The sequence below is a fragment of the Leptonotus elevatus genome, chromosome 1, assembly GCF_054856555.1.
Source record: "Leptonotus elevatus isolate MCC_2025b chromosome 1, RoL_Lele_1.0, whole genome shotgun sequence".
NCBI lineage: Eukaryota > Metazoa > Chordata > Actinopteri > Syngnathiformes > Syngnathidae > Leptonotus > Leptonotus elevatus.
The window spans coordinates 43870151-44014329 of record NC_141239.1 but is presented as its reverse complement, the minus strand read 5'-3'; the positions used below and the strand labels follow the sequence as shown (position 1 = coordinate 44014329).

At 41.3% G+C, this 144179-nt stretch overlaps 6 protein-coding genes and 2 long non-coding RNA genes across 12 annotated transcripts; 5 read left to right on the top strand and 3 right to left on the bottom strand.

Annotated features, from left to right (window-relative positions):
• Window positions 1-34020: 34020 nt before the first annotated feature.
• s1pr2 (sphingosine-1-phosphate receptor 2) lies at window positions 34021-57211 on the top strand. The gene is made up of 2 exons (XM_086070697.1): window positions 34021-34370; window positions 52280-57211. Exon 2 carries the CDS (start codon window positions 52381-52383, stop codon window positions 53494-53496), a length of 1116 nt encoding a protein of 371 aa, XP_085926823.1. The 5' UTR covers window positions 34021-34370; window positions 52280-52380; the 3' UTR covers window positions 53497-57211.
• A 2886-nt stretch (window positions 57212-60097) lies between these two features.
• On the top strand, window positions 60098-76184 carry dnmt1 (DNA (cytosine-5-)-methyltransferase 1). Of its 2 annotated transcripts, XM_086070297.1 has the most exons (35): window positions 60098-60328; window positions 60648-60684; window positions 61611-61718; window positions 61823-62027; window positions 62111-62183; window positions 62411-62492; window positions 62575-62612; window positions 62681-62732; window positions 63423-63506; window positions 63591-63700; window positions 63787-63905; window positions 64423-64515; window positions 64590-64741; window positions 64930-65117; window positions 65285-65299; window positions 67823-68003; window positions 68086-68183; window positions 68683-68827; window positions 68897-69012; window positions 69484-69685; window positions 69774-69907; window positions 69989-70165; window positions 70272-70496; window positions 71145-71337; window positions 71977-72061; window positions 72183-72323; window positions 72402-72684; window positions 72755-72896; window positions 74506-74672; window positions 74747-74924; window positions 75082-75277; window positions 75356-75519; window positions 75603-75719; window positions 75799-75892; window positions 75978-76184. In XM_086070297.1, exons 1-35 carry the CDS (start codon window positions 60282-60284, stop codon window positions 76013-76015), a joined length of 4479 nt encoding a protein of 1492 aa, XP_085926423.1. In that variant the 5' UTR covers window positions 60098-60281; the 3' UTR covers window positions 76016-76184. The 2 variants fall into 2 exon arrangements, with proteins under 2 accessions (XP_085926423.1, XP_085926480.1); XM_086070354.1 differs by lacking the exon at window positions 65285-65299.
• A 775-nt stretch (window positions 76185-76959) lies between these two features.
• eif3g (eukaryotic translation initiation factor 3, subunit G) lies at window positions 76960-79658 on the bottom strand. Its single transcript, XM_086075969.1, has 10 exons — window positions 79538-79658; window positions 79407-79453; window positions 78362-78450; window positions 78241-78300; window positions 78064-78168; window positions 77798-77993; window positions 77532-77642; window positions 77311-77447; window positions 77134-77240; window positions 76960-77063 (listed from the first exon to the last, which is right to left on the bottom strand). Exons 1-10 carry the CDS (start codon window positions 79558-79560, stop codon window positions 77048-77050), a joined length of 891 nt encoding a protein of 296 aa, XP_085932095.1. The 5' UTR covers window positions 79561-79658; the 3' UTR covers window positions 76960-77047.
• A 931-nt stretch (window positions 79659-80589) lies between these two features.
• ppan (peter pan homolog) lies at window positions 80590-86113 on the bottom strand. Its single transcript, XM_086077289.1, has 12 exons — window positions 85926-86113; window positions 85480-85650; window positions 85288-85389; window positions 83966-84016; window positions 83615-83785; window positions 83242-83318; window positions 82573-82680; window positions 82376-82499; window positions 82215-82293; window positions 81912-82041; window positions 81211-81377; window positions 80590-81143 (listed from the first exon to the last, which is right to left on the bottom strand). Exons 1-12 carry the CDS (start codon window positions 85938-85940, stop codon window positions 80719-80721), a joined length of 1620 nt encoding a protein of 539 aa, XP_085933415.1. The 5' UTR covers window positions 85941-86113; the 3' UTR covers window positions 80590-80718.
• An 812-nt stretch (window positions 86114-86925) lies between these two features.
• On the top strand, window positions 86926-94132 carry angptl6 (angiopoietin-like 6). Its single transcript, XM_086075956.1, has 7 exons — window positions 86926-87155; window positions 88225-88695; window positions 90341-90478; window positions 90558-90750; window positions 91366-91559; window positions 93440-93710; window positions 93790-94132. The coding sequence occupies exons 2-7, from the start codon at window positions 88225-88227 to the stop codon at window positions 93972-93974; spliced, it is 1452 nt and encodes a 483-aa protein (XP_085932082.1). The 5' UTR covers window positions 86926-87155; the 3' UTR covers window positions 93975-94132.
• A 2573-nt stretch (window positions 94133-96705) lies between these two features.
• Window positions 96706-98010, bottom strand: LOC147182339 (uncharacterized). Its single transcript, XR_015094821.1, has 2 exons — window positions 97669-98010; window positions 96706-97000 (listed from the first exon to the last, which is right to left on the bottom strand). It is a non-coding gene; the product is annotated as an uncharacterized LOC147182339 (long non-coding RNA).
• On the top strand, window positions 97541-102087 carry LOC147182338 (uncharacterized). 2 transcript variants are annotated; one of them, XR_015094818.1, is made up of 5 exons: window positions 97541-97941; window positions 99146-99201; window positions 99287-99395; window positions 100216-100409; window positions 102039-102087. It is a non-coding gene; the product is annotated as an uncharacterized LOC147182338 (long non-coding RNA). The 2 variants fall into 2 exon arrangements; XR_015094814.1 differs by lacking the exon at window positions 102039-102087 and having other exon boundaries at window positions 97544-97941; window positions 100216-101062.
• Window positions 102088-106319: 4232 nt separating this feature from the next.
• On the top strand, window positions 106320-131405 carry trip10a (thyroid hormone receptor interactor 10a). 3 transcript variants are annotated; one of them, XM_086070033.1, is made up of 15 exons: window positions 106320-106695; window positions 115207-115322; window positions 116450-116506; window positions 116857-117004; window positions 117830-117892; window positions 119286-119390; window positions 119475-119603; window positions 120238-120384; window positions 120464-120652; window positions 123999-124163; window positions 127435-127544; window positions 127678-127810; window positions 128774-128862; window positions 128941-129077; window positions 130302-131405. In XM_086070033.1, exons 1-15 carry the CDS (start codon window positions 106672-106674, stop codon window positions 130451-130453), a joined length of 1764 nt encoding a protein of 587 aa, XP_085926159.1. In that variant the 5' UTR covers window positions 106320-106671; the 3' UTR covers window positions 130454-131405. The 3 variants fall into 3 exon arrangements, with proteins under 3 accessions (XP_085926159.1, XP_085926228.1, XP_085926306.1); XM_086070102.1 differs by lacking the exon at window positions 123999-124163 and adding an exon at window positions 124502-124525 and having other exon boundaries at window positions 106321-106695; XM_086070180.1 differs by lacking the exon at window positions 123999-124163 and having other exon boundaries at window positions 106321-106695.
• Window positions 131406-144179: the final 12774 nt, after the last annotated feature.

Here is a 144179-nt window from a genome sequence, read left to right as displayed (position 1 = left end):
CATTTAAGGTTGGTAGAATGTGTTTTATTGCCCAAATTTACAGTAGTTGCTCAGTTTTACACCCATATAATTGCCACATAATAAATATCTTGTACAACCAATAATGGTGACAGAAACTGAAACTAGATGTTTCTGTTATCAGCATTTCCTATGGGAGAACACTTATGATAACAAGATATGAGAGTACTGCGTAACAATTGCACTTTTGAAATAAGTGGGCTTATAATGAAAGTAAAAGTCTATTGTGTCGCTTTGAGGATGGCGCCAGCATAAAATGTGTACTTTGCGCACCCACACCTAATCCACACTTCCTGTTTATAGCGCGTTCACCGGTAGAAAAAGAAAAAGGACAGGAATTTCCAGGAAACGCAGGATATGTTTGCCATTAATGGAAGTTCGGGGGGATGCGGGAATGCTTTTGATGAGTCACCTTCGGATGATTTTTGGGGGACATCATGAGATCCAATACCCGCTGGATCACAAGTTCCACAAAGCTCTCTGTCAGCGTCAAACAAACTCAGCATGAAGATATTTATTTATTTATTTATTTTAAATTAAAGCCAAACATGTGCAACAAGGGGAGGCCCAGGCTCGAGGTGCAGTAGTTACTGTGAGAAAATGTTGAAATCTCGGCCACTCCATCACATCACATTGCGTGCCTTTTTCTCCACCTTGCCCTTTAGCCGCAAGATGGTTTATACAAGCTTTTCGATAAGATGCTGAAAATGTCCGCATTACTGAGCGTTAACCATCCACCATTTCTGTGTGCATATGAAACTAAAGAATTGCCATCTTGTCTAATGACTGGCTATTGGAGAAGACATTCATTGTAAAACTCGACAAATTATACTCATATTGGGCACAAAAACACGCAAGTGATTCATTTTCCCAGTAACAGTCACTTGTTGCTGGGTTGTTGCTAGGCAGAGTTTCATAGTAAAGAGAGAGTAAATATTTACCAGAAATCATAACAACATTCTCTTAACTGGAGACCCAAATTTGCAAAAACTATAAGAGGTGACTAACAGTAATAATAATAAAAATATTCAAATAAAAATGACATGTTTTGTGTTTATGCACATGCCATGTCACCAAGATATTGTTGTGAAAGTGTTGTCAAGGAACAAACGTTTTCTTTGGAAAGAGTTGTGAAAGATTAACAATGGAACAGGCTTGCAAGCAAGATTGCAAGCAAAACAGAAAGCAGACCCCAAATGAGTAATGAGGAATGTGTTGTCAGATAGCGCGGCCCTGAATCCAAGCCACTTGTATGTTTCAGACTGACGTCAGCATTTGGTGGCCAGATGCCTTTCTCCAATATCACCCCCTACCCCTCTCTTTAAAAAAAGAAAAAAGAAAAAAAATCCAGAACATGAGTGACTTAGTGAAACAAGGCAGAGTGTAATGTGATCGTAGCAACAGTGGTCCTTCTGTGTGCGCACATTGTTGCGTGTCTGTTGAGCCTGTTGTGCAACAGGGAGGAAATCATCCAAGTGTCTTTCTTGACTCCCTTTTTCCTTCAAATGCTATCCAAAATACTGTAAAAACTGAACGATAAATCATAATGTACGCTTCTCATTACTCATCGGCTTTTCAAAAGCGGGATGGCTCAAATATCAGCTAAATATATATACTGACACCTCAGCCAAACTGCGATATCAGGAAGTGTGAGATTGCCAACTTGAAAAAAACTAGTTTGCCTGACTTCGCAATTAAATTGCATCATACATAAAGTGAAATAAAACTGTGACCTACATGTAAAAAAACAAACAAACAGTTCTTAAAGACTGAATGCAAATTTACTGAACACAAAAGTTAAATACAACTGAACTATAGGCAGTGATTGATATACCAGTACCACATATAATGAAAAAATAATTAAAGGCTCAAAATGCTGCCATCACAAAACTTTGACAAACGCATACAGGCATTTTTCTTCTTTCCTTGTCAATAAAAAAACAAAAACAAGAAATGTACACCAGGGTGTGAAGAGAACTTCAGATAATCAAAGTCAATTGCAGTAAGAATTGCCATGGACGTGCTTCCTGTTTCTAGAGTGTGTGCTGTACTACGACGATATCTCCACAATCTACCTACAAAAAAAAAATCCGTTGTAGTACCAAGACTGACCTGTGAGAGGCAGCATGGTGCCACAAGGTAATCGGAAGAAAATAGATAAATAAAAAGTAGTAAGACGTTTCACAACACAATCACTGTGGATGGGTCGGACCACATACACGCGCACACAAGGATTTGCTATTGTAAGTATTTATCAGGTTAACGGACCGTTTTCCAAACAGAAAAGGAAAGACGAATCCTTTTCAATGCATCTCACACCAAAGGCTTCTCAGGTCCATCTTTGGGAACATCTGATAATTGGACCTTTGTTGACTTTGATTGGAACGTGAGAAATCCTCAGTTTACGAAATGTCGATGTTGTACTGAGTAGCCAGTAAGGAGAGGCGTGTTGTGCTTATATGTCAAGTTGAATCATTCCTGTTCCATAGTCCCAATTTTCCGATTGGTCATCTTAAGTAGAAGACTCATGAAATATGATGTTTTTTTGTGTCACTTGAGAGGCAACCTTTTGTTGTGTGTGTGTGTGTGTGTGTGTGTATTTTAATGCTTCCACTTAGTTGTAAACAACGTTGTGGCCTATAAATCATTTATTTTGACATGTTTAGGGAAAGTACAACCATTTGAGTCACTAAAATAGTTTCGTAATGCTATTTGAATCCAAACCACCTTTAGTTTTTTTAATTCAGCGCATTTCCTGTCATTCTTTGCAGAGCCTTCTGGGTCTAACACTTCCTGGTTCAAAAGACTAAACATGCCTTAAGCACATCTGCCAAAATGATTCCATTGTTGCTGCTGTCCATCATTAAAGCAGGGAGGAACCTTTACTGGAATGCATTTATGCTTTTAGGAAAGGTCCCATTCCATACATTACAGCTTTCTAATGTCGCAATATGAAAGCAGCCATATGGAAAGGTTAGTATTGGGCGAAATGGCTATTACACTCACAGGAACGAAGAAGTAAAGAAAACAGGGTTTGTAATCTTCGTCCAGAAGAACAACGATCCGTTTGTTGCATATCATCTCTCCCATGTGTGTTCTAAATAGCATTATGAATATGATATACTGGAGATGGGGTGAGAGGAGTATTACAACCCAACCAATATATATATATATATAGACATATATACACACACACACACACACATATATATATATATATATATATATATATATATATATATATATATATATATATATATATATATATATATATATATATATATATATATAAAAGCATTCTTTCTACAAATTATTTTCAGTGGTTGTTGGATTGCATAAGGCAATTTTTACTTACAGTATTTAAAAGGCAATCCATTAAATTACTAAGAGTTGCAAAACCACTTTAACTTAGGAGCTATGATGAAATATTCCGTCCACTTTAGTGCTGAAATATTTTAAAAGGCAGACTGTTCAACAAAAGAATAACAACAAATATTTAAGATTAAAATCGAGTCTTTAATTTTTCAGAGTCCGTTCTCATTTGACGTTAAATTGGAAATGTTATGTTTTCTTATATTTAGCTGTCCCATTTAAATCAGCAGCATCACTTCTATACCAAATAAATGTTTTGAGTGGCCCGAATGATCTCTTCACAAGGTGGAGTAACTTTGTCACCTCCACTACAATCTGGATCAAATCCTTCTCAGCCAAATAGCTGGAGGCTGTCTTCCACAGTGCACAGGCAGAATCCCGCCTGCCTCACCTCGGATTTTTAGCTGTGGGTTTTATGCCATCAGCAGCAAAACATACATAACATGAAAATATTAAATGTGCTAGCCTGACAATGAAAAATCTGAATGTAGCCTTTATTAAAAGGGTCTGAAAACATAACTTATCAAGGAGACATGAATAGAGACAAAACAGGCACTTGTCAATAGCCTCCTCTGCTGTAGTAAGAGTAGACATTTTTGGCAATAAATGGTGCTGTTACTTTCTGTTTTTGAATGTAGCATTATGCAATCTGAAGTGAGGCTGGCTGTTCGCTGCCACACGTCCATCTTTCACATGTAATTAAACAGCAAATAGAAAAATTAATCATGGTTATTAATGAATTAAAAAATAAAATTAATATAAAGCACAGAACAGAGAGCTAAAATACAAATAATTGTAAGTAATTATTATGATTATTTTTTAGCTCTTGTCATGCAGGTGCAGCTCCCCCTCATCTTTCTTTCCTGACAATACCTCCCCGCTGTGAACCACAGCTTTTACATCCACAGGAAATAAAAACGGAAGAGGACACAGCTTTTATAGCTTCCCCTCTTATGGGAAGACTTTGCACCAGATTTTTGTCCATTCATCCAGAAGACCGTTTCTGAAAGTGTGCAGATTTCCTCTGGAAATAATGACACACACAAAAGCGCAGGAAGTGTGTTCCGAGGTGAGAGCTGGACTTCCTGGCATTACTTCTTGCTATCTGATGACCTCCTGACCTGCTCACTGGACACCCACTCCGTCCAGCAGACAACCGAAACGGCTCCCAACCCCCGTTCCTCCTCTGCTCTCGCTTCCTGAATGATTAAAAGGATTTAACTTGAAGTAATCCAAACGTGTCCTGCTTGCAAACTCGGGCTTGCGACGCTGCTTATTTGCAAAGACTTCCTGTGGCGCCAGTGTGAAGTTAGTTCAGTTGTTGTTGTCCCAGCTCACCTTTCTCAAAACTCCCCCGCTTTTTTGGACCCCACGTCTTCTCTTTCCTCTCTTTCGCTTTCTGTCTGCTCCTTTGTACTAATTTCCTTTTCTCATGCAAGCACCCTCTTGACGTGGAAATGAGCCAGGGTTTGTCCCGAGATTCAGAAAGAGGTCATTTCACTGTAATTGAATTGTTTTGTGTTCTTTCTTCAGGACTCCCTTGTCTTGTTGGCTCTCGGGGGATGGGGCCACTGTCTTCGAGAAGGACGATTCAGCAGTTCTGGATAGTGCTGTTTGCATACAGTAGCAACATGTTGCAAGGCAGGTGCCCCGAGAAGGCAAGTGTCATAAAGTAATGCAGGTGTCACCTGTATTATGGGGCTCAGCACTCTTTTTAGAAAAAAGCTCAGTATTGTTCATTCGGTAATCTTACCAATTCAGCATGTCATCATCATTGCTCTCTCTCTCTCTCTCTTTTTCCCTTTTTTTTATGTGCGTGAGTATGTGCGTGAGTATGCGCATGTGCGGGCGTGTGTGTGTGTGCGTGTGAGTGTGTACTCATTAGTTCACCTAAAACCTATTAAAAATCCCATACAGTTCACCTAAACCGAATACTTCAGAATCCAGCTTGAGTCGTGAGGTTGTCAGGAGACCCGAGGAAGGATCAAAGAAAAGAAAGGAAAGTGAAATCCAGCACCGACCAGACATTACCTACTACCCACCGGGTTACCAACCCGAGTCTTTCACCGACCCCAGAAACATCTAAATTCCAACCAATTAGGGAGACCTCAAGAGACCAAAGGAAAGACTGAGGAAAGGAAGGAAGGATGGAGCAGAGTGAGATCCATAGACATCAGCCTCCACTGATTCAACGACCAGAGGAAGAAGCAGATTGTGTTTGAATTTTGGTAGATGCTGGTGTAATGGATCTGGCATGCATGAAAACCTCCACCAGAGAGGGGAGCCGTCGACCCCTGCCAAGACAGAGCAAGCACAACCCTAGGGGCTCAGCACTTTCTTAGTTTTGATCTTATCAGAGAGTAAGGCAATGTGATCTCTAAGTATTGTAATGTCACCTGTGGAGTTCCACATGGATCAGTACTCGGCCCTCTATTGTTTAGCATTTACATGCTTCCGCTTGCCGATATTATACAAAAAAATCACATTAGCTAAGGGGTGGGCGCACTCGGTCCTCGAGAGCCGGAGTCCTGCAGGCTTTGGATGTTTCCCTTCTCCAACACAGCTTGATATATGATCAGCTTATCAGCAAGCTCTGCATAAGCCTGGTAATGATCCTGTTGATTGGAATCAGCTGCGTTGCAGCAGGGAAACCTCCAAAACCTGCAGGACTCCGGCCCTTGAGCTCCGAGTTTGCCCACCACTGCATTAGCTGGTGATACCTGACTGAATATGCCTTAAGAACTAACCTAAACCTAAATAATGGGTGGTTGTCCTACTCTATGCGGGCTCCAGTGCTCTGGAATGCCCTAGATTAGAGCCAATACCTCAGTAAAAGTATTTAAATCTTGACTTGAGACTTATACTCTTGCATTTAATGGGGTAGATGCCACGGACTTTCGACTTCCGGGTTTTACACATCAGGGCCATTTCGGCGCGAGGACGTCTCGGCTATCTGAAATGCTTCCGACACTGAGACAGACACTACACACTCCCAGCCTCGCACCCGTCGATGGGAAAGCGCAACCGAGGGGCACAAAGGCGGAAGCGCAAGTATAGGGGCACGGCCCACACGTGGCAAACTGGAAACGGAAACAAAGTTGATGGGTGAAAACCCGGAAGTCGGAAGTCCCGCCTCCTCCGTGGCATATAGTCCATTAAACAACATGTAGGCCTGTTTTATTACTTCTCTCTCACTAGGAATTCCAGAATGGCTCGCTCACAGAGACATTTTCAGAAATAGGTCAGTAAAACTTTGGTTGTTTAATTCCATACTTGATGGGTGGACAAGCACTCCAGATGCCCAACTTTGTATACAAGTAATTCAAAAGTCATCTTTGCTGTTAAACTTCATGTTAAACCTCAAAACTCATCACCATTCTCCTTGTAAGGGCCGAACTGCAGTGGATCTCAACAGATATTTTTAAACAGCACGCTTGAATTGAACATGTCTTGAAGTCCTATAGTAGCTGGAGACATTGTAATGACATCATCATCATATGTGAATATTTAGGAGGTACTCTTTCCACAATGGAAATTAAGATTACTTAAAGAGAATAGCGAGGTGGGGTGGGTGGTTGGGTTGTGCATCCATTTTTTTCTTTTTCTTTTCATCTCTGTGTTTGATTATGTGTAAGAAAAGTGGGTTAAGGTGGGGTAAGCACTGCGCAATGGATGATGTCATGCATTCTGGGAGTCATAAATGGTCAATGTTTTCCAGTTGGACTGATGGAGGGGGGGGGGGGGCTAATGCAATGACATCTGTTCACAAGATTTGAATCTCATGTGTTTGCATGGACTGCATGTTGTAATGTTGGACTCTATGGCGCCACCGTCTGTTCAGTTGAAGAATGTCTAACAAAAGCTTGAGAGAAAATTACAAGAACATTTCTTTCGTTTGGGAGGCAGGCCTAAGGAGTTATTTGTAAAAATTGCACTTCATGGTTAAGAGTATTTTATGTTAATATTAAGCACATTTATGTAATCTAGGATTGTATTCTAAATACATGTGTACAGTACATTTCTGCACAACGCGAGGTGAACACCTCGACTGCTTTAATGTCCAATAAAGGAAGTACATATAATACATGTAACAGTACAGATGATACTGTGACAACAGCCCCTTTCCGAGGACCTTAGAAATACTTCCAAAAGTGCTGATTTACTTAACTTTTCCTTTTAAACAGTTATAATACAAATATACTATTAAAATACCCATTTTAAAATGATACAATTCCAATGTATTTCTCGTCGCTTATTGGGTGGGTCTATGACCTGAAAACCTACTATTTTGACAAAATGTTTTCCTTATTATTTTTAATTGGAAATGGCAATCTTCCATTCGTCTTATTTTTTGTTAGTATTTTACATATGCAAATAATTGTTTTATTTTGCTATTGTTATTTCAGATTTTAATTACAATCTTTGATTGTTGATGGAACCTGTGACCTTGCAGCAGTGAGGCATCCTTTTTGACACAATTTATATTTAATGTATACAGTTCTACATATTCTCTTCTGTGTGTGTGTGCGTGTGTGCGCGCGCGCGCGCGCGTGCGTGTGTTGGGGTGATAAGCATACACTTACGTCTTTATTGTACAATTTTGTAATCCTGTTGGTTCTATGACTTTTTAGTGTGCATCCATTTTAACGTCATACTTTCTCACTACTTTTTCTTTATTTATTTTCTTCTGGATACCCAGTGGCACCATGTGAACGTGGTTCATTGCCCAATGAATGGCTACACCTGCCAACCAATCCCATACATTGCATCATTAATCAACATTAAAACACCCCTTCAAACATGGCGTTATATTTTTTTATATCATTCGATGCCTTTTGTTTAATTTGAGTTGAGTGGAATAAGCAAAACATGTATTTAAAGTATTTATTTAATAAATTAATTTATTTTGGCTTTTGAGTTAGCAATGCGTCCCCATAAATAAGGCAACGTGTGCGACTCAAATGCACATGACTGGTCACCACTAGATGGCAACATGGCGTCAAATGAAAAAGCCAAAAGCTATGCACGTGCTCTCATAGCATTCAACTGAATGTCATCTCATGTGCCTGCCTATGGAGAAGAAATAAAGTGGGGGCGAGGGGTGGTGGTCAGGTCTGCTTTAAACAGGTAGCAGATGGGTGAGGGCTGGTAACCACAGCGACCACACACTCGCTTTGCGGCTAAGCAGAGCTACTGGGACAGCTCAATTAACAAAGGCCCCAAAAAGCCTCTGTGTTGAAATGAAATGAGACAAATCCAAATTTTGTTGTTGTATTAGCTAAAAATGGAAAAGAGAAAGTGTGTTTTTTTGTCTTACACAGGAAGTTCTGACCTATGCCTTATGACTTGGAAGTCTGTACGTGAAGCCATATATGTCAAAAGGCATAAATTGTAATGTTGCTTTAGACATATATACATTGACTGAATCAGAAATGAATGTAGCCTTTGTTATGTTGGCAGTAGGCTTACTTGACCTTGTTGACAATCTTGAAAGAACTGAAACACGGCCAATACAGAAAGCACTACAAAGGTTGCCATGAACTTTCTAAACCACATTTAGCAGGAAATGTGAGTCAGGCGCCGATGTGTGCGACACATTGTGTCACTCTTTGAACCCGCGTCACACTTTCGAGCGGCCTTTTCCGACAACTTTAGAATTGACCCATTTCTTTCTGTTTCAGTTACCCCTGTGAAGGGACTTTTTTAGCTTGGAGTGGTAAGATACTAAGATACTGGGCGTCAACAACTAATCAATATTTCCATGCAGACAATTTTTTAAATCCAAGCATGTATGTCCTGACAAGCGTCAATCATTCTACTCAATATGTATAATCTATAAGCTCCAATACAAGAGTTGTATGGTTGTAGTGGTGTGCTGCATCACAGCAAAGCTTATTTCTAATATTTTCCCTCTAAAAAATATAATCTCAATATATTTGAATATTGTGGGTTTTTTATTTTTATTTCATTGGTCCAATTAAAAAATAGAAACATTTCATGAGTTGTTGAATTCACAAAAACAGTTTTTTTTGGGGGTTGCATTTAAACAGTGTTTAAATTAGTTTCAATGGGATTACAGTATGTGGACAGGGTATTTTAAGGTAAACAATTATTTCATTATGTATTATTTTCTATACATTTCATGCTTGCATGTTTGTTGTCCTCAAGTGTGTTTATAATGTGCTTTCACATGTCTTAATAAGTTTAAAGTCCATGGTGTATTTTAAGGCTTAAACGATCATGTTTGTTTTTTTATGTGGTCTCGCCCTGTATTGGAATGTACTAACTCTCAAGACAATCAATTATGGTATCACTGTATTAGATAAGAAACAATCAAATACATCTTTAACAAAGAAATTAGGTAGAAATTGGTCTTCTGAAAACTATTTCCCTGTGTTTAATTAATATTTTTAATGTGGGCTTCTACAGTAGCCTAAAGGGGGAAAAAACGACCATATTCTAAGTCATTGAAATGCACCTTATATATCTACAAGAAAAGGATCAGATATAAGAAACAACTTTAAAAAATAAAAATAAAAATCAATGACAGGAACAAACATAAATAATATGAAATTGAATTTAAAAAGTGTGAATCACTTCCGGCTGTGTTAAAAAAAAGCTAAAAAAATACAGTGTTACAAAAATATATATTGTACGTATAAAATGTAGCGCTTCACTTTATTTTTTATGTATATGTGTATGCTGGATAAGGGTTTACAACTCACACTAATATTATCTGTGCATTTAAGAAAAGCATGTTCTGTTTATTTTTTTATTATTCATCTTAATTTTTTCCATTGTTTTCTTTTCTATTTTAATGACATGTTAGTTCTTCTTCCTACGCCCTTTGACGTAAATTATGATATTACTGATGATTCTTTTCTTTCTTCAACTTTAATATTTTGTCATGTGTTTATATGTTTAATAAACCAATAAACCAAACCCAGCGCAAAATACAACTGCAATAATATTGGCCGTCAAGAAATGGCGCTTATCATCCACCTGTGGACAAGTTAATGTCTTCCAAACATCTATCAGCTGTTTTGCGCCGTTGTGCCTCAACTTTGCAGCTGTTGCACACATTATCGGTCCATTTATGGCAAAGCAAACCACAAAACTGACAATTTCTCCGCTCTTTGAAATGGTAACGATTCTCTGTTTGCGAAGACTTCAAACTTGGAGACTATTGGATGTCTGCGCTGTGGTTTAATTTTAACTTGTTTGCTTTGGGCCGCCTCCAGCGTGTGCTGCAGATGGGCACTTTCTCACAGGGGTCTGGAGCTTTTTCCAGCTCGCAGCGTCTTTGTCGGGGTCAAATTGGGGGGGGGGGGGGGTGAACGACTGACGTTCTGTCTCAGCGGGCTTGCTGGGAAGCCAGAATGTCGTAGTCCCGTTTGTTGTCTAATGTTAACAAACGACAACAACAAAATTGTCCCAAAGTAGTAGAAGGCTGACCTCAGCCAAGACCAAACTGTTAACAAAAGTAGAAACAAATATTTATGTTTGTTGGTCTGTCTGTTTGTTGGTTAGCAGGCTTCTTTCTGGTTTAGAGGATGACAGGACATCGGCCACTTCAAAACTGCATTCCAGAAAAACACAGTGAACATATCAGTTGGAACAAGACAACAATGATGGAGGACAACGAGAACTTCTTTATTTACTTATAGAGGCGGAGATTGAAGTATAAAAACAAACAAACTCGGATTTGTTAAAACAGTTGTAAGACCTGACAGTGGTACATTAGTAAAATAATCAGTGAAAAAAAAACAAGGCCATTCCGGCTCCATTGTGTGCGTCTATTTTGATTTTTAAAAACAACTAATCAGGGACAGACAGTATAACTGACAAGCTGTCAATCATTTGTCATGCACTCGCGGGCACACTCAATGTTGGGAAACACCGCGGTCTCGTTTTGACCTGTACTGCTGGGCATAAGACTAGCAAACAAATGAATGAGCAAGGGTACAGAATTAGTAAAATTATTTATCAAAAGGTTAGTACTTGTGTTTCTTAAAAAAATAAATAATATTGTACACAGTACACCCCAAAAAATAAATAAAATAAAACTGATAACATTTACACATAAGGCAGAGTAACATAGTAAGCCATCATATATTTTATTTATAGTTTAGTCATTTCTAGATTTGCATCCTACCAATGAGCAATCGGCAGTGTTTTAACTCAACTATCTGGCAACACGAGTTACTAGATATTGTACCTGGTTTTGCAAGTGGAAAAGTGTCTTTTGGGTGCAGAGTACCATTCGAGCCATAGTAAAGTAAATTCATTGATCTCATCTGCAACAATGCAAGTAAATACCATGCATTTAAATGTTAATGTTTCTTGTGTGCAATCCTGGTAACAAACAGAAAATGGCCGTTGCTTAAATTAGTGGAGAAGCTGAACACAAGCATGTGACATTCCAGAGTCGGTATTGTGAAACAAACAGGGTCCGCATGACCCGCAAAACTTGGGATCATGTTAGTCTGACCATGGGACACCAGGTCATTGATTTAATATGTTAGCGGCTGGCTTGGGAAGAGGAAGAGAAGAAAATTCATGCGAGGCTGTCACAGGCTGACACAAGAAATTCACAAGCCCGACGTGAGGACACAATTGAAACCTAATAACGCGACCCAACTTGACCCATCTGGACCGAAGCACACCTCTCCTTATGACAGAACCAGGATGTCTTTTTAAACCACACCCGTGCTCCTTGGGCGGCTTTTCATTCCTGACTCTGCTTGAAGATCGGCGAGCCATTAACGTGTGAAAGGGAAAGGATGCTAAGGTCTTCTTTTTATTGTGGGCTCAGCAGGAGCTTAAAAAGGGACGGAGACCCCCAACCCCCTCTCCGCCCATTCAGAGAAACCTCCTGGGCACTGTAAAGACACACCACCAGAGAGGGTGACCAGCTTCCAAGATTTGCTAAGAGCGGAGAGTACAGCGTGTCCACATCTGGAAGGCATCAAACTGTTGTTGGCCGCAGGTGAAACTCCATAATGATGACGCGGGTGTGAGCGTGTGCTTCTCGGAGACTTTCTGGAAGAAAGCTAACAAATTCAGCAGATTGAGGTTGGCATCTGCAATTCATTAGAAAAAAAAAGGAGATGCTGGCGTCCTTCGCACGAAAGCAGGACGTATTCTTTTGATTACCGATGATTTGTTAGCTAGCAGGATTACACAACAAACAGTTTATCGCGTTATATCCTGTTAAGCGTGACGTGAGGGACCGAGGTCGTCACCAGCTGACTGCATCCTTGAGTGGTCACCCGTCAATCGCATAATGGGATGTTGTGTGGGAACCGATACCGTGCCAATTGCATAATAGCCAGCTATGAGGACACTGCAAACTATTTCCAGAATGTTGTAAAATAGTGCAAAAGGTACTAAGGGAATAATCTATTAAAGTTTGGTAAGGCTTAAAAAAAAAAGAATGAGGCACTGGGATGTTGGTGAAAATGGTACAGTCCAGCAGGGCGAATGGAAATGTTACAGTCGTGTCCATCAATTCACTCCAGAACCCATTCAATTGAAGTCATTATGCCGCTAGTGATACTGCCTGTCCATTTGTCACGCCTTACGTCTTACTCTATTTCAGGTCTCTAAAAAACTTTTTTTTCGGGGAAAACCCCATCAAGGATAAGGACTTCACAAAACTATGTCTTCATGTGCATGGATGGGAAAACTATACAACTGGGACTGTCATCCCAGGATGTTTATGATTCTCCTTTTCCTTGATTCATCATTTTCCAAGAAATTACTTTTTTCAGAGGCAGCGCAGTGGTCCTAGTGGTTTGCAGGTCCAGCTCAGGGAAGTGAAGTTCTTGGTTTGAATCGTCCTGCCACAATCCCAAAATATGCATGTTAGGCTTATTGAGGACTCTAAATTGTACATTAAAGTAAATGTGAGTGTGAATGCTGGTTTGTCTATACAGTATGGACTTTGCGATTGGCTGTGGAGTGGGACCAGTTCAGACGGTACCGTGTTCCTAAAGTCAGCTGAGATAGGCTTCCGCTCACCCCAAATCCTAACGAGGAAAAGTGTTAAAGAAAATAGATTTGTGGAGTTTTTTCCATGGGCAGTATGGCGGAGTACTGGTTAGCACATCTGCGTCAAAGTCGCGAGGTCCTGGGTTCAAATCTCATCTCATTCCCTCTTGTGTGGAGTTTCATTGTTCTCCCTCTACTTGTGTTGGTTTTCTTTAGGGACTTCAGGTACCAGTTTTCTTCCCACGTTCCAAAGTTACTAGATGCATGTTCGGTTCATTGAAGACTCTAAATTGTCCAAAAGGAATGTAGAAAATTGGCGGCTGGAAGGACTTTCTTCAGGCTTCTGACTGGTTAAATTGACCCTTGCTTTCGGAGAGCCAACGGATACCTTCCTATTAAGTGCGGTACTCTTCCACCAACAAAAAGAATCAAACTCTCTTACAGAACATACTGTATACTGCTAATGATCTGAGAAAGGTCTAAACAGCCATTCCGGAGTTCAATCACTTTCCCAATGGGATATTTGAGTGTAGGGGGCACACAAATTGACTCCCTACTGTAAGCCACTTCATACAGTACAGCTCTTTGTTTGAGGACCAGGCGGCCTAAAACAAGCTGTCTTTGTATGTGCAGTCTTCAACGCTGCCCCTCCCTTCCTCCTGTTCGACTTACCTAGAGCTGCGCTGCCGCCACCTCAGGCATCTTAGATCGGAACCCCCGCGTTCACCTCCCTTTGCCCTCACAACCACAAGTCACCTCAGCCCCAATCTGACCTTCACGCAAGCCTTCATGTGTGTGACATGAAGCTCGCCAGAAGCTAGTGGGAGAAAGTCAAGGGAGCGCAGCATACCACAAATGTGTTCCTCGTACCGCATGTACTGACGAGGAGCTTTGTGTACAACATCCTAATGAGACGCTGCAACCGCTCTAAACACTCCACTGACGATCATCTGGATTGTTGACAGCCTCATTTTCTCGGTCATAAATGAAGACGGGCCTCAGGGGAGAGGAGAGCATATGGAGTCCTGATACTTAGCTAAAGCACATTACTGCATCACATGAGACTTGCACAGCCCTTGCTGGCATGTATTAATCAGCTTGCAAGATATTGTCCCGAACATTTTATTTGGTTGCAGACTGTCAGAGTTCGAAAATTATTTTTCACTGATCTCCAGCTACATTTTGTTTGGCGAATGTCTATTGGATTCATGTTTGTAGTCATAAATTAATGTCTGTTATGGTCGTAATCATTAATTAATCTGCATGTATGTCAGTGTTGTGGCAATGCCAGATATATTTTGGTTTTGGATACATTTGGCTCCCAAAGAGGAACTACATTTCTAATCTGGGGTTCAATTTGGGGAACTACTGATATACGATCAATAGTTTACTGCAGATGCTGTTGTTTGTGGTCTTTTATCTTTATTGCCCATTACGTTTTATGGGTTTTAATAATTTTACTATTCCCAGTTTAAGACTCTTGTCGCTATTTACAACTATTCATGCATTTACAATATGTTCGGCCTGATTTTAATTTTTTATTTTTTTAGCAAATTATTATTTCAATTATATTTCCTGATATTCTTAAACTATTTATTGGCTATTAAACTATCTCCATCTATTTGTTTTCTATACAGCTTATATGGTCAAGGGTGAGTTTGAACCTATCCCAGCTAACTGGCAAGAGGTAGGGTTCACCCTGGATTGGTCATCAGCCAATCGCTGGGCACAAAGAGAAAAACAACCATCCATACTCTCAATAGAAATACTCAAGGATGGACAAGTTAAAGCAGTGGTGCCCAACCTTTTTTTTGGGGGGGGGGGGGGGGGGCGCTTGGCTGTTCAGCGGCTGATTAATAAAAGGCTACAACAACAAACGCAAATCCACTATGTAATTTTATGTACCTGTAATAGCAGCACAAACACCATAACAAGGGTAACAACAATGCTTTAATATGGTGAAGTCACTAAGGTAATGCTTATGAATGATACAAGCAATACAAAAACTGGGGTATTTTGTAGATACAACAATAAATGTGAAGCCACATTTTTATGTAACTATATTAGCAGCGCCCTCCTTAAATGCGCCAACATAACAAGGCACCACAGAAGTCCAAGAGTAACTCATTCGCCATAACGCTAAATTAAGAGCCGCTCGCCGCAGAGCGGGCCATCATGCGTGGGAATCACCTATAACTGTAAGTCCATGCATCTTTATTTTTCTTCTTCTAGGCTCCTGTGTTGTCTCATCACTGGGCCTTTCCTTCATTGCAAAGAAACTTTTCAAATATGTCTGTTTTTTACTCATTTTGCTAACTTGTCGATTAGCATCAGCGCTACTCAGCGTAACTGAGATAATTAGCATCTTGACATGTGTCGTAAACAGAAAGACTCCGGTCACTTTTCAAAATAAAATATTTTGGCTAATCAATTAACCGGAAGTACAGTAATTTTATTCTTTTTCAACTGTGCAGCCCGCCACGGCCCGGTCCAAAGTGGCCCATGGCCCGGCACAGGGCCGCGGCCCGGTGGTAGGGGACCATTGACTTAAAGAGTCTTCGATGAACATCATATGCAGCTAGTATTTTGGAAATGTTGGAGGAAGCCAGCATACCCGTTGGAAACCCACACAAGCACAGGGAGAACATGCAAACTCCACAGAGATTTGAGCCCAAGACCTCTGGACTGTGAGGCAGATGTGCTAACCACAAAAACAACTTGCTTCCTCTGAAAATCTCGATCTGCACTTTTCCACATTATGGTCACAGGTGACTTGAAGCCTCTCCCAGATGACTTTGGGCGAGAGGCAATGTACACCCTGGATTGGTCGCAAGCCATCTGCAGGTTAAATATGGACAACTCAGACTGAAATTCACACATGTAGACAATTTATAGTCTTCAATTAACCAAGCATACGTTTGTAAACCGGAGAAAATGTGCATATGATTCAAATCCCGAACCTGAGAATTGTGAGGTTTTTGTAACCCCTGGGACACCATGCTGCATATTGAACTACAGTATATACTATTGAACTTCATACAAGATCAACTGTAAATTTTTGTATAGTATTTTTCAGCAGTGGTGTGAGATTGTAGTCTAGGTAGTTTTCGCACCCTTGCCACTGATTCTTTAAAAAGGAGTGAGCCTCCATAACAAGAGCACATGCTGTGCTCCACAAAGTGCCCCGGGGCTCACAAGAGACAAACACTACATGGTCATAACCCCCTCCCTATGCTTGCACCCCCTCACATCAAACCATCATCTGCTTTGCCTCCCCTCCCTCCCACTGTGCCCTACAGTCAAGTCTGCTGTTATTGAGCAGGAATTTCACAGACGCTCCCACTGAGACCAAGTGACCTCATCAGCGGGCAGGAAGTCAGAGGGTTCAAGTTCCCCTCTTGCGAGAGCGATCCCACACAGCCCCGCAGAAGGGGAGAGTGCATGGGGTAAGGGCTGGGGGGCTCGCAGAGAGACCCTGCCACATCATCACTGTCATCACATGACGACGGCTTACGTAATGCGAGGACGAAGGAGAACAATCTCAGAGGGAAACCAGCTGGATCCAGGTGTCTCCAACTTCCCGGTTCCAACGTGGCAGTGGAACAATACAGGGGAAGAAGAGAGGGGATGGGGGCATTTTGACAATAGTATATTCAACCATTAACGGATAAAGATGTTGTCTGTATGTGACCGTTCATAGACAAAAGCCGTCCCCCACTTACTCCCCCCTCTGCAGCATGACATCAGGGAATAATCATTAATGTGAAACAGGGACACACAAACGATTGGAGTTTTTGTTTTTTTTATTCTCGCTACAATGGGTCAACGACCTTGACTGTTTGTCTGTCCCTTCCTGTGGTCTGCACCAATGACATCAGAGGGAATATAAAGCCACACGGACTCAGCACGCCCACCTGGTCTTGGAGTTGTGTGGTAGACTTTAAGTCAAGAAATATAAATTAGGGAAACAAATTTGCTTTGTTCTGTTCCTTGTTGTAAGTCTGTGGCTAAGGCATTGATCCATTTTCAATTCAGGCCAGAAAGTTGCGAGCGCTTGTTTACAGTGGATCAATAGCAACAATTTGATGTAACCTGGGGCAACATCACGCACGGGGTCACAGACGAACACCATCCCAAAGCGCTCACAACCTCCTCCTGCGTCCAAGAGACTCATGTTGCAGTCCAATGACTGGCTGTAGAGGAAAACACGCTCCCCATCTAATTTATTTCACCTACCGCACACAGTGAAAAAGCCAAGAGAAAGTTTGTTAGCTCTTTGATGACTTAGCTGAAAAACATATGGCCTGGTTTGGTCACTGCTGATGTTTAAAGCACTTCTAAGGACAAAAGTGATGAGACACCTTATTGATCAATTGATCAATCAACTGCACGGTACCAACTGTAATGCTACTTTTCCATTTCATGTGGGAAAAAAAAAAAAAAAAAACACCAAATTGAATCCATCAGCCAGAACCAGACTAATTCAAGAGGAAACTGAAGGCAGAGAGAAAACAGAGTGCTGCAGCAAATTGGAGATTGTGGGATATAACACTGCTATGTCTTCAGGTAACGCATATTTAGCTTGTATCTCACTGAGCGGCGAAGGTTTGCGAGTGTTTGCGAAAGGAGTGAATGTTGGTTTTGCGTCAGGGTTCGTTCAAGGTCGCAAACGGTCACAAAGACGTTTGCCAATCACCAGACATTCCCAAAGTTTTAACGGCCGCAAACAGTTTTTCTTGTCACCAAGAAATTTTGAACAAGTCTTAATGCGATACGGGCTTTAGCTAATGCCGTTGTGTTTACGCAAGTTTATGTCTTACCTAGTTGTGCCTCCTCATATTTGACAATAATCTGTGAATCTGCTCAATCATGCTTGCAAAAGTCAGCAGGTGCTGAAAAGCTTCCCTGGGATGGACAAAAATTGACGAATATCTTATAGAAAATCTTGTTAAAAAGAGCATATAGGCATAAACACACACAAATATCTTAGCAATAGCATTAGCGCACCCCTTGGGAAAACAACAATAAAAACCAGCAACATAAGGAAGCATTAACATGCTTTAAAAAAAATCTTCGATTTATCACAAAGCAACAAAGAATGCAGAGATTAAATGGGGGAAATCTAAACAGCACCACATGTCAGAGAGGCCCACTGTCACCAGGCAATATCACAATGGGCTGCGTGTGTGTGTTTTTCAAGAGCCTCCGTCTGCATTCGTAGCTGGGTGAAAGACAACATTCAACAAGATAGAGGCTGCACTGAAGACTGGGAGGACATTGACTGATAAACTCTGAACCCTCTCACAATGACAACATTCAGACGAAGCCCGGGCGGGATGAGCTCAATGAACGGTCGGCTGGAGAGCATGAAGCCTTGAGACATGGAACAGTAAATGATGATGCACTTCAGTCATCTGTTACATGGGAACTGACGTACAATCTGTTTAGCATATAACAAACTAGACGCCCACCCCCACGTTTTACGAACCGGGAAGAAAGGCCATGTCAACTGATGGACATATTTGTGATGTTTTTGGACCATATTTTGTGTGAGTGCTGAGTCATTCAAAGTCTGAGGGTCTTGTATGCTTCTTTGGAAAGATATGGATTGGGTGGCTAAAGGTCATCAGCATGATCAGAAGCGAATTGAAAGCTTTACATGAGTGCTTTATTAATAGAAAGTGTGAGAGAGGAGTAGTGATAGAGAAAGCATTTAGAAGTGAGAGAAAATGGAGATAAGTGCAGGTCAGTGGAGTCTGGCTGTAATGCATGTTATGGAGGTCAGCGCTCAGACAGGATCGTCATCAACTGTTGTCGTGTGGGAACGCCTGGAAAAGGATCACGGGTTTGGAAAGGGGAGGGGGTGACATTTCCAGGTCTGTTTGGGATAATTGAAGTGCGTCCTTCAGCTTGGTCATAAGGAAAAGGGCGAAAGAGAAGAAGAGAGGACCAAAGGCGAGAGCTTTGGTCCTTGAGCAGGTCTGGTTCCCATTAGACCAGAGGCCCAGGATCACTTTGTTTGTACAGGCAGAAAGTCCCAAAGGGGGAAAGCAGAGGCGGCCTGCTGTTGCTCCTCCCAACTTGGCCGCCATGGAGGGAATATCAGCTGCAGTGCTTCACGCTCTCACCCCTGAGTTTGTCCCAGTCCTCCTTCCCACCCACCACCCCTCTGGAAGTCCAAACGGTCCTTTTTGGAACTGTTTACGGATGTTCTCTGTTTATGTGATGGAGTTCCCGCCAGAGCTCTGGGCCTTGCCTTCATGAATGTTAGCCGTGTGATCAATACAAAATTTGTCAACTGTCAGGAATCGGGATGCAGTGAGAGTTCATTCCCTCCCCCCAAGGAATAATCTATCTTTAAACTAATGTACTCCAATGTACACATTCAATGCAAAAGTACAAACAGTAGTATTCTCAAGCTGTAAAAGATGAACATCATTAGCGCAAAAACAAATCCTTCACAGAGATTACACAAGAGAATTACATAAATGAAAGCAGAGTCATAGACCATCTCTGTCCCACAAGGTACAATCAACATCTTTGAGTATACTCCCCCAGCGTCTAAGTAGTTCCCTTTAAAGAAAATATATACCTTTACAAAGCTCTAATTACTGGAAGCCAAAGTAATTTTTTTGCATCTTTTACAGGGCCAAAATGACCCCCCCCCCCCCCCCCACCACACCATAAGGCCAAAGTACAGAAGCAGAAATTTTGAGAGTACCACCTCAATGACTGATATCTTTCCCCTAAAAGGCATAATTACATACTTTCCCAGAACTGAAAAGGTACAGGTGCGCATGTTCTTGACCTGTAAAAATTGTTTGTGAAGATTCCAGAAGAGACTTACAAAATGGGAGCATAGAAGGAGTCCATCTTTGCAACCCCGAAGCGCAATCCACCTCTTTGAGAGTGTTGCCGCAGTGACATCCAGACATTGTGCCTCCAGAGGAAGAATGGTGTGATCATTTCCTTGTAACGTAATCTGTACAAACACTGCTAATTAGTGGACACCAAGTTTAACCATTTGCACCTTTTTCAGGGCCAAAACAGTAGATGTATGGTCCCCAAATGGCAAAAGGAAAGGTTACAAAAGAAGAACCTCTGAGGATACTGCCCAATCACATGCACTCGACCTCAAACAGGCACAATCACATACTTACAGTAGTGGAATGTAGAGTACATGTCAGTTTCTCCCATTCAAAAGGTAGTGAACAAGAGGGCCAAAGACGTACAATTATGTTCCAATGGGTGAAAATACCATACCATTACAGTGACAAAATCCCTTAAAACGGGAGTAGGGAACCCTGGTCCTTGGTTTTCATGTCTCGCTCCACCAGCAGATCATTTGAGTCAGCTGTGTTGGAGGAGGGAGACAGAAAACAGGCAGGAGAGTAGCTCTCAAGGATGAGGGTTCCCTACCCCTGCCCTAAACGAAGAGTGATACAGTATGTAAACCTAACCTTTGCATGTCCTCGGAGGCTTGCATGAGCTTACATGCCTGTTGCTCACACGGGATGGGCCAATCAATACAAAGATTTTCCACTGGCCTTGTACAAAAAAACTAAACAAAAAAAAAAACCCAGCTCTTACATAACATCGCTTGTCATGGGTGACTTTCCCACCACCAAATGACACATCGCCGTCGTCTGCACTTTGCACATTATTTGCAAAAAATGTGGGAGCAACAGTTTTGTGGTCACGTTTTTGTGTTGTTTTTTTAGACTGTAGACACCTAGACTTGACTGACTGACTGACTGGCACCGTCACTTTGTATTGCAGGCTATAAAAGCAAAACAACACCCTGACCACAAGCTGAAAACACTGACAGGTAAATGCAACGGTGGGGCTGACTGAAGCGGCGCCACTTTACGCCAACGTGGTGTGACAGACGGCGTCGTAAAGATCTGAACGCCCGGTGAGCGGCTCAAAGTTAAACAGACATTTGCTAAAAGAAGGTGGTAAAACAGTGAGGAAGTTCTAATACTTCCAGTGCAGTATAACAGACAGAGAGGTGGGGGAGGAAGGGTGGTGGGAGGTAGATGGTGGGGTTCAACAAAAGGAAAGGGGATGATGTTTTCCCCTTCATGCACTGCAGGGAGTGGTCTGGGGAGGGGGATTTATGGAAGCCAGAACTTCACTACAACTTTTCCAGGAATCTGGGCTTTTCTGAGGGAGGGTGCAGATGACCCAGGTAGAGGTCAGGGGTCAAGAGTGGTCCAAAGTTGGAAATGAAGCAATATTTCACCAGGACCTCCAACCTCAATCTACTTCAGGAAGGAAAACGGGAACCAATCGACTTTTCCTATTGCGGCACTCTTTTACTTTGACTAATGGTCAAAGGGTTGTTTGCCCAGACGGGAGACACACAATTTTAACAGTCTTATTTCAACTTGTTGGAGCAGGTAGTGCAAACCATTTAGTGACTGCCAGCACTGCACGAACTAATTCAATGCATGACGTTTGCCACCTTGAAATATTTTATGTCAACACTGCTCACGAATTTCTACTAGCGAGAAAAAATGACGAAGGGCAGCGCATGCACTGATTCTGCATGATTTGTTTGGTACAGTTTTTACGCCGGATACCCTTTCTTATACAACCCACCCATTTTCATCCCGGCTTTGGCACAGCAAGTGGCTGGATATTGGGGAACTCAATGGGAGAGGATGTTTTCTTTATTGAAGACCCCCAAAAGTCAGCTGGAATAGACTTCAGCTTACCCTTGACTCTAATGAGGATACAGCGCTGTAGAAAACTAATGGATGGATGAATCAATGGATCGTTGATTAATTTTCTGCTTTGGCTCTTACAGTGTTTAGCATCTGGCTGCTGCTTTGTCGTCAAGTTAACATGTCAGCAATGATGCTTTTACTTTCCCCATTTAATTGCCAATTGTTTATATTGCCTTAGAGGCGGATAGTGCTTCTTCCGAGGGCTGAGATAATGAAGCTCAAGGCTCGGACAGTGTGACTCACGCACACGTCGAAGCTGAGCCGAACCCCAGCTGGCAAGCATCAGCGTGCGCTCACACTCATCATCATGTGAAAAGCTCCCGCGCTGACGTTACGGTGAGCGAGACTCTTCAAAATAGAGGGCGGCGCTCTTGAGTCACTGTGGCTCTTAAGGAAGACTGGATTTCATTTGGAATTATTTTGCCGTCGGATGTTGCCGGTTGCTGAGCAATTATAATAATCATGTCGTATTGAGTTTCTGCTGGAGCAGTCCTCATTTTTTATTTTTATGAAAGGAATAAGTGCAAACACATCTGTGGTACATGCTAACTCGCCTTTAATTGAAGAGACTATTACAGCCTGGCAGCGCTGAGATGGCATTCACGAGTTGATTGGCTGTGGCCGATGAGGTCATCACGCGCATGCAGTCACTGTGGCAGCTGAATCAATAATACTAAACTCCCATCACTTCACCAAACCACCTTCGACCACATTTTTCTAACTACAGTAAAAGCTACGAAATGTGCTCTAAAGTCACCCAAAATGTTTTGTTTTTCGTTCCAACATAGGTTTTTATAATTAATACAGAGCAGCTATTCAACTAAGACATTAACATATTTATGCTGGTTTTGGACACATTACAGAAACAATGATTTAATCAGCCGAAGAAGCAGTTATGATTTAGCATATTTCCAATTAAGGATACATACGTATGAATATGAATATGAAATATGAATGAATATGCTATCTCTTCATAAGGAGCCACTTTATTTTCACTGACACATGGTATGAATTTGCAGGTGAACCAATGCTGTCCCTTCAAGAACATGACATGCTGCAGTCTATTTTCTTTCCTTGTCCTCCCTTATGCGAGTTGATTCCTGCGAGAGAGCCGTGTGGCTGCTCAGGTTCAGCGCGAGGCCTTATCACTGGTGCCCCTCTCATGCAGAGGTTAAGGGTCGCGGGAAAAAGGAAAAGATTTATTGCAGCTGCAGGAAGGCGAACCCTCTTTAAAAGCTCATTTAGGAGAGGAATGATCCAGCGTGGCATGCAGTGCGTTGGCCGGGTTAGCCTACAGCGGACGTGCCATTGCGTCATGACATATTATATTATACACACACGTACATAATATTCCCCTCGTTGTGCTGCTGTGCTTGCATATAATTACTTCAGGTTCAGTCAAACAGAGGTGAGCTAGGATGGGAGTTAGTTGAAGCAAAGGACCAAGAGGTGTTCCAGCTGCAGCCAATAAAAAAAAAAAAAATCCGGCTGGGGAATTGTGACGAAGAATGCGTGCAGGATGTGGATCAAAGCATCGCTTCCCGGGCGGTGTGTTAAGCTTGACCGCATGGGCGGGACGGTCAACCGCACTCTGGTTTATATGCAACCCTAGCTGGACTAGCATCATGTAATATCAAATATGGCAGCATTTCCGCAATGCAACACAATACAAATGCTTCCTTTAGTGAAAACAAACTGCGTATTGTAGACTATTACTTTTGCCTGTGACTATCATACAAGCCAGGCAACTTGTTATTGTAGTCAAATGACATTTCATCACATTTTCAAATCAATATAATCCTCACAAATTAAATTACAATAATCCAAAATCCAATGTTTTTCAATGCGTTGACCGCCATTTTGACTTGTGGCGAAAGCTCAGAATTGTCAATAGATAAATAACAGTGCTATGGACTATATGCCGCGGAGGAGGCTGGACTTCCGACTTCCGGGTTTTCACCCATCAACTTTGTTTCCGTTTCCGGTTATGACGACATTGGCCGCGTCCCAATACTCGCACAAATAGTTTAATGTAGCCTTTTATACTGCAATGACATTTGTGCCGACGGGCGGTTGAAATGACTGTAGGCGCGTTTGTTGCGCAGCGTGATGATGTGCGTGTAGTATATGTTCACATTAGTTGTCATTAATATGATTTATTGCATGAGGAAGCTGGAAAGACAGTATTGGGACGCGGCCAACAGTAACCGGAAACAACATATTGCTGTGTGTTTTACGAAAGTCGGAAGTTAGTGGCATCTAGTCAATTAGAATGTTTGTTATTTCATCAAGAGCAAGGTTACATAATTGGTCATAAAATTACATTTATTAATTTCCCATGGTATAGTCCATCAGTTCACAAAAAAAGAAGAAAAATTAAAATAAGTCAGTGGGGAAGACAAGTTCTCGTTTGGCATAAAATGGGCGTCATGCAGTAAAAAAGTATCGAGTTGAAGTTTACAACAGGTTTGTGCTGGAACAAGGGCAGAAGGAACATCACTTAGCTTGTCTTAGGAATGAGTCTCCATCAAGAAACAGCTTCCAAGCAGGAGAGAGGAGAATGTTATTCCCATCATGTGCCATCATATATCAGCCGGTATGTTACAAATTCAAGCTTGTTTCACCATCTGCCTCTGAGTTTGATGCATTTTGCTCCATGAGGTCTTCAGTTCAGATGTTTATTTCCCCCTCTGCTCACCTATGTGTTTCCTTGTAACTCTGCCTCACTTCCTGTTTATTGGTTGTACTTCCTGTGTCACTTGTAGCAACCTACAGTACAGTACTTGCGACATATAGCATGCTAGTTAGCTAGCCAGTCAGCTACCATTCTTTCCTTCCTTCCTATCTATCTATCTATCTATCTATCTATCTATCTATCTATCTATCTATCTATCTATCTATCTATCTATCTATCTATCTATCTATCTATCTATCTATCTATCTATCTATCTATCTATCTATCTATCTATCTATCTATCTATCTATCTATCTATCTATCTATCTATCTATCTATCTATCTATCTATCTATCTATCTATCTATCTATCCTAGCACTTATTTAAAATGTGATATAACTTATGATCCAGGTTTTATTTTTATTTTTTTATTTTTTTTTGATCCAGCTATCTCATTGCTTCCCTTCCAGTGTTAGCTGTGTTTTGTGCTCCAGGCTACATCAGACCAGTGTGAGTTTTAGGCCCCTGCTGTTCACTTGTCATCCCTCCTCACACTCTTTGTCTATTTCCGTACTACATTTCACCACTTTGACCACAAAGCCCATGTCTGTGTGTGCCTTGTGGTTTGAGTGTGAGACAGTGGCAAGGATTCCTGGTCAGCTAACAAAAGAAACATACACACACATGCACACACCTTGGATTAAAGTAATGGCCTGACCCTGATCCTTCTGATCTGATGACCTCCCACTCCCACTAAACACTGACCACCCCCTACCCCATCACTCGGCAGCCAAGCGGCAGCCAGCGTTGCTTTGGTAAGCGGAAGAGGAGAAATGTGCACCTTTGACGCACGTGTTTGCACAAACTGCCTATTGTTCGCCGGCTTTTAAACAAATAGCGAGCACCGTGCCTCTAGTAAAAATACACAAAGATCAACACGGACAAAGTCCTCCGGGCAGGCGGCATGCCGGCCTCTCCGGGCCAGATTCCATCGGGCACACGCTTGACCTGTTTACCCAAAGCTTATTTTACCCTCTACTGACCGACTTCACTTCCTCCGCCTTACGCACGTCATCCACTTTCTGGTTTCTCGTATGATCATTAACTCTTACATTTTTTTCTTTAAGGATCATTTTCTCAACTAGCATTAAGCATTTCATTCACGCTGAGGCCAAAGCATGAGCACAGATGTTGCTGAGCGCACACAGATGTTGACAAAGAGGGAGAAGCACCTCTGAATGATCTCAATATGGAACATAACGGCTATTGAGCATCTTAGTATTGTTTCATTAATGCGTGAATGCTTAGAGACAAGCATTTACACAGTTATGCATTGGAATATTGTTTTTTGAGTGAACGCTGAGAGACAAGCATTCGCATAATTGTTCGATAATTTAAAAAATAAAATAACGAGTGGTAACTGATTCAAAGTGACAAAATTCGGAGGTACTGTTGACATTCACACAAATGCTATTTTGCATTGAAACATTTTCCTTCATATTTTTAATTAACATTTTTCTTCTTTTTTATTGAGTAAATGCTGAGTCCATTGCTTAGACAAATACTGAAAGCCCAAATTTCCGTCTACTTGTGGTAATGCTTTTTTCCCCCTCAGTGTCAAATTTTCATCGTTGCCTTGCCAGGAGTCAAAAATGTTCACGTAAATGGCAATTTCAGAGCTACGTTTGAAGGTCCGGCAATGCTTGACGCAAAGCGATGACTCACCTTTTGAACTTCCCCTCTGCTCTGTGATTTAGCGTCACAAACGTCAGGCTCGGCTTTCTGGCCGCTGATGGGAGCCATATGGTGATGCCCGAGAAGATTAAATGCCGAGCGACTTGCATGTGTGCGATTGTGTCACGACACTGAAGCCTTTGTAGTGTTTCTGCACCTCTTTAAAAGAAAAAAAAAAGAAAGACAAACTAGCCAACCAGCTAATGACTGTTGGACCGCACGGCCGACAGGCGCTCTTTCCGACGACTTGCGCTGCAAACACAGAGCGTCATTATGGCAATGATAATGGTTTAGACTTGTGATGGAAGTGCGGATTTGAAAGTGTTTTGCTAAGGCTACTTCTGCGAGGCACTTGTAAACACGGCCTAATCTGTAGGAAGCCGCAAAAGTCATGACTCTCCCCCTCCACACCGCCAACTTCAAACCATGTGGTCCACTTTACTATCCCCTCAGACCTCCTCCTTTGCCTTAGTGCAGCACAATACAATAAACACATCCGACATCCAATACTCAAGCAGGATGCTCCTGCCAAGGGGGTTGCAATATGGGTTGCGAAAGCAACATATTGAGGGGCTGCTTACACAAAGCTATTTTTAATGGGAAATCGTCATTTTGACCATTTGTTTACATTCTGGAGAAGTTAAACTCTTCTGTTTCTGTCCAAAAAAAATGCATGTAAAAACAGATGACACATAGGAGTGGTAAAGAACCCATAAAGTGAATTCACAATTATGGATGCACTGAAATGAATTTTTGGGGCTGAAACCGAAAATGAGAAATGCTTGGCCAAAAAACTAAACCGAAAAAAGCTCACAATGCTATGTATCGCAACCTCTGAGTTTTTTTTGCCAGTAGGTTCACTGCTCTCCGCCATCTTGAATTACTCTGTAAACAGCGCGCATTGTGTGCTCCTATGAGCTCAGTGCTTTGACGGAAGCGGGTGAAAAGTAATGTTTATTTGGACGGAGATGTACTACTATTAATATTGTAACATGATGACGACAATAACGTGGTAAGTTTAAATATCATGATATGATATTGCGCCGTTAGCGTTAAATCCTAGTGGCTACGAAAATGCATCTTCCCGTCAGATAGTATTCTGGCATTGCTGCTTTAGAACGCCTCATTGTTGGCCATGAGTGTATGCACATTACAGTGAGAAAGGTGGAAATGAGGGGAGTGGAAAATAATGGAGATTTAAAATGTATAAAATAAAATAAAAGCCCAGGTGGGGCTTTGTGCTAATGTGGTAGAAGGTCCTGCGTAGAAAACCTTGAGACAACCTGGTGAGATATATTGAGGCTATAACGAGATATATTTTTGCGGCTCATATATTTAGCTATGTGCGTGCATAAAAAAAGATGCTAGAAGACTGCTTTTTAATGCTTTTTTGTTCTGTTTTGACACATTTCCACTTTTGAATTGGAATGAATTTGTTTATGTGAGATAATTTTCTCTCGCACATTTAGTAATTAGCACATTTCAAATATTCCTATATATGAGAGAGAGAGAGAGAGAGAAAGAGAGAGAGAGAGAGAGAGAGAGAGAGAGAGAGAGAGAGAGAGAGAGAGAGAGAGAGAGAGAGAGAGAGAGATAAGCGGTAAGACAACACTGCAGTCTCGGGGTGGGGGTGCGTGGGTGCACGGATTCCTTCCAAAAACGTGTGAACAGCAGAGACATGTGGCACAGGCAGCTCTGAACCCGCTGTTTAGAGTGCAGACAGAGATAAGCCAGCCCGACTCCAAGCCACACCACAAGAACTTTACACTATCGAGGGGTCTTTGTGATGCGCATCCCCATCTCCAAAGTTGGGACTTTTTTTTTCTCCTCCCCCGATCCCACTTCTCTCCACATACTAACCAGTTGTTATGTCCATTATGTGGATTATTGCACACAAGAAGCAAGGCAGTGACAGACCCAACCTCCGTCTTGTGCCCACTCACATGAGCGGCCGTGAGTGAGTTTTACAGCTTTACGACGTAATCAGTAAAATATAGGTCATTACGGCATTTCTGCAGGGAAGTTGAAGTAAGAACCAAATCATGTGTTGCTGGTGATGAATGTTATGTTTTGCTGAGATGCATCCCATGACTGATGCCTTAAGGCCGTTGCAAACTTCCTGTATACAAATGCTGAAATGTCTTCATGGGCCAAACTATTCCTTGAATGTCCCAAGTGAAAGGATTAGTTACACTGTAGAATGGCTACCGAGTGAATATCTATCACCCCTCCCTTAGCGCTCATGTTGAAGAACCTGCTGAGGCCTTTAGGTGTTGACGCTGACTCATCAACTTTTGACACTCTTGAGCCATGTTGTTGCCCAAGTGTATTCATTAATTCCCTTGAAACAATTTTGCAAGCTTTAAAGCAATAGCTAGGAAAATGTGGTTCAGGTGCCCACACCTTGGGTGAGCAAAGTATTGGGTAGGCTCACGCCGTCTTATCTGGCCCAGTGAGGATTACATGATCAAGAGTACTGTAATAATCGTTGCCTGAATGTCTTTTCCTAAAATTCATTAATTAAATTATCGCATTCACTTATCTAAATAGATCATTTGTTAAATCATTTATTGCAAATAATAAATTATTAGCAAAATAAAAAATAAAAAAACATAAGTTTAACATGTATTTAATTGTTTTATAAATTAATTTATCATCAAAATCCACTAGTTAACATCCATTTTCACTTTTTTTGGTATTTCATCTACAAATGACAAATTTGAAAATCAAATGTAACTCTTGAGGTCAAACGTTTTCCCACTCGTGACTAGAAGATTTTGTGTTCGGACAAGCGCAAATGGATGGACCGAATGGAGGGAGAAGAGTTTTTGTTATGAGTTTCGGACCATACCTTGCTTCAAATTTGAGGTCAAATTCCAAACTCTTTGACCGCCAAATGGTACACTGTATGAGAAATGCTAGTAAGGTAATGCTAAACTGAGCTAACTGACTCAAGAGTGCGATAAATCCGACTTCAAACCCTGCTCAAATGCAGCATAAGACCGCCATTTTGACTTGTGACGTAATTTCGGAATTGTCAATCGACACGTTGTGTTGTGTTGAGTGTTTGTATAGCACGCCTCACAATTCATTTCATCAGGAGAAGAGCTCGCTTCCTCAAATTTAGCTGCTTCTCGATCTTCCTCTTTGTAGTTTATGGCAGACAGGATGGATGGGATCCCCGCTCAAGATGACGCTAATCCAAGCCTACCGGCTAGGCTAACAGAAAGATGTAAGCTAACTGACTGTAACTCAAACGCTCAAACTTATGCTAAGATAAGCTATCTGGCTACGCTAACAGACTGTCAAACTACTGTTTGTTGTAATTCTCTCCCCTCGAGATGTGTCCTCGCAGTCACAAGGGACATAAGATGATCCACCTGTCTTGCGAAATGCACGCTTGTGAAACATTAGCACATCCAAGGTACACGTCCACCATCTTCTCTCATGGCATGTTTGGGAAGTGTGTGCTGGTGCTGCTGGGTTGGTTGCTGTAGAAGGCTGCTAATAAGAGCTGCCAGATGTGCAGAGTCCCTTGAGCCCGTGTACATTCTCACAGACAATGGAATGCTTGTGAGGAGCCCCGACAGGAAGTGAGGTCAGGGCTCATGCCCCCTCCCTTAAACTATAAGTGCCGCAGCAGGCAACTCCAGTGGACAAACTCCTGAGAGCGTGCCGTCGTAAAACGACGCTCGGTAAAGTGCCGTCTGTGAAACCCCCCGCCGTGCTTGCGACCTAAAACGTGTGAGAAAAAAAAAGAGTCCTAAAAACAAGCTTCTCTGCAGCTTGACTACTTTCCACATACCAGCTGCTGCGGGGGCGGCGGGGAGTGTGCGTTGCACAATCTGGTTGCCGTTCTCCCCCGAGTCAACCACGGGCAGACACGACATGAGTCAAAGTAGCCGAAACGCCTCAGCACAGACCCGTCTGCTTTTTTGTTTGCACTGCTGAACCCTCTCTCAGCGCCGCAGGTGGATGCTGTCAGACGTAGTGTAAGTGTTGTGACGTCACTCAGCCAGGTATGAGAAAACCACCTGTCTCAGAGGGAATACTCCATATGCAGTCATAATTAGAGGGAGTCCACCCAAGTGATTAACACCATTTGCACATTTTCCATGCAGAAACAAAAAGGTACTGTAAAAGGCAAGTGTCAATTGTACTGTAAATGATAAGTTATAGTAAAGCTGCAGAGACTCACCGTTTGGTCAGTGAACTAATAATATGTGGATGAAAATCTCTTATCGTATCAGATATCTCCTCCACAGATCAGATACAGCACTCAATACAAACTTGATGTCATCTAAGTGCAACAGTCAGTGATTGTCTGCCCAACTAACATAAATGATCACATAAAATCCCACTCTAAATATAAAGTACAGTAAAAAGGTAGACAAATAGAATATGATACATTAGAGATGTGTATATAATTAAACTAGCAAAATAACAATCAACTAAACTAAATGCTATGTAATGATTAATATCTGTAATATTTGCATACTGTATATTGTTTACATTTGTGTTGTCATTGCCTAGCATTGATGCTTGTGGAGTCACTTACTGTATGTGCAATACACCCCCCCCCCCATCCCCGAAGTGACTTAAGCTGTCTGTGACATATTTTTTGTCAAAATACCCCAAAGATGAAGAAATCCAGCACAATTTTCACCCCTATTTTTGCTTTTCTAAAAGTAGCCTGTTTCGAGGGAGTGGTCCACTCTCATGCAAATTAACCACTGCTCACCCTGTTCCTCTCTACTGTAGAACCAATGTAACACTGTGACAAATATGGGCACAGATAGGGGGCTGCTATGAATTGAGCCCCAAGTCAAAAAAAAAAGAAGAAAGTACAACAGCCCCTACAAATACAATAAAACTCTGGATTGTATTTTCGCTCATGGCAGCAGCACTTCATCATTAATCTGATAGATTCTGTAGCGGTCTGTATTCTTACTCCTGTTAGTCTACTCACTAATAAAATGCACCCATCTGCATGCCAAGAATTTAATACATGCTTGGGATGCGGAAGGACTCAAGAGCCCCTGACCTCAGCCCAGTCAAACACCTTTGGGAGGAAAGGGAAGAAATTCCTGTTGGTTTCAATGTGAAAATATCACAAAAAATCAGATATTATTAGGGCTTCAAGTAACATGAATCCACTGGACAGAACTCTGCTTATGAGCGTGGTGAAAATCTATAACCGCAATACACCTGAGACATGACATCACAACTGCACGAGATGACTTGCCTAGTAATGACTATGAAGACGTTATTAGCACCTGCCCCAGTGAATGATGATGACTGACAAGCCCTGGAGGCCCAGTGGTGAACATAGCACGGTATCACAGGGGTCAGACACTAATGTTCATAATGTTTGGTCAGTAAGTAGACTGAATTGACATGTGAAACGCTGCCGTGGGTCACAGTTTGAAAGCGCAAGGAGCCCCGATGCTTCTTTGGGCTGCTCACAGAGGAAGCAAGATTAGATGGGAAAAGCGAGGACTCGGACATGGCGGCACGCTGGGATCTACATCAGGGGGAGAGGAAGTAAGGAGGTGGAACATCTGGACTTGATTTGCGCTACGATCCGATCCGGGAAAACAGCCCCAAAAATAGGCTGTAAAAAACATTACCTCAGCCAAGGTTATACTTCCACTATGTTTATTTGTTTGTTAGTTAGAGGCCTTAAACGGAATCATTTGACTCAATTTCACAGTGAGGAATTTCAATCAGTTAAGATGTGGGACTCCACGAAAGTGTGTGAAGGATTATTTTGCCTTGGCGGAGGCGCCATTCTATGAATTATTTACCATGTTAGTTGATTACTCGCAGCGTTATGCAAAAACTATGGAACGGATATTTAACTGATAAAACTAGTGATTGACCAAGCATGTCTTTGGTTTAGCATGCAATGTGGTTATCATCTTATCTGATAGCAATGTGACTTTTCACTTGTCTAATTTGTAAAGGATAACCTTTTGGTATACCCTCAAACCCGAAATTCAGCCCAGTAATTTGAGATGGAGAGACCCCTGGTGTATGCGACCAAAGGCCGAACATTGTTTCCCCCCTTGCTGCATCACAAAGCCCCGAATACTATCCCATGAGCTTTGAAACAGTGATTTTACATCTCATCATTTTTTTTACACTTCAGCGCATACCTGTCTACGGTTGGGCAGTCCGACACACATCTCTACCTGTCTTGTTATCGCTTGTTCCTGCTTCATTCTCTTCCTTTTCCACCAAGACCACCACATCCTTCTCCGCCTTCACTGGGGTCACCTGGTCACTCAGTAACCTCTCTGCTAGTCACAATCATCACTGATGTTGCTGCTTTGAATAATAACAACAAGCAAAATGTATTATATGTTACGTTCTATAATCAAAAGCAATACATATATCAAATACAACGTAAATATCCCATAAGTGCTTAAAATGCAATGTTACTGTTCAACAGCAGCATAATTACATTTTGTTAAAACCTTTACAAAAATATAATAATAATCGCTGGGCCATGTCAGTTGTAACCACCATGAACGGCGCTGCTGGTTAGCCAAAAATAGAAAGCAAAAATGGGCTGAATGTCCACACTTAAGAAGCCCAAAAAGATATTATCACGCGTCATGAATAAGTGGACAATTGTGTACACGACCGCCACTCAGGTCCATGGCGTAAAATACACTGAAGGCAAGATGAAAATGTGTTGCCTCAATATAAAACCAAAACCAAAGAGGTGTCACCATGTAGCGCGGTGCCATACTACGGATTGTTACACGGTCTGGTTTGGACCAGTTGTTCGTAACTTCTCTCGAATTTCCCAATGGTTATCACGCCACTGCCCGAGATTGTTCCCTTCAAGTACAACATATTTAGCATCCTGTTTTGTTTAGTAGAACTTTTTGCTCGTTTATCTGTACAGCAATGCCTTCCTGCATGTGGTAAAATGTCATTTACTCCTCTTTAACTCAAATGAGTACAAAATAATAAATGTTATTTATACCACATTCTATTCATGTTCAAATTAAATACATTTAAAGTACTTTTTTTTTTTTATCAGTGAAGGTGAAGGGATGCATGTGCTCATGCACCTTTAGTTATTTAGTCAGTCACTTTTTTTTAACATTGTTGCTGACATGCTTGTGGATATTCCCATTCATCCAGGTCATTGCTTTCTCTGGGCTGTATTGATTGCAACTGGACTGCTCTTTTTGTCTTAGAGAACGTTTTGCCTCTCATCCGAGAAGGGTACGTCGGTTCATGCAACAAGGACTGACCCAAATGTAGACTGTAGAGCGGAATATTAGAATTTCTGTTTTAAAAAAACAACAACAACATCTACATCATGTGTACGTGCATATATCACGTATTTATGCGTAAGAGAACGCATCTGCGTTTGTGTGTATGTGCGCGTGCGTGCGAGTAGATGGCGTCATACGCGCGCCTCCCTGCCTCTGGAGCGTGTGCGTGTGTGTCAGCGTGTGACTGTGTGTGTGTGCGTGTGTTCAGTCAGCAGCAGCAACAACAGCGGCGGCGGCGGCAGGAGGACGAGCACTCGTGCTGCGGCAGACGTGCTGCGGGATCCGAGAAAGCGAGACCGCTGCCGGACACGCTCCCCGAGAGTTGATTGGACTTGCACCGGAGTCCGCTGAACTTCGGTCCGCTATGGATCGTCTACCAGCACGGACCAGACGGCGCGTCTTGCCACCAAAACGGTCGTGATTGTCATCCGCTGGATTGGAGCAGGAGAGCTGAACTTTGAGTTGTGTGTTGTTGTTGTTTTTTTAATCTACAAGTTGATGACTACGTGTGAGCGCCACTTGGGACCAAAGTCATCTTTTCTCTCCCATGGGGTAAGTTTTAGAACATTTAAGAGTGACGCTGCTAACAAAGAAAGTTTTTTCCCCCTAAACTTTGGCGCTAAAGTGAAAGTCGAAGCGCAGATGTGGCGACCACTGCAATTGCGCGTCATTGCGTGTGTCTGTGTGCGTGTTTAAAGGCTAACACGGTGTCGTTAAACATTAAATAGATGGCGATGGGTGTACAGTGGGCTCAATGCATCTGTCTTGTGCATGCACGTACATGGGGGTGGTGTTGAAGGGTGAGTGAAGGGGGGGTCCTTAAAGCCGTTGCGCAGCCTGCTGTGCCCCCCCCCCCCACTGCTATGACCCCTCCGATGTTGTTGAGGCTTGTTCATCCGTCACTCTAAAGAAGGCATTGTATTGAAAGGATGTATTAATAAGACAAAAGCCTCCATTATCACCAGCACCATGCCCCCCTGCCCCCCTCATGTTCTGGCTAAATCTCTTGGGTCAGAGATGTCCTCCCCAGAGAAAGGCAACTCAGAGCTCAAACAATGGCAGACTTAACACGCTCCTGTTGTGGAAATCACACACAAAGACCATCACTACTTTCTTAAAAAGGCATCACTAGTGTCTGCCTCTAAAAAAAGGCCTGAACTGCTGCACGTTGTTTCCTAAGATTAAAAACAGCCCTGGAGGTGTCGGCAGTGCTGTGGCGAGAGGCGCCAAATCACTGTGAGATAAGATGATAAGGCGGGGGAAATAGCGTTTATTGCTCAGATAAAAGCGCTGATCCATCATTCGGTCTGCTGTGGTAGGCAAAGCAGAAGCAAGTGTGGCCTGAGCGAAGAATCAACTCTAGCAAAAAAAGCATGTGATTGTGGTGATGCAGCTGGAATGAGACAATAAATGCACTTGTGATAACTTCGCAAGTGCCCGTGGGTGAGGAGGAAACACGCTCGGCAGCATCGCACGGGGGCTTATCAAGTGTCGAAAGCTCTGTCGACAGGTTCATTGATGGCAGTGTCGTGCCAGACTTGCTCAGTTTGTTTTGGGTTCCCCGTCTTGGGCAATCCCAACATATCACCGGTAGAACGGAGTGGACACACCGATGGTCCTTCTGCATTTTGGTTTTGTGTCATCGCATGGCTCATTGCACTAGAACAAACAATAGGGTGCCACCGGGGCCTGTTTTGGTTTCTTCATACATGTGGGTTTTCTTTGTCCTTTTTGTGTTTGATCTTGCAATGTTAATGAACAGATTGTCAGAAATATAATAAATCATTTCTGTCCCTAGCTAAAATCTACGCAAGTTTTGCCTTTTGGAACTACAAATTTTATCCCGTGCCAAGCTTGAAAGTGTAAAATTCAAGTAAACTGTGAACATGAAAATGACAATAGCAGTAATATTAAGAGAACCCACTGAGATATAAAGGGATAGGTTAGGTATGTTTCCAAGTGGTAAGATTTGGGTGTTGATCAGTTGAAAGTGAATCTCCGTGTAAGGCACTCCTAATTCTGTATCTGGTTTTGGGTCCAAAAGGTAGAGAGGTCTGGTCTTAAGCTGTGAAAGTGAATGAGTCAAAAGCTTGAACCAGTGCTGTAGCATTAAAAGTATTAGCCTCCAAATTTAGCACCTGGTCCAGAGCCAAAAGGTGAAGAAATGTTCCAGAGTAATAAAATATACAGAATATGCAATTTCCCATATATCATTAAAAGTAACATCTCCATATAGGGCAGGGATAGGGAACCCTGTCCTGCCTGTTTTCCATGTCTCCCTCCTCCAACACAGCTGGCTGAAATGATCAGCTCACCAGCAAACTCTGTAGAAGCCTGATAACGATCTTGTTCATGAAGCAGGTGTGTTTTGGTGGAGGGAGACATGGACAGTGGCTCTCGAGGTTAAAGGTTGCCTACCACTGATATAGGGTATACTCCAAATCGTGTACCTCATTTGGGGTAAAAGAAAAAAGCACAGGCAGTTGTGAAAGGGCAAAACGGCAGTATCTCTTGAAGAACACCCCAGACACAAGCCATTTTAATCCTAAATGTAACTCTTAGGGCTAATTGTTGGACCCCAAGTTTTGTATCCTGTCATTTTCAGGAGGGTATACAGTACAATACCCCAGTGACAAACCTGTGTACGGTTAAAGATCGAATCTACTGTCTGTACCCTGTAAGACTGGGTATGAGATTCCATGTCGTACCTTGCCTTAACTCAAAATGGTACATGTGTGTTCCAAAGCTGTAAAGGTCAGGGGTTAAACAGATGAGAGACTCACTCCAGACACAAGCCTGAAGGTACAGTTTTCACCCAGTTTTGTACCTCGCCCTAGGCCAAAAGGCACGGGGTAGTTTCCAGTCTGAAATCAAATGCGAAGGTTCTACCTGTAAAAACTGTCAATTTAAGGCACACATGTTGACTGAGAGCACATGGCAGAAGTCTTAATCAATTTCAGGGAAGCGCAGGCCTGCATGCTGCATGTTTGTGTTGCAGAGCGTTGCCTGCATTTCATGCGTAACCGGAGACGGGGATTAGCGTGAGAATTGGCGTCACATAGATCTGTCAAACAAATAAGCAGATGTTTAAGTGTGTGCGTGGATAAATAAATGACAATTGAGCGGTGGGAACTGGATTTGCGAGGGACTTTCTTTTTCCTACTGGAACCGGTCACTGGAGTGGGGTCGAAGGCGGGGACGCGGAGCGGGTGGGTGGTGTCGATCTCCCCTCGTAGGACGCTCGGGTTTCAGCCGAAGCCTGGGAGCGGTCCGTAACAGGACGCAGTGAGGCGGCTTTTCCTTTGGGAGGGTGACTCCTCTTTTGTTGTAGACACACACCACTTTATGCAGCGAGATCGGAGGGCTAACAACAGCGCAAGATCTGAGGATTGCGCTGCCAGAGGCATCTACCTGGTTAAGTGAAACCATCGCTCAAGATGTGAGGGCAAAAAACAAGAGTGACAGATCACAGGAGACAATGCAGCAGTTTATGCAGTTTTTTTCCGGGTTAGTGTTCTGACAGTTCTGACCGGTTTGCCCCCATTCACAGCCTGAACAACTTTTTTTTTAGGGTGTGTCAGATGCAGCAGAAAAAAAAGTCTTCTCCTCTCACAAGTCACAACACAACACCGGCAGCATGTTGCTTTCTGATTCACAGCCAAGAGCAGGGAGTGTCGCCCCTCTGAGAAATATATGGCTTGGGATTTTTTTTAGCCCCTTTTATAGATGGATCTACTCGACATCCCGCTGGCTCTGGTTATCATCTAGATGTTCACACAGGCTTCTCTAGAGTACCGGGGTGTCTCAGTCAATGAAAAATCCATTAACTCCCGTTGCATTCCTTTTCCACTTGAGGGACTTGAACAAACTAAGAACTCCCAACACTACCCCCCCCCCCCCGAACTTTAACACACCGTGACCAGGCGCAGATTCTTCAAGCGGCATGCCAGGACATCCTGACGTTTGCTAAAGCGTCGATGCGACTCTAGTCACGTTGCATTCAGCCAACCCCAAAACATGCTAGGCCAGACATGCTACGCCCACTCCGCATGGTGGCGAGTATTTTTGAAGTCGGTTCAGCCTTTCATCCACTTTTTTAGGTCAGTGAAAACCAGCGTGAAGACTTTCCAAAAACTGTTGTCAGCATTTGCGTGTAGTCGGGGAAAACCGACGTTTTTATTGGCTCGTCTCCTTTGTATGACGTTACCACCATCTCCTTACGTGCGCAGATTTTATGCTTTTGCTTTATGACTTACTAAAATAACTATACTTCGCAGGCGGCCCGCACATATGATCCTAACGTTCCTTTACCCTTTTTCCAGATACAACTTTCTTCAGGATTTTAATTGGCTGAAAGAGCCCTAGTGCAGAGTGTTCCTTTTTTGGCAACAGTTTCAAACGCATGCACACAATAGACTTCTGGAGTTTTATAGCAAGTGTGAGCAACAATCTGTTCTGGCAGTGCGACATTTTGAATTCTAGTGTACGACCAGGTTTAGACGGTTTTTAAATGTCAGGTTTCTGGTTCATGCTGCGGTTTTGGACAGGATTGACAGCGGCCTGCAGCCTTCAGTTGAGGTTGCACTGAGCGATTTATGAAGTGGATGGCAACGGCTTAATCAATGTGGTCACATCTTGGGTTTTCTGATTGCTGATCGTTTCTGGGTGCTGCGTGACGGGAAAAGTGTGAGAACAGGTACACGCGAGGATGCTGTGGTTGAAAAGACCTCCTCCTCTTACTTGTTCTTCCTTCCGCCCACTTGGGAGTCTTTGTTATCCAATCAGCTTTGTTTGTGCAGCTGCAAAACTCAACAGGGTTCCTTACAATCCACCAGTAAGCCAAGCAACTTTTTCTTAAGTTTTGAATTGTTCAGCTGATTGGAACTCAGAGCTCTAAGGATGCCATGCGCAAATATTACACTGCCCCCTGCCTCCCACCCCCCTCACAACAACCTGTTTTAGTTAGCCACTATAGCCTCTTTTGTTTCGAAACGGCTGTTGAGTATGCCTCAGCTTTTCAGACTTTTAAACATGAAGGACTGCTCCATTGCCAACAGATTGGCAAACGGAAATGGAATATGAGTTATGAAGCAAAATCGAGACGTTTTTATCTATCTCAGGGAGCGGCCATTTTGCTACTTGCTGTCGACTGAAGATGACATCACAGTTGCTCAGGTCTCAAGTAACAACCAATCATAGCTCAGCTTCAGAAAACAGGTGAGCTGTGATTGGTCGTTGCCTGAGACCTGAGCAACTGTGATCTTCAGTCGACAGAAAGTGGCAAAATGGCCGCCTCTTGAGATTGATAAAAACTGCTGGATTTTGCTACTTAACTCTTATTCCACTAACGCAGTGTTAACCAGAATACCATATTTAGACTAGTAGGGCTGCATAGATCATATTATTGTCAAGACATTTTTGAGGGGTTGACTCCCCCTTTAATACTGTAGGACAACGCACTTCAGAAGGCTCATGCAGGTTAACGTAACTGCTCGACTGGAAAATACAGCATGTGGCCAAAAGTATTGGGACGGGACGTTTTTGTCCATTTATTCAGAAGAACATGAGGTGTTAGCATTGTTAGCTCTCAAATTGAAGTCCTCCCAAAGGTGTTGGAGTGAGCTGGAAGGGGAAGGGGTTCTTCCATCACAACCTCCTCTGAGAACGCCCTTTTGGCTTTAGTACGCACATACTGGAGCTGAAAATGGCTTTTCCCAAATGTTTCCCATAAAATTGATGTATACAATGGTCCAAAATGTCTATAAAGAAGATGACTTAAGAGCTAAAGAACCTAGCCAACCCATGATTGATTAATTACTTGATTAAGAGGCATATCTTAAGACCATAGTGTATTTTCAAATCACCAATAAATGCAAACTGTTCTTTTGGCAGGCAACAGCGTGATTTATGGTGTTGTCATAAAAATTGCTTCATGCACTCATGCACCGGTGACTAATAGTAGATTGTAGTTCTCCACGAGAAAAGAGTTGACATCATAGAGAGATATCCAAGACATGGAGAGTTTTTTTTCAGCGCGTAAAGAACACAGCCATGTTCCCTTCCTAGGCAACCATGTTGTCCCCCCCCCCCTCCCCACACACACACACTCCATAATAGCGGTCCCTGTTTTAATGGATTTGTGTTTGCTTGGGGAGTCTTGGCGCTTTGTCCATTTGCTGGAGTGTGAGGATAGATGGACGTACCTCCATCAGTCCAGCATCTTATCAGCGGGTGCTTGGCAGCAACAGCAGAAGCCTGGGTAGGTGGTATCATGTTCCATTTCGTGTTGTTGTCATCACATCACTACTCCTCCTCCTCACCCTCCTCCCTCTTCTCCCCCCCACGCCTGTGGAGTTCATGCAGTAGAACAAGCGTGAAGGCTGCAGTCACGGGACGGAAACCTTGCGCGAATATGTCTCGTCGACTCCCCTGATCCTTGACGAAAAGATCACATGTGAACATGAGAAGGGGTGGAGTTCAAGGTTTTGGAGAGGGGACAATAGAGTGCGAAAAAGGGGGTTCCAAGCCATTCATTAGCTTGAGCTCATTGTGAAGATATGAACAAGGAAGGTGTCAGCTGAAATTGGAAGATTCTTTGCTTTCATCAGGACAGCAAGACCTAACCGCACTTTCACATTTTAAGTTTCTGTGATAAAGAATAAGGTGGAAGGAGGGTGTTGAGACTGAGATCGAAGATGATGTTCAGCGTGATAGGCAGATACTGTTGGCCGGAAACCTCATGTTGAAATATGGTCAAGTTCAGTGGTCTGTCCCCATGTCGTCTTGTTTTTGTTTTTTGTTTTTTAACACATTGTTAACCAATTTAAATAGTTGAAAATAGCTTGTGAACAGCCAGTGACAGCCATGTGGCATTATGTTGCCTCAAGGTTTAAAGTTAAGATTTTTTCTTTTTGGACAATTACAAATGGAAATAGGTTAGCTACATTAGAGTAAGCTTGTTTTGTTCAAATTGGATCGCTGTCATGCAGAAAGAACTGGTCAGCCACAAGAGTAAGTGCATGCAAATTCGTTTTTACCTGTTGAACCGCATCACTCTTGGCTCTAAGACCTTGGGAAAAGCGTTTGGAAGAACATGTCACATATTCATGTTCTTGAGTGAAGTATTAAAGGCTTTTCGACTTTGATTTGGATGGCTGGTGCAGTATTGCACCATTTTCATCAACAATAAATGAAGTGATTTGGAACACATAAGCACCTCTCACCAAATAGATATCTCATTTTTTTCTCGTCAGCATCAAAAAATGGGCATTCTATTTGGCAGTTACCCACTGACTCAATTTCTATTCTATTGCTAACCAAAACAGCTGCACCTGACAGATGAGTCTTACAACAACCGCCACGAGGAAGACGCAGATTGTTTGGTATTTTGGTATTTTTTTGTGTGTGTTTATAAAAATAATATTTATACAAACCAGATGTCTATAGGCACTTATTTGTGGAACTACTGTCAAGACATTAAAGCAATTGCTTCCAAGGTGCCAGCTTAGAAGAAACCTCAACCCAGCCATCGCCCCCACCCCCTCCCCCCTAGTATAAGCAGACTATATTAAGGATTTTGAGTGGGGGGGTGTCTGGTCCCGAGGCGCTATGATGCCCCCTTTTTTTTTTTTACACAACTCTTTGTCACATACAGCAAGAACATCTGCCATAAATAAAGCATGGCAAACTTCCTGAGCTGGACTTAAGTGAGGAAGGCAAGTCCACCTCCGTCACCGGCCTGGCTAAACCGCATTGACACGCACAGCGGACCCCTCTGAAGAGACTGTACCCAAACTGTCAGACTCTTTGACAAGCGAAAAGGGTAATCCCTAATTAAAAGACGAGACCCCCACTATGAATTGAGGGCACCCATTTTCACCCGCCCTCCCACCACGAATTTCCAGACGCTTATGGGCGGTTTTAATGAAGCATGTTTTTTGTTTGCATGGAACAAAGACCATGAAAGGTTTTGGTGTTCAAGACAAATCATTATTATTTTTTTGTTTGTTTTTTAAAGCCAAGAGGGAAGTGTTTCATCTGTCAGTAAAAGAGGAAGTGTTCTGTCTGCTGTCATCTAATGCTTTGGTGACGTAAAGATACTCGTGCAACTGATAGCCTACTGCATACTTTCAATCTGCTGAGCAAATATGTTTGTTGCTCAATTTTGATTGGCACGTTAAGAGTGGTATTTGTTTAACAATATGTATTTATTTATATACTGTACATAAGAGTGAAGAGATGTTTAGTCATACAAAGTGAAACCAAATGATAATGCATACATACAGAAAGTGCACCATTAAGGTCACATATCTTTTTAAACTTTAGTCACCTTTAAATTGTTTGGAAATGTCGGTTTTAAATCTATTCATGGTTTAAAGCTGCGCAAAGCTTTTCTGAGTTCCTCTCAGTGATACAGCAGAAGCTATTACAGGTCGCGCGCCTCCTCTTCCTCGTTTAAACTTCCTCTTCAAGGTGCTGCTTGTCATTTGTCAGTGTGATGCCTTTGAGAATCGCTACAGTTTCAAAATCCAATTGGCAGTGTCATCGTCCGAAATGCTCGGCCCACGCTTTGCTCACTGTAGAACTTGCCCCCCCCCCCCCCCCGATTAACCATTCAGAGTCTATTTTCTCATTACTGTGAATTGTGAATCACAGAAGTTAGCGTTACATTTCGCAGCAAATTTTTCACTCAATGTATTCAAATTAGGTGGTCTTACTGAGTGACAATGTAAGATGGCCGCCGGTGGCTTCACTTCTCCCAACGGCAAGTAAGTGGCGTTGACAGTGTTTTCATATGTAAGTCCGTCGAGTGCCCGTGATGAGTGTTATCTACGATTGACAAATAAGACTGGTATGTCCATCACACCATCTGCCTCTGATTGGTTGTTTTTCCCCTGGTATGGTTTCTTGTATTGTTTAAAAAAATGTGGGCACAAGATGGTGCCAGAAAAGGCCGTTTTTTGACGGACCAAATTTATCATGTACAACTATCAAGTCATAATGATTGTTTTGCAAATATAAAATATCCATTCAGCCTTTTTTTCAATTTGGTTGCTAACCAAAACAGTAGCACTTACCGAGCCTTGTAAACCAATTTGATCAAAAGTTCACTGTAGTGATTGTCCGGCTTTTTTTTTTTTTTTGGGGGGGTTGTTGCTGTGAAAATATTGTTTGCTTAAAAGAGAGAGAGAGAGAGAGAGAGAGAGAGAGAGAGAGAGAGAGAGAGAGAGAGAGAGAGAGTTAAATTCTGCAGTTAAATAAACGCAACAGCCACTTAGATGAGGAAATACTGTCAGGACATTACAGTAGTTGTCTCTGAGTAGACAAACATGGGAGTGTGCTGGGGTGTGATGGGGTGCTTGGTCTCCAGTCTCCCCCTTATCACACTTTGATTTAAGGTGCTGGAATAAACACTTGTAATGGTGAAAGTGATAAGATTTTGGTTGAAGTGAAAATTCGACCACTTTTGGAGCATTCGACTGCAGTAAAACACAGAGTATGGGATCTCTTTACTTAGATTGTGTCACATTTTTAGGCTAATTTGCCGAACAGGTGATTTTTACATTGATTGTCAGCGTTTTGCATCCTTATCTGCAGCGTGTGTGCAGGAGGGCATGTAACGCAGATAAGGCGCGTTACTACTTACATGTGGGCCGTCACAACTAACGGATGTGAGCTCGGTTGTTTTGAACTCATTTACAGGTAGTAGACTAAACCAGCAGCATTGTGCGGGCTCGTGATCCGTCTGCACCACCGGGGTCGTTCAAAGGATTAGCAGCGCCGATTCTCATTATCCCGCTTTTAAACCCTGCGTATCGACCGTGGATCAATACTGCGGTGTGGCTCGGATCAACCACACGCATGAAGCCTCAGGGTGGAGACGCAGAGAGACTTTGGCCACGTGCCAGCAGGCCATCCCAGCGTTTCCTGTTTAGTCCATGCACAAAAGGACCACATGTACTATGATCATGTGTGTGGTGTTTTTTTTTTTTGTGAGACAAGTATGTCAGTGTTCATGTTGTTGAAAGGCCAAATCAATGTCATCCCAGTCCAAATTTGAGCTGAAGTGGCTGCTGTGTTGAAACCGGGTACTGTAGTGCTTTGTGCAAAAAGCACAAGATTTCATCACTGTAGCCACTTCATTGTTTTCTGTACTGCTGTATTTTTGCCATGCAATAGATTATAACATTTTTTTAAATGTCTTACAAAAATCATGTACATCTCCAAAAATAGAGCAACAAGGAAGTGTGTTGAAATCTTGTAGTGCTGTTTGCATAGCAGTTTGTCTCACTTACTGGGAGAGGCATGGCTCAACCCAAAAGTTGTGGGTTCGATCCCCAGCCCATGTGACCATGTTGAAGTGTCCTTGAGCAAGATACTAAACCTCCAATTGCTCCTGATGCCGTGTCATCGGCAGTTGAATGAGGAGTCAGTGTGGACTGCTTTGGAGGTGGAAAAGTGCTATACAAGTAGGTATCGGTAACTCTTGTGATTGTTTTACGATCAGGAATTAAAAGAATAGAAAATTACAATTAATTTCATGTTGTAATTGCAAAATTGCTGTATTAGGATATATACTGTATGCCTTTTTAAAGCTGCTCTATGTAACAATTTGCCCCAAAATATCTTTACAATAGCTGTTCTATTGGACCATTTATAACTGAAACATCTTCTAATTAGCAGATTAACGCCTTAGTGCTCACAATGGATACTCCTGCAAGCCTCTGGCCAATAGTTTTCAGACTGAATTCGGGTTCGAATTTTCCGCCCTCTGTCTGCAGATGAGACGTCATGCACGCAGTGCGTATATGAGGAAGGTAATTAACAGATGGCAGTAGCGATTCAAAATAAAATTTCCTGCATTGAGCAGCTGTAAAATTATCTGTCGTTTTTTGTGGGTGGGTGGGGAATTTTATGGGTTAGGTTTAGGGTTGAGTTGAGTAATCGTACTGGTATCAGTCTGGGAAAAAATGTGGTATCGAACATCCCTAATAATAACTAATTATGCAAATTATTTTTTATTTGATTAATCAATGCGATAATCAGTAGAATACTTGATGTTAAAAATATTAGCAGCCATAGCCAGAACTCTATTCATCTAGAATTCAGAAAGACCCATGTTTTTTGGGGGGGGGTCGTCAAACATCAGATTAGCATTTAACATTATTAGCATATATATATTTCCACACACTAAAAGAAATGTCTTTGCTGCTGTGACAATTGTGTCAATTAAAAAAATTTGTAAAAAACAACAACATTTTTATCAGTCAGTATCAATGGGGTTCTAGCTGTGCTATATAGTACAGTGTTCCCAAACTTTTTTCTTTCTTCTTTTTTTTTACAGACGGACTCTAAAATTAATTTAATTCTTGTTTTTGGGAACACTGTACTATATAGCACAGCTAGAACCCCATTGATACTGACTGATAAAAATGTTGTTGTTGTTTTTTACATTTATGATTTAATATATGATTTAATTTTTTCTCAAAATGAAGTATGAAAATATGTTCAGAACAAGAATTAAATTAATTTTAGAGTCCGTCTGTAAAAAAAAGAAGGAAAAAAAAGAAGAAAAAAAAAGTTTGGGAACACTGTACTGTATAGCACAGCTAGAACCCCATTGATACTGACTGATAAAAATGTTGTTGTTGTTTTTTACTTTTTTTTTTAATTGACACAATTGTCACAGCAGCAAAGACATTTCTTTTAGTGTGTGGAAATAGTTTGTCATACTTTGTTCCAGGATGTTCGCTCAAAACCACAAACGTCTATGCGGCCACCAAACAGTTGAAACCCTGTGCGCAATCAAGGTTTTCCTGTAATGAAAAAAAAAAAAAAAAGCAGAACTCCTGTCTTATAATATAAGTGTGCACAGCATGGAGCTCTTTAAGAAGAGAAAGTGAGTCCGTTTTAAGCAGTTACAGGTAGCAGGTGGTGCAGCGCTAATTGGAGCTTATCAGGTGTTTTAAAGAGTGGGTGGGGGGTTTAAAAAAAGAAAAAGAAAAGAAAAAAACATGGCTGGCTTTTGTGCAGCTGTCACTAGAGAGCTTGAAGTCTTGGGACTTACGAGGGACGCATCAGCTTTCAGAATGACACTGAAAGTTTAGATGGCGTGCACCAGTAATGAGTGCCAGGTGACTGTGCCTGGTTTGTTTTCATCTGTCGGTCACTTGCCCTAACACGTCCGCTCGCAGCCATGACACTTTTCATCGACTCCCCCACAAATCCAGACAGCGTGTCGTGTTATTTTGTCTTTGCGTGCACGTGTGTCTACATGTGTCCAGCAAAACAAAACGTGACAACGTTTGCAGTCCAAATAAATGAGCCAGCTTCGTTCAATGCAGTTGAATGCCATCTGTCTATTTGCAATCGCACTTATCCTCAATAGAGTGACGGAGCAGACTTTAAGAGCCAATCACAAGGCAGATATAATAATGAGGGAGGAAGTTCCCACAGGCAAGCACGAGCAGATCATGCAAAACTCCTCACAAGAAAGCCTGAGCCAAGATTCGAACTACAACCTCAGAAATGCGAGGCAGATGAGATGACCACTAGGTTAGCGTATCAAGGTGTTGAATAGCAGGAAGTCTAGCCAAACATGGCAGGTAAAGGGGCGGGGCCGCGTGTGTGTGGGGAGAAACCGGCGCATCAGGTTTCCCCATCCCGTAACGACAGACGCTAGCTTGGTGACAGGAGGACCGGCGACCTGTCTCCACAACACATACGACGAGATCTGTCATGTGCTGACCTGCCAGAAATCACAGAAAAAGAGAAACACTCCCAAAAACGTATTTACACGGCTTTTATGTTTTGTTTTGTTTTTTATGCACAAGCATACAGAAGGCTTTGATGCAGCTTCTGGCATGAAAAGGTGCCTTAAAGCAATGGTAGTTATTACAAAAAACGGCCAGCAGGTGGCAGCAGAGTATAAGAGATCAGCTCTTTTCGTCAGTATTTTCACCAGGAATGTGAATAATGATGAAACTTAGCTATATTCTAATGCTAATAGCTGCAAAACGGAAACAGATACAATTATACTTTTTTTTCCTGATGAAAGAAGAGACTCTAATCTTTCTTTTGGTATGTTTCTTCTTTCTTTTTTATAGCAACAGAACATAATATTCTGTGGGAATTGCAAAATCAGTCAAAATCCAGTAAAACAGCCGGGAGCAAAGGGGGTTGCTTCAGTGAAAATGGCTGGGAGTGAATGAGTTAAGGTCATTTGTCACATTCTTAAAAACAATTCAGTAGGCTTGACATACAGTACATTAAAGCAAAGGAAATAGTATCACACAATCATGGCCCTCAACGTGCAATTAAAAAAAAGGTGGAAATGCTAGTGTGGTTCAGTCATTCAAAGAGGAAGACAGCTAATAAATACATGCTAAGTGCCCTTGGATCATATCAAAGGGCCTACACCAGTGGTGTCCAAACTGTCCTGCAGGTTTTGTATGTTTCCGTGCTACAAACGCACCTGTTTCCAATGAGCATGATTGTTATCAAGCAGAGCTTGCTGACGAGCTTCAGGTGTGTTGGAGAAGGGAAACATCCAAGAGTATGGACACCACTGGCCTACACTGTATACCGGAGGTAGGGAACGCTGGTCCTCGAGAGCCACAGTCTTGTGGGTTTTTGATGTCTCCCTCCACCAACACAGCTGAATCAAATGATCAGCTCCAGAAAGCTGACAGCAATTTTTTAAGGGAGTGTGAGGTCACCAAGGCACCCCCATCACCATGTGCTGCCTCTTGGAGGTTAGTATTGTTACTAATGACAGACTGATACTGCGTGTTTTTTTTTTTCAAGGCCCACACCGATTATTAGCAGTCAAGGAGACCGATAACCAAAAAACGTTCTTTCTTTCACTTTTAAACATATAAAGAATTGACAGCTTTGTTTAAAAATGAGAACAAAAATTGCAGGGAGCTTCCAGGATCATCAGCATGTGTTAAGCTAAACTAAAAAATAAGCAATAGTTCCCTAAAGTTTTCTACTGTAAATAAAGTTTAGCAAAATTTCAACATAATCTCCTATTATTTTTTTTTCATTTTATTTTGTTAAATAAAAAGTGTAGGGAGTTCCCAGTGTCAGCATATTTTTTTTTAATGTAAAGTAGAAATGTAAATAAATCCATAAAGGAAAGTTCCCTGTATGTCACTGAGCAACAAATGCATGCGATTGTAGCTAATCTGGGGTTTTCGTCAGGGTTCGTAAAAGGTTTCAAAAGACCTTCGCAGCCAGTGAAAAAATGTCTGGGCATGTTCGAAATGTCTTTGCGACAAGTAAAAAATTGTCTGTGAACATCTTCAAATCCTGATGAAAACACACAATTCGCTACGTTCGCAATCCTTCGCAATCATACCAGCTTTATCGACTTTCAGATTCGTAAAAATGCCGATGCCGATATTTGGCATATGCACCGATAATCGGCTTGTGTGTTGTGTTAGTTGTCTTGAGTACGTTTTTACTTGTCATGTGGGGTCACATACAAAAAAAAATGGTTAAGATGTGTGTTGCTGGCTTAACTGGAAGTCTGCTCTAACTTGACTTAATCGCTCCCGGCTGCAAGAAGGAGACCTAATGCGATTCGGCCGGCGCAGCTGGCACACGCGCTCAGTCTCAAGCTTTCTTGTTTATTTCTATTAACACAGCGAAGAGACTGATGGCGACTGACTCGACTCCTTGCAAAGCGGCGGGCTGGAGGCTCGCAGCTGTAAGTCCATTCTTGCCAGCCCTCCAGATGCATCATCAGCCTCCATGCCAAGTGAGCGGCGACATTATGAGCGGCGAAGGCCGCCAAGTATGCCCGCCTCCCTCAAGGACTTGATTGTTCCTCGTTGCTGCTTGAGGAAACACTGAGCCGGTTATTGCTGGCAAGGCTGTACGGCACCTGCGCTTTGCCCACCCCGAATTCTGATATTTGGCAGAATTGACTCGTATAGGATAATGTAATATGAGTTTAAACAGTTTTGGCTCCACATTTTGTGGGGTATTAACGGTTTTAATTATTAATGTAGGCAATTATAAAAGAAATTGGGCGGGAGCGGCAATTGCCTGTGATTTGTTGCCATTCGGTCCTAATGACTGTATACTCATTTTTTTTCTGTATGGGGCTCCCTGTGGCTGCTTACGGTCATTCCGATTCCTGCCTTTGTGTCCAGATGCCGTTCCACATGCATGCTCGTTGGGTGGCTTTTGCTCTCCCTGACTCACTCCTTCTCTTTCCCTGCAGAATTGTGCTATCGCAACCGAGTCGTAGTGAGACGCATCAGTGTTGAATTACCTCCGGAGCACATGGATTGTGTTACTTGTGGCAGCTTTAAGGCCGCTAGCTCCTCCCCTAATTGGATTGTCCCTTTGTTGGCAGTCAGTTTTTCATTTTTTTTAATACTCACTTGACAGATTTCAACTTTTGCTGGAGTCATGTGAATATTTAAACTGCTTTAATTGCGCAATCATAAAACCCGACACTGTTAGTTCAAAGTTCACGTGCGTGTATTTCACTCCAGTACGCTTGTTTGTCAACCCGACATAGGATCTACGGTACTTATATTTGAACATGTGCGTGCATAGAATGGTGCGTGGGAGGTGTTTAAATGTTAGAATGCCAACATGATAACAACCAATTTTGTTTCACAATTTGTTTATTATTGTGGTTGGCTTTGGTGTTGAGCTAGTAATTGTTTAACCACAAGAGAGTGACAGCATATCAATATTTCTTTCTTTTTCTTCTTTTCTTTTTTTTTTTTTACATTTTTGTGTAGTATTTGCACTTAAGAGATTCGAAATTGGGCACTTTCTCTGAAAATTCGTTTTTCTTTAAAAGACTTGTTTAATTAGTAGAGCTGTCAAACGATTACATTTTTTTATCAGATTAATAACATCTTAGAGTTTTGATTAATCACGATTAGTCATTCACTGCCATTGACGCCTATAAACGTCAAAAACTCATTAGAACTATTTCTATTAGTTTAACATTTTTTTATGTTGATGAGTATGAAAACCTAGACATTTTTTTTATAATCTTTTTTTGGGGGGGAGAAAAGATTATTAAAAATTAGGGGTGTCAGGCGATTAAAATTTTTGATTGTTATTAATCGCATTACTTCAAGAGTTAACTCACAATTAATCACAAATTTTAAACCTGTTCTAAATGTAAAAAAAAAAATCTAGGTTTTCATACTCTTGTTAACAAAAGTGGAAAAAAAAATTTAAACTAATAGAAATAGTTCAAATGTTTTTTTCACGTCTATAGCCGTCAATGGCAGTGAATGAGTTAATCACTCAATTAAAAAGGCTTGTTATATACATTTTTTTGCCCAACAAATTTGAAGAGCACCTGTTGTTAATTCTTTCAACATTTAATGTTATGAGAACATCTTCAACATTTTTTGATCCACTGCACACACTCATCCTCCTCTTTTTCTAATCAGTTCATTACTTGCATAATTTAAAATGAAAATAAAAATGACCCCAGTAGAGCAAACATTTATTAAATGCTTTATTTTTAATGTATGTAGTCATGTTTATTGCTCAAACACAACCTGTGCTACCTTTAACGTAGCCATTCGCTGTCAAGATAAAGGATCATCTGTGGTCAAAATTAATAGTGCGATTAATTTGCATTAGTATATGATTAATACGATTAATTTTTTGTGATTAACTCATTCACTGCCATTGACGGCTATTGACGTCAAAAATTAATTTGAACTATTTCTATTAGTTTCAATTTTTTTCCACTTTTGTTAACAAGAGTATGAAAATCTAGAAACAAATTTTTTATTGTACATTTAGAACAGATATCAAATTTATGATTAATCGTGAGTTAACTATTGAAGTCATGCGATTAATTACAATTAAAAATTAGGAGCGTCGGCCAATTAAAATCTTAATTAATTGTATGATTTCATAAGTTAACTCACAATTAATCTCACATTTTATATCTGTTCTAAATGTACAATTAAAAAAATTTAGGTTTTCATACTCTTGTTAAAAAAAAGTGGAAAAAAATATTAAACAAATAGAAATAGTTCAAATGGATTTTTGACGTCTATAACCGTCAATGGCAGTGAATGAGTTGATCAATGAGTTAACGCTTTAACTTTGACGGCACTATTAATTAGTCAAGGTTTTCATTTTTCACACTAACATCAATAGCACCTCAAAATCGTGTTCAATTGCTAATTTGATACGCTAATTCATGATGCTGTCATTGATTAAAATGGAGACTAGACATCACAGTCGGCGCTCACGTCATCCTACCGACCAATGCTTCGCAAACGCAAATGACTATGTTATATCACCTTCCACAACTTGTTCTCAAAGATCTTAGAGCCATGACGCTTTACATAAAACCGACTTGTAGTTTCCTTGAATCAGCATGCACTTACTTGTTGCAGCTGATACAGTTTGCTTACAACGAAACATTTTTAAAGAAACAGATATACTCAAATGTAACCATCTCACATGTTTTCTCAAAGCAAACAAAAGCAAATTCCGTCGCTCTCTGCAATCTGTCAGCCTGACTGAATTCAGAGGAGAGGAGTAACTCATGACTGGCGCTACAACATCACTTCCTGTCTCCTGCTGATAATGATTTTGCCCAAAATGGCACTCCCCTTACGGTGATGTATTATTCAGTTGAACTCCTATTCCATAAATGTGATGTCAATCAGATGATTGTTGCGTTGGCGCAGACAGAAAAATGTCATATGGATTTGTATGCAGCTCCTAAGCTGTTGCGCAGGCCTGCGGAGGCTGCTGGCGTCGAGAGATATCTCACTGCAGTGGAATAGTTCAGTTCCAACAACAATGCCTTGTGTTGACAGCAGAGCATTCGGGCCGGGCGTTAGTGGAATGTGTCCTTCAGTCAGCCAGAGCAGTTGTCTTTGTCCAGCTGGCAGGCCTCTTCTTCCCCCGTCTTGAACTCGAATCATCTACCTGACGATGAGATCTGCATCTGAAAGCGGGAACGCGCTGTCCCGCAGAATAATATATGTTCCCCCAAAGTACCGTTTACAAGCCAACTGGATTATCGCTGAATTGCAAGATGCGGCAGAAAGCTTTGTGAATGGGGGGGGGGGGGACGCAGGTCGAAACGGACCCGCCGTGTTCACCAAATGAGGAGGAAATGATTGAAAACTAGACAACTGGAGAAAAAAAGTGAGGAGAATAAAATGCTATAATAATAATAAAAAAGGTTAGAAACACATATTCCCACAATGAGTGATTCTGTCTCGGTCTTCCAGTTCGCTTGGTGATGTTAAAGCGCATTTACCTTTTGAATACAAACCGGTAGCTCCACCTGGGAAGGAGCGGGGGAGGGGCAAGCATCCACGTCGCCATATGAAATCCAATGGAAACCCAGAGGCCCTCCAAAAATCCATCCGTTTTCATGCAAGATATTTCAAAGTCCCCATAAAGCCAGAGAATTTCTAACCTTGTCTTCTCTTTACGTGCAGGTGACCCACGTAGAGCTCCTGAGACGTGACCGTGGGAAAGGCGTTGGTCCCTCCCGGCCCCCTCTTCCCCTCAAGGCGAGCAGCGCGGCCTCTCGGAGTGAATGAGTCTTTGCCGTGAAGCCGCCGCGGGGTGCCAGCCGGTCGCCATGAGGAGCAGATACTCCCAGTACTACAACCGGACTCTGATCCCGGACTACTACGTGTTCGCCAAGAACACCACCATCGAGGACCTGAACAAGACCTACAAGGACAAGAAGGTGCTGACGGACCCCAGCTTCATCATCGTGGTCCTGTGCACCATCATCATCCTGGAGAACCTGCTGGTGCTCATCGCCGTGTGCCGCAACAAGAAGTTCCACTCGGCCATGTTCTTCTTCATCGGCAACCTGGCCTTCTCCGACCTCCTGGCCGGCTCGGCGTACATTGCCAACATTTTCCTGTCGGGCTCGCGGACCTTCGACCTGGTGCCCGTGCAGTGGTTCATCCGCGAGGGCACGGCGTTCATCGCCCTGGCCGCGTCGGTCTTCAGCCTCCTGGCCATCGCCATTGAACGCTACATCGCCATCACCAAGGTCAAAGTCTACGGCTCCACCAAGACGTGCCGCATGTTCCTGCTGATCGGAGCCTGCTGGGTGACGTCCATCCTGCTGGGCGGTCTCCCCATCATGGGGTGGAACTGCATCGACAACCTGCCCCAGTGCTCCGCCGTGCTGCCGCTCTACTCCAAGAAGTACATCCTCTTCGTGGTGACCATTTTCAGCCTCATCCTGCTCTCCATCGTCATCCTCTACGTGAAGATCTACTTGATCGTGCGCTCCAGCCACCAGGAAGCCACAAACTCCCCCGCCTACGCCCTCTTGAAAACGGTCACCATCGTGCTGGGCGTCTTCATCATGTGCTGGCTGCCCGCCTTCACCATCCTCCTCCTGGATTCCTCGTGCGCCATCCAGTCCTGCCCCGTCCTCCACAAAGCCAACATCTTCTTCGGCTTCGCCATGCTCAACTCGGCGCTCAACCCGGTCATCTACACGCTGCGCAGCAAGGACATGCGCAAGGAGTTCCTGCGCGTGCTGTGCTGCTGGGGGGTGCTGCAGAGCGGGCGGCCCGCCGAGCGCTGTCTGGTGCCGCTCAAGAGCTCCAGCTCTCTGGAGCACTGCACGCACAAACACGAACACCAGACCACGCCCATCATGCAGAACTGCACCACTTGCGTGTGACGGCCGGCAAAAGAAAGAGAGCGGATGCAATCGAATGCCGCTGGTGTTGGGATGGGAGGCCAACCAGAACGCCAAATTGAGGTGCTTTGGAAATGTGAAAATCTTCACGGGTACTCTGGTGAAATCATATGGAGTCGTTTTAATGTATGCTTTCCCCGCTCGCGATTAGGCTGGATTTACGCTGCGTGGTGTGACACAATTCGGATTGATTTGCTCTCTCAAGTGGCATTTCGAATCAATCGTAGTCTCACGCTTCTGAGGTCAAGGGTTCGAATTTGCACGTTCTCCCTGTGCTCGCGAGGGTTTTCCTCAGGTCCTCCACTCACATTCCAAAAACGTGCATGTTAGGTCCATTGAAGACTCTAAAATTGTCCATTGGTATGGATGTCAGAGTAAATGGCCGACCGATTAATTAGTCAATATTAGCTCGTTTAAAATCAGCAAAAATTGGCTGTTTTTTTTTAAATATTCCCCTCCCTGAAAAAAAATGTGTACAAAAATGGAAAAATTTTGCAGATTTTAAAGTGACAACAATCACATTTTTCTGCCCGTAATTCATAATTTTTATTGCAGCAGTAAGCATTAAGGGACCAAAAAATACGTTTTTATTTGTTATATTTTTTTAATTTATCAGAATTTTATGCTGCCAACTAGTCTTCCAATTGTGGAGGAAAATCCCATATGTATTGGTTTTCACAATACACTGCTTAGTGACAGACACATTTGACATCTTACAAAACTACACGAATACAGTGGTGCCTTGAGATACAAATTTCATTCATTCCGTTTCAGTTCATTGTGGTGATCCTTTTGGCGTGCCCGCCTTGACCACCAGGAGGCGGTATAGTATAACCATTCAGACACAAACAAATTAGAATAGCACTTCTACTATTACTTGCATTGATTGATTGATTGATTCAGTAAGATACTGCAATATTAGTCCTTATTTGGCAGAAGATAAGGAATATATGCCTGTGTGTATTATTGTTGCATTATCCGTCTACATGTATTGCGTCACCGTTTGTATTTGAATATCAATAACTTAAAGCTACTGGTTGCAGAAAATTGAATTTCGTATCGCTACTGCCACCTGTTGATGAAAAATGAAATTGCACAGACCCTTCTTCACATACACAATTTGAATTTGAACGGGGAATTTGAACTCGAATGTAGTCTGAAAATTTATTGGCCAGATGCTTGCAGGAGGACCCATTGTGAACAGCTAAGGTGTTAATCTACTAATTAGAAGATGTTTCAGTCATAAATGGTCAAATATAAAGGCTATTGTAAAGAAAATTTGTGGCCAAATTGTTACAGAGAGCAGCTTTAAAGAAGGGGTGGGTTATCCAGATCCTGATCATTTCATTCAGGTGTTTTAGAGGAGGGAAACATTAAAAAGCATGCTGGACTCTGGCCCTTGAGGACCAGATTTGCCCACCCCTGGCTTAAAAGGTTTGAAAATCTGCAATTATCGATGCTAACTTTTAGCATGTCAATGACATTTTCCATTATAACTTAGCATGAAGCTATTGCTGCTTCATTCTTATGGCAAAATTGTTTGGTTGTTTTAGATCAGGGGTGGGCAAACTCGATCCCCGAGGGCTGTAGTCCTGCAGGTTTTGGATGTTTCCCTTCTCCAACACAGCTGATATATGATCAGCTCATCAGCAAGTTCTGCATAAGCCTGATAACAATCCTGTTGATTGGAATCAGCTGTGTTGGAGCAGGGAAACATCCAAAACCTGAAGGGCCGAGCTTCCCCACCACTGTTTTGGATACACAACATGTAATTGTATTTGTTTGTTTAGATTGACAATAAACATCAATTGGGAGCTGCATTAAACAGCGTGGAGATGAAGAATTGTTTACAATTTTACAAAACTGCTACTTGTTGTGAATTTGAACCAAGTTTACTGCCGTTATAAAGTGTTCGTCAAACCAAAGGGGAAAAAACGTTTATATAAAATCTCATGAGATTCAGACTCAAGGCACTACTGTAATCTTGTTTTGTTTTTAAAACACTGTAAATATAAACAGCAAAAGCACATCCCATTAAATATGGCTTAAATATGCGACGTTAGACGTATGTCTATTATTGAATAGCAAAATATTAGCAGACGGAGGTCAATGGTGTGATGCTGTTTACTTTTTAATTCAATTGGGTGAGTCAGCCATACACGCTATGTCACGTGTAATAATATTTGTATTATTTATCATCCATTGTTTAATTTCTGGCTGCCACTGCCCTGTGTTGACGTTTGTGTTTTATTTCTGTGCAATTTGGGCAGGCAGGTGACCCTAAACGCAGCCATACGGGATGTGTACATTTAGACAGATATGTACATTAAATCTGAATTGAGCACTCGGACCTGCAGTGTAAATCCAGCCTTGCAAGCCCAAAACAAAAAGACATGCTTAATATTCCACTTGAATGCGTGTTATTTTGCAGCGTCTCCAACGCAAAGCTTTCAGCGTTGCACTTTGTAGCTTGAAGTCGTCGCGTGCGTTACATTTGGGATTTCCTCTGAATTCGTGAATGAAAAGTAAGAATCTTGATGATGCTGATTGTAACTCGAGCCATACGATTGCTATCCTTATGCGTTGTACTTGATAAAGATATGATGAACTCCTGTGTGGAAGTGAATACAGGAATATTAGGCCTTCATATTTAGAAACCATTCCACGATGGACGCCATCGGCTCAAGGCAGGGCGATATAGTCCCATTATAACCTTACTTAAAATCCATTTGAGTAACCATAATCTGCTTCCTTGTAATGCATGGAATTGTAGCTCATTACATATGTATGATATATTCCAGCTTCCATCACTAACCACCTTTCTTTTTTCCCAGTGCCGATTTTTTTTTTTTTACGCTCATCTTGTGTATGTATCTTAACAGTTTCCTTGAGCACATTTTTCTATTTGTCCTGACAGTGTTGTTAGCAACGCCTGTGTTTGCGTCGTCCCTCTCAGGGGAACTTGGCTGAATGTATGCATGAAGAAGTAGTTTCGGGGCAGGGGTCCCGTGCTCGACAGTATTACTGCTCATCCTGGCTCACTGTGAAGTCTTGAAAGAAAAGAAAGAGCAACCCGCTTTCATTTGTTCGCCGTACGTCTCATGTGCAACGCGAGCTGTCAAAGCCTCGGCTAAAAAAGAAACGCGGGACCAGATCTTGGTTTCAAATGCCCGAGACTGGGAGGTCAGCATCATCCTCATTCTCGACAACTTCCCGTTGCCGTAGGATGTCCTGTTGTGTTGGTTTATTCAGTGTGTCCGGTTCCTGTTGTTCAGGATCATACTCCCATTCTTTCAGTGTGTTTTATTTTTATTACAAAGATTATTTTTTTTCAAATCACACTCATTCACAATCACACAGTCCAGCAGAAATGGTGAAAAGCACTTTGGCAGCTTCAGTGATGTCTTTTTTTTTTTTTCTCTCTCGAGGCGTCTGTCATGTGTATCACTTTTGTTGCGTCACCTGACTCTAAATATATGAACATGTATGTAAGTATGTATCTATGTACAGTTTATATATGTGTGTGTGTTTATGTATGAAAATGTGTCTCGTGTGCAATAGCCTTTTTGTTTGTGTCCTGTAGCACGCTGCCTGTGTCCATTCGGTACAATCTGAAACACTAATGTAGGTACATTGTTTTTGTTTATTGCATTCCTTTTCTTTTCTTTTTTTACAAAATAAATGAAATACTAAAGAATTTGTTGCGTTTTAGTTTACTTTAAATGTAAATACAGAATGTACTATCACATGCGTTATCACTTGCCTAAACTAATTCATGTCATAATTATAGTAAATGTTTGCATGAAAAACACTTTTAGGCCCGCCAAGTCAGAACAAAGCAATTGACTATGAATTGGCGAGTACTGATACCAGGTATCGTTATCGGGTCGATACCAAGCCTTATTTTAAGGTATTGGTACTCACGTATACACTGACATCAGTGGCCATTTTACGATTATGAACTAGAAATTAGAAGAATATTAAGATTACCATTAATTTCATGTCATTTAAGGAACACTATTGGAATGAATGCATTAGGTCTTTTCTTAAAACGATCTGTTATTGTTTTTTGGGGGGAAATGTTATGGATCAAAACTAATAGTGGTATCAGTACTTGGATATCGGTGACTTCTCAAGAGTTGAGTACTAGTACTGGTATAGGTTAGAAAAAAGTGGTTGAGAACAACCCTACATATAACCATTCACATGAATGGGCAATTTAGCATCTTCAACGACCCTAAAATGATAAGTGAGGGCCCTAAAATGATTTTTGGCGAGATAGCCAGGCTACACCGGGGACTGGTTGCCAGCCAATCAGAGGACTACATATGGACAAACAACCATTTACACTCGCCTTCACAACAAACAGTCACACAATAAACGCAAAACCACGGAATTACGGGGACTGGGGAGAATATTCAAACTGAGCCGAGATTCGACATGTTAAAAGTACACAGTGCTTTGGGCATCCCATTCGATTAATTGAGGCACGGCATCAACAGAGTGGGAGCCACAATTTGAGGATGTACGGAAATCGAACATGCTCCGACAAGGTTGCAAGAAAACAAGAGCTCGGTCACGAAACGTGAAATTGGGCCAACTCATTTTCTGTTAATCACGCCTGTCTTACTCAATAGGATTGTTCAATTCTTCAAAGGCAGTGCTGATGGGAAGCCGGGCAGAGTGCAAGGCGAGTGAGATTCGGGGTGTGGCGCTGACCAAGAATGTCTATTTGTAAGCTGGCTCGTCTGAGAAATGGCCCCCAGAGATGCTTTTCGGGTCTGGGGGAGACTCGGGCGAGGGTTGACTTACAGCGGTCTCCAGAGAGTTGGGCCTGTTTCCTGTCAGCCGTCCAGGATTCCTGGGTGGGAACATTGGCTGAATCAGCCCCAGGAGGCTGCGCCGGCTGGGAAGGCGGCCAGGTCGCGGCACAGCCTTTTCCCTTGCAGGATGTGACATCACACGCTCAAATCTGTAAGGAGAAGTCGCACATGCACATGCAATCAAACCAAAGAGAGCACACAAATCAGATGAGCAAAATAACTTCATGCACTAAGATGTCAAGTGTAAAATATTTCTCTATTAGGATGAAAATAATCATTAAAAATTCATGTTAAATTAATACATTTATATATACACGCATTATTTTTTTTATATCAGCTCAATACATTGTCAGTTAATGAAGATTTGAGGCCAGATTTTATTTGATCAAATTCGTGGTAAATAATAATGTCACGCTGCCACCCGGTGGTCAGGTTTTGTACTGCGCTCCGCGATAAGATAACGTAAGTTTAAAAAGAAAAAGTAAGCTTAAAAAAAAAAAAAGACCCTCAGAGGGGAAAAAGTATTACAGCAGCAAGTATCGGTTATTAAAAAAAGAAAAGAAAACATAACAGAAATTTTACACCATGACTTGGCTCCTGCTTCGAGTTCCAAGATGGCACAGTGCCAGACTGACTGCCAGTCAATTATTTGTGTCTAAAAGAGTGCCAACATGTGATGCACTATTAAGACAGCTGATATTTAGCTTCATTTGTCAAGGTCAGAGAATCGCACAACCGAAGCTTTAGTCAGCCCAATGAAAAGCTGTTACCTCTAGGCTAGACTGCATTGGTACAATACTATTGTATACATTTTAATTGTACAGTTTAGTATCTTTTATTATGTTTTCTTTGTGATTGTGTTGTGTTTTTGCTTGTATGGACCTGTGTCTGCAGTAAAGAATAAAGAAGATTTTATTAGAGCATTTTATAACACAGCAGAGTACAAATCTAATGAAAATGTGGGGGGGAAAAACTGTTAGATACAAATGTTATACTATACAGTACGGTAATTATATTAAATGTATTATTTATTTTATTTAATAAGGGAGTAGATTGCATTACAAGTGTTAATATTTGTGCATCGTATTGTGTGCTGCAAATGGTTGTTTTTTCAACACAATATATAACGTAAAAACTAATACACATAAGACACATTTAGTTCATTATTTATAAAAAAAAAATTAAACAACATAATTGTAAAATATACATTCATGGATGGCAAATTGAGTTTGTGTGACTCACAAGAAAAGGTTCTGATTTCGTATCTCGAATGTGATTACTTTCTGATTTCCTTCATCCTTCATGAAAGGAGACTAGCTATTTTTGCACTTTGAGTTTCAGCAAAAATAGACAATACCGCCGGACATCAACGTAGCGTATTGTATTTTGTCCGCGGCATCCATAAATCACAACTCTGATCAAAACGTGAGACTGGATGAACAATTAGTTTCCCAAGTTCCCATTATTTTGTTAAAATTGCCTAACAATATTCTATCCATTTCCGCATGCTCTGTCGTCCTCAACTTCCGTTACAAAAACAAGGGGTGGACTTGTCTACTTGATTCAAATTAGAGACTATTATATTGTATATACAGAGACGAAAACACTAACATTTAATGTTGGAGAACTAAATTTAATATTTAGTGTTTTTCATAGCAAATTGCCCCCGCATTGAGGTCCACTACGTCATTGCTTTAAAGATTTCTTATCCCTGGGACTATGAAATGGTACAGTCCGAAACGCCCAGGTTTCCGCGCGAAAAGACGGCCCAGGCGCGCCAATTGCTTTTCTAGCATCCATTCCACAACACGATACAGGCTAAAGCAGAGCTGCGCCATCGCTGTCTTCTGTCTTTGTCGCACGCTCATCCTCCGCTTTCAGCATTATTTTAAAGCCCTTTTAACTGACGCTCTTAAACGTTGATTTTATTGCCCGCCGAGCGTCATGCCAGCCAGGACTTCCCTGTCGTTGCCAGAGGATGTCAGGAAAAGGTAGGGATCCGTGTATAACATGGATGCTAACGTCCTGCGTCGTGCTCAAACATTGCCACTTGTATGTTATTCCCCGGTCATTGTTTGAGTTCTATCTGTCTATAGCAAAGCTGCCTCCTCGCTTTTGCTATCGTTAGCATGTCGCATCTTGACGGTCGCGTCCCATTGGGCACGTTAGCATGCTCATTAGCGCCCCAGCCTGTCAACGCGTGTGTGTGCGGGGAAGGATTTGGCGCCACTATGAGAAGTGGTAAACAAAAGATAAGCTAACATGATTTTGACTTGATTTTTTTTTTCTTCTTCTCATCTTCGTTTATAGGCTGCAGGTGCTGCGCGAAGATGGATCCTCAGACGAGGTGAGTTGGACTCCAGCTGTAAAGTCGACGTTGTTGTTGTTTTTCTTGTCACAGGAGACCTCGAACGTGCCTATAAGGTGCGAAACTCATTTAATGTCGGTTTTGTGAAAGACTAAACTCACACAAGTATCAGCAATGATGTCAATTAGTGCTTCATTTCATTGTGGTACGCTGTACATTATGTCCTCGTGTTACGACGGAGTTCCGTTCTGACGTCGAAAACGTTACACGCATACGTAACTGAAGTCTGTCGGGAAACTACATAGACTGCACAGTATTTGTCAGTATTACATAGGTAGTATTAGGGAATTCCACATTCATGGACTGCAAAAACTTAATTAAAAAGTGTGATTTGCTCAGCTCAAGTCCTTAAAATCCACCTCAAGGATCAGCAATGTTTAACATTACAACATTCAATATAGTTTTTCATTTCAGCAGGTTTAATTAGTTTTTTTGTGATTTTAAAAGCACCACTCTACACTTCATTTCTACTGCATCCTCTTTGGCTGACACTTACCTCAGAGCTTCTACATTTGGCAAGAGCGAATGTCCCTTGCTGTTGTTGACAGTTGCGTACCTTCAGTGTCACAAAGGTTGCGAGTCGACCTATGACCTCTTCGCGCCTTTCGCCTTGTCTTTCCCGCTCCGCTGGGACAGCCCTGCTTCCTTTTCCGTATGCATGAAAAAGGGTGGGGGATCACTTGAAACAATCACGATACTTAGAATTTTTATGTATTTTACAATGTGTGTATTAAGACTAAATAATTTCTTCTAACCACTTTTGTATTTGGAAGATTAAATCTCATGTCATTTTTGGAAACTAATTGGGATTAAATCAACCGTCTCTATAGTTTGCGTCAGTTGGTTCAAGCTACATAATTCATAATCATTTGACTTTTAACAGTGGTCTCTAATTACCCTTCCAGGATCACGTGAAGGAGAAGCTCAAGTTGGTGCAGGATTTTCTGCACGCCGACACTCAGGACGCCCTCAGCAGCCTTGAGGAAAAGATGAAAAACTCTGAAATCTCCATGGTGAGCCTTTTTTATTTTATTTTATTTATTTATTTTTTCACCAGGGTTGAATACTTTAACTTGTAATATTGTCTCGCACTTTCTTTGTTACCCTCCTTCTTCAGGAGGACTACGTCTCCAAGGTGAAGTCTATGCTGGGAAAGGAGCTCACTCTGGAGAACTGCGAGGAGTCAAACGTCAAAGCAAATGGCGTCAGTAACGGCTCCCACAAAGAAGAGGACGGCGGAATGGATGTTGAGGAGGATGACGAAGCTGTCAAATCTCCCAGCGCGCGAGGCAAAGGACGCAAGAGCAAGGCGGACACAAAAAGTTGGTTCAAAGCACTTTTCTCACGCTGCATCGATTTTTAGAGGATTATTTTTTACTTTTATTCTTGATCCCCCACATCCTAGAGTCTCCGGCCAGTTCCAGGGTGACGAGAAGTGGCGGAAAGCAACCAACCATTATGTCAATGTTCTCGAAAGTGTACGTTTGTCTCGCAGTTTCTGAAGTTGTACATACATTTTTAGGTGGCCAAATCAATGAATGTTTTGTGTTGTTGAATATGCGTTAGCTTAAATCGTAATATAATTCATGCAATATGCAAAAACATAAAATAATTAATTACATATATTTGTGTTCCTGGAATACATGATAATTTGAGTCTCATTTGAGTGTTTGTTTTGGGGTGGGGGGGAACGCCTATTTTACAGTCAAAAACGCAAGTCTGAAGACCTGAATGGCAAATCAACAAATGGAGAAACTGAAGTGAAACAGGAAGATGGTGCTGAGGAGGTGAGTTGTCTTATTTCCTCTTCCTCTATCTCACTATTTCACACTCTAAACGGCCTAATCATTTATTCGAAATGTGCCCCAGCCTGAGGAGAAGCGTCTGAAAGTGGAGTCTGATGACAAGTAAGTTCTTCGAACACTCTGAGATGGCGCTTCCTTGAATTTGTTTCTAAATTACTGGACCTTGACAGAGCTGCTCCTGAAGAAGCCAAGCCGGAGACCAAGACAGTTTCTGCAGCAAAGGTAACATGTAATAGCATTTTCCCCCTTGGCGAAATAAATTATCTCTTACAGGTTGCAAAAATTTGAGCAGCTCATAGGCATTGTTAAAAGCAACCACATCATCCCTAATTTCCCCATTTATATTAGTTCCAAAGCATCTTGATCAGCCATTCCCACACCATGTTAATACTTGGGCGGGCCACCCAAATAAACTGACCGCTGCCCAAGAAGTTTTCTAGAAAATGTACAGTGTTTTCAAGACTATAAGGCACAAGTCTTAAAATATTCTTATGTGTGCACCGAGTTCTGGAGACGTTTTCCTTCAAGACAAACCACGGGGCAAATTTTGCTGTGCCAACGTGCGTTTCTGATTGGTGGGCTGGTTCATGCTTGTTGCTAGTTGGCTGCTGGCTTGTATTAAGGTAAACCGGCGGATGGAGGGGAGAAGGCAGAAGATTTTGTCCATTTTCTTTTACATCTAGTTAAACTTTCACATAAGTTACCCACACTGGAACACTCTACCTTAACTCAAACATGTTAGAGTATTTTGGGGGGGAAAGATCTGCTTCTCTTGCTCTTCTTTTTCAACGCCCTTTTGAGGTTTCTTTCCCCTTTTATACAATATTTGTCCCACACAGTTAATTGCACCTGTAGGTAATTCTTGATACAAAAGACATTTAGCTTGTCTAACATTTTGTGTGCCTATTTTAGGCTCCGCCTCCCAAATGTCCAGATTGCAGGCAATATTTGGACGACTCAGACCTGAAATTCTTTCAAGGGGATCCAGACCCTGCGGTAAGTGAATTTTTATTTTATTTTTTTTTAAAGAAAAAAAAGTATTTCAATGATGTGTGAAAACCAGCGTGGTTGTGTCTTCAGCTGGACGAGCCTGAAATGCTGACTGACGAGCGCCTCTCCTTGTTTGACTCGAACGAGGACGGCTTTGAAAGCTACGAGGATCTGCCGCAGCACAGGATCACAAATTTTAGGTGACAAATCAGTTTGACTTTCTACATGACGACTTGTAAAGAAGAACTCTTTAGTTGCGTTATTTAAAGAAAACCCCCTTCCACAGTATCTATGACAAGCATGGCCATCTTTGTCCCTTTGACGCTGGACTGATTGAGAGGAACGTGGAGCTCTACTTCAGTTGCGTTGTCAAACCAATCTATGATGACAACCCCTGCTTGGATGGTAAAGACCATGTTGGCATGTACTCTCACTGGACACTTGATTCGGCACATCTGCATGATCAGAGCACACTCAAAGCGCTGTGAAAGTTAATTGTACGTGCGTGGTGATTCTAATATAACTGAATAGTTGGATTTAAGATGTGAGACGGTTAAAATAATATACATTTAGAAAAAAAATCTAATTGTTTAGTTCTTTTAATTTAAATGTATAAAAATATTTTTAGGGGGAAAATCCAATTGTTTAGTTTTTTAATTTGAATTCATTTTTTGCAATTGGTATTATTTTTAAGTATTTAGACAAATTTTTTCACATTTTATATACAATTTTTAAGTTCTTGCAATTAACAAATTCAAATTTGAGGTAATTATTTAATATTAACACACATTCTATTTTAATCTTGCATTACTTTGTCAAGGAGCAACCTTTTTTTTTTTCAGTTGTGTGAGCGTGCCTAATGATGTGGAGGGCAGGTGTAAGTGAATATATTGGCATTAATGGATTTCTGTTTCCTCTTGAGGTGGCGTTCCTGCAAAGAAACTTGGACCCATTAATGCCTGGTGGATTACAGGATTTGACGGAGGCGAAAAAGCTCTCATTGGGTTCACCACAGGTATTGCAAGTGTTACGACCAAAATTGGGTTTTTCCTGTCTGATGGAGATGAACTGTTTTTCCTCCTTGTCCAGCGTTTGCCGACTACATCCTGATGAATTCCAGCGAGGAGTACTCTTCAATCTTTGCCTTGATGCAGGAGAAGATCTACATGAGCAAAATTGTGGTGGAGTTCCTGCAGAAGAATCCGGACGCCAGTTATGAGGACCTTCTCAATAGGATTGAGGTGAGGATGAGGGCACTACAGAATTTGATGTGGTTTCAAATTCCATTCTGCTGCTGCTTTTATAATGAGTTGAGTGATATTCATTTTGCAAGTATGGTCCCTTGCCCTTTAAGGAACTACACTTTTGAATGCTGAATCGAAATGACTGTTATTGTAAGTGGACATTTTGTTTCTTTCCGTGCCACCAGACCACGGTGCCGCCGCCAGGCCTCAACTTCAACTGCTTCACTGAGGACACACTGTTGCGCCACGCCCAGTTCGTGGTGGAACAGGTGGAGAGCTACGACGAGGCGGGCGACTCGGACGAGCAGCCCATCATTGTCACGCCCTGCATGCGTGACCTCATCAAGCTGGCTGGCGTTACGCTGGGCAAAAGGTACGACTTTCTTTGCTGCGGCGTTTTGATTAATGCGAGGGCCCCGCCTTGGCTGCCTTTTTTTTTACTTGCAGCTCCTTTAAATGCTCCTGATATTAAAGTTTTAGCTTTTCTTTGAAAGGATTATTGGCTAATGTCTGCCATTCCTCTGACATTTCCTAATGCAGCATGCTGCTGTACTGGTAGGTAGGCCTGAATGCATTATTGCCTTGTGTGATGGGGGAAAGTCCATGCTATTGTTTTGTATGGCTTCACATAGTAATTTGTGTGCACTAGTGTCATTACGCCATCTGGTTTGTCATTTCAAGTCACTCCATAAGCTGTGTGGCGCAGAGCGACGCCCGCACACATGTAATGTTATCCAGAGCAAGGGTTCTGTCCGCCTCTCACTAACATAAGGGCTATTATCTCTCTAAAAGCAGCATTTTGGATAAAGCTCTTTCTGTGGCTGCTGGAAGAATAGCATCTGATGGCATAAATCTTGTAAAGAGCACTTAATGGACAGGATAATGGAAAGTGATTTGCCTCAAAGTGCTTCGAAGAGTTCAGGTGATCGGCCCAGTGTTGCTATGGAAAATAGTACATGCTGTTTGAATTTGGTGTCTGCCCCTTCTCACTTCACAGTTGTCCATGTGACATTATTTGAATTAGTTGGCAACGCTCAGATTTTAACTCCGGAATATAGTGGAACATTACAAACGTAGACCGATTGAGCGTTCATGAGCATTATATTGCCAATGAGAGATGTTTCTACTGCATTTATAGTCAGGTGTGATTTTCTGTATACTTATCTGATACTCTTTTGTACTTGTTATCGATGAAACTCTGCCTGGGACATATGACCCAAAATTCATATCATGGTATTAACTGTATATATCACTTGTTGTTGTTGGTGTTGTTTTTTTAAATAAATGATTTGCTTATTGGTTTACATAGTTCTTTATAGAAGCTAAATGGATTAAAAAAAAAAATATATATATATATATGAAAGAATACATTTACTTTGGATAACATTTATTGTGCAAATCTCAAATCAAAATTATGCATATGCAGTTTGGCTTGCGGTGTGCAGGCTAGCTAGATTTGGTAGGGGGGCGTGACGAAGGAACCTGTGTGCATGCCACAAAACTAACTACAAAATATTATTAGGGCTGTAGCTATCAAATATTTTGGTATTCAGATATCCTACTGAAAATTCTAGGGGACAATTGTGTATTTGGATAGAAATATATATTCTTGATTGGTTAAAGAACAATTATAAATACAGAAGACAAAAAACATTTGCACGTAATGATGAACAACCAACTGGTTTTCATTTATTTATTTATTTAGATAATAAACTTTCTTTTTTTTTTACTCAAATTTAAACTGTGCTTTAGCAGCACACTATTTTCCTCTCTGAATCTCCCCATAGATTTTGGTTTATGTGACGTCAGAACCACAGTAGCAATTTTGGTGAACTTAAGCACTGCTAACTAGTGCGGCTCGCTGGCAGTCTCCGTTAAACACTGGCAATGTCAGCGCATTTATGTCTTACTGCGCTTAACTGGAGCTTGAACGTGATTTCTGGACGAAGTTGTGTTACTGCCGTCTGTCGCAAGTTTGATGAGTCACGTCAGCCCTTATGTTAGCATTATGTCGCCACGGCAAAAACTTCAAACTAAAAGCGCCACAATACATTTATCTCATACTTCTTGGTAATGTAAGGGTTTATCTATAAATTCAGTTTCTCTCAGCACGTTAGCGCCGTGTTGTACTGTCATGCATACTGCCGTTCGCTTGACTACGGCTTCCTCAGTAAGCAGATGCCATGTCCAATTTCTGCTGTTCTGCTGTGCACACTTGTTTACAACTGACAGTATGCACGTGTCGACACTGAATGTCAACATGTGCGGGCGGGACACAACGTCAACGGTATGTTGTATGACGTGTTTACGCCATCTGCTCGTCGGGACAGCCCTAATGCGATGACGTCACCAACATGCGCTACGGCGGTAAGACAGTTGAATCAAAATTGCTAGCTTCGGCAAAATTCATACCTTACCAAACTAGTCCAAAGTTCTTATTTGATTACTAAAGAGCGATGCACGCATACCAATTGGGGAAAAAATAATAATCACAATTATTTTGATTGATATTCAAATCACAACTAATAAAACAATAATTTATTGATTTCCATATTTATTATTTATTCAACTACTACAACTCAATACTAGCCTCATCCACACCTTTTGCTGCCTTGCATCTTTGTACTTATTCAAAACGTGAATAGGCATCTCTCATATATTATCTTCTTTTTTTTCATTGTTTTTGTTTGGTTGTTTTATTTTGCAATGGACTGCTCAAGTTAAATGGTTATACAAGGAAATAAGATTATTGCTTATTTATGTTTGTTGCTTTTCAAAAACATTTAGGGCCACCTAAACCCAGCTCAGAACTGAAACATAGCGCTGCTTGATTTCATTTGAGCTCTGGTACTTCAGTAACACAGACTTAAATCGAACTGTACAATTATCAGGATGCCTTTATCCCGCTTTACTCTTCATTCTACAGCTTTACTGTGTTGCTTGTCACATGTTGCATGGCTGGACGCTTTAGATGATTGGCCAATCGCTTCATCTTGACATCACACACCCACCAGCAGCCCTTTAGGTCCTAAATAGCAAATACCTGAACGCAAGTTGTCTTTTTCCTATTTAAACCAGGCGAGCTACCAGACGGCAAGCCATCCGTCACCCCACCAAGATTGAGAAGGACAGCAAGGGTCCCACCAAAGCCACCACCACAAAGCTGGTCTACCTGATCTTTGACACCTTCTTCTCGGAGCAGCTCGAGCAGGACGACAAGGAGAGCGCCACCAAACGGCAGCGCTGCGGCGTCTGCGAGGTGAGCCTTTGCCACACCCAGACTGTGGACCCAATCTCACACTCGGCACCTGAATACCAACGTTGAATGTGGTCTCTTTTAGGTTTGCCAATCTACTGATTGTGGCAAGTGTGCTGCCTGTAAGGACATGATTAAATTTGGAGGAAGTGGCAAAAGCAAGCAGGCGTGCAAGCAAAGGAGGTAAGCAGGGGTCGACAAAGGATGATGTTGTTTGTGTTCGTGGCATTAAGAATACTTGGTCATGTGGCACAAGACGGCAAGCTCAGTTGGCAGTTTTTTTTTTTAAATGCGCCAGTCAAGGCTTTCTCATGTTAATTATAGACTTGGGCATGTGCCACTGCCCTAGGAATGGTCTTGGTAAATGCAGGACCCCCAGTATTGGAACCTAATTTTGTTCAGCAACTTATGCTGCATATACAGTAACCATCAAAACAATTGGATGATGCCCAAATATGTTGTCTACCACTTTTTGTTTTAGTAGTAAATGAGACAAATTTGGGGGTGAGCTTCAACGCCAAAACAAAACATTCTTGGGGTTCCCAGGAAGTATTACCTTCCCCACACTCCCTAGGTCGATGCCCATGTCACCGCTGCAAATTATTTAATCACATGGTGTTCCTAATCTTGACCTGGCTCCGTCCCATCATTAATGGAAACGTTTCCTCATTGCCCCCCCCAGATGCCCCAATCTGGCCGTAAAGGAGGCTGAGGATGATGAGAACATAGAGGAGGAAGATGTCCCCGTAAAGAGTAAGAAAGCGTCTCGGGTGAAGAGGAAGAAGCAGACTCAGTGCAAGCTGACGTGGGTCGGCGAGCCCATTAAGGTACGGGCTGCTTGGTGCTTGCACTCGAGTGTCATGAATGACTCGGTGGTCGTCTTCTCTTGCTTTCAGTGCGAGGGCAAGAAGCAGTACTACAACAAGGTCCGTGTGAATGATGAAGAGCTGGTGATGGGCGACTGTGTCTCCGTTTCCTCAGAGGATGCGGCCACTCCGTTGTATCTGGCAAGGTAAAGCAGACTTTTTTTGTTTTTGTTTAATGCATTTGTGGGAAGAATTGTTTTGATTTGTTTGCAGAATTACATTGTACTACAGCAACTTTCGTCCCACTTGACATCTTATCCCGTATAAGTCATTTACTTGGACTTCTCTAAAGAGACATTTTGTGCCAACATTGGGGTTTCAAAGTAGATTTTTGCAAGTCTGGATTATGTTTTTAAAAACCTGCCGAGTGGTGCCTAGACTCACAAGTTTATTACCCAATTGAAATGAATTGACATGTCATTAGTCTGTTCAAGCCAAACAAAAGTAGTTGTACTTTATAAAAACACTCATGCTGTAAGAAAATAGTGTCAGGGATTAAACAGTTTGTGCATCATAAAAAAGAATATGTACCTGCGAGTATTGCCGTTGTCCATGAATGTGTGCTTTAATGTTTACTTTCTGCTTCAAATGTTGTTGTTTGTTTTCTTGTCTACCAGGATCACGTCAATGTGGGAGGACAACAACGGCAAGATGTTTCACGCCCACTGGTTCCTCCGCGGCACACAAACGGTGCTCGGCGAGTCGTCTGACCCCCTGGAGCTTCTCATGGTGGACGAGTGCGAGGACATGTCGCTCAGCTACATCCAAGGCAAAGTCAATGTCGCCTACAAGGCCCCCTCCAACAACTGGTTCATGGAGGTACGTCCACCTTGCTTCCGTCGAGTGGGGGGGCGTGGGTGGGACAGTCTCGTCTTTTGGGATGCTCACTGCTACTTTTGCACATCAGGGCGGGATGGATGTGGACGTCAAGGTGATTGAAGACGACGGGAAAAGTTTCTTCTATCAATTCTGGTATGACACGGATTTTGCCCGCTTTGAGACGCCGCCCAAGACCACGCCGTCAGATGACTGCAAGTTCAAGTGAGCGCAAGCATTTATTCTATTCACAAGACAACATTTGCCCTGCGCTAATCCCACAATTTCCTTCTTTTGTTTGAATAGGTTATGCAGCAGCTGCTTGAGGATTAAAGAGCGCGAGGTGCGGGATAAACCTCGCGCCTTTGAGCCCCTGGATGAAGAGCGCGACTCAAAGGCGCTCTACGCGCTGGCCCGCTTCAGAGGCCAGCAGTTGAGGGTGGGAGATGGCGTCTACGTGCCGCCCGAGGCCTTTAACTTCAGGTGACACGCGAGATTCTAAGAAGCGGAACATTCAAACCAACCTCTTCATATATTAGAAATGGTTTTGATCATCAATATTCGTCCATTGTCTTCTCTCGGCTGTTAGTGTTAAAGCAGCCAGCCCGGTCAAACGCTCCCACAGGAAAGAGGACGTGGACGAGGACTTGTATCCAGAATACTACAGGAAGTCGTCAGACTACATTAAAGGCTCCAACCAGGACGCCCCGGAACCGTTCCGCGTCGGCCGCATCAAGGAGATCTTCTGTCACCGGCGCGGCAACGGCAAGGCTGACTCTGCAGAGGTCAAACTGCGACTGTACAAGTTCTACAGGTCAAAGACGGACTATTTTGCTCTTCTGCGTTTGTTTAAATTTAGGGTGTCAAAATTAGTTGGTTAATTTGAAGTCTTTTTTTTCTTTTTCTTCTCTCTCGCGTGTTTGACCGCCCCTTACTTGGAAAGCCTATACTGGGGTAATTCCAGTCGCAACGCAGCAGACACGTCCACGTCAAAATTTAGCAGTAATAATTTAATAATACAACATATATTTGTGGAGACTGGGGTCAAGTTGTATTTTACACTTTTAAAAATGTTACTTCATGTTAAAGATTAGATAGCTCTTAAGATGAAAAGAAAAATGCGCTGAGCTGTCACCAATTTCTTACAAATGCAATTATGCCATCTCGTGGCAGAAAAGTGACCAACACAAATTAATATCACACTCGGTTTTAAGTTTTAAGTCAATTTTATGAATTATGAAATGAATGTATCAATGACTAAAAGATGCAGCCATATTTCTATTTAACATTTTTTCCACTTTTATGTTAACTAGAGTATGACAAAAAATTACTGTAGATGTTGTACATTTAGAACAGATACAAATTTTGCAATTGTGAGTTAACTGTTGTCATGCGATTCATTACGATTACAAATTTGAATCGCCCGACACCCCTATTCAAATGTATTTATTTCCTGTTCTAGACCTGAGAACACCCACAAAGGAGTGAAAGCCAGCTACCACACTGATGTCAATCAACTGTACTGGAGCGACGAGGAGGTCACGGTCAACATGTCAGATGTGCTCGGACGCTGCCAAGTCGAATACGGAGAAGACCTCAATGAGCCGGTCCAAGAATATTCCAACGGAGGACCCGACCGCTTCTATTTCCTGGAGGTACTGTGTGTGTGCGCACCATGATTAGTAACGTCCTAACTGACAATTTGGGTCGATTATGACACCCCTCCCATGGAAAGCAGTAGAGGTGTGAATTGCCTAGTACCTGGCGAATCATAGGTTTCGATTAGATACCGATTAATCCCGATACGAATCTATAAATTGATTATTGCAATTATTATTTTTTACTCAAATTTAGAAAATACTAATCAGTAAACTTGTACATTAAAATTTGTATGAAAATGTATTTATTTATCTGAAAATTCAGGCTTATAACTGAGCCATTGCATTTAACAAACAGGTTTCACATTTGAACAGCACTGAAATGGAATATTAAGGCTTAATGTTCCATTAATATAACATTATTCCATGCTTGACGTGTGAATCCTAACCCTAAGTAAAATGTTTTGTTGAATATTATAATAAAAAATGGATGTTTCAAAATTGATTCAAGAATTGCGCGCTGTAATATCGCGATATATTGCCGAATCGATTTTTTTCCTAACACCCCGTAGAAAGCAGTTTTCAGCTGTCTTGAACATTCTGATATAACTTCCAAATCGAGTGACTCAAGTACACACATTAGTAGACTAACTTTGAAAGTCAATTTTTCATATCTCCTTTCATGTTCTCTTGCAGGCTTATAATGCCAAAAGCAAAAGTTTTGAGGATCCTCCAAACCACGCTCGCTCTGCCACACACAAAGGCAAAGGCAAGGGCAAAGGTGGAGTATAAAAAAACACGATTCATTAAAAGTTCCTCTACAATTGATTTCAGGGACTTGTTTTTTAATCAAAGAACATTGATCAGTGCCCCCAGTCATACGACATCTTTTTATTTCCAAGGTAAAGGCAAAGGGAAGGCCTCCGCCGTTCAGGAAACCCCGGAACAGCCCAGTGAAACGCAGAGTCCCAAAGTGCATAAATATCGCACCCTGGACGTGTTCTCAGGCTGCGGCGGTCTCTCCAAAGGCTTCCATCAGGCTGGTACGAGCTCCTTCCCACACGGTTAAATGCTCCAGTCCACACAGCTCACCAAACGGAGGTCCATTTCTATCTTTGAAGGCATTTCCGAGACTGAGTGGGCCATCGAGATGTGGGAGCCGGCGGCGCAGGCCTTCAGGCTCAACAACCCGGGCACCACCGTGTTCACCGAGGACTGCAACGTGTTGCTCAAGCTGGTCATGTCGGGCGAGAAGACAAACTCTCTGGGCCAGAAGCTGCCGCAGAAGGGCGACGTCGAGATGCTCTGCGGGGGGCCGCCCTGCCAAGGCTTCAGCGGCATGAATCGCTTCAACTCGCGCACCTACTCAAAGTTCAAGAACTCGCTGGTGGTCTCCTACCTCAGGTGACAAGACAAACAATGAATGAAGCGACATGGATGAGGATTGGCTAACGTTTGGATTTCTGTCTTGCAGCTACTGTGATTACTACAGACCAAAGTTCTTCCTGCTGGAGAATGTGAGGAACTTCGTGTCGTTCAAAAGCTCCATGGTCCTCAAGTTGACTCTGCGCTGTCTCGTCAGAATGGGATACCAGTGCACCTTTGGCGTCCTGCAGGTACGTTTATCTTCATCCCTTTTATAGAGCGGATTGTGCTTTCTTTTCTTAACTTCCAATATTTAAGGCATTGTGTGCGAATAATCCCATTTACATTTTTTTTAAGACTCCGCAATGGCATACATGAATTTCAAACTATTTGAAAAGTTCACTATAAACTATTGAATGTGTAGTTTTACGTGTGTGTGTGTGTGAAGAGACGAATGTGACCCCACTCCAATAAAAGGGGCTGCTTGCATTTTGCGGTAGTGACAAAAAAAGACAATTTCTTCCAAAATAACCTCCTTGAGGTCTCTATTTTTATTTTTATAGCAGCACAAAAGTTAACATCGTCATAGAATTGTATGAAAATAATCATTTAGAACAAGTGCATCGTTAGCCAACGTATTTTTAGCCGGCTTTAGCTAGCAGTGCATATTGGAAACCTGCCTGAAAATAACCCGGAGTTCCTCGCCTCAACGTCACTTGACAATTATATAAATTAGGGATGCACGCTAATGCTATTTTCAAACGATACCGATAAACCAATCATTTAGAACGTGTCGATAACAGATAAATAAGCCGGTAATTGTTTGCAAAATTAACTTGAATACAAATACACTTTTGAGTCCTATAAGTACAAATGCATCGAAACATTTGTAAGGCACCATGAAGCTGAATTTTATTGATATCTCTGCTTCAAAGACAACCAGTAACTAATTTTGAGTTTGCCAAAACAGTCATGTTAAAAATTCAACAAAAAACTGTGAGGGTAACATTTTGGGGAGCCACAACAGATGCACCAACGCGGCAAGTCTATTATTATCGGCCGATTTCTTTATTATCTGTTTTATCTGACGTCAAATTGACCGATAATTATCAACCACCGATATTATCGTGCATCCCTAATATAAATGTGTATACATAGCAACCAATAAAAGTCGAAAAACACCATAAGGTGACTGTCCAGGATGAAATCGAACAGAAGACACATGTCATTGGTTGGACATCGTGGCCAAGGTTTGTGATCCAAACAGAGATCATCTTCAATTCTGGGAACTCTTTCTTTGACACGACCCGTTCTGAAAATGGGATAAAGACCGAGAACGTCTTTCGCAAATGTGTGTTGGGTTTCTTTTTTTTTCTTCTTTTTTTTACCTTTGCATATTGGCTGAGGTAAAGTGCGGCATGCCAAAAATTTCTCGCTCCGGGGATTGACCAATCAGAGCCTTCACAGCAAAATGACATTAGCAGGAAAGTTGGCCGTCATGGCAAAAATAACTGCCATTTGTATAACGGTACCAACGGAAAATTAGCAGGAAGTTGGAGGGGATGACAACCACAAACCTCAGTTCCTACACAAAGCCAAAATGGGAGGTTTCTTTAAGTCTTATATTGAGGGGAAATCCAACTTTTTGTTAAAAAAAGATCCGATTTTTATTTTTAGGCAAACTTCACCCAGCCCTAATTCAAAGTTGCATTATGTTCTAGTAATGGTTGCCTATGCTAAATAAGCAAACATTATCATTCCTTCGATGCTTAGTTTTTAAACGCGAAGTTGCATGAAATCATCCTTTCGTATGAGGTGCGTTTGCTCTTGTTCATTGTGTCACGTCGGTTACGTGATCAGGCGGGTCAGTACGGCGTGGCCCAGACTCGCCGCAGAGCCATCATCCTGGCCGCCGCTCCCGGAGAGAAACTGCCTCGCTATCCCGAGCCTCTGCACGTGTTCGCTCCCAGAGCCGTCTCCCTCAGCGTGGTGGTGGACGAGAAGAAATACGTCAGCAACGTCACGCGGTAAGTTCGACCTGTCGCGCGCGCCGCACTCGTCGCCAAATAGTGTTCTAACACACACGGCGTCATGCCTATAGCGGCAACGGCGGAATCTACAGAACCATCACGGTGCGAGACGCCATGTCTGACCTGCCCGAGATCCGCAACGGCGCCGCCGCCTTGGAGATATCCTACAACGGCGAGCCTCAGTCGTGGTTCCAGAGGCAGATCCGCGGCACGCAGTACCAGCCCATCCTCAGGGATCATGTCTGCAAGGTAAGAATGCACCCGGGTTCAACGTTTTTTGGGCGTATTGGGTACGAGGCGGGAAGTGTTCGTTAACTCGCATCTACAGCTTAGACTCTGGCAAGTCGTACTATATGCTTTTGGTAGTCTAGAACTGCCCTAAACACTGAACTTGTGTTTTGTATAGGACATGAGTGCTCTGGTGGAAGGCCGCATGCGCCACATCCCATTGGCACCCGGCTCCGACTGGAGAGACCTTCCCAATATCGAGGTGCGCCTGAAGGACGGCACCATGGCCAAGAGGCTGCGCTACACGCACCCGGACAAGAAGAGCGGACGCAGCGGCACCGGCGCGCTCAGGGGCGTCTGCACCTGTGCCGGAGGTGCGCTCGGGTTTGAAAGAGTCTTGCGTGAAGTCACCGGAACGCTAACGTGTTGTTGTTGTTTTTGCGCCGACGCAGGAAAGCCGTGCGATTCGGCCGACCGGCAGTTCAACACGCTCATCCCGTGGTGTCTGCCTCACACGGGAAACCGCCACAACCACTGGGCGGGACTTTACGGAAGGCTGGAGTGGGACGGCTTCTTCAGCACCACCGTCACCAACCCTGAGCCCATGGGAAAACAGGTTCGAGGGAAAGAAAGAAAGAAAAGATCAAACACAAGCATGCCTTAGCTGCAGCCCTTGTTTATTTATTTTTTTTATTCCAGGGTCGCGTTCTGCACCCCGAGCAACACCGAGTGGTGAGCGTGAGGGAGTGCGCACGCTCACAAGGGTTCCCCGACACGTATCGTTTCTTTGGTAACGTCCTGGACAAACACAGACAGGTGAGCAACCACGCTGACATATTGAGCCACAGTAAATCAATTGGGCATTAATGGCCATGTTGTTGTCGGCGCTTGGCAGGTTGGCAATGCTGTGCCCCCGCCCCTCTCCAGAGCCATCGGGCTGGAGATTAAGAAGTGCGTTATTGACAGGATGAAGGAAGAACAGACCGCAGGTGATCGCACTTGAACGTGTATCCGTTGTTGAAACTACTGTGAATGTGTCTTGTGACTTAACATGTCCCCTGTGTTTTCCTGCAGAGAATGTCAAACAAGAGAAGATGGAGGTGTCAGATTAGTGTGTGCTCTCCTCATGCCCACAAAAAGTGTCCATAGTTGAAGATGATTTTATGAATTATGGGCCGGAACTTTTTTTTTAAAAGTGTTTTTAAATACCTGTTAACATGTTGGACAAATTGTATGTAGTTTTTATATGTAATATTTCAAATAAAGCTCTTATCACATGGATCAGGTCTTCACTTGGATCTTCGGACTCTGGGAGATAGAGGATCACTTATGATGCAAAGATCCGTATCGGTGTATGTCAGCACTGTTGGGACAATCACCGTCAGGAATTCTGTTTAACAACCAGTTGTGCTACTAAAATACCTGATTAGGAAGTTACTGTAAAGGCATATTAAAGATGAAGTACCAGCTCAGTGGACTAGTGGTAGAGTGTCCGCGACTAGGAGGTCGTGGGTTCAATCCCTGGCTGGGTCATACCAAAGAATTTAAAAATGGGACCCATTTGCCTCTCTGCTTGACACTCAGCATTATGGGTTGGAATTGGGGGGTTAGATCACCAAATAATTCCAGAGCACGGCCGCCGGCGCCGCTGCTGCTGCTCACCACTCCCTCGGGATGGGTCAAATGCAAAGAATTAATTTCGCCCCACTTAGGCGGGTGTGACAATCAGTGAATCTTAATAAGTATGTACACCTGCAGTGTAACCAGACTGTTTGTATTGGACCTTGTAAGTGCTCTATTAAATGTTGTATATAAAAAAATAAATGTTTAAGGTGGTTGTAATGTTAAATGCTTTCCAGTTTGAGATTTAATGCACCCGAATGTGAATGTTTGGCGGCCTCTTGGCCACGTGTCCATCTCACTAGCATTATAAATTCAAAGGGAAGATGGGAAATTGCACTTTTTATGCACCACAGTAGCTGAAGGAAATAAATATCTCAACTCAAGTGTGTGATGAGCATAATGTGTCCTTTTCAGAAAAGAGTGACATGCAAAGTGATGACAATGATTCTCTTTATTAAGGTAACAGCCATATTTTACTACAGTGATAAAATGTGGCCTTCTGATGGAATATTCTTAAGTCCTCAGTTGTTTGATGGTCTGCAAAGAGAAAAACATGCTCAGTCAATTCGCTTTGGAATGCTTGACATTATGAGCAGTGTCAACTTACTTGGCCCATTCCACGTTGAGAATAAGATGATCGTATCCAAATCCTGACACGCCCGCAATGGCTCTGGCCGCATCCTCGCGACGGTGGAAACTGATGAACGCGAAGCCCTGCGACGCGTGGGCACGTTAGATTTGTGTTCTGCTGTGAGAAACAATTGGCGAGTGTGTGACGGCTCACCTTGGACTGCCCGGTGTTCTTGTCCTTGGCCAGGTAGATTCTGGAGATGGAGCCGAATGGTCTGAAGAGCTCCTGCAGGTCAGTCTCACGGGTGTCCTCCGACAGGTTGGTCACGCGAATGGTGGCGTTGTCGTCGGCTACAGACGGATTGTGTTTCGGGGTATTTGTAAGCAGAATTTTTTTTTCTCCTTCCCCCCGCCTTTTTCAAATCTTGACCTCACCTCTACGGTTGGGCTGCATAGACTCGCCTCGTCGCGTGCTCCCGTCCCGCAGGCTGGGGGGCACGTACTTGCCAGTCTTGCTCTGTGCAGGCTGCAAGGGCTCCGGCTCGGCTGATTTGACACAAAATGGACAATATTTGACAAAGTCCATCATTGACTTTGCTAACGACAACAAATTGTGTGACGAATCACTTATTGGTCACAAAGTAATGAAGTTGATTAACTCCAGCCCATTCCCACCCTAGCGCTGGATATCCCCACAGTACCTGAGCCGGCGGGTTTTTCCTTGTCTGAAGTGGACAGGCCGAGCTGCTCGGCCAACTCCTTCTGCATGGGGCCCAGAGTGTCCTTGTAGGGACAGCGGGTGGTCCAGTGGTCGCCTTTGCAGATACGACAAGACACGATCTTCTGTCCTTTCAGCTTGTTCATGGGGTCCTCATCCTGGTCTTGGGCGTGCAGATCCTGGAGCAAAGTACGAGTGCTCGTCAGACCCAATACGCAGAGTTTCCTCAGAGCAAGAGCCGATCCTCACCTCTTTGCTGGAGATGAACGTCATGAAGACGTCATCGCTGACGGTGGTTGTGGCCACGTTCGGACCCGGGGAATCAAACTCGGAGTTGCCAAATTTCTTCCAGTTCTGGAGGTAAGAGGGAACTTTTAACACGTCACCGGTGCTTCATTTCTACTCCACTCTGACCTAAAAGCCCACCTTCCTCCTTGCCACAGCTTTGGAGGCTTTCCTGGTCTCGATCTTAAACGTCCGTACAATCTACAAACAAATTATGTTAGGTCACTTTTTGCTTAGTGGCACCGAAAAAAATCGGAATTACCTTTGACTTCTTGCCATCGTCGTCAATTTTATACTCTGTAATAGTTTTGATGTTCCCTTTGATGGTTTCTTTGGGGGGTGGAAGCGTTCCTGTTTAAGACAAATATCAGACATTTCCCTTTAGTTACACCGTAAATGTGCATTGGCTCAACTTACCGTAGATGCTACAAAACAACATCATTTATACTGTAAATGGCATTTTGCCACAAAAATAAAAACTAATATTGTACTTGTTTATGGAGGCTTGCTGAGTGACTAACGCGGTTGTTGTGTAATTTCTGAATGGATACAGTAAAGAAAGAATTCTGCCACAAGTTTCATTAAGCAGATGAGTTTGTTCCTTGAGCGTTTATGACGGACATGACCTTTGTTGGTTTAATTAAATATTTAAAAAAATATATATATACCATAGGCTGTATTTTAAAATAAAGTTCATACATGTTTTGTTATGTCAGCAAATTGCAAGTAGTTGAGTTTTAGGTGAATGGTGGGGGATAAAAACACAGAAAGGATCATATTCGATACATGTTTGGGCAAAAGTGACATTTAGAAGTTGTCACTTATGGTCACGTTATCGGTTAAGGAAAAACTAATCGTTTTTGGTTCAAGCAAATCACAGAAGAGGGTAAAAACAATACCAAAATGTAAATTCTCATCATTAGCGGATACTATAGCGAAGGGAAACACTGATTTTTGTGGGGGAAACAAGAACTTTTATTTTAAGTCCAAACAAATGTAGCCCTTAGGATACTATCGAGCCAACTTAGATGCTAACCGGCTAGCTTCCTCCTAGCCATAGAGCACGTCACAGCCGAGAGCATATGTCGCCCCTTTTTCTGCTCGCCTACTTGCGTCAAATGTCACTCATGTATTAGTGACATTCATAAAGCGCCCAGCGCAAAGGGAAAAAAAAGTGTGCACGCATAGTTCCGCGTCAAGCACGTGGAAGCGTGAGCCACTTAGCTGGGCTCGTCTGCCAGCAACGAGTTACGTCGACGCGCACTGTTAGCGCTAGCACGCTAACGGTGCAATCGAGCGTGTTTTACCTTCATCTACTTCCTCTTCGACTTGGTCGGCCCAGCTGGGCTTGGAGCTGAGGGGGTGATAGAAGAATGTTATTTGATTTGAACAGGGGGGGGGGGACGGAAATTAGACGTTTGTTCAAGACAACACTCACTCGTCGTATTCAATCGACGGCATCCCGACCGCTCGGCTAGCTTAGCTTCAGGACAGGAAGAGAACGGAAAAGCGCGAGGCAGTTGCTTCCACTGTGACATCACTTCCAGTGTTTGAAATTCAGAATAAAAGTAACTTTGGTCCTCGATTAACGAGAGTTGGGTAACCGGAATGTACACTTCAAAACAAATGCTCCGCGTATGAAGCAGTTTAGCCACATGGCCCAAAAAATATATATTGAAAAAGAATGTAAATAAAATAACCGAATGGGGGAAAAAATGGTGGTTACAGTCCTGCTCCGTCACGCGATGAGTTGCTGAACAAAATAGTTGTCAGTGCTTAGTTTATAACCTCGAAACTTGACGTTATGTCAACGCCTTAGTACGTACCTCAAACGTGTCGTTTAAGCTAATTTGGGTACTAACTAGAGCTGTCAAACGATTATTTTTTAATCAGATTAATCACATTTTAGAATTTTGATTAATCACGATTGATCGCTTAGTAAAAAAAAAACAAAGAAGCCTTTTTAATCAACATTTTTCCCCTCCTAATTTGAAGAGCACCGGTTGTGTTGATTCTTTGACATTTAATGTTGAGGACGTCTTCAACATTTTCTGATCCACTGCACACGCCTCTTACTTGCATAATTTAAAGTGGAAAAAAATATGACCCCAATATTTTGACATGAACAAATATTCTAAATGTGATACGCAAACATTTATCAAATGCTTGTAATTATGTTTATTGCTGAAACAACCTGTGCTACCTTAAAGGTAGCCATCCGCTGACACGCTAAAGGATTATCTATGGTCAAAATGAATAGTGCGATTAATCTGCATTAATTCATGATTAATGCAATAATTTTTTGTGATTAATTTATCAGTTAACGCTTTAACTTTGACAGCACTAGTACTAAAGGACGTATTTTGCCCGACTCCAGCCGAAACATTTGAGCCTGATAGCAACTATTCTTCATTAAAACCAATGCATTACACCTGCTTTTGTAACAGTCAACAAAACGCAAAAAGTGACCCCAATTACATTATTAAAACATGTTTCTTAAGCCATTTATTAGAAATGAACATTTCCATAATTGAAAAGCAAAAAATACAATAAACTTCCCCCATCCCGCTTTGTTTTTCTCCAGCAAACAGTCAATGCAGCACAGTCCAAGTTAAGTGCTCAGCCTTTTCCCTTCTTGTGTTTGAAGCCTTTCTTTGCACCGCCACCACTTTTATTGTTAAAGGCCGCTTTGCTCTTCTGGCTTTTGGACTGGAACGCTTTGCCTTTATTTACCTTTCCGCCGAAAGTTCTCTTGCTTTCAAATTTTTTCTTGCTGCCAAATCTATTTTCCCCATCGCCCTGTTTCTTTCTGAATGGCTTTCCTCCAGGTGACGGCTTCTTGCCAAATGGTTTCTTTCCAAAGGAATTTTTCTCTCGGTCGCCAAATTTCTTTGTCGGTTTATCCTTGTAACGTGCTCTCGGGACACTTCCTTTAGTGCCTTTGTCTTGGCCTAACGTCTTATTGGCAGACATCTTCCTCATCTTTTTGGCAGGTCCTCGAGGTCCATCTTTGCTTCTCCTCCTCTTGGCTCCAGAGAACATATCTGAAGGTGAGTGGTTGGGTAAGATGACTGAAGATGAGAGTGCTTGCAATAGTGTATGGATACCAACCTTCATCTGGCTCCTCTCCCACAGCCTGCCTGTAGTACTCGGCCTCGTCGTCCGACTCCACGGCATTCGCCGCTCTCTCGTCCTGCACACCTGGATCCTCCACATCGCTGTCGCTGTCCTCATCCTCATCATTTCCTTTCCTTTTGATGCCTGCTAGGCTCTTCTTCCTGTTAACAGGTAACATTTAAAAAAAACAGGGTAAATACAGTACAGTGAAAACCAATTTGAGCATTTTTCCCTCTCGTTATTAAGTGAGAAAACACCAAATTTATTTATTTTAAGTTACAACTGTCCAATCTTTACAAAGTTTTGATGCTACTTGTTCTGCCATTAATTTGTTCCAACCCCGCTTGAGAAAAAAAATAAAATGAAATTAAGCATTTTTGTCATATCATACTTCAATACACATTGTGCTGCTCATAGGCAGTTAGGCATACAGATAAACTGTACTCTTGCTCTTACTGAGTGTCATCTAGAACCACATTAGCTTTGTTAGTTTTGAATTTTGTTCCCCCTATTCAATTAGAGATTAATTACATGTGTGAACATGTAATACTTTTGAATGATAGATTTAAGACATTTTACTGCCAATTAAGGCCTTGATTTGAGATTGATGCATTCAATGCATTTTAAAGAAGCCACAGGAACCCTGCGAAGACGCCTGCATTGGGAAAGAAGCGTCAATTGTGGACGTAACGTACTTGTGCTCCTCCTTTTTCATTTTCTTCATAGCCACATTGTTCTCCTGCTTCTTCCGGCGCTCCTCTTTGGCCTTCTTCTGATCATCCTTCCTCTGCAGGATGGCCAGGATTTCCTCCTCTGTCTTGGAAACTGCAAGGAGAATTCGCTTTAAATACGAATGTTCCCTTTGGTTCCACATCCACATGGAATAACTTCCAAGTGCATCAGTAAGCGTTTACTTGTAGAGATATCACAGATTTCATAAAGACGTGGTCATCCTCTGCACAACTAGCAGATGGACCAGGACTGCCGATGGTACTTACTGGTGGAGTGATACATGATGTTTCCACCAGTCATGTCGTCTTGTATCTTAATCAGCTGCAAAGTCATGCGAGGCCCGATCTGCGCACACAAGAGCTGCGCATTACAACGAGTAGTGGCTCTAGAAACACTGCGAGTGTTTTTGCAGCGCGCGTGAGCATACCTCCGTCAAACGGATGGCGCTCTGCTCTGCCGCAATGTTGCCGCGGCCCGAGTACACCTGCGGCAGCTCGGTGATGTTGTGCTCGCCGTCCTGCTCCGCTTCACTTTCCGAAAGGTTGGCCCCTCTGGGAAAGGTGATCAAACAGATTAAATACAACTCAACTCGCATTTACGTCCATTCCTAATGTGTCCCCTTACTTCATCATCAGCTCACTGATGTCCTCAAACTTGCTCATGTTGGGGAACTTCTCCTGCATCAGCTTCTTGACACCACGGCTCATGCCCACTGGCACCAGTTTCAGGCTGCTGCAGGGCGGCACAACCGAGAAAGTTTCATGTCAGTTTTTGGAGGAGTCAGAAACATTGTCCGCATTTCATCATGGGGGGGGCCCATCAGTGCGTTTACTTTGAACATGCATCACTGAGCAGTCAAGTCCGCAGTTTGTCATCATCTGGGCCACACTCGCGCAATATTGTCACTGTCCAATGGGAGGAAAAAATATCTGAATGGTGAGTCTTTCTTGTGTTTATTGGCAGTGCTTTTCAGTGAACAACTATTATGCATTAACTTACATTTGTAAGCACAACAAAATGTTTCATGTCGACGAATAATTTTCTCATACAGTGGGTAAAGAATTTTTTTTGCAACTCTGTTATTCATTGATCCCTTGTTTATGTATTTATTTATTTTTTACAATTGACTGTTCCACCAATTGTCCCATTGGAATTTTTTTATATAAAAAAATATAGATTTACAGATGATATTGTCTGCTTCGTGTCCCACACTACAAAATCCGTGACTTTGAGTGTGTGTGGCTTTAAAAGTTGTGAGTAAAAAGACTACCAAGAGAAGTGTGCTCAACCTACTAATGGCGGAACTCGATTTCCTGCGTCTCCGGGTTGTAGCTGAGCAGCACGCACCTCTTGATGGTGTTGAGGCTCACCTGGCGGGAAAGAAAATGGTCACTTCTCATCAGAACTCAACTTTAAACCGGCACATGAAATGAGTGCCATGCTGAGGAATCAGAAAGCGTTTACTTTTGGAAATCTTCAAAGTGGAACTCAGAAGAATATACTTTCATCACTTTTGTCAGCGGGTCTTAATGAATACAAAATGAAGGCGATCCGAACGAGCCAGTCTAATCAAACTGGTTTGACAAATATACTCAAATGTTTTTGTGCTGTTCAGACGCTTCTTCCTTAAAACATAAACTCACTGATTGAGCTATCATAATAGTACCTTCTGCACATTAATGGATGGGAACATGTTCTGGAACATGGTGGCCATCAGTTTGATGTGCATGCCGTCCGATCCAAAGTTGTTGAGGATGAGCAGTGGGTGGTGCGTGAACTGTTGCCCGTGCATCCGGTGCTTCTTCAGAGACGAGACCACGTCTTTGCCGAGAGTGTACTGCAAAAACAGCAATCGCCTCTTTATACAAGTTCCAATTCAAATGGAATTAATAATCAACAGTCGAGCGCATCAGTGCGTTTACTTTGAAAAACATCACTTGGAAATCACGTGAGAAAAAAAAGCATCATCACTTGCACCCGCCTACATGTTCTTCTCATGTTCAGGGCACATATTTACCTTGAGCACTTTGAAATAGAGCATGGGCCCTTTGGGGAGTCGAGCCACCCTCTGAAAATGACAACAACAACAAAACTTAGCATGCAGAGGAGCAACTTCTTGTTGATTGATTTCATTCATGCATTTCCAGAATGGACTATGAGGTCTGAGCAGATTTTACGACATGACACATAATATGCCTGTGAAATATTTTCCTAATTATGAGCTCCAATCACTGTAACAATATAACTAATGTGTTACTAATATAATTCACAAACTTCTTTCATTTGTTGCTTGATGGACCATGAAGAAAACGATCCATTTGTTATTTGTAATTCATGTTAATTTTACAAGGTGGTTATGTAATTAATTTATTGTTGATGTGCTTTGGAAAGAAATGTACTTACATTTTACAAAGCAACATTTTAACAACGATCACTTCATTAATATTTTTTAATTGGTTTTAGATGGAGGAAAAGCTCTATTGTTTTAAAATATTTTAGATTATTGTTACATACCTGGATATTTTTTTTAACTAAATAGATTTTTTTTTTAATATGGTGGCAATCAAGTTGCACATTTTTAAATATTGTATAAAGGTTACATCACAGATTAAACCAGTTGGGGGGGGGGGGCTGCCCCTCTCCCCCACCTTTTTACACTTGTAATAGTTTTACACTTGTTTCATAATTTAGCAATTCAACAATATGAAGCATTTTGATTTTATTTAAATATCGTTTCATGAACTTTACATGGAGGAACATTAAAATATTGAATTGCTCTAACAAGATAATAACATTACTCCGTTTAAATGTATTATATCTGTACACTTATTTAGGACATATTCTAAACAAATTGCTTTTTTGTTTACCCCATATTTTTTATATTTCACTTCAGAGGGTGGAAAAAGTTAAATGCAGTGCTATTTTTAAGTATTATTTTATATTCATGTTAAAATAAAGTGTCAAATGTTTGAGTAATTGCTTTATTCAAACATATAAAGAAAAATTAAGCAACATAAAAATAAAAATAAAGCTGCATCAACGAGCATTACAAAATTTAGCACAAGTTCAAAAGAGTCCTAGTCCTATACATTAAGTCTTAATTCATTTATTTATTTACTTTATATAAATATATCAATATTTATCAATAAATATATATTTCTACATGTTATTCCTAGTAAACATACCGTTACATTTCCAATAATAGGTAGTTAGGTTCATGTGTGCAATAAATGTACCAGCCAATTCATGTTCTCGTTTCACTACACCTGCTTACTAGATCCAATTAATCAATTGTGCCCATTTCTACTTAACACCAAGTGTACTTTTGTGTGTTCTCACCATAGTAATGCTGCCAGGCGTCTTGTTGAAGATGATAAAGTGTGTCACTCCAATCGGTCCAGCTACAGCTACAAAATCTTTCAGCACATTCTTCTTCCTGACCTGGTTTAGGTGATGATTATTAATTGTGATAATGTATTAATGGATATGCAAATATGAGATCACCAATGATAGTAACCCTGCAAATCAAACCTTTAAAGACTCCGCAGTGTAGGGCTCCATGACTCTCCTGACATCCATGATGAGCTGAGCCAAGTTTTTCCCCACTTGGCCCCGATGGAAGACGAACGAGTGCGGGACGGATCGGTACGTCTCCTCGGCCACATGGCTGGCTTCTGCTCGGGACTTTTTCTGGTTCTTGGTCTAAATATCAAGCAAATGACAAGAAGCATTGTTACACAATGATCATCTTAATGACTTAGTGGTGTACAAGTAAGGCTTTTAGGCCAGAATGACCTCGCTATTGGTTTTAACAGTAACACTGCGGTAATTACAAGCAGTCAACTACAAACATTAGCGATCAAAAAATGATAGTAAATGTGTCTTGTTCAGTATACAAATGTAGCCTCAATTATCTTAGTTTACAGTCGGCCATCTGTAAAGCTAACGTGCTAGCACGTGGAAAGCAGGCTACTTACCTTTGATTTGCTCATGACTACTCGAAACGTACTTTAGTCCAAATAATTTACCTGACTTTTTAATGTACTAAATGTACAACGATCATATTGGCTATGGATTTATTTGTTTAGTTTTTATTGACAATCCCTACAACGCATTCGATCCACATTCCGTCCGCATTCCGTCCTCGTGGTTCCTCTGTGTAGTGTGTACCACACGCTAACGTGTCCGTGTTTCAACTTGCGCAAATGGTCGTCATTCCTATCAAAAGCTAAGCTATTGCTAAACTGATTGTTCCAATGCTTTGGCGTTTTACTGTTTAAATAATATAATGCATGTTATAGTTGTTAATTAATATACTTTAACTACAATCGGTTTGGTTTAAACTCGCTGTTAGTAAAAAAAAAAAAAAAGAGTTAAGTGTTACTCTTAAAAGCTTCCGTGTAATGTGGAAAGAAAAATAAATTTTAGCGAACCAAAATGTGCGACAGAATAATGATAGAATGAATAATCCCTGTAAATAATTTTTTTTCATTCTTCTGTCTGTTTACTCATTCATTATCAGTAAATGTTTGGCGTATTACTGATAATCAGTCATTGGCTTTGCAATGAGTTCATTCATAGTTACTATATTTTACTATTTTACATCATGTTGATGATGATGATGATTGTTGTTGTTGTTATTATTATTATTATTATTGTTATTATTATTATTATTATTAATAGTAGTAGTAGTAGTAGTTGTAGTAGTCGTAGTCACTATACTGCACCATATATCTGTCTATTTACATTTTGTTAAAAATTTCAACAAATATTTGCAACAATAGCGTAGTACTATTAAATACATTACATTATCAGTGTACGTCTGACTACAAAACAAATGTGATAAGAGTGTAGATCAGTTGCATCAAGATAATTTGATTGTTTCAGCCTTTCAGGTTGATGTTGAGGGAGGAGAGGCGACGCTTGCCACAACCTCTGCAGTGAGCACTGAGCATGCAGAGGAGGCGTCATTTTGCACACATTCATACTTTGTAATTAGCCCTCTCCCTCATTCAACTTCCTGTACAGGCTGTGACCTCTGCACACAAACAAGGGGCTGCAGGACAAGCTGCTGGGTGTCACTCTTCTCCCTCTCCCCATCTATCCACATTTCCGCCCTCGAACATATTCTCTCAATTCACGGAGGATATTCGGCAGTTAGGAGGACTGAATTCGGCCAATTGAATTCTGAAGAGCCCATAAGCACAGTAAGTTTTTAATTACTCAATACTGTATCCATAATGTTTAATGCTTAGCAGAAAATATTTAACTTGTAAAGAGCATTTATGTTACACCAAATATATATATATATAAAATAATTAATTGGAACATAATACAGATGATGTTAGTATTGGACTGGACTGCTTTTTATATAGCAATTAGCATCCTTATTTAAAATGATATAATGACACATTAAACATACGACTTGACTTTTTTTTAACTTCTTATTTGACTTTGGTTTTAATGGAGATTTGATTATATATATATATATATATATATATATATATATATATTTGAGACCTACATTAAAAGTGTATATTTATAGATTTTCAACTTAATAATAGAGTAGCTCAGATTTTCAGTGCGTTGTGTAAAACAGTAGTATATTTATTCTGATATAGGACCTACATAATGTAGCATATCCCGCACAATGCAATCTTTTTCTATCGTTTTTATTTGCCACTTTCTGTTGATGTTTTTCATACATATTATTTAAAATGTAAATTAAAAACTTATCGATACACTCGTAAAGTGATATTAAAATAGTTTCCACTTAAATCTTAGGATTCACTTCTTAAGTGGCCTTTTCGTATGAAGGGTTTCTCAACATTGTGTGACTGTTGCGTTTACGACGTTGACCGTGCTTGTTGTGACAAAGCATCCAGCTGACTCCAACGTGGAGGTGTGTGTTGATTCTAGATGCCTTCGTCAGTAAAACTCTGCCAACTGTTGTTTGTTGTCACTTTGCAAGGAAACATGTGGTCAGCACAAGGCACGTGAAAGTGTTTTACACTCAAACCAATGTTTTTTCTTTTATATTTAAGAAAACATGGCGCCATAAATCAACACATTTGCTCCAGTTCTGGTTCTTGCTTGCATCACGTTGTTGCTTGGCAGAATATGTCTAGTGGAATCATTTGTGCACCATTGGCAAATGAAACAAAAAGGCCTGCCAGCATATGCAATCTAGTGTAGCAATAGAATCACTGCTTTGTATTAAATATAAATACAATCAATTATAAAGACTCTTATCATGATCTCTTTTCTCCTCCAAAGATGGAGCACACAACATTAACAGGACTGATTCTCCTGTCGGCATTAAGTCTAGAGTTGCTACAGGCCAATGGCCTGAGATCCTTTCGGGAGACCACGGAGAAGCATCCGCCAAGTTCCTCAGATGTCAAAGCGGACCGTTGCTCCTATACGTTCATCGTCCCGCAGCAGAAACTATCCGGAGCGTTGTGCTTGGACACGAAGGCCGCCGCCACTGCCGCCAACCAGTCGGAGGTTGCTGCGTTACGGGCGGAGCTGAAGCGCCAGCAAGAGCAGCTGCGGAGCCTGCAGACATTGCTGGAGCAGGAGGGCAGCTTCATCACGGAGATGAGAATCTTCCGCAAGGAGAGCAGCAACATGAACTCCCGCATCGCCCAGCTCTACAGCCAGCTTCTGCAGGAGGTCATCAACAAGAAGGACCAGGCCTTGGAGCAACGCAGGGTGGAGAACCTCCTGCTGAACGCGACAACGCATGTGAGTACAGTCAACCCCTGCTTATTTGCAGTTTCCGAATCACGGATTCACCTGTTCTTTTTTTTTTCCCTGTGGAACTGATCCTCAGATTTTTGCTGAAAAATGGCTTCAAGATACCACAAGACGGCACAAAAGCTCTGGCTTTTAGGAAAGTAGTAATTGGTGTCAAGGACGTACGTAGATCTTAGAACCAACCAACTAACTAATTAGCTATTTACAGAATACAGTATGAAGCAAATAGCAGCTTACAGATATAGGGATACATCAAAAGAAGTACAAGAAATAGTATTTACAGCTATTTACTAAATTATCCGACAAGAAGCAGGACTCCAGGACTGAGACTGGTATTGTATAGTCTTAGGGTTGACTGAAGTACTTGTTTCATTTTTAAAAGACCATTTGTCTGGCACATAAATGTGTATATTTGATTTCTTTAAATGACCTATAAACTGTTGACATTTATACTTAAAAACACTTTGCTTGCACTAGTGCATTATTGAGTAAAAACCTCAAACCTCATCATTATAGGCTGCTTTAATTTTCTGCAGGCTTGTTTTGCTTAATTTTAGTTTTAGTTTGAATGCTAGTTTTGCTGTAATTTGACCATATGTAGGTATGGGCAAGTACTAATGACAAGTATTGGTATTGGGCCGATACTTGGCCTTTTTCACATTATCAATCTGGAACTTCACTCGAGAGATCCGTTCGGGAAATAAGGAACTTGCTGTACAATACTTCAAGCTGATTGGACAATGCGGCATCTTTGCACATTTGTTTTGACCAATCAAGGCAACGAATGAAAATTTCGTTTTCAGTCTCTTCTTAGGGTGGGGAAGCATGAACATCTTTACCAGATAAAAATGTGTAAGTGTGTGAGAGAGTGCCTCTCGCTGTTCAACATTCAACAAGGAAACAGTGAATAATTCTGCGAGAAAATAATTAATTGCAGCATCCATTCGTCTGTTAGATTTGTTTGTTTCCCCCCTGCCATTGCCGCTTTTTGGTTTAGTCCCGCCCTAATTAACGCGGGAGCGGTACAAGATGTATTCTCCAGAGTTTGTGAACTCACAACTACCGCGAGAATTCAGCTTGCTGGCAAGGTTAATACTCGCCCGCTTGTGGCCATTTTACGATCAGGGACTAGAAATTAGAAATGAGGAGAATACTGTCATAAATGTCATGCAATTTCAAATTAAATGCTAAATTGGGATATATAGGCCTTTCTTTAAAATGATCTGTCATTGTTTTTTAGGGGGAAATTTTATATTTAAAAAAAAAATACTAGTGGTATCTGTACTAAATATTGGTATCGGTGACTGACTCAAGAGTTGCGTATTCGTACTTGTGTCGGTCTCCAAAAAAGTGGTAGCAAACATCCCTAAGCATACGGTAAATGCAATATTCTGTGTACAATGACTACTTTCATGCATCAAACTTCGGCGTCCTTGAATGTTGGGGAGGGTCTAAATTTAGCCTGAGTGGAAATTACATAGAGGCTTTGCTGTATGTGCTTTTGCACATGCACTTTCGAGTGCATTTTTAATCTTTTGAATTTTTTCGTACTTTTGCTATTCCCAGTAGGGTTATTTCCTGGCCCCATTACATCATGAAAAGCTTGCTAACGTCGAATGTGGACTCTCATCAGGCGCTGCAGGTGTCCGGCAACTTCAGGGAACTGGAGAAGAAATACGGAGCGCTCACGTCCATGATGAGCTCCCAAAGCCAATTGATTGCCCGCTTGGAGAAGCAATGCCAATGTAAGGATGAGTCCCTGTCTGACCTGGTAAGAAAGTGGCCTGTCATTTTTAACACAGTCCTTATAACGTATCACATTCCAGTGAATTAGTTTTCTCCCTGCACAGGTGCCGACGGAGCCGCTGAGAAGCCAGTCGAGCACGCTGCTTAATGACAGCTCTGAAATCAGCAACGACCTTCAAAGGGACCTAAGTGCTCTGCAGCAAGACAACCCTTTGGGAGCACTTCTGATTCCCGGCACCACCGCCAGTCCTTCGACGGCCCAGCCTGTCATTAGCTTCCCTGTGACCAAGACCCCAGGCATGTACAATCTCTCATTGGAACATATGATCGTGAACCGTAAGGGAGGTAAAATTGTAAAAAAATAAAAATAAATTGTGTTCGTCTTTGCACTCCCCTGAGAAGACTATGGAGAAGGTCTGTAAGAATTGCAGCTGAATGGGGGCTGCTGGATGACCAAATATGAATCTTGTTTTGTACACTGGGAACAGAAAATAATCTTTCCCAGCCTATCTGGAAGCATAGATACAATTATCCCAAATGTTTCACTAAGATGAAAAATGAAAAACCAAGCCTCGTTTAACCCTCAACGTCTCAATGTTTTTGTCTGCATACGTGCACGAGCAGCAAATGCCGATGGAGTCAGTGACCTCCTTATCTCTCTGGGAATGCCAAAACAATGTCAATGGCAGCGTGCACGCCTTATCGGAATGTTTGAAATTAGCAATCAAAATGGCCTCGAAAACACCTTGGAATGATCGTTAGGCATTGTGTGGGAGACATGGCTTTGTGTATACGTCAGTGCATTCCATCATACCAAACTCTAACTGTCTCTTCTTCACTCTTAATGGAAACATGAATTCTGATATTGAAAAACAAAAGACTGCGCCCGCTCTCGTATTCCTTGCGACTCAGGGCCGTGGCGGGACTGCCAACGCGCGCTGGAATCCGGCGAGACGACCAGCGGCATCTACCTGCTGCGCTTGCAGAACGCCAACCGACTCCTGCAGGCCTGGTGTGAACAGAATCATGCTCAGGGAGGCTGGACGGTCATCCAGAGGAGGCAGGACGGCTCTGTCAACTTCTTCAGGACTTGGGAGCAGTATAAGGTTGGGGGGAAAAATGGAAGGTCTGAGCTTTAGAGCTAAAACCTTACTCATTTGAATGCACAAGTGTCAGTCATTAACAAACTAAAGATGACATGGAAGAGAAATCTTTATCCGAAGTTCCACGGGTTCAGATTTTTATTTTGACTTTACCACCTAGGGAACCGCACTCCATTGAATTTCCACCAGTCGATCATAGGTTTCTTGTGTTTATTTTGATTATTTATTTTGAAAAAGTTCAAATGATTTCCGAGTTGTTCACCCAGATGTGGACCTCCCTCCCTTCATTTGCAATACTCCACCTTTTTGTCACGGGCCACATTGTAGTCACGGTTTTATTTGGAGGGTCCTTATGACTGTGAAACCATTTACTGTAAATATTTCACCGCCTCCTCATATTACTTAAAGCTGCTCTTGGTAACAATTTGGCCAAAAATGTCTTTACAAAGCCTTTTTAGTTGACCATTTATGACTGAAACATCTTCTAATTAGTAGATTAACACATTAGCTGTTCACAGTGGGTTCTTCTGCAAGCCTCTGGCAAATAGTTTTTAGGCTGGATTTGGGTTTGAATTTCCCGCCCTCTGCCTGTGGATGTGACTTCATGTGCCCATTGTGTACTAAAGGGTCTGTGCAGTTAAATTTTTGGGCCACAGGTGGCAGTAGCGATTCAAAATTGAATTCTGTGTTTAGTAGCTTTAACACTACACAACAAACTGATGGATAACTACTTTTGAAATCAGAAATCAAGAATAATTATTTATTCAACTTTTGTTAAAAAAATTGAAATAGAGACTTTTGGTAACAAGAAAACGGTATCTCAACGCTATTGTTTATTATATATGACAATTTTAAGTTTTGGTACAGATTTTAGCAAGCATCTTGTAAGTTGAGTTGATTTGCTGTCATGGGCCACATAAAATGATGTGGCGGGCCAGATCTGATAGAGGACCAAAACTGCCAAAATTAAAAATAAATAAAGGACTAAATAAATACATACATAAATAAATAAATAGATAAAAGCAACCAAAAAAAAAACAAGATTCAAAAAATAAAAATAAATACAAAAATAAATGTTTAAATAAATACAACAATAAATATATACATTGATTCTATCAATAAATAAAGCCGCTCTGCTCTCACATTTATTTATTTCGTGCTTTATTTATGCTTGAAGCATCCGTGAGGTCCGCATGGCTCGGGAGACGTACGTGAATCGGCAAAGTTGTTTTGAGTAAGAGTTGTGGATTTATATTTGACTTTAATTTAATCTCAAACATGAAGTAGAAAGATGACATTTGTGGTGGTAAAATTAGTAATTTAGCCACGCTGACGGCTCATTTATTAGGTGACGTCATTGTTAGGGAGGAAAAAAAGGAGAGGTCTCTGTGAGATGAGGCGCTCAAACAGAAACAAAACATTATTTCTACCTCCTCCTGCATCACTTCTCTGTACTGTAGATATGAGATGGTAAAAATATAAGCCCCAACGACGGACTTATACAGGTCCGTGGCCCTGACACGCTGCTGTACCATACGTATTTACTTCCGCAAACACAGCGTTGTGAGTGAAAAAAAGAGTGTAAAAAAAATCTGTAAAAAATACATCATACTACAAAAAAAATGCTTAAAGAAAGTAGTGTTTTTTATGTCTCTTTTATTTTTCAATACAACCTTTTACAATACCAATACTTGTTTCAATGTCAGTGCAGCTTTTTCCACAATTAATTTTTTTTTTAAATACCAAATCTCATTGTCAGTGTTGTAGCTTCATAGAAACCCATCTGACATCTGGTTGAGGTGGCAATCCAGTTAATTGTGCCCTTTATTGCTACAAAACTACAATGTTAACATGATCAACCAAATCTGTCAAATGTCTTCCAGCAAGGCTTTGGGAACCTGGATGGCGAGTACTGGCTGGGCCTGGAGCACCTGTACTGGCTGGCCAAACAAGCCAAATACAAGCTGCGCGTGGTTCTGGACGATTGGCAGGGTCGACAGGTGTTCGCAGAGTACGACAGCTTCCGGCTGGAGCCGGAGAGCGACTGGTACAGACTGCGGTTGGGACAGTATCGGGGCAACGCGGGTGACTCGCTTTCATGGCACAACAACAAGGCCTTCACCACTCTGGATCGGGACAAAGACGGCTACACAGGTTCACATTGCCATCATGTTCGCGACCTCTTGAGATTTGAGGGTTTATTAGTTTCACGTTGTTGTTGCTGCGTCCGCAGGTAACTGCGCCCACTACCAGAAAGGAGGCTGGTGGTACCACATGTGCGCCCACTCCAATCTCAACGGCGTGTGGTATCGGGGCGGTCACTATCGCAGCCGCTACCAGGACGGCGTGTACTGGGCGGAATTCCACGGAGGGTCCTACTCACTTAAGCGGGTCCTTATGATGATCAAGCCCATTTAATGTTTGCATCACAGTCGTGGGAGGGAATGTGTATTGGCCTTCTCTTTTTGCTGCTTTTGAGGTCCATCACTGACATTTGCAAACTGATTTTCTGTCATGACTCGGCCTTATAGTTTTAGTTTTCATGATTTCTGTTGCAATAAAATGACATTAAAAAAGCAGAAAATCATTTCTGTGTCATCTGTTTTAAGGTTTCTTGTGAAGGAAGGGCGTTGCATCTCTTATTGCAGGCTTGTGGGGTTGTTATTGTAAGGAGGATCTTCAGGGAGCGTCATCAGATCGAGGAAAAGCTGGTAGTCCTGAAGATGACCATCAGCTAAAACATTGTGAAACTCTTCTTCATTCCACCTTTAGTTTTTTATTACCTGGAAGGATGGCACTTTGGATGTTGGTGGCCATCCACCTTTGGACTGTATTAACCAGGGTTGGGAGGGTTACTTTTAATATGTATTCCGTTGCAGTTACAAGTTACCTGCTAAAAAATGGAGTTAGTAACGTAATCCAAGTATCATAATATTAATGTAATGTATCTATTACTTTGGATTACTTTTGGATTACTCCAATACCAAGTATACTCATGAAGTCAAAATAAAAATAAATATCACCACAATTTACATTCCTATACAGTGCGCCCCTGCTATATGCAGGTGATAGGGACCCGGGCAGCCTACCAATAGCAAAAGTCCTTGTATAACCAATTGCATGTACAGTATAGATATATTGATGATTGAAGGCCACAGACAGACAGATAGATATCCAATGAATAGGGAGAAAATGGACTAATTATGCTTTTAAAAGCACATTTCCGTGATCATTTCACCCACGCACACATGCACTAATAATGCTATGAGGATGACCACGCATGTCATTAACTGCAAAATAAACGTTTTATCCCAGTCACGAGTTAAGCCATATTGTGTATGGTGAATTGGTGGGAGGGAGATTTGTTCAGAAGATGTAACTCACATAATGTTGTAGCAGCAGCTAGCAAGAAGTTCAGCGTAGCATGCCGCAGGATTGACTCTCATCTGAAACTTTTCCTTTGTTAAAGATAAATCAGTCCTTCAGCAAGACAAGTATGTTTCAAACCGTAAATACCGGTGGCCACTTACTTCCTCCTTTCGTCCGTGAACCCTTTTAAACAGGCCGCGTGCCCGACACGTCAACAAGTCTCTCTCTCTTGCTTGCTCGCTCACTCGCTCCCTCTTTCTTAATAATCTCCATTTTTAATAAATGTACCTGTAATCTGATTACATGTTTTTCCCTGTAGCTGTAACGGAATACAGTTACATTTTTTGTAATCTGATTACGTAACGCCGGTACATGTATTCTGTTACTCCCCAAGCCTGTCATATCTCTAAAACGAGCACTTTTCAGGAATACGTCATGCTTGTTGACCCATTAACATCGCCACGATCACAGCCATAGTGCATTGTTGTGAAAGAAGGACGTAAATAGGAAAAGTCTCGTAAAACAACTTCCACAGAAACACCGCATAAAGCAAACAGACTTGAAACCTCAGCAGAGGAATGTGGAAATAATTGGCACCAGCACCCAAAGCAAGTGTGGTGATGAAAACAAAACTTGTCCCGCTCTGGATGAACCTGACTTTCTGTGTGAGAAGATGGAGAATGAGACAGTGGTCTGCCGCTGCCAGCATAAGGCAGTGTTGCGCTCAATTGGAGCAATGCCAAGATTTTTGAAGCCACGAGGCCCCCATATTGCTCCTCCCAAAAAACGTTTCTCGGCATACGATTCTATACATTTCCAGTATTGAAATTAGAGAACATTTGAGACAAAGAATAAAAGCATAAAGTGTAAACAGCATGATTAATGATGTTTTAAATTGGTTAAACATAAACAAGAGGACTTCAGACATTTTACAACTTGCCTTAAATACATGTATAAATGACATTTTTAATGATGTTTACAGGAGGACGCTTGTATATTTTTATTAAAGAATTATAACTGTAATTCAACAAAAGATGCCTCTGCCAAATCTAATTTTAGTTTCTAAGTAACTGAGTTATAAAATAATTTTTTATTTTTTTTACTTGTTAAAAAAATAGTGACCACCCCGCCACAAATGCAGGACGTGAATGTCCAACTCAACCAGGGGACTTACATATAAATGGACTGTCACTGCCGTTTATATTCGCCATTGGGAGAAGTGAAGCCACTGGCGGCCATCTTAGGTTGCCCCTCAGTAAGTCCTTCTCACTTCAATACATTGATTTCTCCGTTGCGTTTTCTCATTTTTTTCTGCAAAAATATATGACATACAGTTGAACTAATAAGTTTGATTCCATATGGGGACCTAGCATGAAATTATAATAATAATAAATAACAGAAGGTGTCAGTAAAAGTGGCAACTAAAGATGGCTGCCCACTGGCTTCAGCCGCGAGGGTCCTATTTTCAGTCCAGTCATATGTATAAAAGTCAGTGAGCTAGATGCAATCCTCTCACCATGAGTGCTTCTGCCCCAGAAGTAGAGGGAGGAAGTGTCACAGTCTTGGGTTACAGCAGTGGTCAGGACCACGTTGGGATGTGTACTTGCTTGATGCGAATGAGAACACTATAAAGGGCGGAAAAAGGAATATAGTACTTTGCACAGATTCTTCATGTTTAAACAGACTGGGAAATGAAAATGTACAGAGACAAGTCCTCTTTACAAATCATGTGGAAAAGCAAGCACAAATTCTGAAAATTAGGCAATATTAGCAACAAATACAATCTTGCTACACTTTTATTGGAGAATAAACAATGAGAAATTTTATTATCCCCAAATTAATTATCAATCAGTTACAGTAATTGTAAAAAGAAAAACATATGTCATTTTTGGAGTCAGTAGCCCAAAAGTACCCGGAAAGCATTCAAATATCTTAGGCACTGGAGTTTTCAGCTGGGCATGTTTCGATAATGTATCACGTGATGGTTTCAGTGGCATTTCTTCCTTTGCTTCTCCAGCTGTTCTGGATCCAAAGCACCAGGATTCTGAATTCATCCTCTTCTGCAAAATGGATACCTGTTTGGTTTATGAAGCATGGACAAATTTACACTTGTCAAACTGAGTTCATCCTAGCAAAGATTCCATCAACATCACTGTTACTGTTGAATGTAAGTACTTGTCTTATTCAATCCAGTTGTGAAATTATTGTGCATAACAGTAATCATGTCTCAGAGCGAGGCTTGGGATTTCCACCCCTAATAAATATATTTCCAAGTGATCTATCTAGTCTTATTTTCTATTATATTTCAATCACGAAATAACTACATTTTATGAAGTTGCAGCTAATTGATGTTTTGAAGTTAACCATACCCAAAAACGTGTATAGTTCAATTTAATCAATATGTATTAGTACTAATTACACATAAAAGCATACAAAGTTACACCAACTTAAAAAAGTTAAGTTAGTAGTAGTTTGTATAAACTTTTGAGTACTGTGTACTTAATCCATTTGATTATATTGAACGTTCGGGTTTACAGTGAACCTCATGCAAGTCCCCAGCAAGTATTGACCTTAAAAATTATTGTAATGAAGCGTGATTGCCAGTAGATGGCAACAGTAGCTTTGACCAGGGGAGAGCCAGCATGTTAGGGGAGTAGGTGGGAGCATATGGAAGAGCATTTGCGAAAATAAATTTGTCAAGACGTGGGAAATTACCGGGTGATGGCTCCTGTCTTTGACTTACCCGTTCACCGGATGAAGCTTCGTGGGCAAACAACATCGAGCTAGCACGCCACAATGAAACCAAAGAAGCCACGTGGCCAACGTTATAGGGCTGTTTAGCTGAAACGCCCCCCTCGTCAAGCCACCGGGTGATCACGCGTCTCCTTGACTTTACCGTTTACCGGATAAAGCTCCGTGGGGAAATTGCATCGAGGAAGCACGCCACGGATCCAAAGGATCCGCGCAGTAAACATCAGGAGATGCAGCTTCGGGGGAAAGCTGCATCGGCATCGAGGTGAGCTAAATTTCATAACTTCAAGATGACCCCTTTCACTGTCCATCAGCCCATGTCATATGATGCCTATTGACCATTTGTACCGACGTCACGTGATCACGTTACTGCCCTATGACGGACGACCGAAGGAAATTATTGTTGAATGGAAGTGGACGTGACCCGGAGCGACTTAGCGACTGCTATTTTACAAATTCAAAGTTATTATTGCCCATCGAGCCATGGAATCTATTACTTCAAACGAAGGTCGCCTGTCAGTCGAAGTTGCACATTTAGTCGGGACTCATAGAGCGCGATATTTACTTTAGTTGGAGATCGCTAGTTTGAAAACAGCCCCTTACCTTCTGTTGTCTGCTGTTTTTATCAAGTTAATCAAATCGCAGACTTTGCCAAAATTCACAGCGCACGACCTATATCATTATTTAGTTAATGCCGTGTGTTCTTACACCGGGGCTGATTTAAACGCTTGTCGCTGGCTGAGTCTCTGGGACGAGATGCTACGCTCACAATATACCTCGTAATGCAAAGGTAAAACTTGTTTAATCATGCTAACTGACTTATTTTTACATAGTCCGTTCTATATTGAAACGCTGTGATGATGTTATGTGAAAACTAAGCTGTGCGTTCGTGCAGTTGGAGTTGACACCAACTATCTGATTCTTAATGTGATTTGAAACACGCAATTCAACACCTCTGTTACAATCTTTGTAAACATTTGGTTTATTCCTTCCTCTGTCTGTTTAACCGACCGCACAGCAAGATATGACCATTTGATAAGATAATCGATTAGATAAAGGACTTTACGCTGTACTAGATTCAATGGTTACAAGACAGGCAAGTGGCTCTTTTGCCGTCCAGCGTCCCGGAGGGGGCGTTCCCATGAGGGCTGTGACGTCACGTGCAAAAGGTCAATATCTATTGCCTCGTGTGTTACAGATTATGTAAATGTGAAGTTATAGATAGCAGTGCACGTTAAGTAAAACACACACACACACACACACACACACACACACACCCCCCCCCCCACACACACACACACACACACACAAAACTTGTCGGGTCAGTTCGGCTAAAGCCACTGAATAAATGAAAGTATCAAAGATATATTGGATGCCGTGCAGAATAAGAAACATGAGGCTTGTGGTAATAAATGCAAGTGCAGCAAAAACAAAGTATTTTTTGTAATGTACCTTTTTCCTTACAATAGATTGTGAATCCAGCACCAGAACCACTCAAGCTCCTCCTGTTGCGGTGTAAAGAAAGGTAAAAATGTTTTTTTCGTCACATCGAAAAAAGTAAATATGTTTATGATGATTTGTATTCATTTGTTTTTTATTGTGCACATCAGGTAGCAGACGTCGATATGATCATTAGATGGCATTATGCTGACTGTGGTGTGCATCATGTTGCACAAAGGACAATGCGTTCACCTCTCCCAGAAAGTATGCGCCATCAAGGTGGATGAGACTGCACACATGACTACACGACTGCATACATGCACACGCACTTGTAAATAACTCAGTCCATTGTAAATAGATACTTGGATAATTTTGTAGTTAGATAATTGGTTTTTGGAAACAATATTGTTTTTTTTCTGAACTGTTTGAAGTTATTTTGAAGAAAAAAATACTTTTTAAATGTTTGACCTGTAATAAAAACAAAAAGTATTGCTGTCAAAGTTTAATTTTTATTCGGAATGCATCTTTTCACAAAACCTTCGATTTATACGTTTATTTTTATTTTTTTCAAAAACGGGATTTTTCGGTTGAACTTGCCTCTTTTCTACTGCTGATTACTCAAGAATGACAAATGCTAGAGACAAACTTTTTTTTTCTTCTGATGAAAGATTAGGGTTTAAGCTTTCTTTGGGTATGTTTATATACTCATAGAACACAATATTCTGTAGGTTGTCAAAAATTGGTTAAAATCCTGTAAAATGTCTGGCATTGAGGGGACGGCAGCGCTGCAAATGGCTGGCATTCAATGAGTTAATAATCAATATTTAATACTCAAACTTCTTATGCAAGTAATACTGTTCTTATTGCGCTGAGCCTCCACTTTTCATCTTTGTCATTACTGGTAGCCTTCTGAGGTGGCACCTCCAAAAAAAAAGAAAAAAGCCAAAGAAAACGCAAAACACAGCTGGAGTCTCACAATATTTGCTGATGCCATGCAAAGTGGCAGTTTGGTTCTTATAGTTTTTTTTTGGCAGTATCTGACTTTGAATGCATACTTTCTGGCTCTGCAGTTGTGCTTTTAATTTTGTTTTTCTTGCAGTCCCGGAAGGCAGTCCGTGCCCTGAAAATAGTCTGGTCCCCGAAAGCAGTTCAGTCCCTGAAAGCAGTCCAGTTCGCAAAAACAGTCCAGTTCGCAGTCCTGAGCCCAAAAGCAGTCCGGAGTCCGAAAGCAGTCCAATCCCCGAAAGCAGTCCAGTTCCCGAAAGCGGTCCGGCCCCTGTGGCAGTCATTTTGGTGTGTGTGTTCATAGTGCTTGTAGTCCTCGCCCTGATCTTTATCTGTTTGAACAGGAAGAGACGGGGTCAATACAGTTTCAAGGACCGAACTGACAATATCCCCCTAGAAACCGGCTCTGTTGTAAACAGGCTTGTGACATAGATGCTACATACTGTACACTTGACTCACTCGTTAAATGCAACTAGATTTAACTAATGAGCCCTCTTAATGTAGCACTGCCCATTGTGCTGAGGCGGGGGCAGCAGGAACTGAGTGGGGGGGATTGCTTATAAGAATAACAATTTGGTCATTCATTGGAGAAGCATCACATTTTAAAAGGTTAACTTTTACAATCCTGAGGGAAAAAAAGACAAAGATTCATTACACTTTATTAATTTATTACAGTTTGTTTTTGCTGCCTCACTAAATGATAAGTGGGTGTGTTCAACTGAAATATCCACTTATTTTTGAGAGCAGCATAAAAATCACTGTTCAGACATTTGATACGCATCAGATGTTTAAGAGAAACTTTTACAACTTTGTATCCTTGAAAACGAAGTAATCTTTTTTTAATTTAAGTCGTGTTTTCAAAAAAGTATTTTTCCAGCCCATTGTCGCTTCTCCCTCCTCAATAAAGGATAACTGTGTGTTGTATTATAATTTCCACTTCATATTTGACACAAAATAACATTTTGTTCAATTATTTGATTTGCACACTAAAAACAGTTGGGTCAAAAGTAACCCAATTATGGATAAAAAATGGACCAACCCACTTTATGGTTCAATTTGACCAAACGTTATGGGTTTTGTACAAAATTAACCAGTTTTTGACCCAGAGTTGGGTCAAATTAACCCAAGTAGAGTATCTGGCCCAATATTATGGGTCATTATATACAAAATAAAATAAAAAAATACCCAAAGTTTGGTCAAATTTATCTAAGTAGAAGATCTGACCCAATTTTCTGGGTTTTATACAACAAAAAATGACCCAATTTTTGACCAATCTTTGGGTCAAATTGACGCAAATAGACAATCTGATTACATTTTCTGGGTTTTATAAAACAAAAAATGACAATTTTTTTACCCAAAGTTAGGTCAAATTGACGCAAGTAGAGGATCTAACCCAATTTTCTGGGTTTTATAGAAAATGACCCAATTTTTTACCCAAAGTTGGGTCAAACAGACCCAAATAGACGATCTGATCCAGCTTTCTGGGTTGTTATATAAAACAAAAAATGACTTAATTTTTTTACCCAAAGTTAGGTCAAATTGATGCAAGTAGATCCTCTAACCCAATTTTGTGGGTTTTATAGAATATTACCCAATTTTTTTTTACCCAAAGTTGGGTCAAACAGACCCAAATAGACGATCTGATCCAGCTTTCTGGGTTGTTTTATGCAATATGACCCAATTTTGGATCCAAATTTGCTTCAAATTGACCCAACTAGAGGATCTGTCCTTTTTTTTTACCCATAAAAAGGTAATTTTTGATTCAACTGTTTATATAGAGTGAAGGCCTGAAAAACGTTATGTATATAATCAATAAATTAATCAAAAAGAACATGCTTATTAAGTTACATTTGAAGAAATTGTGTCAATGAATGTAATTTTTATAAGTCTCGCCCTGATCTTTATCTATTTGAACAGGAAGAGACAGTTTCAAAGGCCGAACTGACAATATTCCCCTAGGAACCGGGCGACGCCGGGCAAAGCGACCTTCCGTACGCCACATTTCCTGCGCCCTCCCGCGAGCGGGGATTCGGCACTGGGCTCTTCCCTCTTCACTCGCCGCTACTGAGGGAATCCTGGTTAGTTTATTTTCCTCCGCTTAGTAATATGCTTAAATTCAGCGGGTCGTCTTGTCCCGGGCCTGTTGTGAAGGCTTGCAACATAGATGATACATAAACTTGACTCACTCGTTTAATGTATCTAGATTACTTAATACTGTATGTTCTATCCGCCCTCATTGACAGAATTCTGATTCATATTGTGTTTGTAGAATATGAATTAAGCAGAACAATTCCCCTATTTTGATCCATCTCACTCAGGGGGCGGCCATTTTGTCACTTGCTGTCAACTGAAAATGACATCACAGTGCCTGCGGCAGGGGTCTGCAACCTGCAGCTCTGGAGCCACATGTGGCCCTTTAGTCTCTCTCATGTGGCTTCCTGTGGCTTTAAATACATATGTATCTTTATTTTTAGATAAAATATTATTTAAATAAATTAATTATTTAGATTTAAAAAAAAAAAAGAACAATTACATATTTAAAAAAAATTCCATATTTTTAAGCTGTCAGAAAAAGAGTGATGAAAGGTAGATGAAAACTTTTTTTTAAATTACCTAAAAATGTCCAAAAAGGAAGAGGAAAATCAGAAATTTACCATAAAATGTCCATGAAATAGCCTAAAACAGTCAAAATTTTTATTTTTAAAAATACAGAAAATAAAATGTTTAAAAAGTAACTGTAAAATGTCCGCAAAAAAAGAACTAATCCTGAAAATTACCATAAAATGTCCACAACATTCACAAAAAAAGTCAGAAAATGTATTTAAGAAAAGGCAGGAAAGGAAATGTTCAAAAAGTAACTATAAAATGTCCAAAAACAAGAAGGATTCGAAAAATTACCACAAAATGGCCACAAAATTACATAAATATGTAAAAAAAAAACAGATTGCAAAAAAGGCAGAAAATAAGTTACAAAAAATAGCCATAAAATGTCCAAAAAAGGAGGAAGAGGCAGAAAATTACCACGTCTATAAAATTGTCAAAAATGTAAGAAATCTGACAAAAAAGCAGAAAAGTAAAAAAATGAAGCACAAAAAATTACACACAAAAATTTTAAATAAAAACAACGGAAGATTAATGGCAGAAGAAAATTTATCTCATGGATGCTGCATATTTGTTCTGTATGGTGTACATTAGACTAACACTAACACACTGTCTCTTTTATCACAATCTTCAAATGTTTTGTGGCTCCAGACAGATTTTTGGTTATTTTTTTGGCCTAAAATGGCTCTTTTGACAGTAAAGGTTGCCGACCCCTGGCCTAAAGGCTCAGGTAACGACCGTCACGACTGTTTTCTGGCTTTTGTCACGTGACATCCGTTGTAAGGAACATTTTTGCCTTTGCCTTTGAAATGCCGATTACCGTACACTGCTCAATGTGCTGAGGTTAGGACAGGACGGGCGGGCATTGGTGAGGGCGTTAAGTTATTTTCTCATAAAATTAACAAATTATTCAGTTATGGGAGAAGCAGCACATTTTTAAAAGGTTAACTTTTACAGTTTTGCAGCATTGAGAAAAAGACAAAAGTGTGAATTAATTACTACTTTACTCTCAATAAATGATAATTGGGTGCACGTTGTACTTTATTTGTGAAACAAAAATATCATCACAAAAAAAGTTTAGTCATTTGATACACATCAATTGTTTGAATGCAATATTTTTAAACTTGTAGCCCAGAAAAAGATGAACAAAATATGTCGAAGAAAATATTTTGAATAGTTTTTATTACCAGTATGGTGCCCTCAAGAAATAACTGGTTGTGTTCTGCTAAATTGACCACTTACGTTTGACACAAAGTAGAACAAAACACATTGTTCAATTGACATCAGAAGTTTTAAAGCCTGATGTTTACAGCTTTGTAGCCAGGAAAAACTATACAAAAGATATTTTATTTATTTATTTTTTATTTTTTTAAATTGTGTTTTGGATAAATTATTTTTGCAAGCCCATAGTCAATTGAATTTTCCACTTTATTTTTGTACATTCAGTCATTTGAACTAGAACAGTTGACCAAATTAGTTACATTTCATAAAGAAGGCTGTCATGGATATACTTTAATCATACATATTCTATATAAGTGCTGTATCAAAAATTCTGAAAATTGTAGCAATATGTTAATAAGAATTGTATATTCCCATATGCATCAATTTTCGATACGGCTCACCGGTATCTGTATTCGAGTCGCAGCCAGGTAAGCTTCAGCCATATGCCATCTGACTTTTGGCGAGCCGTGAGCAGAAGAACTAAATACGCTTCCGTTTAATGGCAGAAGTTACAATAAACGTGTGAATCCAACTTCCCATTCATACAAGAGAATAATTCATGACTGCCTGTGAGTATATACGTTCAACTAAACAGACTCAGATTCCACATAAAATGTGAGCACATCAGGGGCGTACAGTGACCTTTAGAGGGGCAGGTGCTCAAATCCATTGTAAATTTCTTCATTGAAATAATGGCTACTACTAATGGCACACATAATGAAACAGTTGTTTGTCTGCAATGCCAAGCACCATAAAAATGTTTTGACATTTGTGTATAAAGAATCATTTATGAACAACAAATTTACATGAATAAAAATGATCATGTAAAATGTACATGAAATTTACATTTTAAATAACAAAACTAGGATTTTCCAATAGTGCAAGTAGCATAAAAAAATGTCTTACTTTACATATAGCTTGATTCAGGTAAGAGCAAATGTCTTTTATTATTTTTCTGCAGGTGTAGATGCTAATATTTCATTATTGGGACTGTACCCAACAATTACTGTAACTGCCACATCTCAGCAAGCTACACTGTTTGTTTTTGATAAAACGCTGTGATTGTTGTTTTTTCTTCTTCTTCTTTTTTGGTTCTTCATTGTCCCCCTAATTTATCAACACACTTCTGTCTACCTGTTTCTTATTATGACCTTACTCTGACCGCAAACACCCAAAACGAGCTCTTAGTTAAAATAAAAACAAAGATCATGTAGCAATTTCCACTTATATTTTGAAGTATATTTCAATTTAGCTATCATTGAGTACACGCTACAGTTGGAGTCTTCAGGAAGATTTTATAAAAATTCTGAGCGAGAGATACAAAGTCCGACATATTCTGTGTACCTTACGCATCAGTATTTGGAGCAGAAGCTCCAAGCCCCGTCCCAATGGAAGAGGAACGTAGTTTAATCGGAGTTTTTTGCCGCGGCGAAAGTAGATGGGAAGGATCGCGTTCTTTATGAAACTGAGGGGGACATCTTCCCCGCGTCCTCAGAACCAACTGCGCGAAAATGTCAGACTAAATTGTGTTGCTGGATTTTAGTTTTGAAAGGCAACACAACTACTTTCACAAACTTTTGTTTTTCAATATAAAATAGATAAATAAATAAACGGACAAAGCGGCATTTTGACCATCAGTGCCAAAAGGGCATGTTCCCTGGCACCCATAACCCCCCCACCCTGCACGTGCCTGGAGCACATTGAGTCTGATATTCATTATTTCCCTTTCGTTGCTTTTTTCCCTTTCGTTGCTTTTTGTATCATGTTTGGTGGTAAGCCATGAAAATTTTCTAATGTAAAATATGTGCCTTGCCCTTGGCTCGATAAGGGTTGGGAAACACAAACAAACAAAAAACAATGTGCTGCATATAAAAAAATTAATGGAATGAAAAAAAATCTCTTCACAAAAACATAAAAAAGTAGGCCTACATCACACTGACTAGATATGAGAGGATTATTATTAAATGCGTCAACGTGTAATGTGTACATTTTCTAGTGCAGCAGCAGTGACAAGTCAATTGTTCTTTGACCATCAAATCAGAGGACGGACTAAGGATGACGTCATAAGGGCCAGATTTGCTTTGAAACCAATCAGGTTAAAGAAACTCCCGTTCCTACATCACCTTCAGTCGTGTTGGCAAGTGATTGTGAAGGCCCTGGACAGATTAGACAGACATGGCAGCACATAGAAATTAAAAATAGGATTGGCCCAAAAAACAAAACAAACAAACAAAAATATACCGTTCACATTCTCTTAATGCAAGCAGTGGACAGCGCTATATTACAGACCGCAGGTGTACCTAATGTTGAGTCCGGTACGTGTGCGTGCCAGGTGTCACGTGACGCTCGACGTGCGCGTCAACGTTCGAGGACGCGCGCGCCGGTGCGGGCGGGACGTGGCCTTGCAGTCAAACTTGAGTGCGCTGGCCCTTTAAGGTTTTAAGGATTTGGGGAGTGACGCGGATATGAAACCCTGTTAGTTTATCCTTCTTTCTCGCTATGAAAAATATTTGGACAAACTAGACTAGCAGCTGTCAGACGGCTTTAATTAGCCAATTATGTTACTGGTTTACTTGACTTGTTGAAGGAAGCGAGCGACGCTGCGGAAGAGCGACGACGGGCAGAAAGTGTTCCTCCTCCGACCGCCTTTGGGAGATTATACTCGGATAACTTTGGAGAAGTTCTTTGTATTCGGGGCGGCGGAGAGGGCTTGGCCAGCGGGCTGAACATGGACTGGGGCACCGAGCTTTGGGTGAGTCGCTGCCGAATAAGCAACGCGGTCAGGAGGACTCATGCTAGCTTTCGCTAGCAGCCATTCTCGTTTGAATTCTTCGGGATGGTGCGTTCAGGGTCAGCGCCCCTTGGAACCTGCGAATTTTAGAAAGTTAGTCCACGTTTGCACGATGACACACACTCGCAGGCCACTTCATTAGGTACAAGAGTTGCATAAAGCCGGGCCCATTTTGCTATGTTGGACTCAGTAGATCGTGCAGGTTGTACCTAATGTAATGTCCGAACATCACTGGCAATGTAATTGCACATGAAGGTTGCACGTCACCCTTTTCAAGTGCTCTTCCGTGCACACATCTTCAAGGTGGCCCGCAGGGTTACGTTGCAACCACTGGGAATAGTGTGTTTCCTTGTTGACACTTGGCTCCTATAGAGATGACAACACATGCTCAGTGTCATTTTGATTTGAAAACATTTGGGAGACTCTTCAACTGTTAATCACATTCATGTCCACCACAAGATACTAACCGTATGTTGCATTGTCATTGCATTGTAAACAACAATGGTAATTATAATTGTACAATAATAATTGCAGTTCTGTGCTAGCAGACGTTCAACTGCTTTTAGTTTTATGACAGACAATTGAAAATAATGTTTCAGACAGAAACCTCTGTCGTTATTATTCGCCGTTTGCAGCACTAGAAATGTAAATATTCACCTAATAGAGGACAAGTAATGATTGGACACGGTAGGTAGCAGATAAGTGTCATGATAAAAACGTCTATCGTCTACCCAATGTACTAGGGCTGAATGATTTTGAAAAAAATAAATAATTGCAGCCTTTGCAATTTGAAAATTGCATTCTACTACATTGCAATGTCTATTTCAATTGTATTACTTGTTCAGTCCCGCAATGCATTCACCTTTTGATGTAGGGATTAAGGAAGTGGAGAGAGATGCTTGCTGAAGGCATATGGACATTTTTAGTTGTCAAATAAGTCAACTGCTGTAAATCTCAATTAGAACTAGAGAGGGAGAATTGCTCTGTTTGCCTGGGAGGTGTGTCTCTTCTAAAAAAGGGGGAAAAAATGGCTGGATTTGCTGTGTAATGGTTCAGTTGCTTCTAAGTATTCGGCATGGGTTCAGTTCCCATTCATTCACATGCAAATGACAATGGTCGTCTTCTACATACTGGCTACCAATCCGGGGTGTAGTTTGTCTTTCACCCAAAGTCAATAGTGTGCCGCACGATACACGTCACCACACTTAATTAATATTTAATGTGGGGGTCAAACTCGGCGGGCCAGTCATGCTAGATTAATGTAACAAGTCTACAAGATGTGTACTGAGCTACTGGATATACTGTTCATTGAAAAATTTCAACTCCTCTCCCAGGTCAACAGTACAGCACTAATATAATTCATTCAATGCAGAGGATGAAGAATATATGAAGGAGTACTGTTAGAATTTCTGCCTACATGATGTTCGATCAATCTGTGGCTATCCATTGCATTACTGCTTAAAGCATCGCAATACCAATGCTATTTATGTTAGCAGTAAGCTAGTGGACCGAAAGGCTAAGCGATTTGGTTGTTTCAAATGGACAAGGTGCAATTTGTTTATTTTTTTGTTTAGCTGGACTTTTTTGAAGAAATGTTCACTAATTGCATCAAGTCGGAGGGGAAAAAGTTTCTGGCTAAGTAATTTGGTTGTTTCAAATGGACAAGGTGTAATTTGTTTCATTTTAGATTTAGCTTGACTTTTTTTGTAGAAACTTTCACTAATTGCATCAAATTAGAGGGGGAGCGGGGGGAAGTATCAGTCAAACCATGGCTCGTATCTAAAAAAATAGCTGAGTCACTCATGTTAAGGCAAAACTATATGCCCTGTTTCCATTCGCCTTTGCTACTCACAGGGCCTAAAACTGAGACACATTTGGTCTGAAAACACTTAACAGGCACTATTTCTCTTGTCCTGAATGGTATGTTGCCACACTTTTTGTACAATTTGTCCACATTTATTCCACAAAGAGCATTCTTTTAGCTGGAGGTCAGATCATTTGTTCCGTCAGCATCAGGCCGCTGCAGCTACTAGCAACTTGTAACAGCACAATAGTAGGCGAATAGTAAGTAAGCACATAAATGACGTCATGGATACAACTTGCACATGCACATTCTCTGACAGGCAGAATTGCATTGAAGAGATAAAGACTGGAAGGTTGCGGCCTCATTACAGTTTCTCCCTCGGGCCACGGTTTCCGTCCCTTTTTCTGTTCTGCGTGCTTGTGCAACAGACTAATTAGTTTTGCCCTACTTTGATTGGACGATTGTAGCGCCAGTGTGAAGAAGAGGTTCTTTACCCCACTTATTTGCAGTATTTTCTCCCTGATCCCCTGCTTATTTGCATTTTTTTACTTATCCCTTGTTAAAAAAGAAAAAAAAGACAAAGGAGTAAACCAAATGTTGCTCTTTATCGCATACCTAATTATGAAGACAAAAAACGTCGATTCATAGCAACAATCAACAGAAAGGACTGCGAGGTTAGTAGATAAATGTTGTAATTAGTAAATAAATGTTCATATATTTTACTAGTCATTGTACACTCTAACAAAGATTGTAACAGAGGTGTCGAATTGCGTGTTTCAAATCACATCAACGAGCCAGATAGTTAGCGTCCACTTCAACTGCACGAACACCCAGCTTAGTTTTCAAATGCACCTTCTTCAAAACTATTAAGTGCATTTGACTGTTTAATAATGGCGGATTTCGTCTTTGTGCTTGGAGTTTTTCACTCTAGAGCCGGAGTCATATTCATGAAATGACTGCATAGCTTACGACTCATTTGTTCCATGCTAGTAAACATAGTAACATAACATCATCACAGCGTTTCAATATAGAACGGACTTTTTAAATATGTCAGTTAGCATGATCAACAAGTTTTACCTTTGCATTACGAGGTATATTGTGAGCGTAGCATCTCGTCCCAGAGACTCAGCCAGCGACATGCGTTTAAATCAGCCCCGGTGTAAGGAGGAGAGACAGCATTGACTACATAATGATATAGGTCGTGCTCTGTGAATTCCGGCAAAGTTGGCGATTTGGTTAACTTGGTAAAAACAGCATGCAACAGAAGGTAAGGGGCTGTTTTCAAACTAGCGATCTCCAACTAAAGTAAATATCGCGCTCTATGAGTCCCGACTAAATGTGCAACTTCGACTGACAGGCGGACTTTGGTTGGAGTAATAGATTCCATGGCTCGATGGGCAATAATAACTTCTAAAATAGCACTCGCTAAGTCACTAAGTCGCTCTGGGTCACGTTCACTTCCATTCAACGATCATTTCCTTTCCGCCGTCCGTCATAGGGCAGTCAACTGATCACGTGACACCGGTGCAAATTGACAATACCGCATGTAACGTTAGTCCGCTGTCGCTTACTTTTGTTTCGTGAGGCTAGAGGAGACGTAGTAACATGACTGGGACCTACCTCCCCGTCCAACCCGCCTCCCATCCCCACCGCTGGAGTACACCCACCCAAGTAGATTTCAAATCTGTGGGAAACACTGTTTTACATTGTGTTTTGACATTTTAGCGTGTGAACAATCATAGGCTACTGACTCCTGAAGCTATAGGAGTGTTAGCCTTTTTTTTTTTTATAGTAGGCCTATATGCCCGTTGGTATTGTTTTTTTTTCTTTTCTACGTGTTGCTTCACCATTTGTGTTCAAATATACAGTACAGGCCAAAAGTTTGGACACACCTTCTCATCTAATGCATTTTCTTTATTTTAATGATTCTCACTGAAACTATGAATAAACACATGTGGAGTTATGTACTTAAAAAAAAAAAAGGTGAAATACTTCAAAACATGTTTTATATTCTTCTTTGCTCTGATGATTTTTTTGATCACTCTTGGCATTCCCTCAATGAGCTTCAAAAATAGTCACCTGAAATGGTTTTCCAACAGTATTGGAGGAGTTCCCAGAGGTGAGTGTACAAATCAGTAATCAGAGCAAATTGTGACTATTTTGAAGAAACTAGAATATAAGACGTGTTTTCAGTTATTTCACCTTTTTTTGTTAAGTACACAACTCCACGTGTTCAGTCTTATTTTTGATGCCTTCAGTGAGAATGTACAATGTAAATAGTAATGAGAATAAAGGAAATTGACACATTGAATGAGATGTATGTAAACTTTTGGCCTGTAGTGTACGTTGCTAAAGGGTTATACCAGCGCTGTTTTTATTTTGCCTTGCATGTTAGCATTGAGCTAACAGCAATACCTAGGGCAAAATTATTTTAGTTGCATGTAATTCTCACTGGTTTATGATGGCAAGAATCAATTCACTACATGAGTTCCTACAGGAAAAATAGGTTTGAAGTGAGAACAATTGGAAGTCAAACGGTGTCATCGAACAGATTGTGTTTCACTTTGCAGGTTCCCCTGTCACAGGGTTTGTGTCATGTTAACCTCGACAGTCACTCGTCTGGCATCTGGCCGCTGATCGCACTTAATCCTGCTGCTATTTAAAGGTGTGCGGTTTGCGAGACCAGTGTGGCGGCTCATGCTAATATGATAGCGAGCGCCAACCGGGCCTTTATTGAGGGATGGATATTAGATCTAGATCATGTCTTGATGAGCTGTTTAGGTGACTTGCGAGACAATTGTCACACTAATTGTTTTGTATTAACAATCACTGCTACATCATGTGATTGAGGATCAATAGGTTCTTGTTGCCCTCTTTGAATGACGTCTGAGTGAACTCATCCCATAGGGAATTGCTTGAATTGTTAAAGCTTGTATTACTCTTCAAAGTTTCTCATTCTTTGCTTTTTGTAAGCAAATGCTTTATCGTTTGGATTAAATTAGTTTGAAAGCATGAACTTGCCACCTGTATTTTAACTAATATACACTATATTGCCTTTAAAAATACTCAGTTTTGCTATCTATTAAATTAAATATTTTCTTTACTGTGGTTGGAGGTTTTTTTGCACATGGAAGTGTTGCTATTATTCCCCCCAATGTAGCTAATTGTGTCAACCAATGTTAAAGCAATGCACCACTGAAACCTCATTTTCCAGTATTCGATTAGGCATTGTGTACAAAGAATAAAAGTGCACATATCTCAAGCATCTTATTCCCTGATTAAAACCCCCCACAGATTAAGTATTAAAATAATAACATACCCTGGGCAGCGCCATCAGCTACATGTCGTGTGATCGCAATGACATATCCGGTGGGGATGTAAGGATATCCAAACATCACGATACAATATTATCACAATATGAAGGTCATGATTATCACAATATTGTGGGGAGGTTGAGGATATGAAAAAGGTCACACCAATGTAAAAAAAATGAGCTCACACTACCCCCCCCCCCCCACACACAATATTGTCCTTTTGTACATAACAGCAATTTATATAAACAACCTAAAATCTCTAACAACACTTAATATTGAGGCACTTACTTGCTAATGCACGCACACATTCAGTTCCTCCACATATTGACTCGGGTTCACAAGCATATTACATTCCCCTTCATCTGACCATTAGCGTGGATTTTAAACATAGAAGGGCCAAAACATGCCTTGTGACAATTAAATTGCACAAAAAAACTAGCCACTAGAGGGTGCTAGAACTGCACAAATGGAAATACAGCTGACTTTTTTAACAGATGTGCTTTTAATATATTGTGGCAGTTTTAACATCGCGATATCACAATATTGCCATTATTGTTACATCCCTATCCGGTGTGTAAACAATAGCTGCCTTCATTCATTTCAGTGCAGGTTTACTGATGTAATGGCCAAGAAAAATGACGTTTTCTATCGCCAAATACTGTGCCTATTCTGATTGGCGTAATCCTCAGCATTTCAGGTTTCATGTCCTTCTTTTGGGAGTAAGCATGCTGAGCACAACAAAATGTAGCTGATGAAGCGAGTAAAAGTTGGCTGAATGTTTATGCTGACCACAAATGGCAAAATGGCCAACTCCTGAGATGGATAAAAATGTCAACACAATATTCATCAAAATGCTGTGTTTAGACGAGTGATGCGTGCGCATAGAACAAATTGTAAAGAAACATTTTGTCTTGACTTCACATTTAAAATTGAATTTTGGTAGTTGAATTAAATAAATACAAAGTTTAGAAAACAATGAATAAGTTATGTTTATTAATCGTGATTTCAGTATCTATCAAAAAATAATCTTGTTTGTATTGTAATTTGTAATTTTTTCCATCATCACCCAGACCTACAATATTGTTGAATGCAATTTTACAAAGCATTTTTTGTGTGTGTGTGTGTGTGTGTGTGGAGGGGTGGAACAAATTAACCCTCATTTCTATTCATTTCGGTGTGGAATTCTGATTTACAATGAGTGTCTTGAAATAAAGCTGTGCAGGATTATGTTTGTAAAGGCAGAAGTTTTGACACAGCTCTTGTATTCGTAATTGGCAGACACTGGCCCTCGAAACCAGATCTTTGTATCATTGCCTGATTATGCTGTGAAATGTGTTTAAATTCTTGGTCTTTTGGTTAAAAATAATAATCTAAAAAAATGTGACACACAGTGATGTGACCCTTTTGTTGTAAAATGTTCCAGACAACATAATTACTTGGACTGTGAATAAATAGCACCACATGTTGATGTTTCATGCTGATAGCCTCGGGTGGACCGGTCAGCTGATACAAAAATTGGGCATAGAGATCATCCGCACAAGTGGCCTTCTTTTTAATTGTATTTTTTAGCCCTCTCAGTAAGACTGTACCGTTTTGCAGGATTACCTCAGTGGGGCGGGTGAACAAACGTCGATTGTCAGTTCGATGACCTTTTGTTTTAAGCCAGAAACCTTTTACTCTGTTGTGTAATTAGTCAAAATGTCGTCTCCGGAAGGGCGCAGAAGGGCCTGGCCCAACTTGTCAGGGTTCTCCTGTTCAATTTTCCCACCCCCTCTCCCTCCCACCTTCTCCTTAATACAATCAGTAGCCACAAATAAAGCTTTGGAGTGTCCCACGAGAGAAGATCAGCAATCTTGTTACTCACTCTTGATAGGCTTGTCTGAGTGCCCTTTTATTATGGAAATCTAATTCCACTAGGCTGAGAATGTTGAGATTCGCAGCTGACGTGAAACGCAACGAACAAGTCTTATTTTATGCTACATTTGTTAGCAATTTGTTGTTGTCGTGCGTCATATCATAGCAAGTGGTTGCATTAAATGAGTACCGGCCTCATTACCATAATATGAATACCATGAGGAGGATAATCTGATGAGTGAAAAAGGTTGTGTTAAGTGTCTTATTTGTGCTACTGTAGACACAAATAAGTTTTTGCTTGCATGGGTTTCTTCCTTACACATACCAAAAACATGCATGTTCTAAATCGCCCTTAGGCGTGAATGTGAATTTGAATAATCGTTTGTCTATACGGGCCCAACATTTGATGGTGACCAGACCAGGGTGAACCCAGACTCTTGCTAAAAGTCAGCTTGGATAGGAAGTGCTATATATAGAAAATGAATGAACGTATGCTATACTGGCTTGTAATAAACAAAATAGAACATTTTGAACTTGAGTTCTCTTTAAATACTGCAAATATTAAATTCAAAAACCACACATTTCTAACTGCGCCCATCTATGAAAATGCCCAAACAAATAAAACTCTACCAAATGTGCACAGTTAGACTACGCTTTGCGCTTGACTTCTTCTGTTGGGGCATGAAAATTAGGGATGTAATGATAACAGCAATTTGGTGATATCGCGATTTTAAAACTGCCATAATATCATCGTTGTCATGATATTAGAAGAAGCATATCTGTTAAAAAGTCAGGTTGAGTTCCATTTGTGGCTTGTGCAGTTCTAGCACCTTCTAGTTTTTTTGTGCAAATTAAATTTTCACAAGGCATGTTTTGGCCTTTGATAATTATCGTATGTCCGCGTGACCATCGTATCATGATGTTGGAATATCGTTACATCCATAATGAAAATAGGGCGCAGCTTTGGTTTTGGTGTTGAAAGCAACATTTGCTAACTTTGCAAACACTCGCAAACATTCGTCCCCTCAGTAAAGGACTTTAACATCATGGCTTTTCCTCACATGGTTCTTGTGCGACATAGCGACTTGTGTGGTGTCCATGTCAAGTTACCAAATATGGTTATTTTCTCCATAAATGGCTACTATTTGAACGTGTGGAATGCTGCTGTTGAAAAGGACACGTGGAAGTGTTGGGGTGAGTTTGTGGTGTGGGCGTGCCTTGAACCTATAATTGCACCAGACTTGGTAACATCTTGGTACATTTATGAATGGAATATTGGACAAGCAGCTGATGCAAACGTACATTTATATGCATGTTTCACGGGAGCTATGCTACTTGGCTACATGCGGTGGGAATTTCAACAATGTAACATGAAGCAAGTTTATTGATGGCATTCCAGCCGGTGCAACATTATCTAAACATGATTCACATCCTGCAATGTCTCTTTTCCCTAATCAGTCCCTCGTGCGCTATTAACATTTTTTCTTTTTCTCTCCTAAGGACCGATGTGACGTCATCGAGAAGCACACGCACTCCGGGCTAGAGCTGGTGGAGAAGTATGTGAAATTTGTGAAGGAGAGGACAGAGATTGAGCAGAACTATGCCAAGCAGCTGAGGTGGGCCTTGTCCTTCTCCTGCATCATCTGTTCCTAAGTGTGTGTGTGTGTGTTTGTACTTGTACATACTACATTGTGAGGACCAAAATACGTCTTTAACCAACAGATTGAGGACATTTTTGTGAAGGGAGGACATTTTGGCCGGTCCTCACAACTCAAGACCTCTTTTTGACGGTCAAGACTTGGTTTTAGAGTTTAGGTCTGAATTGGGTTATGGTTGAGGTTAGGGTAAGGAATAGGGGTAGGCAATCATTTTTGATGGTTAGGGTTAGGTGAAGGGGCTAGAAAATGCATTGTCTATGGATGTCCTCACAATTATATAAGTACAAGTGTGTGTGTGTGCGTGTGTGTGTTCACATTTGAAAGGGCTGTTTATGGCATGTTTGTCTAGTCTCATGACTCTATTGGAACACACTGGCCTCATTCTCCAGCTGCAGTCCCACTGCTCCCTCCTCATGCTCGCTACTCCCACTCGTGGAGCATGCGCTGAGGAAGTGGGAGCAGACGGGCACATGACACCCAGGATGTGGTCAGAGGAAGAATGAAATGAGGAAGTGCAGCACTGGGAAGAAAACGGGCATGTTTTTTGTGTGTGTTTTTTTTAAATACTCTATTGTTCACAATTGATGTATGATGTCATTGAGCTTTCACTTTTATTTGCCCAAACTTCCTTATATTGCTTTGTTTGTTGTACAATGCACTATGCATAGAAATAATACATACAAGTACTCGGACACACTTCAGTTGTTGGATCTGTTTCAAATGTTCTGAGTGCAAGCCATTGGCTGAAGAAGAAACGTGATAGAATAATATTTTTATTTTTATTTAAAAAGAACTAGGATAAAAATGTCTCTTTCCTCTGCCATCATCCCTGTCTTCTATATGTTTTTAAGATTCTTCACACTCCACTTTACCACTGAGCCACGCCGCCCCATCCACTTCATTAGTTTTCCTTATGTAAAATTGTGGTCCGTCTTTTGGCGGTCCAGATTCCAAACTCTGCGACAGATTTACATTATTTACTTATGACATATATTGCTCTTGTTTTTGTATGATTCTGTCTCAATGTGAAACGGATAAATCACTAAAACTGAATTTTTTTGGGATGCACTTTTGTCTTGTCTCAGGAATCTTTCAAAGAAGTTTAATCTAAAACGGAACAGCAAAGATGAGCCAGACAGCGGGTGAGCAAACTTAAAAAGTGCAGTCAATTTTGAATGTCACATACTCGTTGGTCCAACAATCCTTCTTCGGGTGAAGACTAAATTGTACTTAAGTATTAAGTACTTTTGTGGATTGCAGTTGGTGTGAATGAAAATTTTTAAATATGATACTGTCAACAACACACACATTGATCTACAATATATGCTGTAACTATAATTTGGTGTCTGAGAGGTTTAAACACCTCCACAAGAAGTAGGAATAAAAATATCACGGAGCTCTTATCATGACTTCCCTTTTATAGTGTACTGTGTTATCTCATCGCCGTTTTCCTGAACTTGCCCTCTTTTCTTTTCCTCCCCACAACGGTTAGGCTCACCAGCTACCAGTCGTTTATGGACATCTTGAATGAGATGAACGACTATGCGGGCCAGAGGGAGCTAGTGGCTGAGAACATGCTGATGAACATTTGCGCCGACCTCACCAAATACCTGCAGGAGCTGAAGCAGGAGCGAAAGTCGGTGAGCTAAATAGATGGGCGTGAATTCAAGCGTTACTTGAATTTGTAGTCATCCTCAAAATGTTCAACAAGAAACCTGCTGATTTGAAATGACTCCTGACACAATAGCAGAGGGCGCTAAGGTCTTGTTCAACTCTTATTTTATGGTCAAAGGGTCATTTTGTGACCGTGTTGCACACTGTTTTCATTAAAAACACACTTTACTCTTGAGCGCATGGCTTGCAGGCTTGTGGACAAAAGTATTGAGCCACATCTCTTCATCGATTCATTAAGCAAGCGTTGTATTACATTCCTTAGTTTTCCCCTTAGTGAGTTGTACAATTCAATTGAATCCTTACAACTTTGTAGGGAAGGCACTTTTCCATAAAATCATGCTTGGATGGAGGTCCATGTGAAAGAACCAATCAAAAACAAAACTTTTAGGCTGAATTCCAACAAAGTGTGTGCCTTTTCTTTTTCTAAAAAAGTAAGCTTTCTGTAGGTGTGTCCCAATACTCTAGTCCTCGTGGCAGTAGTCATTAGGGGAGGTTGACATGCGTCATGGTGATGTGGACATTGTGGACGTTCATTGAAGCCAAGCTGGATGTGCAGTGATGTGCCGTCTCTCGTCGAGGAGTCATTCCTTGGCTCCGTCTCATCGGATTATCAGACTGACGGCAGACAAGACGTCTCAGGCAGACACACTGGCATTTGTCCTTTCCATTTTTGTTTTTTTCCATGGTGTTGTCACTATTTACCCTGTGCTTACACGCGCTTGTCTCCTCCCCCCAAAAGCACCCACCCTTCCTTCCCCCTTAGCTGACTCTATTTTTATACATGTCTGCAGTATCTGATGGAAGCCAAGAAGGCCCAGCAGGCGTTGGAGAGCACCAACAAGCAGCTAGAAAGTGTAAGTGTGGTCTCGTATCTACACTTGTAACATTAATGGGAGGGTTAAAATGGACCTGACAGTAGAAGTGCATTATGACACACACACACACACATACACTTGTAAATACACTGGGTGGGGTCACATTCACGGTTTAGGGGTAGAGTTCGCCAGTCGGCGGGGGGTGCGGGGGGGGGGGGGGGGGGGGTCTGGGTGATTGGGGACCTAGGGGCGGCTGGAGCTGGGTTGGGATGGATGGCGGAGGGGTCATGGGGGGTGCGGGGGTTGGGGGCCGGTGGGGTGCCTGGCGGGCCTGCAGTGCCCCGTCCTGCTGCGTTGGGTCGGGGGCGCGGGCCGTGTTGGGGTGGGGGGCGCTCCTGCTCCTGGGTTTGCTCTCCGGCCGGTGGCCCTGGCGGGGCCCGGGGGTCGTCCTTTGGCGAGGTGTTGCACTTGCTCTGTCCTGGCAGGGGTCGACGGCTCCCCTCTTTGGTGGAGATTTTCATGCATGCCAGATCCACCACACCAGCATCTATCGAAACTCAGACACAATCTGCTTCCTCCTCAGGTCATTGAATCGGTGGAGGCTGGTGTCTGTGGATCTCACTCGGCTTCGTCTGTCCTTCCTTCCTTTCCTCAGTCTCTCCTTCGGTCTCCCTGACTTTTTTTTTTGGATTTGTTGGAATTTAGATGTTTCTGGGGTTGGGGAAGAATTCTGGTGGGTGGCCCGGTGGGTGGTGTCTGGGTCGGTGCTGGATTTCACCTTCCTTGGTTTTCTTTGGTCCCCTCGGGTCTCCTGACGGCGGTGTTCGGTTTAGGTGAACGGTATGGGGAAAAAAAGAAAAAGAAACGACTGCACAACATCTTGTAAGTTTACTTCTAGCCTTGAAACTTGCATTATCAGCCAAACTGGCAAGTAAATATTCATGACGACCCGCCAAATTGAATTTTAACCCGCATTTGGCGGGTTGGCGGTGTGTTAATTTAGAGCCCTGTCACTATATACATATAATTTTCATTTAGTCTGTTTTTTTTGTAATAAGGTACTGCATTTCCATACACCAACACTGTATTCATATATCATGCTTCCCGGTTTTTTATTGCTTCGTGTTCACAGTGCACCTTGTTGTATAATCCTTGTATATTATAAGCAGTCACACTGTCATGCATTTTTTTTTTAAATTATGCACAAATTTTTGTTTGAAAACAAATTCTATTTGCGTTGCATGCAGCAGGTCAACACAATGCTTCCAAGATGAGAGCTTTTGACTGTTCTGCAACAACCACAATAAAGGCTCACTCTATATGATGTCCTTTCCAAGAGTAAATTACAGAGTCTTCATCCAGTTTGTACATTATGACATCAACATGCTTTCATTGCTAATGTTCTTCCTTTTCCTTGCTGTCGTCTTTCCAGAGTAAAAAGCGCTTTGAGCGGGAATGGCGAGAAGCAGAGCGTGCGGCGCAGAATGCCGACAAGACGGATCAGGACATCAATGCCACCAAGGCAGATGTTGAAAAGGTAAAAACGGTAGTGGCGTTTATTTTTATTCAGTCATAATGTGTATAATGTAAACTTTAGTGACTGTACTTACTTTCTCGGAAGGCTAAGCAACAAGCTCACATGAGAGCGCATGTGGCAGAGGAGTGTAAGAACGATTACGCCGCTCAGCTCCAAAAGTTCAACAAGGAGCAGAAGCAGTTCTATTTCACTGACATGCCACTCATCTTTAATGTAAGTCATCTTAAGAGGACCACAATTCTACTTTTTTGTAAAGAAAGCAGGTGAAAAGTTATGAGAGGTATTCATTTGACAAAAGGTTTATTATATTTTAGTTGATAGGCAGTGACGGGACAACTGCACTACACGCTTTTTCTATTTTGCCTCTCATGTAGATAAATACAGTAACCTAGCTACTGCTAATCTGAACTATAATAATTCATTAATATATACATCTATTTATTTTCTGTATAATTTGTCCTCAAAAGAGCCACTGATGATCTGGAGCATATCCCAGCTGACATTAGGCGTGGTACACCTTAGACTGATTGCCAGCCAGTATAGACAACCAACCAGTCACACTCACATTTACACCTATGGACAATTTAGATTCTTCAATGAGCCTAACATGGATGTATTGGAAATGTGGGAGGATTCAAACCCAGAACTGTGAGGCAGCCATGTCAACCACTAGTCTACTGTGCTGCAAAATGAAAACATTAAAAGTTTAAATGAATACCTGTCTAGCTAAGTATTATTTTTTTCCACAATACTTGTCTTATGTAAGCAGAGAATGTATGAATGAAATTTTCAAATCACTGGAAAAAAACGCTGCTTTTACAATTTTACTTGTATATGTGTGAACTAGAAAATGCAAGAACTGGATGAGCGACGAATGCGGAAGTTGGCACAGGGCTACATCTTGTTCTCTGACACAGAGAAGCAGGTGATGCCCATCATCGGCAAGTGCTTGGACGGCATCACCAAAGCAGGCACTAATGTCAATGAGAAAAATGTGAGTCTCGTCTGCTTTCTATTGGCTTTAAACAAGCACTGCAGAATAACATCTGGATGGCTCTCGCACTGCGATTCAGGACACCTTGGTGGTCATCGAGCAGAACAAATCGGGCTTTGAGCGTCCGGGCGACGTGGAATTTGAAGACTTCAGTCAAGGCATCAATAGGGCGTCGTCGGACAGCAGCCTGGGGACGCCCAAGGGCTCCATTGACCTTTTGGGCAAGAACCGAAGCAAAAACTTTTGGCTTTTCAGTAAAAAGTCCAAGGTAGGATTTTGCATGTCGTCAAATCGAAGATGAATGACTACATGGCTATATGATTATATTAATTTGAATATCGTCTGAAACTTTTACATTTATTTCAGTATAGTAGTTCAATTAAAAAAGTGAAACGTGCAAACAAAAGGGGGCATCCATCCAAACCTTATTAAAGACATGCGGTGTAGAAAACGGAAGGAATGAATTGGGTAGAAATTGGCCTTTTTCTGCATTTGAATAAGTAAATTTCACATATGACTTTCACTTTTTGAAATGAACTACAGAAATAAATGAACCTTTCTGTTTCTACGATATTGTAATGTATTGAGATGCACCTGTATATAGAGAAGAGGAATGCAGTAGCGCAGCAGTCAACTAGTGGGTGGCTCCTTGCATGGCGGGCCGAGCCAGGACGGACCTCACTCCCGTTCACCCCCTCAAAACCTCCAAAGCATGCATCTTTTTTTTAGCGTTATGCCCTATTGCACCCAATGGAGTGTTTCGAGAACACACCCCTTTTGCATGAGTGAGCCACCTCCCCTTTGCCCACACTCCCAACCTCACCCACCCTGCGCACAGGTCAACTGGCAGTCAAGCGTTGTGCTGCGCTTGTGCTTTCAGCAGCACAGGGCCCGAACAACATTGAATTTTTCCTCCGCGGGCATCCACAAACACACTGCTTCCATTATACTTGGCGCTACAATCGCTAGCATTGTGAGGACAAGCCGCAATGTTATTTGCCGGGTCAGTAAAATGGGAATCAGGGTCAACTGGTGCTTTTAGTGAGCACAGCCAAGTGCAGAAGCAAAAGGCGATGTTTGAAGTACATCAGTCGGGACTGTGTAAAAAAAAGAAAAGAAAAAAAAAACATCTGTTACTTTCACCAAACCTTGTTGAAAATGTATGGTGGTCCAAATCTGGTCATTTATCTGCTGTTTTCACTGTTATGGTTCCCTTGCATGTGGACCAGCAGATTAAGCAGACAAACTTTCTGTGTATGGCAGTTTGCACTCACATTCTAAATGCATTACTGCCACCTGCAGCACTGGAGTGAAACGGCAGACATTTTCATAATTATCAGCAAATGGAACAAGAAGTCGCTCTGGTTGGAAGGTGTTCTGCTTGTCACATGAGTAGTCACCCACCCCATTAGCACACCACGTGACCCCTCCCTTCTATTCACAGCACTAAATGACCCCCTCTATATTCCTTGTTGGCTTGTTCAACGCCTCTCTCGCCTCAGCATGTCTTCCCGGGCTGCGCTCGGCCGTGCATGTGTGTGTGTGTGTGTGTGTGTGTGTGTGTGTGTGTGTGTGTGTGTGTGTATGTCTCGTGTGCGCTGCTGTGTCATCAGTCATGCTCTCCCAATTAGACCCGCAGCCCAATGAATAGCAGGCTCACTTAAAGGACTTTCTGGGTCTAGCCCTGAAAGCACCCCCCTTCTCTTGAAGCACTCTCCTGTACTTGGAGTACCATTACTCTGGAGGAAACAGGCACCTCCACTTCATGAGAGTTCACACCGATGCCTCTTCTAGGTTTGTTTTTAGATTTTGATGGGGTACTAAAGATTGCTCTCTGCCATTTAAATGCACTTTCATGTTAAACACACTCACATTTTACTTCACTGGATTGATGGATATTCCTTATTTTTTAATATAATTGATATTCATTGAAATTCAAATACTTGCAGAACATGACCATTTATATTGGAAATGCGGCCACCTGGGGGAGAATAATTTGTAAACTTAAAACCGTAAAAAAATGTATTTATATATATATATCCAAGTATATATATATATATCCAAGTATATATATATATAGATATATAGATATATATATATATATATATATATATATATATATATATATAGATATATAGATATATAGATATATATAGATATATATATAGATATATATATATATATATATATATATCCATATATATGCTACATTCATTTATCTTCCTCCAAATACAAATCACGTTTTGCATCATCTACTAGATTTTAAAAACTCATTTTGGAGGTCAAAAGATTATGTATCAGGACTCATAATAAGCCACAGGGGCACTTATTGGATCATTCAATATAGTATATGCAAGTTTTTGTTACTCTACTTCAGTGTTTCCCAACTTTTGTCGAGCAAAGGTGGCCATTTTACATTATCAACATGTGCCCAAAAGTATACCTACTGAAATAATGAGGATCTCTCGATTTGCTTACAAATGGACTTTCTCAGTATGAAATTTGTGCCTGTTTAATAGAACAAAAACAATAGAACAATAAATTTTACAACTTGCTGGCGTAGGTAGATGTGCAAATATTTATTTGTAACTTTCTGACAAATGAAGTAAAATTGGATAATCACTAGTATGCCACGGCACTCTGGTTGGGAATCACTGTGCTACATGCTGCTGGTTTTAATTTTAATTTTAGTTTTAAACGATTACATTTTTTAATCAGATTAATCACATAGTAGAATTTTGATTAATCACTTAATAAAAAAGGCTTTTTTAATCAACATTTTCCCCCCCGCCAAATTTGAAGAGCACTGGTTATGTGTTCATTCTTTTGACATTTTCTTCAACATTTTTTGACCGACTGCACACGCTCATCCTCCTCTTTTTCTAATCAATGAATTACTTGCATAATTTAAAATGGAAAAAAATGACCCCAATATTTTGACATGAACAAATATTCTAAATGTGATACGCAAACATTTATTAAATGCTTTACTTTAATGCATGTAATTATGTTTATTGCTCAAACAACCTGTGCTACTTTAAACGTAGCCATCCGCTGTCACGCTAAAGGGTAATAAATGGTCAAAATTAATAGTGCGATTAATCTGCGTTAATTCATGATTAATGCGATATTTTTTTGTGATTAATTAATCAGTTAACGCTTTAACTTTGACAGCACACATTTTTCATTTTAGCTATACTACTAGAATAGATGTGAATTCAACCTTCAGTGGTAGATGAGTGACTGCAAGTTTTGGCCTGCCGCTGCTTCTTCTGCTGCTGCACAATTGGGGCGCGGTGGGAGCAAAGCTATGGCTGCTTGCTTTACTGTTATTATTGTTTTTATTTCAATATGTGTTGTGAGCCCAAAGGCCTTGTGTGTGCGTGTACGTTTGCTGTCATGTTGCCGGGGCTCAATGTTGTCTTCTTGCTTTGTGTTGTGCTTTAAGGTGTTGACGGTGTCTTTTTCTTTCTCTTGTCACCTTGTTTGTCTATCCACCCCCCCTCCCCTCCCGCATCCCTCCAACCCATCCCTTTCCTCTTCTTCCTTTCACCCTTCCCGCTGTATATCGACCCGCCTGCCTCATGCTGTGACCCCACCCTGCCTCTTACCAGCTCTCCCCTTCCACGCTCCCACCTTCATCAACCCCTCCCGCCCCCTCGCCCGTTAACGGACCCCCGTCCCCCAAGTTTGGCCGGGACCCCCTGTCGTACTGTTTGAAGGAGATCAATAAGACAGTCAAACCCAGAATCTCGTCCTTCCGCACACTCAGGAGATCGGTGAGTCCCTCCCGAAAGGAGAGCCGCTCGGTCACCCGCCGGGGCCCTGCACATGCATGCTTGTCGCTCTACTTAAGCACTACTTGATTTTATTGTATTGTCATGCTTTTGATTTAGTTTACATTCGTTTACCCCTTAAAATGTTTGGTTTCACATGCTGCACATGAAATGTCCATATAGACTGTGTGTGTGTTTGTGTGTGCTGTACTGTATTTAAAATGTTGTTCACATCACACTTCCAGAAGTCAAAAGTTTTGGACACCATTGTGAGGATAACAACTTCTTTTTACAATACTAAGCATGTGTTCCAATACATATTCTGCTTCCTTTCCCTTCAGAAGTTCACACCAGAGAGGATTCCGGTAAAATAGAGCGCATTTATGGCGCGGGTTTGCGAAGCGGGTGACTCAAAAAGCGGCCACCTTCCCCATGCAAATGTTCATTTAGTTAGGATTTCACTCATTCACTGCCATTGACGACTATAGACGTCAAAAATTCATTTGAACAATTTCTATTAGTTTAACATTTTTTTTCCAATTTTGTTAAGAGTATGAAAACCTAGATTTTTTTATTGTACATTTTGAACAGATATAAAACTTGCCATTTTATAAACTGGCAAATTTGCCACTTAATAAAGTGGCAAATTTACGAGGTTTCCCCCCGCAAATTTGCCACTTTATAAACTCGCAAATTGATGATTTTTTTTCTCACTTTAAATTAGCAAATTTGCCACTTTATAAAGTGGCAAATGTACGATTTTTTTCTCGCAAATTTGCCACTTTATAAAGTCCCAAATTTGCCACTTTATAAAATGTATTTTTTGTGTTTTTTCACGGAAAATACGGTAAAAATAATTTTTACGTCTATAGCCGTCAATGGCAGTGAATGAGTTAAAAAAAAAACGCAAAAAAAACCTTACACAAATCTGACTATCAAATGCTTGAGGGCAAACCACTGCAGCTGGCATGACATATTTTTGTTTGCATTGAAAAGGTGGTCTCTTGGTGGAGAGGAGACACAATTGGTCACGCTCAAAGAAAATGATGCTTTTATTTGCACTAAGGAAGATGACAGAGTATTAGGGCCACACTGATTACAAGGACAAATACAGCAGTCATAATGATGTAACAATTATGTTGAGAAAAGGTGAGTTTTACAGGATAAAAGTTGCAATTTAATGAAAAAAAAATGTATGAGAAGAGAATTTTAGCGTGTGAATTTCAGACTTTATAGCTGTATCCTCATAAAACCGTCTTCATTCTCATATTACATTTTTGGGGGGCTTTTCTTGAAAATGTTGTCTTTACTCTCATAACTCTAGGACTTTCTCCCGTGGTATTATGATCTTTTTCTCTTTAGTGTGTCCCTATTACTCTTAAGTAGAGAATAACCAAATTAAACAGTGTAATAAAATAGTCAGTATTAGGGCCACACTGAAAATAAACAAAAAGTATACAACTAGATTAGAGTTGTAACTTTATGAGAATGAGAGCAAGGCAGTTTTATTTCTATAGCACATTTCATACTCAAGGCGACTTCATGTCTTTTACACAAGCAAAGACACAACACTTAACAAATATCAACACTACACTTAACGACTTCAGAAGCAAAGCAGAGAAAACAAAAGTAAAATTACTAAAATAACATACAGTACAGACCAAAAGTTTGGACACCTTGTCATTCAGTACATGCTTTATTTACATGACTATGTACATTGTAGATTCTCACTGAAGGCATCAAAACTGTGACAACTAAACAAACACATTTGGAGTTATGTACTTAACAAAAATTTTGAAAATAATAAAATAAATACATAAATAAATAGCCACCCTTTTCGCTGATTACTTTTTTGCACATTCCTGGCATTCTCTCGATTGAGCTTCAAAAGGTAGTCACTTGGAAGGGTTTTCCAACAGCCTTTAAGGAGTTCCCAGAGTAAGAATTTCAAGAGTATGCAAAAAAGTAACCGGAGCAAAAGATGGCTATTTTGAAGAAGCTAGTATATAAAACATGTTTTCAGTTATTTCACCTTTTTTTTTTTTGTTAAATACATAACTCGACATCAGTTCACACATACTTTTGATACCTTCAGTGAGAATCTCCAAAGTAACTAGTCATGAGAAAAAAGTTAATGCATTAAATAAGAAAGTGTGTCCAAACTTTTGTCCTGTACTGTACATAAAAAAAATATTAACAGAAAACTTTCTTAGAAAACAAACAAACATTTAAGTGTAAAGAAATAAGAGTAGTTACCTAAAATAATTAAAAGGAAAAACATGATGTAAAAATGTTAGGAAGACCCTAATCAAACGTTTTTAGCCTTAGCATGCATAAGCTTCTCTTTGGTCTACTTGGAGCATGCAGTCCTTCAGTCTGGATATGTTTTTCAACTGGTAAAAGGCTGTTTTAGTGATGGATTTGATATGGTTGTTGAAAGTCCAAAATTTTGAACTTGGTCATTGGTTTCTAAAGACACTGACTCAATGTGTTTTCCAACACTGACAACAATCCTCTTTCCTTTATTACCGAAAAAATGACCTCCGTTTTGTTTTCGTTTAGCTGAAGGAAATTTTGGTTCATTCAGTTGTTAATTTGCTCTAGAGAGTGACACAATATGTTAGTTGAACTGCTGTCATTTGGGGACATTGAAAAATACAGATGTGTGTCATCTGTATAACCATGATAGTCAGCATTGCCGTTCTGAAGCATTTGACCCAAAGGTAACAGATACAGACTGAACAACAGGGGTCCAAGGACTGAACCTTGAGGGACCCCACCTAATTTCTAATGGTCACAAAGTAACTCCGTTCTTCCAAGTAGGACCTGAACCATTTTATAAAGTAAAATATTAACACAAAAAAGTTGTATATTTAAATTGTAATTTTACAAGAACATTGCCTTCGTTGTTCTTACTTACATTTAAACTATTTTTTTTCAATCTCAAATTTCCTTTTTTCCCTTCGAAAAGATACAGCTTCGTTGTTATAATATTATATTATGACTTCTAATCTAAAAAATAAACAAATGCATTCTTGTAATATTATAACTTAAGTTTAGGAAATAAAAGAAAGAAAGAAAAAAAGACTTTGTTTTTAGTGTGACCCTAACAGTCCCTCGTATAGAGTGACCAACTGTGACTCGAATCAAGATTGGTTTTGGAAAGTGAGCTAAACGCAAATGCGAGCCTTGGTGTTTTTTCCTGAGGTGGGGTGTGTGTTTCTTTCTGTAAGTTCCGCAGCGTTGAAGTCGACTTCCTGTGACCTTTTCACAGCCCGCGGTCACCGAGGACTTCACTCACCTCCCTCCGGAGCAGCGCAGGAAGAGGCTGCACGAGAAACTGGAGGAAACCAGCCGAAAGTTGCAGAAGGAAATAGATCAGAGGTTTGTGTTTGTGCTCATTCATCTCCATTAGAGCCTCTGTGGTGGATGTAGTATTCACCTAGTAGTGACACAATGGCGCATGTGAGTGGAACTCCTAAAATTCTGTCTCTCTTTCTCTCTGTCTGGGTGTCAGCGAGGCCCTGGGGAAGATGAAGGGTGTTTATGAGAAAAATCCTGAACTGGGAGACGCCGCCAGCCTCGTACCCCAAATCAATCAGACAAATCTGAATATAGAACGTCTCAGGGTGGAGCAAAACAAGTATGAGGTAATGCTGGCTTCAGGGCTCTTATTTATTTTGCCCTATAATAGGTAGACCGGCCGCACTCTGAATTATTAATTTGAACATGAAGTATTGTGAGCAGCCTACTGAGAAAGGCAATTAAGCCTTTTAGTGTATGGGAGCAGGTACAAGGTATTACGATGTCTGAATTAAGTTCACCCACAGGAGTTTAGTAGCACTACACGGTCGTTCAGTGATAGTGGTTATGTTGCAAATCAACTTGTTAACCGCACTGCTTGTGCAACTTAACAAGTAAATACATATAAAAAAAAAAATTGTCTGTAGCACTTGAACTGTGGAAGCAATCAAATGGCCTTGGAATGCGTTTTTGTTCATTAACTTGTTTTACAGTCAATTAGATTTTTTAACTCACTTCAAAATATATAGTTGAATAAATAATAAATGGCTATTAAATCTCAGGGTGCTTGATAATTTGACGCTACACCTCAAATAAATGCCTCCCTTTAACAACCCAGATGTGACAACTGTTAAGCTGACAGACTAATAAAATATAGATTAATGCATAGTGTGACCAAAAAAAAGCAGTCTTAAAGACATAGTTAATGGCATGTTTTAAGATGTCATCACGAAGTTTAATATTTTCCTTTCAATTTTTAAAGGTGAAGGCAAAAAATACAAGTGCACTAGCTGCCAACCTTGTTCTTGTATGAATGAAGCCCATTTAATTTATTCTGCCCAACACATGCAGTTATCTAAAATGTTCACATTTCAAAAAATTTGTGGCACATTCTGTATATTGTCACTGTCCGCTTAAAAATTATTATTATTTTTTTTGTTAAACTGTATTTTTTCTTTGTGTTTTTGATTTAAAAAATGAATCTGGCTATACTTGTTTTACTGGACAGCAATATACAGTATATAATAATTTAATGTCCAAATGCGCAGACATGGGTTCAACACTATTTCAATGTGTAATCTGGGTGACAGACGTGGCTGGCTGAGGCGGGAGGTCGAGGAGACACGCCACGATACAAATCTCACTCCTTCAACAACAACGACACTCACGAACCGCTAAGGTGATTCGCATCTTTCTCACAACAGTCGTTGACCCATTGCGATTTCCTACACACCTGCGTGTATGTTGTTTTCTCCAGCCCGGATGGAGCTCACTCCGATGGAGGCACGCCCGACACATCTTCCAATGCTATCTACGCCGAGTTTGATGATGACTTTGAGGATGAGGAACAGGCGGCTCCCATTGGGAACTGCACCGCCCTATATAACTTTCCTGGTATGTCACTTGCACTGGGTTTTGCTCACAGTGTCATATAAAGCAGTGTTTTCCAACTTTTATTGAGACAAGGCACACATTTTAAGTTTGTAAAATCTCATGCCATACAACTAAACAAAGGTGGGGAAAAAAGGTAAAAGTTCTATAAAAATGATAATCTGATATTCTCGTGTGGTGCAAAAAGGGTTTCACAGATGGCAAAGGCCTGCTATCCATAACTCAAGGCAAAAACAAGCAGAGCGCGACTGATAAGCCGATTCTGATATTTTGCAGAATAAAATTCCGATAACCAATACATTAAAAACTAAATATCAGGAATTCGGAAAAAAAATGAAGATCTCTTAATTAACATTTGACTGTTCTGCAATACGTTATCCTTTCATATTTGTTCAACTTTTTAACAGAGAATTTTTTTGGGGGGCCAAATTTTGTCGATGTTAAAGAGCCGATTACATTTGTGATAACAAGCCTCCCGATTTGCTCGGTAGCACTCCGGGCCCTATTTTCCTAGTCAGGTGCCCGTGTGCTTGGCGTGAAAACAGGTGCAACTTCATTGAAAGTCTAGTTTGCCATTTTTAGGACCGATTTTGCTCTTCGCCGGGTGTTCCGGCAGACTGAGCTGCTGCACCCCCTAATTTGGTCACGGAAAATAGACCGCCCGGCATTAAAACAGGCACGTCTTTATTTTCTTGCTGGGACAAATCTAGTTTAGTGCGTTTGTGAATTTGGTAGACGCGCTACACTTCACTGGGTTTTCTGATAGACCGTGCTGCATCTGGCAATTTGGTCATTGAAAAGTAGACTCGATTTTAGACTCGCTAAAACCATGTCTCAGTGGTGATGCAGGTGGTGAAATGTGACTTTGGTGGATTTAATTGAGGCAGGCGTTGTCACACGGATGCACGATCATGTGTTCAAGATGGTCTCCAATTGCCTTGTCACATGACACAGGACTGACTACACCATCCACAAGTGAAGATCTTGTGGTTCTTTTAACTGTAAATGCATTTTGTGTGCGTTGATCTTCTGCATGGAATCCATCGAGTCCGTTCGAGTTCATGTAGATCCCGCGCACGCACCATTCTCTGCTTAATTTTAATATATTAGTGAGGGTTGCCGCTTAATAAATAACCCCCTTGACACAAATACTTAAAAAAAATGTTGGTGAGCTAAACGCCATTGCACTTGGAGGCAATATTTGTAAAGGTTGTGGCCATGTTGCAGGCGCCAGCGAAGGCACCATCGCTATGCAGGAAGGGGAGGTGCTGGCCGTGGTGGAGGAAGACAAAGGCGACGGTTGGACACGCGTCCGTAGGAGCAACGGGGACGAAGGCTACATCCCGACATCTTACGTCTCCATCTCGCTCCATAAATGACACACGCAGGAGAGAACAACAAGAGAGGGTTAAAAAAAACAAAAAAAAACAGTTACGCAGTTCATCCCTATGGGAGCCATCATGAAGACGCTACAGCGCTTATGGGCGGGACCAGAAGCGCATCCAGGAAGTAGGGGATGGGGTTGACTAATGCAAGTGTAGTCCCAAATTAGCAATAGTGCACGGTGCTAACATGTTCCACATGGTTTGCTCTTCTTGTAATCCCACTTAGGAAAAACACGCAGTGATATTTTCTATTGAGTTCTCGCCGTCGCGGTAAAAGAACACAGTGACGCATTGGCTTCGGCAGTAAAACAAGCAAAGTCGAATATTGGACATTTATTGTGTGAGAACAAAGTGACACTGTGTGTTTTCATTTGCTGCTTGACAACAGACAATCACAGACAGACAGATGGTCATCATCCAACCTAAAGCAAAGACGTAGTGGTTCTCTTTGCTGTGTTTTCTACTACATGTAATTTATTGCAAATGTTTATGTACTTTTTTTTTTAATGTTCCGCTTTGAATTTAGTCTTCTCCCCCCCCCCTTAATAAACTTGCACACACACAGCGGGCAATGAAGTCACAAAAGGGAGCAGATGAATGCACACGAGTTGACAAGTAGTGACTATTGTATTTATGTAAGATACACTTTAGACACAACAAGACCACTATTGTCTTATTTAATCTATCAAATTAAGATTTTTACAGTGTGATAGAGAAGTAAAAGACGCTAATTATTCTTAGTGCGTTGCTCTTAATTGTCTTCATACATTCTAAAGTTTTTTTGTTTTTTTTAAAGCTATGTGTCGGAGGAAGCAATTGTCTTTGGTGCCTTTCAGGTAAGAATTATCAACGTTATTATGTGTGTCTGTATATTCAACCATTTTTGCATTAAAGACATTCACTTGGTTCAGAACTAAATAAATCTGGAGCACATTTTCAAGTTCAATGTGTCGTTCATATTCTTACATTGTAATTATGTTATCACGTTTGTATATTTTAAAGGGCTGTATTTGTTTTATAATATTGTATAATAGTTGATCTATAGTAACTTTTCAGAGCTAAGTTTTTTTTTTTTTGGGTAGTGTATGTTGTGCTGTATGAAAATAATGAATCCATATTTATTGTGGAGAAGTCTGAAAGCTCAACGGTGATGACTTGAGCCTCACTAGATGGCGCTGTTGTATCGTTCCACCATAAGGCATCCTGTGTTGATCGGTCATCTCTTTTTGCATGATTGGCTTTCCATACAGGCAATGCATTTGCATACCTCGTTAGGTTGCACTGCCTTTGGAAAATAATTCAGATTAGAATGTTTTAGGCGTGCTGCTGGAGTTCTCATTAGCAGACAAAAGAATGAATAGACTAGTATGACAAGATTATTTGAATGCAAGGCCTGGTGTTGCTTTAAAGGCGATCTAGGCGCCTCGGGGCTTCCAATGTCTACCTTTAGGCTATGATGTGACGTGTTGCCACCTGGGAACAGTTCCACCTCTATGATGCAATTTAAAAACAAGAAACGTGTTGTTGACAAAGAGCGAGGAATATGCCAACGGAGGGCTATGACATTTTCCTGGGACTTGAGTCTCTTCGCATTAAGGGGTCAATATCGTTATGAAATGCCGTTAGTGTCCTCAGAATCACTCAGCCATCATGAAAATGTAGCAGAATAATGAATATTATCACAAGCCACCACTGCCCAAGCATTTGCACACATACCAGTAAAATTAGTCTTAGTTAAAGACAGCATCCGGAATACTTGCTGGGGTTATTATGGGCCTGCTAAGCGGAGCAAGCAGCAGCGAAGCTGCTGCTTGCGGAGCAAGCAGGCACATATTACTATCCACCCTAGAAAAGTGTATATTATTATGGGCCTGCTAAGCGGAGCAAGCAGCAGCGAAGCTGCTGCTTGCGGAGCAAGCAGGCACATATTACTATCCACCCTAGAAAAGTGTTTATTCTTCTTATTATGGGCCTGCTAAGCGGAGCAAGCAGCAGCGAAGCTGCTGCTTGCGGAGCAAGCAGGCACATATTACTATCCACCCTAGAAAAGGGTTTATTATTTTTCTTTTTCTTTTTTATTCTTCCACCGACTTTTCCGCAAAAATGCGGCCCGAACCGTAGATCGCACCGGGACAAATGAGGTATCAAACGATGCGGCTCGCTCTGACTCGCTGCGCTATTATTTTTATAAGAATTCCCAGTTACCATGGCGACGCTATTCCCAAAAAACCACCCAAAATTCAAGGAAGGAAAAACCCATAGGAATGAATGGGATATCAACTCCAAACGAGCACCTTTTTCCAAGACACGCTGCGCGCGCATACGTTCACCGATTGATATGAATTTTAGCTCATTTTGTTGGAATTTTTCCCATCTTTAGCTCAGTGTCAAAAAAAATATTAAGGAATGAAAGCTCTTCCCCCTGTGCGGGTTCAAAGACAGTGAGTGTAATCGCCACTCTGATATGCAATTAAGGCTTCAGTGACGGGAACCAAAAAATCTATTTCCAAAAGTTTCACTTCAACTCGTCACCATGGCCACAATCTTTGCTCACTAGACATCAAATTCACACATTTTGTAGCCACAAGCCTCTGCTTTCTGAAAAACTAAGTTTTATTTGGCTAAGGTGTCATTTAGTACCTTTATTTTCACTTTAAGCGAGGAGAAGTCGGACTTTCTCGCCTATCTCCTCCATGTTAATTTCGCCGTTTTTTCCCTCTTCATTTTCGATCAATCATAAGTTTTCAACCTGCTCTCATTTGGTCATTTTTCATCCGATTAAAAATCTGAGAACATGCTCGCGTTCCCCAAACCCTTGCCGTTCTAACAAGCCATTTCTGGAATCTGCATCTTCAACCGTTAAGTCGCGAGAGGCTTTTGTTTGAGGTGAGCGTAATCCTATACAAATCAATGGAGTGTTGGTGCGTGACGTCTCCTCACAACTTAAAATCAAATGTGTGTGCGTGAATGTGCATGTTTTGTAAAGGGGCAGTAAGATACTTGATTGTGTTGAACTTCCACATTTCTTGACCGATTTCAATGGTTTAAATTTTAAACTGTTCAGCTCATTGAAATGTTACTTAAAATCAAATGTGTGTGCGTGAATGTGCATGTTTCTTAAAGGGGCAGTAACATACTGTTGATTATTGTTAACTTGCACATTTCTTGACCGATTTCAATGGTTGAAAGTTTAAACTGTTCAGCTCATTGAAAAGAGTTAGCAGGCCCATTCAAAATTTCCGCGGGAATTTTTCTAGTTTTTATTATTTTTATATTATCTTCCAGCGACTTTTCCGCAAGAATAGGGGCCGTACCGTAGATCGCACCGCGACAAATAAGGTATCAAACGATGCGGCTCGATTTGACTCGCTGCGCTATTATTTTCCTCAGAATTCCCAGTTACCATGGCGACACAATTCCCCAAAATGTCCCCCAAAAAGTCCCATAGGAATGAATGGGAATCCGAAAATGATCAACTCCAATCAAGCACCTTTTTCAAAGACACGCTGCGCGCGCATACATTAACCGACCGATATGAAAATTAGCTCATTTTGTTGGAATTTTTGTCATCTTTAGCTCAGTGTCAAAAAAAAAATTAAGGAATGAAAGCTCTCCCCCCTGTGCGGGTTCAAAGACAGTGAGCAAAGGGTGAAAGTCGCCTATTTAGAGTGTGACTAATTAAGGTCTGAGTGCTGGGAACCAAAAAATATATTTCCAAAAGTTTCACTTCAACTCGTCACCATGGCCACAATCTTTGCTCACTAGACATCAAATTCGCACATTTTGTAGCCACAAGCCTCTGCTTTCTGAAGAACTAAGTTTTATTTGGCTAAGGTGTCATTTAGTACCTTTATTTTCACTTTAAGCGAGGAGAAGTCGCACATTTTTGATCTCTTTTCAATGTAATTTTCGCCGTTTTTGCCTCTTCATTTTCGATCAATCATAAGTTTTCAACCTGCTCTCATTTGGTCATTTTTCATCCGATTAAAAAACTGAGAACATGCTCGCGTTCCCCAAACCCTTGCCGTTCTAACGAGCCATTTCTGGAATCTGCATCTTCAACCGTTAAGTCGCGAGAGGCTTTTGTTTGAGGTGAGCGTAATCCTATACAAATCAATGGAGTGTTGGTGCGTGACGTCTCCTCACAACTTAAAATCAAATGTGTGTGCGTGAATGTGCATGTTTTGTAAAGGGGCAGTGAGATACTGTTAATTATGGTAGATTCCACATTTCTTGACCGATTTCAATGGTTTGAATTTTAAACTGTTCAGCTCATTGAAATGTTACTTAAAATCAAATGTGTGTGCGTGAATGTGCATGTTTCTTAAAGGGGCAGTAACATATTGTTGATTATGGTTAACTTTTACATTTCTTGAGCGATTTCAATGGTTTAAATTTTAAACTGTTCAGCTCATTGAAATGTTGGTTAAAATCAAATGTGTGTGCGTGAATGTGCATATTTCTTAAAGGGACAGTAAGATACTTTATTTGATCTTGATTATGGTTAACTTGCACATTTCTTGAGCGATTTCAATGGTTGAATTTTTAAACTGTTCAGCTCATTGAAATGTTAGTTAAAATCAAATGTATGCGCGTGAATGTGCATGTTTCTTAAAGGGGCAGTAATACTTTTAGTAGATTATGGTTAACTTCCACATTTCTTGAGCGATTTCAACGGTTGAAATTTTAAACTGTTCAGCTCATTGAAAAGAGTTGCAAGAGTTAGCAGGCCCATTCAAAATTTCCGCGGGAATTTTTCTAGTTATGGGCCTGCTAAGCGGAGCAAGCAGCAGCGAAGCTGCTGCTTGCGGAGCAAGCAGGCACATATTACTATCCACCCTAGAAAAGTGTATATTATTATTTTTTATTATTCCACGACTTTTCCGCTAAAATGCGGCCCGAACCGTAGATCGCACCGGGACAAATGAGGTATCAAACGATGCGGCTCGCTCTGACTCGCTGCGCTATTATTTTTATAAGAATTCCCAGTTACCATGGCGACGCTATTCCCAAAAAACTCCCAAATAAAAGTCCCATAGGAATGAATGGGAAAAGGAAAGACAAAATCACACATCAAGCACCTTTTTCAAAGAGACGCTGCGCGTGCATACGTTAACCGATTGATATGAATTTTAGCTCATTTTGTTGGAATTTTTCCCATCTTTAGCTCAGTGTCAAAAAAAATATTAAGGAATGAAAGCTCTTCCCCCTGTGCGGGTTCAAAGACAGTGAGTGTAATCGCCACTCTGATATGCAATTAAGGCTTCAGTGACGGGAACCAAAAAATCTTATTTCCAAAAGTTTCACTTCAACTCGTCACCATGGCCACAATCTTTGCTCACTAGACCTCAAATTCGCACATTTTGTAGCCACAAGCCTCTGCTTTCTGAAAAACTAAGTTTTATTTGGCTAAGGTGTCATTTAGTACCTTTATTTTCACTTTAAGCGAGGAGAAGTCGGACTTTGGCGCCTATCTCCTCCATGTTAATTTCGCCGTTTTTTCCCTCTTCATTTTCGATCAATCATAAGTTTTCAACCTGCTCTCATTTGGTCATTTTTCATCTGATTAAAAAACTGAGAACATGCTCGCGTTCCCCAAACCCTTGCCGTTCTAACGAGCCATGTCTGGAATCTGCATCTTCAACAGTTAAGTCGCGAGAGGCTTTTGTTTGAGGTGAGCGTAATCCTATACAAATCAATGGAGTGTTGGTGCGTGACGTCTCCTCACAACTTAAAATCAAATGTGTGTGCGTGAATGTGCATGTTTTGTAAAGGGGCAGTGAGATACTGTTAATTATGGTAGATTCCACATTTCTTGACCGATTTCAATGGTTTGAATTTTAAACTGTTCAGCTCATTGAAATGTTACTTAAAATCAAATGTGTGTGCGTGAATGTGCATATTTCTTAAAGGGACAGTAAGATACTTTATTTGATCTTGATTATGGTTAACTTTTACATTTCTTGAGCGATTTCAATGGTTTAAATTTTAAACTTTTCAGCTCATTGAAATGTTGGTTAAAATCAAATGTGTCTGCGTGAATGTGCATGTTTCTTAAAGGGGCAGTAACATACTGTTGATTATGGTTAACTTTTACATTTCTTGAGCGATTTCAATGGTTGAAATTTTAAACTGTTCAGCTCATTGAAATGTTAGTTAAAATCAAATGTGTGTGCGTGAATGTGCATATTTCTTAAAGGGACAGTAAGATACTTTATTTGATCTTGATTATGGTTAACTTGCACATTTCTTGAGCGATTTCAATGGTTTAAAATTTAAACTGTTCAACTCATTGAAATGTTAGTTAAAATCAAATGTGTGTGCGTGAATGTGCATGTTTCTTAAAGGGGCAGTAATACTTTTAGTTGATTATAACTTCCACATTTCTTGAGCGATTTCAACGGTTGAAATTTTAAACTGTTCAGCTCATTGAAATGTTACTTAAAATCAAATGTGTGTGCGTGAATGTGCATGTTTCTTAAAGGGGCAGTAACATACTGTTGATTTTGGTTAACTTGCACATTTCTTGACCGATTTCAATGGTTGAAAGTTTAAACTGTTCAGCTCATTGAAAAGAGTTAGCAGGCCCATTCAAAATTTCCGCGGGAATTTTTCTAGTTATTTTTTATTATTCCACGACTTTTCCGCTAAAATGCGGCCCGAACCGTAGATCGCACCGGGACAAATGAGGTATCAAACGATGCGGCTCGCTCTGACTCGCTGCGCTATTATTTTTATAAGAATTCCCAGTTACCATGGCGACGCTATTCCCAAAAAACTCCCAAATAAAAGTCCCATAGGAATGAATGGGAAAAGGAAAGACTAAATCACACATCAAGCACCTTTTTCAAAGAGACGCTGCGCGTGCATACGTTAACCGATTGATATGAATTTTAGCTCATTTTGTTGGAATTTTTCCCATCTTTAGCTCAGTGTCAAAAAAAATATTAAGGAATGAAAGCTCTTCCCCCTGTGCGGGTTCAAAGACAGTGAGTGTAATCGCCACTCTGATATGCAATTAAGGCTTCAGTGACGGGAACCAAAAAATCTTATTTCCAAAAGTTTCACTTCAACTCGTCACCATGGCCACAATCTTTGCTCACTAGACCTCAAATTCGCACATTTTGTAGCCACAAGCCTCTGCTTTCTGAAAAACTAAGTTTTATTTGGCTAAGGTGTCATTTAGTACCTTTATTTTCACTTTAAGCGAGGAGAAGTCGGACTTTGGCGCCTATCTCCTCCATGTTAATTTCGCCGTTTTTTCCCTCTTCATTTTCGATCAATCATAAGTTTTCAACCTGCTCTCATTTGGTCATTTTTCATCCGATTAAAAAACTGAGAACATGCTCGCGTTCCCCAAACCCTTGCCGTTCTAACGAGCCATTTCTGGAATCTGCATCTTCAACCGTTAAGTCGCGAGAGGCTTTTGTTTGAGGTGAGCGTAATCCTATACAAATCAATGGAGTGTTGGTGCGTGACGTCTCCTCACAACTTAAAATCAAATGTGTGTGCGTGAATGTGCATGTTTTGTAAAGGGGCAGTGAGATACTGTTAATTATGGTAGATTCCACATTTCTTGACCGATTTCAATGGTTTGAATTTTAAACTGTTCAGCTCATTGAAATGTTACTTAAAATCAAATGTGTGTGCGTGAATGTGCATGTTTCTTAAAGGGGCAGTAACATACTGTTGATTATGGTTAACTTCCACATTTCTTGACCGATTTCAATGGTTGAAAGTTTAAACTGTTCAGCTCATTGAAAAGAGTTAGCAGGCCCATTCAAAATTTCCGCGGGAATTTTTCTAGTTGTTTTTGATATAGTGGAGGAGGAAGTGGGCTTGAGTAGAGACGTCCACATACAGTTTAGTAATGTTTTGTTTTTTAACACGTGTGACGTCACGTGAATGCCCTTTGGTTAGATACGTCTGAGTAAGCCTGATTTGAAAAATGGATCGCTGTAACAAACTGCAACAGTGTCAGGCTGTCAGCATCAAAGGTTAGTGTGCAGATTTGTTTTTGTCTCCTCTGAAGCTGCCCATCGTTTTATTCATTTCTTCCTCCATGGCTCGAAGATCTTTGAAAAGGGATCTGCTGGCTGTCACGAGCCACCCGGGCGCTAGCTGCCAGCGGACCGCGAGTGAAAACTTAGTCGCTAAAGTTTTTATTAATTCATGCAATTGTAATGACTTAATTATTTTGTATGTATTAAATTAGCTAATACAAGTGATTTTGATGGTGTTGTGTTGATGCTTGTGCGCAGTAGTATATGATGGAATATAAATGGCTTTGAGTCAGCTGTGAGTCCGCCCAACAGTGACGATGTGTCGCCTGTCATTGCTGAATATTTATTAACTCTGTGATTTTCTAAGTACCAGTAAATAAAACTGCATAATAAACTGGAGCTGCCCAATACACATCGCATACATTTTTGCACTATTGCAAGCACCAGACCTAATGATGGCAAGATAAAGACGCTTATTTAAAATCTAGCAAATATTGGACATCTCTTTAGTTGCCCAATAAGTACATTTAAACGGTTGCAATTTTATTTTTATTTTTTACATACTAGGTAAAGGAGATGAATCAGTAGTACGGATAAGTATCTGTACTTAACTCATTCACTGCCATTGACGTATATAGACGTCAAAAATTCATTTTACCGTATTTTTCACGAAAAAACTCGCAAATTTGACATTTTATAAAGTGGCAAATTTAAAGTGAGAACAAAACTCTTAAATTTGCGAGTTTATAAAGTGAGAAAAAAACGTAAAGTGGCAAGTTTTATATCTGTTCTAAATGTACAATAAAACAATTCTAGGTTTTCATACTCTTACCAAAATTGGGAAAAAAATGTTAACTTAATACAAATTGTCGGGAAATTGCCGCCAATGGCAATTGGGGGGTTGACTTCCCATTTAAGTACAGAGTGTGATTACTTTTTCCACTTCTGGACAAACAATGATTCACACTCATATTCACAGAAATGATTGATGTAGAGTCTTCAGTGATCATGCATAGTTGTGGGATGTGTAAAGAAGCCAGATTACCAAACCCGGAACCTCTTGAATGTGAGAGACAGGCAAAACTTTGGTGGCGCTCCATCAGGTGCAGCGCGACAGAACGAGGATGTCTTATCAGTGGTGGCAACCTTAGAACAGAATGTGGAAATCATTGCAGATAGACAACATTAAGAATGACTACCCAACTAATAATAATATATGAAACATGTAGACTTACTCACATGAATAATGTCAGCAGCTTGATATAAACTGAGAGTAGCACTTTGGCAACAAAATGTCCTGTAGGCAACATAACAAAATGGAGAACTGCTCAGCGAGACAGTGCTAGAAAACCTCTAGTGGCCAGAGGAAACCTCTACATCCGCCCCAGTCTGGAGGCCTATGGATGCATAGGTAGACGGACTCAGCCTTGAAGGAGCATCAGCGGGTGATTACTCTTGCCAGGCAGGTGCACAATGTCAAAGCGCCATGGAAGGGTGCGTTAAGTCTGAACAGGCGAGAGTTAGTTATTTCATCCAGCGTACCATCGCCAAAGATCTTCACCAGAGGCTTATGGTCGGTAACCACAACGAGGTTGTCAAGTGAAATACTTTGTTTGCTCAAGGCCCCAGGCCACAACAAGAGCCTCACCCTCAATGGCGACATAGCGTTGTTCCGCCGAAGACAGGAAACGAGAACCAGCCAGGGTGATCCTCTAACCCCCTGAGCAACAATCAGGTACACCAGAGACGCAATTGCAATCGTGTTGAAGCAGGAAGTTACCAATGCCACGCCTGGACCAGTCAGGGCAAAGGCAAGTGAGTTTCTGCACATCGTAAATCTCCACACCCTCACGGATGGCTCCAATAATGGACAGCTTGGACGCCGAGCAGGCTTCCTCTAGTTCAGAAGACCATGAGAACTTACAGCGGGGGCTGAGGAATTGCTTGAATGGTGCCATTGTGGCACAAAACTGCGCATAGTTGGCCACCTGGTTGACAAGGCCGAACCAGCTCCTAAAATCTGTCGTAGACACCAAGGAGGGAAAGTCTCTAATTGCATCCAAGTACTTGTGAGTGGTTCGATGGAGGCGTCAAAGACTCTGAAGCCAGCAAAATCAACGCTTCTTTCTGCACATTTGGAACTTGTCTGCATTCAACATAATCCCAGACCAACGGACATGTGCGAGAAAGTCAATGGTCCACTACCAGTGCTGTTCGAGGTCAGTGTCGTAATGGATAGTGTCGTCCACACAGCGCTCCTTGCGCTCGAAGTCAGAGAGGACAGCATCAAAACGACAGTTGTATCCGTCCCTTCCAGGTGTCTTTGGGGATGCGACGTGCAAGGTGGAATGGGGATTCAGTAGCGAAGGTTTCACATTGGCAGAACTTATTGAGAGTCCACCGTCCTCCTGGGGGAACCATCATGCTTCCAAGTGACAACCATACCATGGCACCAAGTCACCGGTTCGCCGTAAGGCACACGCTCAATGACACCAAGGGTTTCGTCCTGTAGGAGGTCATTGTAGACCCGTTGCTGCCAGTGCAGGGGTGTGGTGGCGGCGGTGTGGCATGCTTCAGGCGTGGCTGCCAGGTCCAAGTGTATCTCAATGGGTGGCCCATCCATACAAGGCAATGGTCGATGAGGTGGTTAAAATAGATGAGGCATATCTCTCGAGAAGCCAGGCCTTCATCCGACCATTATTTTGTGGTGTGCAAGGGAATGGCAGCTCCGTGGGGCGTGGTGGAGCGGCCATCTTCTGGGGACACGACCATTGCCTGTCACGGGGACCATACGGACCTTTACAGCCACCATTAATGGACCGCATAGCATTGAAAGGCGGGGGCGCTACTTGTGCATCAGGAGCGTCAGGAACCTGCGCGCCACTGGTTCCTACTCCGCTGTCACCCAAAGGGAAGCCAATAGGTAAGAGTCCAAGGTTGAGCAGTGAATCATAGGAGAGGTACATGGCACGGACGGAGTTGCTTGCATACAGGATACTGCCGCCACACCACAACCGGGGACTGTCAACAGCTTGGCAAAGAATGCTCCTACAAGGTTAATGGGGGAGCGGTTGGCAGCAGACAGTGTCTAGGTCGTCGCGGGAGAATCCACAGGCAAACTCCTCTAGAGACCAAAGGTCAGATTGTGCGCCAGTGTCTGTGATGGCGGATACATTCACTGCTTTGACTGAGCCCTGGTCCCTGTTGCCGCTTTCCTGTCCAACTGGCCTGTCGATTGAGATGGCGACGGACACGCGGTCCTGTAGCTTGGCTCGTCTCCATTCGCCCTTAGAAGATGTGGTGCTCGAGTCTGATGGGTGTGGGTTTGTGGATATCACTGTGTGTTATAGAAGCACGGTGCCGGACCCTGCGATGTCACCCGGGTTCGGCTCTGGATTAAATTAAGGAAACCATAGAGATTGGATCAGACTCCATGGCTCTGGATTAAATTAAGGAAACCATAGAGATTGGATCAGACTCCATAGAGATTGGATCAGACTCCATGGCGGCCTGATGACACCCCGTCATCAGTGGCTACTGTCGCCTCTCTTGCGTCGACGGGCCCTATAGCATGCAATGCAGATCTGGTGGAGCTTGGTGATCCACCCCGAAGGCCCTTCCGTGAAAATCTTAAATAGGCTTTTACAGTCAGGGCATGTTGCTTGTCTGGTTTTGTCCGCTGGGGGCCGGGTCAGCGTCCATACGTGGATCTCTCTTTAAGTTCCGAAATGACGACATCGCTGACAGGGTGGGTGATGGGAGAGCATCACGAGCCATTTCTTTGCTTTCAACTAGTGCAATCACATCATTCACCGGCTTACGCAGGACATCAGGTATACCCAGTGTAGCACGGCGTATGTCCGAGTCATCGATGCCATTGATCAAAACATCACGGATGATGTGGTCAGTAAAGTCTACACCCTCCCACTCACACACTGCAGCGTAGGCGCATGTCTCCGCTTTTCCCCGCACTCTGGCAGCAGAAATGGAATGTTTCATCGCGTTCCTGGCGCAACTAAAGCAGCTTGGTGCATAGTACACAATTGGCCACTGGGATGACAGCAAGCGAACGCATAGCGGCGATGAGATCTGGCAAGGGCCTGGAAGCAGCATCGGGATTGGCTTTCAACAGTCACCTAAGTTGGGCCCAGCGCACTGAAACAGTTGAAAAGGGGCCTGGGTATCTTCTACGCCTGAGCCAGTGCGGAAGACTTCCCAGCGACGGGTGAACACGTTCCATTCCTCTATGGATACACCAATGTCCACTGTGGGTCAGGCAAGTTTCGGGCCTTGAAAGGTTGGCGCCTGAGCTGATGCTTGGACATGCGGGTTCTGATGCACATGAGCCATAATTTGCCAATTGAGCGCAGCCAGGGACACATCATTCATGGTTCCTTCATGAAGAAACACACTCCTTAATGTCAATTAGCATTTATTGACAGAAATGAAGGAGCCCTGCAGAGGTACAAACATAAGATGGCTATAAACTCACATAGAACATACAGACAACATTAAGAATGCCTACCCAACTAATTATAATATATGAAACATGTAGACTTACATGAATAACGTCCTGTAGGTAACATCACAAAATGGAGAACTGCTCTGCGACTAGAAATCGAATCCCCCCAGTGACCTCTAGTGGCCGAAGGAAACCTTTACATAACACCCAACCTGTTCTTACTGCGCATGACTTGTTTCCTACAGCGCATGCACAGAAGTGCAAGGTATGCTACTTTGACGGGTATGCTGTTTTGTCGAGACACCAGGACCTCTTGACTATGAGTGTGACATGCTAACCACTAGGCTGTGCTACACTTTATCATCATCATCATCATCAAAACAACCTTTTTTTTTTTTGTAAAAGGCAGTAAGTCCTCTGAGATTTACCCCAAAAATGGAACTCATTCTAAATTGAAAGACGTTTTTGTTTAAAAAAAACAAAACAAAAATATTTTTTGAGTGAATAAATCTGAAAGAGAGATTCAAGTTTCCCTGCTTGAGAGTGATCACTATACTTTCAGTATCCAGCAGATAATGATTGTGATTCGATTGGGAGCGCTCCACCGGGTCAGAACATTCAATGCGCACAAAGACTCGAGGAAGAGAGAAGAAAAAGGGCAACGGCGTACGCCATCTTTTATCCATCACTAAAATGCATTACAAATGATTAGCGTGTCATTCAATATGAAGGGGCCGTACGCATGTGCGATTAGGAACGTACATCAAGAATGATTACAAGAGCAACTAGGCTGCCTCAACTATAGAATAGAAAGAATAAGATTGTATTGTGCAGATCTGCATTAATCCTCATTCTGTAAAAATAACTTGTATATTTTGATAATTTCAGAATTACAAATTCATGCCTTTTAAATTGAAAATAATTACTAATTAGAAAATGTGCTTTATACAAATAAATATATTATAAATACAATTCAAAACCTAAAAAACATCAAATAAGATTACAAAAATAAACCTTGAAATTAAAAAATTATTACATTAGACAAATCTGCCTTGACATCAAAACATATATAAAACAATAATAAATACAAATAAATTCTACCTCAAAATGAAACAAATAACCTGCCTTCTCTTGACAAAAATAAAATATAAACACCTTAAAAAATAATGATACATAAATGTAACAATATTAAGTTCTCTGCTTTGAATTGTGGTGCAAATAAAGTCAATAAAATATTATTAATCTACCAATAACA

Bases quoted from the DNA above. Each gene is read 5' to 3' on its own strand.
- s1pr2 (XM_086070697.1), top strand. From the start codon at position 52,381: ATGAGTCTTTGCCGTGAAGCCGCCGCGGGGTGCCAGCCGGTCGCCATG.
- dnmt1 (XM_086070297.1), top strand. From the start codon at position 60,282: ATGCCAGCCAGGACTTCCCTGTCGTTGCCAGAGGATGTCAGGAAAAG. The intron at 60,685-61,610 runs GTGAGTTGGACT...TTACCCTTCCAG, and splicing joins AAGATGGATCCTCAGACGAG to GATCACGTGAAGGAGAAGCT. The intron at 75,720-75,798 runs GTGAGCAACCAC...GGCGCTTGGCAG, and splicing joins TCCTGGACAAACACAGACAG to GTTGGCAATGCTGTGCCCCC.
- eif3g (XM_086075969.1), bottom strand. From the start codon at position 79,560: ATGCCGTCGATTGAATACGACGA. The intron at 78,169-78,240 runs GTGGGCTTTTAG...TCTTACCTCCAG, and splicing joins AAGCTGTGGCAAGGAGGAAG to AACTGGAAGAAATTTGGCAA. The intron at 77,643-77,797 runs GTACTGTGGGGA...GTGTCAAATCAG, and splicing joins GGAAAAACCCGCCGGCTCAG to CCGAGCCGGAGCCCTTGCAG.
- ppan (XM_086077289.1), bottom strand. The intron at 83,786-83,965 runs GTAAATATGTGC...CTGTTTTTGCAG, and splicing joins TCTATTTCAAAGTGCTCAAG to TACACTCTCGGCAAAGACGT. The intron at 82,042-82,214 runs GTAAGTACCATC...TTCTCCTTGCAG, and splicing joins CATCATGTATCACTCCACCA to TTTCCAAGACAGAGGAGGAA.
- angptl6 (XM_086075956.1), top strand. From the start codon at position 88,225: ATGGAGCACACAACATTAACAGGACTGATTCTCCTGTCGGCATTAAGT. The intron at 88,696-90,340 runs GTGAGTACAGTC...GACTCTCATCAG, and splicing joins TGCTGAACGCGACAACGCAT to GCGCTGCAGGTGTCCGGCAA. The intron at 93,711-93,789 runs GTTCACATTGCC...CTGCGTCCGCAG, and splicing joins GGACAAAGACGGCTACACAG to GTAACTGCGCCCACTACCAG.
- trip10a (XM_086070033.1), top strand. From the start codon at position 106,672: ATGGACTGGGGCACCGAGCTTTGG. The intron at 106,696-115,206 runs GTGAGTCGCTGC...TTCTCTCCTAAG, and splicing joins ACTGGGGCACCGAGCTTTGG to GACCGATGTGACGTCATCGA. The intron at 128,863-128,940 runs GTGATTCGCATC...TGTTTTCTCCAG, and splicing joins GACACTCACGAACCGCTAAG to CCCGGATGGAGCTCACTCCG.